Consider the following 144,179-nt stretch of genomic DNA (forward strand, 5'->3'; position numbering starts at 1 on the left):
GAAGTATGCATCTAGATCTTTATTAAATGTGTTAATTACAAACTATATTTTTTTGCTTTGATGTAGACACTCGCAAACTAAACAGGCTTAGAAGACGGTGTCGAAATTACGTCAATCTTGAGAAATTCTTGAGATCAATGCAGTAAAAACGCAAGACGCAGCTGTTGGATACGAAAAAGGTCTTATGTCAAATTCACGTCAAGAAAAGGCACAAGTCACGACATAGAAAGGGATTAGCTGAGATTTATTTAAGTTTTGAAACGTAGAAAAATTACCAGTTTTTACTCACACTTTCCTGAATTTATAGTTACTACTAGCTGTTGCCCGCTACTTCGTCCCCGTGGGTAGAAGATATAAGTTATGATTTATACCTGCCCTGTTTTTTTTTCACATTTTCCATTGTATCTTCGCTCCTATTAGTCGCAGCGTGATGGTTTATAGCCTAAAGCCTTCCTCAATAAGTGGTCTATTAAACACAAAAAAAAAATTCAATTTGGACCAGTAGTTCCTGAGATTAGCGCGTTCAAATAAACAAACAAACAAACTCTTCAGCTTTATATATTAGTATATATAGATAAGCTGTCCAATATAAACCAACCAACTTAAATTAATAGTAACAGTTAACAAGATTGAAAGTTAGCAATACATCCAAATCCCCATTTATAATTTGGGTCAAAGTTTATACCAGAACCTTGGGTAACTTGGACCATTAACCTTCCTCATGCATAGTTTTTATGAGGTACGAAGATGGGATCCTGTAAATACTGGGAAGGGTTGAAAGCCTCTATGTGACCGGATTTACGAGCAAGACTTGTTAACAACCCAATTAGTTGTGTAAGTGAATGCTCAGTGTAAAGCATCAGATTTGTTCACACAAAAGTGTTCGAAGCTTCGTTGGAGGTTACATATCCAATTTTGGGTATGTTAGGGTATATAGGTTTGTTCTAATAATGCTTGTGCTAGTATCAGGAATGATTATAATGTGATAACTTGTTTTGGGAAAGGTCAGCCATATTTGGATAGCGCTTTTGGGCTTTTAGCGCTTGAAGTAAATAGTGTTTGGCAATTAAAGCATAGGTGAGTCTTTTTTTAATTATATATCATTCTAATGAATTTTGATGGTTTTTTTTTTGTTTACCTTTCAATACTTGTTAGGTGTAGGTAATGTACGGGTGAATGATTTACCTATTCTTTTAATTAATCTGTGTAGGAAAAGTAATACAAAAATCGATTTACGTTCAATCTTAGTATTTCGGTGCAAAACATTTGACACCAGATAAAATAATAACACCATGATTTATGTAAACTGTGAAAATCACCTTCAATTAAAACTCTCTTACCGATTGACGAATCAGAGTTCTCCACAGATCGGAAAACATTATTTTACCACAGGTTATTATTTTGAGCGAAGCTTAGAAGATTAGCGTTGCCATAAATTATTAATTATTAACTTATAACGATGGTTATGGCTCACAATTAATGTTCCCTTGTTCTTGCAACATTTATTTAATAATGCGAAAACTGTATTAATGTTGCGGCGTCTTATCACGGCATTTGACTGACTATAATAATTATTATGATGTCATTCTGCCACTCTGCTTGTGTGTCTAATAACTCACTTTAATGTAGTAACCTTCCGTAGTTTAAATATATATCAATAAATACTTATTACAACCAAATTATTGTTAAATATCAGTTCAAAATACTAACCAATCAAATGTAAGTTTTAGAGACATTTTTTTAAGTCAAATTACATTTGAAAGCACCCAAATTTCCACGCCCTTCACATCAGTTATAGAGGTTTTCTCGTGTTTAACCAAAGGATTAAATGAAACCTTAAACATCTTATTACAAAACCCCAGTATCTAAACCAATGTTGATAAAAGTGGTCTAATTATAACACGCTTCGTAATACCACAAACGTTAAAAGTAAATCAATAGGAAAAGCTTCCAGTAAACCTTCCGAATCCCGAATATCCCCATGCTTCAAAATATCTATTTACTGAGCAACCCTTTCCTATTCAAATCACTTAAATGCGAAACTTGTTCATACCACTAACCCTTTAAAAATAGGCACGTACGTACCCTGTACCAAGAAATCTCGAAATAGAATTGTAGCCATTGTGAAAGCGAGACAGCGCTACATAGTACATAGCGGCACCTCTCTCACTCAATTACTACGGTTTTGCTTTAAATGTTCGCAGTAGACGTACAGGGCTAGAGCTATTTTATCGCAGTCCTACCCAACAAGCAATTTTAGATAATCTACTCCGCTTCAAACCGGACTAAAGTTATTTACAATCAATTTCCTTGCCTATTAAAGGCCGTGGAAAATAAATGTTATGCACGTAACGTGGGCTTTGTTAGTTATTGTTGAACTATTATGAGGGAAAATAGACCTTTCAGCTAGCTGCCGTATTAAAATGTACGAAAATATTTTTTGAAGCTTGAATTGAATTTTTAGTTAATCGGTGGCCGCTTTTCTATGGCTAGCTTAACTTTTTGTTCTAGCTTATAATGCGGTGTAAAGCGTTTTAGTTCTAAAATTTTTACGCTGTAATTGAGTTTTCGATACCGTTAGCTATGCAAATATTAGGTCGTTAGCAATTTACTTTGTAACGATACCTAGTATAAGTGATGTTGATATTATTGTTACAGTTACACTGCTAGACTGCACGGCACTACCGAACCCACAGTGCGCAATGAGTCGTGGGTACGATTTCCGCGTAGGACAATTCTTTGTGTGATCCACGAATGCTTGTCCCGAGTTTGAATTTCATGTTTGTTAAACCCCCTGGTACACAAGGATTAAATTCATAACTGCTGGAAAAGTAAATAAAAACAGTGTCAAATTTGTTTTTCCTATATAAAATATTATAGTACTAGTGTAGGTATTGATAGTTTGATATTTATAGAAGTAAGTATTTTGTTGTAAACTAAAGCCAAATGCACGTCAGTTATCGAAAATACCATTCCCATAAAATATATTTCAAGGTTTTTATTCGTGACAATAGTAATGCGATGAGTCCCTGACGGCTAGTATCAAGGTCATCTGATATCTGATAAGTTTATCGAAATTCAATTTAATTTCGAAAGTGATTTCTACCATTAAACAAATTATTCTAGAAATTAGTCTACCAGGGGCAGATTAATAACTCATTAGTCAAATGTCAACCTTTGAATCGTTTATGTTTCTTAGTTCAAAGTGGACTGTGGGAGTTATAAACGTGATAGCCTCTTATATCAAAGACAAAACTAAAACAAACTTGAGATAACAATTCGACAGACACGTGTAGCTCTTGTTCTTAGAAAAAATATATTGGATGAAATAGGAGTGAAGTAGTTTGTGTAGGCATCCACTAGAGAATGATCCATATGATACTTGTATCAACCACTGTTCTAGGAAATATATTTCGAAGAATTGACTTATTTGGTTTTCGGGTCTTTTGAAAGTAGTATGATAGACAGTAGAATGATATGTAAAACAAATGATACGAAGAAAAGTTGAACAGTGGCAAGACTAGTTTATGATAGCATTGTCGAAAATGGATAAATCTTCATGCATTATATGCACTTTAAAAAATATCTTTTAATCAAATTAGGCTACTGAGTAGCACCATTTGATTGTCAGAGTTGAAATTCAAAACGTGCTCCTTGCATCCAGTTGTGACCACCAGAAGGATGTGATGAGGTCACAACTGGATGGCCACAACGCAGTGCTTTCGCTGCGAGAGAAAAACGGCGCAATAAATTACCTCAAATAAAATCAATTAATAATATAAGCGTGTACATAATGATATGTACTTAAAATATGTTTCCCACACGGTAAAAACCACATACAATTTAAAGTCTAGTCTCTTTTATGTATTGCAACTTCAGTATCAAAAATTGAAAGAGGTCAGTTTTCCCAATGCAAAAAAAAATCAACTATACACCTATACACCCCCTTCACTTACAACGACAGCTTAAAAATTCAATATCCTTACACCGACCAAAAAGCCTCTGAATAAAAATTCTGGACACTCAACGGTAATCGAAAACCCCTCTGCATATAAAAGAGCACCATTATTCCAACAACACTGTCTTTCAATCTACAAACATTACATATTCATCGCATAACACATCTACCGAAACCGTGGTCCTTTAAAAACGTTCCAAGTCACGAACATGCATCTAAGCAAGCAAGTATGTAAACGATTTAGCTTCAAGCCTTGCAGAATAGCCCTGCTTCAAGTCAGGTAATAGGTGTACTGAGAAAACAAGCCGTGAGCCGTTTTCTACTGTATAATACCAACTGGTAATAAACTCACTGTAGAGCAAAAACTACGGTTTCTGAGGAGAATGCACTAACACTGATTATAACTAGGTACTCTTATTTAAATAAGCGACGGTATCGCATTTTTTCATATAAGTCGCTGCTCAGTCAGTGGTAATTTTAAGGGCTCCGTACCCAAAGGGTATATTAATCGGAACCCTATTGCTAAAGCACTGCTGTCTGGCTGTCCGTCTGTCATCAGGATAGAGAAAAGTGAAAGCTATATAGACAGTTGAAATTTTCACAAATGATGTATCTTAAAAATAAAATCGAGTTAAACTAAATAATTATTCTTGTCATTAATACATTTTGCTGTAACCCCCAATGTTACCAGTCTAACTCGTACTCGACCTGTTTTTTCTATTACCTTAAAAACATATAGGCACGAGTTCAGGCTAGAGAGTGCAATGCCTGCACTAGTACACACATATACGTTAGTAGAGCCACTTTGCTATCACAACAGTACTTGCGTGACAATATCTATGAAAGTCGAGTACCTTTCGTATCGTTTTATTTTTGGGGTTTGCAATGTTGAAACAAAAAGCGGAACACGAGCGATAACGCAGTCCGGTTATGGCTACGGGTTTTGCTGGCGGTTTTCTAAACGTAATAAGGGTATTAAAATTCGGATAACACTCTAGTAATGTTTATAGGTTCTAGTTCCAGTTATGTGAAGTTTGCGAAAAAAGTACCTTGTGTTGGCGAGTTTAATCTTACCAGATACTCAAAGTTTTCCAGTTATCCCTATTCCATTTTTTTTGCAATTTTTCCATATTTTATCACCGTTCAAACCTTCCCTGGACTTCCACGACTATTTCAAGACTAAATGGACCCAAATGGGTTTAGCCGTTCTCGAGTTTAAGCGAGACTAACGAACAGCAATTATTTTTATATTATAAGAAAAAGAAAATGGAGATGTTAATACAACGAAAGCATCGATGCACGAAACTCATAAAACAGTAATTCTTCTTGATACAAAAGAATGATCACGAAAATCTGTATGACATCAATTTCATTGATTTCCGTTCCACCATTTAGTTACCCATAGACAATACATTTTGCATAGACCATTAAAATGGTTACATAGCTGGTACATAACGCTGGCTAGACATTTTACGACAGGCAGACATTACGAGAAATATGAATTATGATTATTGTCTTACCTATGTCGAGAGCTGAGTCGTAAATTTTAACCAATAAAATTAGTATGCATGAAATAGTCAAATGTTTGGGGACGTACCTGGTATTCAAGTTTAAATGACTTTACGTGAATGCATGGGGTACTTTTGATTATTATTTTCATAGTTTTACTAGCTAAGAACTATGTACGGTTAAACAAAGTTTGTTTATTTAGGTCCTTGGTCGCCAAATTACTACGTCAAAGTTTATGGTAGAAGGTTATTAGATACACAGTCATCCGACAAAGAATTATAATTTTGCTCGGGCTAAAGGTAATTCTGTATAAATCCAAGATCTCAGGTAATATTCCAAACTTAATTCACATCGAACATGCCGCTTAAGCGTGAAAAGTAAGAAACATACAAACGCAATTCGCAAATTTCGGTTCAAATTATCGGCCTGTACATGCATCACGACCATACTCAGAAACATTAGACAATGCTAGCCAAACTTAGTTAACAACCAATCAACTTAACCCATTGTGTTCGACATCTAATCATCCTCACTCGCGATTCTTCGTAAAGACTACAGACTTCATATAATTTCTAATCACATTAAGTAATAATATAAGAACGAATGTAAATGATATCCTTTCAAATTCCATTAATCCCTTTCCTCCGAAATTCGCTTCCAATGCTTTTATTAAGTAGATATTTTACATACGCCGAATCTGTAATTTTGCTTTCTGTACATCAGTACTTCAAAGCAAAATTACTTTTATGATCCGATTGATCATTTTAATATACATTTTCTTCTATACCTAATATCCGATACCTCGTTTTAATAAGAATGTGAATATTTTCAGAATCAATTCTTGTTCAGTTTGAAATATTTTTCTTCAAAGTAAAGAAATGGAAGCATATTATATTGTGATCATTTATATTTTGGAATGTTGCGAATGTTTTGATTAACAGTCAGGCTGTTTTGATAATGCGGATTTGAGGATTCCAAGATCGGTAGAAAAATGGGTGGTATAGATTTTATATCTATAGGTAAAAAGAAGAAACTGTTACATCTATTCTTTTCTCTAGTGGGAACATAACTTGGTCTTTCTGTTTTGCCGTCAGAGTCGTCAGAGAATCGTTGAGAACCGGTTGTACCGGTTTCATCACAATGTAATACGCATATGAATATTGCGTGCCTGTTTGTGTGTGTATTATTTCTATGGAAAGAGAGAAATCTTATAAATGATATAATATAGTTCTTTCCCTGGAACGACCATCGCGTTAACGAAGCCACGGACAAGAGGTAATCTTCAATAAGAAAATGTAGAAAAATTGAATCCTACTTTAGCAGCAAATGAAAAAGCTATCATAAAATAATACATTTTGTAATTTACAAGAAATCTTAGCAAAGATAAATTTAGTGTGTATTCTGTAATCCGCATAAATTATTTTCGGAGCCTCAAACAATTTATTTTAAAGACCTTGAAAATCTAATTCGGAGGAGTCCATTAAGCTAATTTCGTATGTATTCATATAACCGTTCAACCCTGAATTTATATAATTCCAATACAGGTGAACGAGCAACATAAATGTATTAGATCGTCTTGTTTGTATCGGATTTTTTTGAACCCTCTTTCTTTAATTAAAGATGGAAAACCAAAAGGATTGTATATTCTTGATCTTTTACTTAACCTAAACAAAATACAGATTTTCCTTTTATTTTTACTGAAAATAAGAGTGAAAACGAATATAAGAATTCTTCTTTAGTATATTATGCAATAGTATTCATGAAAGAATGTTGATTCAAGACACTTTTTATGGACGTTAGTAAATGAAATAATAAGCTTAGTAAATGGGACAAGGTTGAGAATAAAATGTATGTTTTGAAAACTTAAGACTGAATCAAAATCAAAATCAAAATCAAAATTTCATTTATTCAAATTAGGCTACTAAGTAGCACTTTTTAAAAGTCAGGTCAGGTTACAAATTAATTCATGCATTCATCATTATAATGAATTATCACGTTTATTGTGGTGGTTTTGGTTGGTATTGTCTATTATGACTAGTATAAAAGCCAAAAGAAGACCTTAATTAGAAGTTGTTGCAGCGACACAAAGTAATGGAGGAATTTTGGATATTGAGAACATCATTTAGGTAGCTGGCTTGGTCTGGATGCGGAAGGCGAAGGAGGCCTGAGTCCAGCAATTGCCCGACATAGGCTGAGCTGATATCGACATTAAATCACCAACTGATGATTATTATGGGCAGGTTGTCCAGGATCCCAAAACTTTTATTTTTTTTCTTGCCTCCATCATCTAGGATTATAAAACGTTTCGAAATCCATTTTTTTGGAGTTAGTTCGCGTTCGACGCCAAACTTTTACAGGCAGTTCTTTATCCTACTGAAGGTCACTCAGCCTCACACGTCTAGACATTTTTATGTTTCATAAGCAAAAAAATATTACAGTCATTACCCAAAACAAACGTTTCGCAAACGAGATTTTACAAAATGTAATACCATTATCGTTACTTATGGTAATTTTAAATGGTATATAAAGGGTAATATGCGGACACAAGCGAAGTGAACCTTCGGATAAGCAATACGGGGTAAAGCCTCTACGTTATATTAAAATTCACATTTCCATTACGGAATCGGAGTCCCTTGCTTTCGACCACTTTGGACGAAAATCTAACACCTTTAATTTACTCCAAATCCCCTTTAATTTAACGGGAGGCACGTTCCATTCATACATTTCCATGACCCCGTTTTATTAGACAGATTATTTTAACACATGCTCGTACCCAAAAACTGACAACTTTATTCGAAATGATATAATGAGCGTTACCTCACTTCGAACCAGCTGCTCCATTGTTCCTGTCATGTTAAAGTTTTATCCATACAGATCTGATCGGATCTGTCTGCAATTTTCACCCTTACGGCCTTTATGTTAAGATTATATTTCGAATATCCGATAGCAAAATACATGTTTGTACAATGGGTGTTGCAGACGCCTTCTATATGTGTTTTGACGTTTTTATCTTGTTTAGTGTGGGTTTGGATGGTGCCGCGTGTTTTTAGTATTCTATTTCTTCTTAGTGTTATTACGGTTTTAGTGCAAAATCCGCTTTGTGTGTGAAAAGGATTTTGAATTGTAAAATGTAGATTGCAAGAATTATAGGAGAAGGTACCTGTCAAGTTTATGATCTAATGGCAAAAAAATATATGTATATTATCCAAAGCAATATTCACTTAGTTCAGGAGTATTCCAAAACAGAAAGTAAGAGTTATGTTCATCTCCATTTATTTTCCGTGTTATCGCATGAGCTATAAATTTTCTTAAAATACAGACGTTATGATCCCAAGTCCGGGATGTATATGCGAGGTCCATATATGCAGCATTAAGTGAATAGATAGGGAAATTAGATAAAGGTGGGGTACTGTTTTGGTTCAGGGTCCTCTTATAATATTTCGAAATTGAGTCTCTAATTTATTTTATTGGCATCTATTATAAAAAAACCTTGAATACCAATATAAACCAGTCAAGTCAGACTTACGACAAATTCGGTACAAATAAGCTAAAGAAAATCATGTTTGTAATACAAAACAGTCACCGATCATATTTCTTACCGTACTTAAGCTATTATTTTAATTTTAGTGGCAACAGTATCTTGCGATCGCAATTCATAAGATACAGCCTGGTGACAGTCAGACAGACATCATTAACAGAGGTTCCGTCTTTATGATTGTGATCCAGGGCGGGACGCTTATGCCGATTCCTGAAAACAATATGAATGCGTCTCAAATTCTTTTAAGTGTACTCATAAACTTCCATCCTGCAAAAGGGTCATATCTTCTTCTAACCAAATATAACCGTTATTTACATGAAAATATATCAAAATGAAGAGACATTGTGAGAAGAAAACTAATCTAACAAATTATGAAATTACACATTGCATCACCTTAACAAATGGTTACGAAATGACAAGCGATAGTTTTTACGTTCATTTATAATATTGGGTGCGTCACTAAATTTAAAGCGATAGTTTTATATTCAACGATTTAATTTATTAAAAGTAGAAACAATGTATTTGGTATTTTTTGTTTTGGTTTGAATTATAGTTTATTGCAAAGTAATATCTTTGGCTGTTGCTGTTCTGATTTAGATTTATGCTTTACTAGCTGTTGCCCGCGACTTCGTCCGCGTAGTTAGAAGATAATATAAGTTATGATTTATAACTGCCCTGTTTTTTCCACATTTACAATTATATCTTCGTTCCAATTAGTCGCAGCGTGATGGTTTATAGCATAAAGCCTTCCTCGTTGAAAAGTCTATTCAACACAAAAATAATTTTTCAACAAACAAACTCTTTTTTTAAACAAACTCTTCAGCTTTATAAATTAGTAAAGATTACATGGAAACTACGTCATAATAATTTAAATTGTATTTATGAACCCTTATCGCTCATTTCAGAGGTCCATACTCAAAGGCTAAAAAGGAACCTTACCACTGTGGCTACTCTGTTTGTCTGTCTATCTATCCGGTCATCCAACATCTGGCTGTATCTCAAAAACCTTGATAGTTACACAGTTATAGAATTAACATTATGATGTAGATGTAGGTAAAAACTCAATATTGAGTAGATATTGGATTATTTACTTTCCTTGTATCTTGAAGAGCTCGTCGCTAAGCTATAACCGCAGAAGTGAAACGATCGCAGGTTAAGCTATGCTTGACGCGGTTGGTCCGTAGATGGGTGACCATCTTTGTCATAAGGAGTTCCTCCGTGTTTCGGAAGGAACGTTAAATTGTGGGTCCCAGCTGTTATTCTTACATTTTTAACAGTCGTTAGAGGTAGTCAGAAGCTTGAACCAGTCTAACCAAGGGGTGTCGTGTTCCTCAGGTAACTGGGTTGAGGAGGTCAGATAGGCAGTCGCTCCTTGTAAAACACTGGTACTCAGCTGAAACCGGTTAGACTGGTAGCCGACCCCAACATAGTTGGGAAAAGGCTAGGCCAATGAAATATGATGTATCTTATGTAATCTTGCCCTCATTGATGAAAGTCCGAGTCGCTTTTGACCGGTATTTTTTTTTTTGTATTTTTCGTACTTAAACGCAATACTTGATAGCTTATAATAATCGCGTGGCCCGTTTCCTTCACTTGGCATGCGTCTACATCAGAAAATTTACATAAACGCATACTCATAAATTAAAACGAATTATAGTTTGAATTTCTTATTACTGCAAACGTATAAAATTTAATATTAAATGAGCCTTATTTTTCCTTTATGAAAATAAAATGAAAAATGCTTTACAGTTATCATGATTTATTTTACAATATGACAATATGAATACGAAGCTAGTTTTTATAATTTTTATTAATCCTTACTAATATTATAAATGTGAAAGTGTGGATGTTTGGATGTTTGTTACTCAATCACGCAAAAACGGCTTTTGGCGATTTAGATGAAATTTGGCTTGCATATAGTATAGCCATTGACGTGGAAAAGAACATACCCTACCTTTTATCCTGATTTCTTAAGTAGTTCCCGATGGAATATTTAAAGTATGTATAAAACAACAAAATGTCTTAACATATATCTTTAAGGACGGGGATGACATCGCGGGCAATAGCTAGTATTTTTATACAATTGTTTCGCCATTCTCTAAACTGTTTACCAAAGTTCTTAATTTTCGTTTGTCGAAATGTAAAAATTATTTGGTGACGTAATGAGATGCAAGTATCTACGGCATTCTAATATTATAAACGCACAAGTTTGGGATATGAAAATGGATTTTTGTTCCTCTTTGAACCACTGAATGGGTGTAGATGAAACCTTAGTACACGGATAGTTCATAACCAGGATTAACACATAGGATAGTTTTTATCCGGAATCTGTGATACCGTGGGATTATTTTCGATTTGAAACGGGGGCCACAGCTATTGTAAAATAATAATAATTACATAGGATGTACAGCTACATAAACGTATCGAATTATGTGTGTATACTTAATTATGGTAATTATTATGCTTACGACTCTAGTATAAGAAATATTTGTATATAGAGCAAGAAGGGTTACTTAAGTGTAGCAATAATATAAACGTAACATTTGAATTCTTAAGGGTTGGATACACCTCACATATGGTGCACTCGGTCTACCCTACCTTCTTTCGCTTCCTCGTCAGCAAACATAATATATCTTAAATATATGCACGAAAGGACAATTTTGATGTGTCAGTGACTTCTTGCAAGAGAGAGACGAATAGCTCTTACTATGTCATATGGCCTATTGCCTAACTTTTTACCACTCCCTGTTGCCACCGGCTTCCAAAATTGTAAAACGTATTAGCGATAAATGATCGGACTCAAATATGATCTGACGCTGCGGCAGTGCAAATGCTCATGTTTTCGTGTTTCGGTACTAATATGCAAACATATTGCAATAGCATAACCTATTTTTGGACTGAACCAACTTTGGTCTTCAAGCAATACCATCAATTGTTGAGGTTTTAGGCAACTAGCAATTCTTACGGGCGACAGCACCCGAACTGGTCAGTCAGCCCATACACTGGTTCTGTGTCATTCGAGCCTTTGACGCATTGTCTACTATGAGCCAAGTAAGTCATGAGGTCAATAGGTTTTTTTCTCATGATAAAAATATTCTAATACTTAGTTGATTCTAATGCTAAAATCTGGCCTTGACGTTTTCTGATGGCCCTAATTCTTAATTGTTGAGAGCTTCAAGTGGGGAATTGGTATTACGTCATAAATAACGATGAGTACCGCATTGCAGATAGGAAGTAGATTCCATAAAGTGACAATTGTTTTTTCTGTGTGATAAAAAGATACTTTACCATTATATCGCCTGTTTCATTTGGGGAGTAATAAATAGGAAATATAAAAATAAATATCAACACACAATTAAAAAACTTTTTTTATTTTCAAAACAATCTGTACTTATTAAGTACAATAAAACTTTACCTAGCGTTCGTTTTTTAACAATGAAAAATTACAAGGTCCTTACATTTATTAGTTACATTTCACTTGACACTTACAAGATGCGTCTAGGAAACAAATTAAAATTAACTTTATTGGACAAATGATAAAGTTGACATTCATTTGACATGGACTGTTCTCATTCTATGAAAGGTTTTTTAGGACGTTGGCAGTAGATAGAAGAAAAAGTTTGTACAAAAATGAGGTCAAATATATCAAAGGAAGCACGTTTGGTCACACTTCAAATACTAACATCAATATTATTATTTTTGTTTTTAGTAAGAAGATTATACATTTTTATTTTTTTGGATATTCACGTTTATATCAATTAGACAACAGATGGACCCTAAGAAACCATTACATTTATATTTACAAATCTATTAAAACATAGTATGAGAACAGTCCTAAAATATACAAAAAAATATATACAATAAGGATACAACACTAAATTTAGCTATTTATAGTAACATTTCAGTTTAATTTACATTTAATTTAATTTTAAAATTAGGCTCCATAAAAGGCCTTTAATACAAATTAATAATACATTTAGAATTTTATAATTTCAAAATGTTAAATAAAATTCACACTAAAATTAAAAGTTTAGGCAAACGCATTACAAATAAAGTATTCGAAAAGTTTGAAAATTTATTTACATTATTAATTTGCAGAGAAACTGTGTCTGTTATTTACAAAACTACTTATTTTTTATATTTAAATAAATGAGTATTTATGATTTTTCTAACTACAGTGACGCGGTTTTAAATGAAAATGTATTTTTAATTATAAACTCATTTGTGTTGTATATTTTTTTGACGAGGCCAAATGTTACTCGTTTGTGGGAACACTGGGAAGACTAGAAACACTAAAGTAAGCAAAAAGCGTATTGTTCGTGTCTTAGTAACTTTTTTGCTTCAAACATTTTTAGCTAAATGCACTGTGCATTTAGAATGGTGTTTTAAAAGTGGGAGGATGCCAGTCAGCGTGCCATCTCAGCGAAAGGAAAATATAAAAGTGTTTTAAAATATTAGTGTTGTTAGAAACAACATTTTAATAATTCGCTCTTTTAGATGCAGAACAAAGTATTTTAATGCTTTCAGTTGCATTTGGATTTTACTTTCGCTGTTCTTTTTGGGATTGCGAAAAACAGAAGTTACAAAAAAAAGCCTTGGACTTCAGCGTACATTGCCGATTAAACTGAAAACAATTATCAGAAGTGTTTTTAACTGAGCAATGGATATCAATGTATGAATTTTAAATTGAGATAAATAATAAATATTGGTCCACTGTTAGTCAGAAAAAACATGATCTAAAGCAAATAGCGTTGTTCTGTTATTTTGAAATATATTGTCGATATGTTCCACCGGAATCATTGCTTTACGAAAACGTATGTAACTACATACAATTATTTACAGTCTTCACATGTTTTTTTACTTACACCTAATCAAAATTAGTTAGTCAATGTCTATAAATTTCGTCTAGTATCATTTCGTTCTTCAATTTCATTTAAAAATTTCAATTGCTCTGGCGAGTTGCGATACCTGTTAAAAATAAACAAAAAACTCATTTAGTTTTCTCTTTTCTACTTATGTAACCTAATTTGTATATTTGTGTCCCACTGCTTAGAAGAAGTATCTAATTTAATTCTGACTAAGTAGTTTTTAACTGTCTGTGTGCCCACTGTTGGGCAGTGAACTCTCTCTTGTTGTCACAAAATATAAACCGCCAAATAAAAAATACAAAATCTTCAGGTAAAATTCTGTTCTGTAAAATTGCAAGCGAATTCACTTACTTGGATCGTTTTTTTCTTCTAACTGTATCTACTGGAGTGGCTTCCACACATAAAACTATTAGTCTGCTGCTACATGAATATCTGAAACAAAGTGAATAGAGAATACCTTAGCTTTGCATACAAAAAGTCAAGCACAACATTGTTTTAGAGACTTAAAAATACATATTTTTGCAGAAAAGCAAAATCATCGTGCTTCATTGAAATTTTGAATAAAAACAAAACATTTATCATCACTATTTTAAAATTAGAACCATAATACAAATTACAACAACAACTAGGCATCAAAGCCGTAAACATTTTTTTCTTTGTAACAGAAAACATTATATTCATTAAAACATGGAAATCTTTACACATTTTTTGGTTTTTATTTCGACGAAGAAGTTACGAAAAACAGTTTCTATTAAAGTTAAAAATAATAAAGATAAAAGGGCCATTAAAATCATTACAAGATTACGTAACGTCACTGTCTCCGCAAAATATCAAAACCACTTACGTCTCTTGGTCTAAAAGCTTATTGGAGCGAAGCGAAGACGCAAGCCCAAACTTGTCGGGATTACTGCTGTGCCAAGCGTCACAGTACGCATCCATTGCTGGCTCGCCATTCGGATTAGCACCATGCCACACGGCTTTAGTCGGCCTGTACGCAATGTATATCGCATGAGTAAATTCGTCGTGATATTGGTAGGAATTTCGTAGATATTCTTCAGAGATATTGGTTTTATCGGGCACAATCTGAACATATAGGTATGTAGCTAAATTCAATAAGGTTAGTTGGATACTGTCGGCTTAAATCAGAACTAATTGGGAATAAGAAGATTTTTTTAATCATTAATCTGTAAAAACAGAACGTATTATAAAATTCAAGAAAAAACAAAAGCTCTCGCAATGGTTGTTCGTCAGTCTTTTTGTCAAAAGATTTCAAATCTGATTACATAAATCGGTAAGAAGAACAACAAACAAGGTAAGTAAAGACGGACCAAAAGAAAACGAAACGAAATATACGATTTAATATTTCAATTCAAATTAATCAGTAGTCTAAATAGAGAGGCAATACTCTTAGGTACTTAGTGTGCCCCTTATTTAAGCTTGACATTGATAGTTGCCAACAAAAAAGCAGCTTAAAAAGTATTCAGGTTTATAAGAGATCCATATCCATATCCATAACCCATTCAATTAATAATAATCTTTGATATTTATAAAACAAGAAGAAACATTTTTAATAAATTAACAGAGTAATGTAGTCAATTTCAGTAACGAACATTTCACATCATTTCTTAGCCAGTTATCTATAGAATCAAAAGGGTTCACAAATCTCAATCATGCCGCATCCACCAGACACCAATCCACACTTATCTAATCCGAGCCAAAATCCAGAAAATTCTACCTTCCATACTTGTATTTGTAGCCAAGATACAATATCCCAGCTTCTAGCTTGAGTTTATTGGGTACGAACATTGAAATACGGTACTAGTCATACCGTCCTCTTTTACAAATTGCCAAAGAGAATAACGCAAATATTTCAGGTTATCAACTTCAATAAACACTGTTCTTTCACTCGTTTTGAATTTTTGGTATATTTGTAAAGTCTTTTTTTGTACAACACTAGAACGTAAGTTCCTTTTCAAATTACTGGAAGTACTTTCATTAACCTGATTTCTCGAATATAGGACAAGTTTTGCTGTTGGTTTTATATGACGAATTTGAGGTTTTCATTTGTGTGGACGTTATTTTTAATTTTACTCAAGCCCCTTTGGACCTACTGTGTGAAATGCTGTAAATTTAATTGGACGGTATAATACAAATTTTATGTAGATCTTTGAGAAAGTCTCCATCTGGAAAATGGTTGGGATTATTTAGGATGGCAACAACATCTAGTTACTTTTCAACTTGTTAAAACTTATCAGAGAACCCTGTCAAAACAATTCAGTGAGACATTAGTAAATTACACTTCAACAAACACAACTTCCCTAGAAAATAATATCAGAAGAATACAATGAAAAATAGTTTTCTCACCATCCGGAGTCCATGAGAACATTTTGTCCACTGAAGCTGTAGATCCTTGGCGCATGCGCGAAGAGTGCTCCGGACCCATCAAACATCTCTCCCCAGGAGTTAAAGAGCACATCACCTCTCGTGTTCACAACCGGTATCTCTCTGTCCACCCAACTTACAATAGAGTCTATTGTCTGGACCCTAAGAATGAAACAAGCTGGAGTTAAGCAACGTATATACCAGATATCTTGAAACCCGTTTACTGAAAATCTATCCTTATGGGGAAAAAAATATGGTACCATTTGGAGTGGATCGCGATAAATAAAGTCAATTAAGATAATGTTGGTCTCATCTCTCACAGTCGTTTTATCAACGCAATATATAAGTTTTTGTTCTTACCTGGACGATATGAAAGCTCTAAACGTGCCATCCATATTCGCTCTCTGAGCCTGCCTCCGGCACTCATAGTTGGTGCTGCTGACTCCATGCATGTCCCCTGTATGTGGTTCATTCAAAGCTGCCAGACGTAGCTAGGAAAAAAGAAAATGGTGATTTAAGGTAAAAAATATTTATTTATTATTTTATTATTTATTAGCGTAACATTAAACTGAATATGTCAATGTAAGGAAAAATATTAGTCTTCTTGTATACAAGGTTGGTCCAAAAAATGTCGTTGATCATCGTCACAAACTATTGGCCTTTAGATTGGCTAAAATCTCTCTGAATCCTTAAATTTTAGATGTAACACAAGAAGTCAGGTAAATTGTACAGTCACAGCAAAAAATACTTCCAAGTAATGAAGGCTTACTACGCAAAATTAAGTTTTCAACATCTTCCTTTCAATCGATTTGATGAAATTTTGTATTCAAAGAAAAGACTGTCACTTCAAAATTAATGTCATTCCCATGAAAAATGTCTGCCCTTAAGTGCTTTAAAAGGTTATTTTATTTTCCCTATTAAGTTTTACCTAGTAACTACGTTTTGACAGTCAAAGAAAGGTAGGAATAGGATTCTAATATTTCCGAGATTGTTATTTTTTTTTATTTAGCACTTCTTGTGTACACTTTTTAATCAATGCAAATTGCAAGATAATTTGTTGTTTTATCCCATTAATGAAATTTATATAAAAAAGCAAATATAGCAAACTTTTTCACAATCGTCTTACCACAGGTCCTTCAACAGCAGGATTCTTATGATGCACCAAGCTGGAAGTTTCCAGAATACTTTGCAATGGGGTTCTTGTAGGTCCACCCGCTGGTGGTGTGTGAATAGCCAGTAACGATCCCATCTAATAAAAGAAGCAGAATATCAATTTTGGCCAAAAATGAAATACACAGAGATATTATTGTAATAAAAAACCCGGTCAAGTGCGAGTCAGACTCAAGATTCTGAGGGTTCGGTGCAATAGGTTAAAAAATACAAGTAACTGACTTGTTTTTCTTTGGTGATAAATAAATGTCAAAATAATGGACTTAGCAATCGTTGCTTTATTTCCAGTCAAAGGTCGGAAACACGGTTCGTGAGATACAGCCTGGTGGCCGACGGCCGGACAGGCCAACAGATAATGCTCATAGGCTTCCGTTTTTCCCCTTCGAGTTCGGAACCCTAAAATTCACTAATCTAAGTCTTGTGTAATCAACTGAGAAAATAAGGAACGTTAGCACAAAACACTGATGGATGAGTTTCAAGTGTAGACACCGCTGAGTTTCCCTCATAAAGCAAGAATTCGTAACCGTCTGATGTAAATTGTACAATTAATTTTGAACTTTAGACACCGGCTTTAAGACTGAAATTAAAACGTTTACACACTAGCAAAATTGTTAACTCATTTAGACGTACATCCTTTGGGAATAGGAATAAGTTTCGTCCAAATAACAAGACCCGAATAAAGAAGGTATTTCGTATTCCTTAGAGTCCAGCGAAAAGAAAATTTTCTTTATTATTCATGAATATTTAATGTTTTTCAAATCTCGCGGTAATAATATTTAGAAATCAAGTTTGTTTTGTCGATGACTGGAAATGCTTTAATCCATATGAAAAAGCTCAAGGGTCGGTAAGGGCGAGTTAAGTTATGAACCAATTTAGATTAAATAATAAATATCTTGTTATATTGTAACAACCACAGATTATTGAAGCAGCCTTATTGATTTCGTTACTTTGGCTGAGCATTAGCTTTCTTTATTGGAGTTCTGGTACTCGGTTTGCAAATCACTACTTATTATAAAACTCAGTCGCTCCTGCTATATTTTTGTTCCCGTTCTTGCCTTAGTCGTGTAAACTACGCAACAGATTCTGATGTGGCGAAACTAGTACGTTTATTTGCTATAGTTTTGATAAGATGCGAGAGTAACATACTACGACCCTTTGTGTTGAATTCGAGTACTAAGCCAGCAAATCCCATGAAAAATAAAAACGAGACAAAATCTCGAGGAAGTTATTCTTCAGCACTTGATCTCATAAGTATGATGATTCAATACATGGTATGAATAAAACCGTGTCTTGTGATGTAATATTACTATCAAAATTATAATCTCTGAATAATTCCTTTCAGTATTTTAATCTAATGAACCCTCCCGACTAGATATTGACTGCTATAACAAGCAATTAAAATCAAATTACTTTAAAACTACATTGTAAAATCCAATCAAATAAAGCAAAGCAGATTTAATCTATTATTTTTATTGTAACCACACTCTTTTTCTCTCCAATTACTTAATGGCTAAAGTTAATAATTCAGTATAGTTAATAATTCCATATTCCATTATGTGTCGTGTTAAAAGCTGGTGTTTCAAATTATCTAACCGCAACCGTACATTAACTACCACGCACACCACTTCACTGTATTGGCAGAGGGTATTACTGAAATTAACTCTATTTAATATAGGGAATGTAAATTGTCTTGGTTTGTTCCTAGAATTGGCTGGAGTAAGGTTACGCGTGCGTAATTTTATGTTTGCATTTCTAAAATTACTAGGTTAGTTATGTTTATGAATGGCTTTAGATGTATGAATGAAGTACAATAAATTAAAAAAAGAGCATGTTTGACTCGCGACTGCATCGACTCTAAAGCCAATGTGTGCTCTTTGTCAGGGATTTGACCCCGCATAGCACAAGCATTATTACGAGTCCGGGAGCTTTGTGCATGTAATGTGAATGCTTGTGATACCCATAGCGATGGAACGATTAAATTTCTTGGTGCAGGAACCGTTTATAAATGAAAAAAAAAATTGTATCGTGAGTTTAAAGCAATTAAAATTCTGTTAATTATTTGCCACTAAACTAAACAACCTATCAAATATTCCAAAACCTTATTTCAGACGTCTAACATTCTAATGCTAAATGTTAAAACTTCAGAATTTTGTTTCATTTTAAACTAATCAGTATCACTGTAAAATATCGTACCAAACAAACTCAATTTCAACAAAGAAAATTAATATCACAATATCTACAAACACGAGGAATAATAACCATTCAATTTCTATAGGCAGCTTTACCAGCGTTTCTATACTATCATAGATACGTGATGCCAAACAATAGAAGTATATACGTAATCCCAAGTATAGGAACAGAGGTCTATGTGATCGGGCGGTTTTGTCTAGCGAAGCGATGCCAACATCAGTCCTTTTCATTGCGAATCTTGAAGATATTGTTGTCGATATCCACAAGTATATTCGCAATTGATCAAAGTAGATTCTGTATCTTTGTGTTATTATATTTGCTATACTAAATTGTACTTGTAAATTGGTTCATTCATAGTGTTGATGAATAAATTGAGTATGATTATTGAGTTAGACTAATTGAGTAATTATAGGTTGCATTATATATTTGGCCTCAAATCTGTGGTGTCCCAAAATGACGTTATAATTTATATTTAAACTAATCATCGTTATTAACTTTCTGAATTAGAACAGGTTACATGTTTTGAATGTAAATATTGAATGTTGGTCATCAAATAGCCCAGTAGTATGACAATTAAATTGCCAAGTCAGAAGTCATAAGTTCAAATACTGACACCGGCCGTGTCTCCGAAATTAAATTCAAGTGCAACTAACTTAATAGTTATCACCCGCTAAAACCGTGAAAAAAAGAACATAAAGAAAACTAACATCACTGATAAATTTTCAAATGTGTGATCAACAATCAATTCAAAAGTATACGAATTATTTAAAAACTTTAACGTCATAAGTATATCAACCATACGAAAAGAAAAAGGTTAATTTATTGTTTCTATTAACGCTCTTCTTGGTTTTCTTTATCTTGCTACGAAAACTAAAATTCGTGTATAGTTTCAACTTGTAACGTTACTCACCGCGACGTACTGCCAGCCGTTGTTGACACGAACAAGTAACGCCTGTTCTTGTATGACGTACGCCAAAGTGCCCAGTGGGCTGTTTGTGCCAAGCTGTTGGAAAAAAATACTTTTATGTATGGGTAGCTGTTAAAGGTAATAAAAGATGGATAAAAAATGTATATGGTAACTAAAATTGGCTTTAACTTTTTCGACATTAAATTAAAATAACTAAGTTTTTTGCAATAATATTCATAACTTCAAAAAATAATAAACAATTAACTTACTTACTATTTGTTAGTATGTATAATGCCTGAGCACGAATTACTAAGAATTTACTAAAAATCTTAAACAGAAAGGTTTTATGGGCGATTGCTTTAGAGTAACTATCAGTCATCATTTGAGATACTTATACTAATAATAACCCTAACTTACCCTTATCAAAGAATCCGTAGTCTTGAACAGAATAGTTCCGACGATAGCCCGTCCATCTTCATCGTCCTCAAAATCTGCGTTATCACCGAGAGGATCCAAGGGATCGCGATAAGCTACAAAGAAAAACCACTCGTAAAAACATGAAATCTCCTAGTTTCCAAACTCTCTTACAAAACTAACATTTATTGCACAGTGCTCGACTGTTTTCTACTCCAAACCAATTTTTTGCAACATTAAAATGTAAATAGGAATTTCTGAACTCAGCAAGTTGCGAACTTACCGCTACCGGTGTATAAGAAAAACAATTCAGACTTAGTTCCTAGGAAAAATATTTGTGAAAAACTATTGCTTACCGTACGGTTCCTGGCGGTATTGTACCAAATGGTTCAAGTTTCTTATTATTTGCAGAGGATCGCGTTGTTTTCCTGTTCAAAAAAAATTTTCAGTTGTCATTAAGCTACGAAAGCATTTCAATTTTTAGAGGTGGTGTCATAATAGTTCTAAAAAGACTTTTCCATAATCTATTCAATTTATTGAAGAAATGATTTATTGAATGGTAGCTATTCTGTGTCCGATATGTAAAGGGTTTTTACACGTACTAATAAAATGTAGAAACTTTATTGGAAGCTTACCTGCGCTTGGCTCAAGGCGATTGAACCCGGGGCTATCGGTCAGTGTATCTGGCACTTCGTTGGGGTAAACAGCGGGTGGTCCCGGCGGGCCCGGTGGTCCCGGTGGTCCGGGAACGGAGATGTATTGGATATTAGTTGCAGGAGCCCCTGCGGGACCGGGCGGCCCTCGCGGCCCTTCTTTGCCGGGCGGGCCTTGAGCTCCGTCGTATCCTCGGTCACCTTTCTCACCTTTTACCTACACGTACATTTTTGATGGGATTAGTGACTTCGGAATTTGTTTGAGTTTTATTATTTTACTAGTTGACCTGACAAACTTCACACATGAAAGATAAAAATGCAAAAGTTTACTAAGCGAACTATCTTTCAAGTTGGATCAAACTGCACACAGTTAGCTGATTTGATTAAAATGGGTTAATCAGCTAAGGGCTATTGCGGACAAGCAATTCACCTGTTAAGATTGAACCGCACAAAATTAAAAAAAAAAAACAGAAGAGGCATTATTGGTTCTCAGACTTCGATTTATCGACATCGTTATATAAAAAAAAAACAGTTATAGAGTTACATAGTGGTTTCTTAGGTTTACGCGAATGTTAGACATTGAAATGAAACGACTTTTACGGATTTTATCGCGGTTTAATTTTTGGTTTTAGTTCCCGACGTTTCGACACCTTTGCAGGTATCATGGTCACGGGCAGACTGAGATGGTGTTCGTCTTGACAGAAGATGTTGCTCGTTCTACCTTCATATTTTTAATTAATTATTTATGGTCCGACCTACGCAGTATGAGCTCACTGTGTCGTGATGTCTTGCAGCGCTGCTCTTGGGTTTAGCTTTGAGTTTTTGTATTATTGGGTCCCAAGTAGGTGATATCTTCCAGCCATCTTCTCTATTGAAATTAGGGTGTTTTTTAATCTCAATAGCCTCGCGAAACATCCTTGGTAGGAATTTGGATTCTTTAGCGAGGATCTGTGGTTGATCAAATCTAATATAATGGCTGGAGCCTTCAGCATGTTCGGCGACTGCAGACTTCGTTGAGCGGCGGTGTTTGACGTCAGCTATGTGTTCTTTTACGCGGGTCCCTATGCTTCGTTTAGTTTGACCGATATAAGACAGGCCGCAGTCACAATCTAGTTTGTATACTCCTGCATCTTGTAGAGGTATGTGACACTTGACAGATGGTAGGGACTGGCTAATCTTCTTGGGCGGCTTGAAGTATGTTTTAATTGAAGCTCGCTTCAGGATGTAACCAATCTTGTCAGTGACTCCTCGGACGTATGGTAGTACAGCAGGCAAACGATCAACTGTGGCTGGCTTCACTCGGTTTCTGTGACGGGGCCGTGGAACTTGGAGCTTGTTGTCTCGCAGTACTTGCTTGACGTGTTGAAGCTCAGCGGCAAGGTGTCTGTCATCACAGAGTCCGTGTGCTCTCTGAAACAAAGATTTTCCCACGGTAGCTAACTGTTTAGGGTGGTGGTGAGATTCACCGTTTAAGTACCTATCTGTATGGGTCTTTTTGCGATACACGGTGTGACTTATGGTCTGATCAGGATTCCGTTTAACTAATATGTCTAGGAAGGCAAGAGATTTGTTATCCTCCAACTCCATAGTGAATTGAATTTTGTTATTTATGGAGTTGAGATGTTTTAAAAATGCATTTACTTGGTTAGATGGTAAAATTGTGAAAGTGTCATCTACGTACCGTTTATAAAACCTGGGAGTGAAAGGAGCTGTTTTTAAGGCTGTCTCCTCGAAGTCTTCCATGAATATATCAGCGACTACAGGGGATACAGGCGAGCCCATCGCTACACCATCTACTTGTACATAGAAATGATTGTTCCACAGCAGGTAGCCAGATGTGAGGCAGTGTTCTAAGAGTTCTGCATATGCTAGAGGTAAGTTGTTCTCTGCTAGCTTCTTGGAGACAATTTCAATGCAATCCTTAACTGGTAGGCATGTAAACAGGGACTGTACATCGAAACTAACCATTACTTCATTGTCATGAAGATGTAGATTTTTAATTTCATTGACAAAATGGTATGAATCCTTCACAAACGCTGTCGTGTTGCCTCTGAGTGGTGAGAGTGTTTTCGCGACGTGTTGAGCCAATCTGTAGGTTGGTGTGTCGATTTGGCTTACAATAGGACGAAGCGGGGCGTTTGGTTTGTGTATCTTAGGCAACCCATACAGTTTAGGTGGTTTCGCGCATGTAGGTATTAAGTATGTGACATCTAGACTTAATGCTTCGGAGTGTTTCTTAACCAAGGCGGTGGTGGTTGTTAACACCTTCTTGGTAGGATCAGTTTTCACTGCTTTATATGTACTTGAGTCCGACAATAGATCTTCTATTTTTGCATTGTAGTCTGATGTATCCATGACGACCGTAGCGTTTCCTTTATCTGCACGGAGTATAGTTACATCTTGTCTGTTCTTGAGGTTCTTTAAAGCGAGATGTTCGGCTTTAGGGAGGTTTGGTTTGGGCACTACACTTCGACGTAGAACAGATGATATATCTTGGCGTATCGCCTCCAAATCTTCCTTCCTCACGTTATTGTTGAACAGGCAAGTCTCAACATTGCAAATAATGTCCTCGTACGGTATTCTACGCGGTGTTACAGCGAAATTTAAACCTTTTTGTAGTACTTGCACGGTCGGTGTATCTAACGTTTGTTTTGACAGATTTATAACTGCGCGTGATTGGTTGACGTTTGGCGGGCGCGTTCCGTTTTCGTTTATTTTGTTTGACGCGTTCGATTTTGATTTTAATTTTTCATATTTATTTATTAAGTTTAGTTTGCTCTCGAGATATTTGGTGTTTTCGCGCTTGTTTAGTTTTTCTAAGCATGTATCAAAATCGAAAGTTGATAAAACTGTTTTCAAATCATTAGTCACGATCTCAACGGTTTTGTTTAAATTTTGTAGGTCGGAACGAGTTTCGTGAATTTTTAGTACGAGTAACTTTTTGCTTGCCTGATGGAGGATCTTGGCGCTCCCTCGTATGTCTTTCTTAGGTGATATCTTGAGACACGTTGGGATGAGATTGTGGTCACGGCATCTCTTCAAGAATGCTAAAGATGTTGTGTATCTTGCGCGCTTAGTTTTGAGATCTTCCAACCGGCGTATTTTATTTGCTATGTCCAGTCCGTACTGGGTTACATAGTGGTTTCTTAGGTTTACGCGAATGTTAGACATTGAAATGAAACGACTTTTACGGATTTTATCGCGGTTTAATTTTTGGTTTTAGTTCCCGACGTTTCGACACCTTTGCAGGTATCATGGTAACTGATCCTACCAAGAAGGTGTTAACAACCACCACCGCCTTGGTTAAGAAACACTCCGAAGCATTAAGTCTAGATGTCACATACTTAATACCTACATGCGCGAAACCACCTAAACTGTATGGGTTGCCTAAGATACACAAACCAAACGCCCCGCTTCGTCCTATTGTAAGCCAAATCGACACACCAACCTACAGATTGGCTCAACACGTCGCGAAAACACTCTCACCACTCAGAGGCAACACGACAGCGTTTGTGAAGGATTCATACCATTTTGTCAATGAAATTAAAAATCTACATCTTCATGACAATGAAGTAATGGTTAGTTTCGATGTACAGTCCCTGTTTACATGCCTACCAGTTAAGGATTGCATTGAAATTGTCTCCAAGAAGCTAGCAGAGAACAACTTACCTCTAGCATATGCAGAACTCTTAGAACACTGCCTCACATCTGGCTACCTGCTGTGGAACAATCATTTCTATGTACAAGTAGATGGTGTAGCGATGGGCTTGCCTGTATCCCCTGTAGTCGCTGATATATTCATGGAAGACTTCGAGGAGACAGCCTTAAAAACAGCTCCTTTCACTCCCAGGTTTTATAAACGGTACGTAGATGACACTTTCACAATTTTACCATCTAACCAAGTAAATGCATTTTTAAAACATCTCAACTCCATAAATAACAAAATTCAATTCACTATGGAGTTGGAGGATAACAAATCTCTTGCCTTCCTAGACATATTAGTTAAACGGAATCCTGATCAGACCATAAGTCACACCGTGTATCGCAAAAAGACCCATACAGATAGGTACTTAAACGGTGAATCTCACCACCACCCTAAACAGTTAGCTACCGTGGGAAAATCTTTGTTTCAGAGAGCACACGGACTCTGTGATGACAGACACCTTGCCGCTGAGCTTCAACACGTCAAGCAAGTACTGCGAGACAACAAGCTCCAAGTTCCACGGCCCCGTCACAGAAACCGAGTGAAGCCAGCCACAGTTGATCGTTTGCCTGCTGTACTACCATACGTCCGAGGAGTCACTGACAAGATTGGTTACATCCTGAAGCGAGCTTCAATTAAAACATACTTCAAGCCGCCCAAGAAGATTAGCCAGTCCCTACCATCTGTCAAGTGTCACATACCTCTACAAGATGCAGGAGTATACAAACTAGATTGTGACTGCGGCCTCTCTTATATCGGTCAAACTAAACGAAGCATAGGGACCCGCGTAAAAGAACACATAGCTGACGTCAAACACCGCCGCTCAACGAAGTCTGCAGTCGCCGAACATGCTGAAGGCTCCAGCCATTATATTAGATTTGATCAACCACAGATCCTCGCTAAAGAATCCAAATTCCTACCAAGGATGTTTCGCGAGGCTATTGAGATTAAAAAACACCCTAATTTCAATAGAGAAGATGGCTGGAAGATATCACCTACTTGGGACCCAATAATACAAAAACTCAAAGCTAAACCCAAGAGCAGCGCTGCAAGACATCACGACACAGTGAGCTCATACTGCGTAGGTCGGACCATAAATAATTAATTAAAAATATGAAGGTAGAACGAGCAACATCTTCTGTCAAGACGAACACCATCTCAGTCTGCCCGTGACCATGATACCTGCAAAGGTGTCGAAACGTCGGGAACTAAAACCAAAAATTAAACCGCGATAAAATCCGTAAAAGTCGTTTCATTTCAAAGTTATAGAGTTGCTGTTATTTGGAGTAGAAGGTAACACTTTTGCATAAATAGTCAGTTTTTTATGTCTTCGTGCAAAAATTCAGCTTTGAAATCCGTAGTCTCACGCTTAAAATATTAAGTTTCAAGTATGTGCAACAAAATTGCTCCTTAGATGCATTCTTTTGAAATTATTATGAAACTTGTGAAGAATCTTTTTATATTGTTTATCGCAACTTCAAAGTTTTCCTCAGAATCTTTGTAAGAGATTAAAAAGCTTTTCTCGTAGCTCTTTACATGTACTGATTTTGAGTCTGAGAACATGCATGCATTTCATCATATTTTTTTGGTACTTAACCAAAAAATTGTATCTTTTAAATATACAGTCTTAAAATTGATTACATAAACCAAATTTTCTAATAAAACAAAATGTATAGTTACTATATTTTTATAAAACCACCCTTCAATTATTCAGGGCAAAATATACACTTCAAGTAGGTATTTAGAGTAGCACTCTCCATGAAGGGTGAGAGGGGAAAAACATACATATTCAGCTGTCCAATTAACCTAGTATGTGGCGTTACCTTTTCCAAGTCAAGTGGGCTAATTCCTGGATCCCCTTTCTCCCCCTTCGGTCCCGTTGGGCCTGGCTGCCCCACAGCACCGGGTGGACCCTGTCAAATGTGCTACTGTAATTATGGTTTATCAGGAATTTGGGACCAGGTAATAACCACTTTTCCTCTCGAATATTCCCGTGGAAAGGCATGTGTCAGTAGAGGATGGAATTCGATAATTAAGATAAATTTGCCTAAAGTATTCTTCACAAATTTAAACAGGAATTCCCGTGTTATATAATACACCAAGTACTTAGGAAGGGTATTAGGAATTCTTTGAATACGTGTGGAACGATACGTTATGCGATGAATTTTAACTTGTTGAGGTATAAAGGCTTGTAATTTAAACGCTGCGGAATAAAAGGCTTTTCCCCTTTTTGTTTTAGCATCGACAGTACATCATTACGTCAGCCCGTAATACAGGAAAAACTGAAATTATGGAAGGAACAATTACTGCTACATCAAATTCGTATTAGCCTAAATGGATAATGATAGATGAATTTGAATCAATGAAGACAATAAATGTTTACAACGAGACGTAAAAATATGACCCTTTGATTATAGTGTTATTTCTTACCGTCCATCCAGGCAATCCAATGTCACCGGAAATTCCATTATTCCCAGGTGTCCCTGGTGGTCCTGGTACCCCCGGAGGTCCTCTAGGCCCAGGTGGTCCCGGGTGCCCTCTTTTACCTCGTGGTCCAGTATCACCTTTATCCCCCTGTTTTCCAAAGTTAAGGACAATTTTATTGTATTATAAGACAGTAGTAGCAGTCAGATTCTTCGAGCAAATAGATATTTTAATTTTAAATTATTTTTTGTTTATAAAAACTTCAGAATCTTAAATATAATTAATCTAGTACTGTACCTTTGTCAACACCAGTGCTTCATCTCTAGACAATGCAACAGGCCCAGGTGGGCCAGCATCCCCCTTATCTCCTTTAGGTCCATTTAGACCTTGTGGACCCTGCGTCCCGGGTAGACCTGATGGTCCAATATCCCCACGCTCACCCGGCTTGCCATCATTCCCAGGGAATCCTTGGGGACCTTCCATTCCTCTTAGCCCCTTCTCACCCTATACAAATATAAACCTTTAGTAATATTTGTGTTATGTAACGAAAACTAAAGACTTTAAAATAAAGGTTTTGAAATTAGTCTGTATGTGTATAGACTCCTGGATTTTGGAAACCAAGCTTATATCAATATTTATATGACATATAAAGGAAAGATGTTTTACCATTAATTGATATTTTCTGAGAACATGTTATATTTGATAGTAATTACCTTGTCTCCTTTTTCCCCGGTGTCTCCCTTGCCTCCCTTCAGCGCTGGGTCTATGGAAATATCGTATTCATTTACATTCTTAACGCTCACTTTAAGACTCATTAAGAGCTAAGTTGTGAGTATTGAAATTAGGGGTTTGTTCAGACGGGGTGAGTTATTTACTTGATGCATGGTTCTTCGTTTTTATTTGAATTGTTTTTGTTGTTTGCGATTATGAACATTGTTTGAATGAATATTGTGTGGTCTGATAATTACAATAGCGTAAGTCATTTATATTCTTAGGATACTACATTATGTATGACCAAAACTGTTTAGATTTAGTTTCAATAGTAATTCTCGTATTCATTATCTATCCAGGAATTAAAGACTTTCTCTACATAAACTAAAGCTGCAGTTTTTATTAGCAGGTTTCGGATTCGCCGATTCGCGGAGGTATTAAAAAAATAACTCGCTTATCAACATTTGTTTCATTATATTGAAGATATGGTAAAGTGAATACCATAAAGACAGGTGCGTGGAACCTAAAAACATATTAAATATTTTTTTTTCGAAAAACGAAGGGATCGTATACCAACAATTTGAATAAAATACCATACCCACACATTACATTAAACAGACAAACGAGACATGACAATTAAATTCCTTAACGAGAAATCTTTGTTCCAAGATATTTAATCTTGAATGACCCAACAGTTTATGTACTTAGTTAAAGCCGTTCTTCCAAACTCACAAACCTTCCGAACGCTTCATTAAGTGAACCATAATTAGTGACTTAGAAATTAATGTTAAAACGTTTGTCTTTCAATATGAGTTTCCGACTGTAATTATTTTTCGTGGCCTTCAAAGAGTTATAAAGTAAAATATTGTTTGTTCCACATAATTATGGGGGAAATGACAGCTAAAGTTCGTATTTCAGTTTGGATGTTTGGACGTTTGTACAAAGTTCAACTTTTCGCTTAGTCGAATCGTGAATGACGTAGAATACATTCCTACACGACATTGTTTGAGTTAAAAACTTTTTTGCTTTATTATGGAAATGTTAAGCAACATCATCGTCATTAAAGCTTTTTATGTCGTTGCTTTGAACTGGAGCCTCTCTCTCTCTTGGGTCTTTGAAGGTCATATTTTGTGACATAACACTAAGATTAGAAAAATACGACGTAAGTTTGATTGTATGTGTGTACGTATGAGTGCCACCTCTCCACGCTCAAACGTCTGGAACGATTTCGATAGTTTTTTCAACAAAAGATAATTTAATAACAGAAAAATATAAGTATTTCTTGGTATTGAGACACATGAACTTCTACAGAAGTATGTTAAATTAATTATTATTATTCTAAGTAATGCATGATACATCTCAGTCAACTAATTAAATTGGATTCCAACCAATTATTCCACCGTCTTGACTAACAACCATTCACATACTGCACAGGTAATCGATCTGAACTGATTATATTGACAAGATTTGCCCGCGGCTTTGCCTGTAATAGACGTCTTAATTCTCTGAACCATCAATTACGTATCTAAATTGGCTATTGCCCATTCTTAAACCATACTTATTTCTGATCAAAATTGTAAAACAAATTAATTTCATGTGAATTTCTACAAGATTGAAATTATAATTTAATTTTAATCTAGTTGAAATGTCAAAATCACCGAAACTCAAAAAGTTTCAGATATTGGACCTACTATTAGACAGATTAAAAAAAAAGCTTTTGAATCTAACAATCACATTTTAAAACATGTAGGCTGATGAAAATCGATATTTTATACAAAATAAAATTTAAAGAAATTGTTTACTTTTACTGCAACATAAAGAAACATCGCAAGCAAAATGGAAAATAATACCAACAGGTCTCTACACTGCCCCTAATAACAAGAAATTCGATATAAGTGGATAGTACAAAGATGACTAATGATTAACGATCGTAATTGATTAGTTTATACCGGGAGATGTAGCCGATAATACTCATATTGCTTATGTCGCGTTATCAATTGCAGTTGCTTCAACGTGTTTGAGCAATTTATCACCGCGTACATTCTTAGATAGAATTACAACATACATTTATGTTTTGCTGGCTATTGTTAACGAGTTCGATAATTGGAAATTTTAAATTGGAATTTGCGTAGCTTTATCTCTAGTTAGGGTCCAGACATTAACAGCAAAGATTACACCCTATTACTAAAAGTCCGATGTAAAAAATCGGGACTTAAAAATGAAAAATAAACTGAATGACAGATTTTAGCACATCAACTAGGTTATAATGAAGTCTTATTGAAGTTTTTGATTTTTAAGAATTTAACACCATTAAGTAAAAAGAATCATCAAAATCAACGAAGTTAAGATCAAAAGCAAAGACACTTAAAAAAATATATGTTTGATCAAATTCATTAGAAAATACTCACTATTTAATGCTGGCTTAAAATGAATGAGCGTTTATATTGATTTAACACTATACTCTCTAAAGGTCGATGAAAAATGTTCTCTTAGTAGAAATATAAGTAAGTCTGGCGCACCCAGCTCAGCCAGACTCGTTACCTAATTGATGTCTAGCCAATATTTTGATACGGCAACATCAAACAGTTTATTCTCTTTCAAAATGTTTTAAGGTGTATCCATTCTGTCTGTTGTAAAGTCGTGATTTTGTATCTTTATCACGAATAAATAATATAAGGTAATAGAAAAGTTGAGATCGATGTATTAAAGAAAAAATCAAAAGAAAATGATCACCCATCAAATTTATGACTGAACCGACCGCTGTTTCTTGTTGGAGCGTTATCATTAAAAAAAAAAGTATCCATCAATTACGGTTCCTGAGATACAGGTTACATCCTGATGGGAGACTGACGGACAGACAGACTTACATCGAGAACTAAGTAATAATCTTAGGGCTTTTACCTTTGGCCAAGTAGCCTATAAAAACAAATTAGTACATTGTGTGTACTGATACTTGTAATGTCACAAGAACGTGTATCAAAGATAAGTAAATACACATAATAATCAATGTTCTAAAACAGTTTCTACTGGACTTGGAAACATACTGAGCTAGTTCAAACTAATTAATACCCAACACGATACAAGACAATTATCAATCAATCTATCAGCTGATTAGATCCGTTAAATTAATTATTACGGATCTTCCTTGGTAACATGTTCAACTATTACTGGCATGTTGGTCTGTCTGTCTATCCATAAGTCATGAATGTGATGGCAGCTAGTTTACAATTTTACGAAAGATGTATTTATTACTTTTGGCCGCTATGGTGACAAATATTGAGGTTAAGCAACGTTAAGGTTGTTAAGGTAATAAAATTGATAGCTGAACAATTATAAATGTCTTTAACTAAAAATGTCAAACGGTTTTTTTTAACTGGTTATATAATCTTGGAATTCTAGTTGACTCCTTTAAAATAAATGCTGTTTTATTAGGTAACCAAGCGCAATTTGTAATCTCTTTATAATATGGAAACGGGTTTAAGCAGCAAAATAAAAAATCTCTTTTTCACACTCTCGTTCATATAACTTTATCTACCTAATCAAATAAAATATGTATCATACATTTCGGTATACAAAAATAATTACCGAATACATTTACCGAATCGTTTAGGTGTCATTAAAATTAATTATACGAGTTCAGGGTTGTTTGAATTTCCCCAAGAGTACTACGAGTGCTACGATCATACGAATATTTTTATTTATTTTTTATTTCCTTGTTTAAGTTACCAATTAAGGTAGTGACAAAAAATATTGTTTTATTTGCATAAATACCGTTAAAGTCACAGAAGCAGTAAGGAAAAAACAACATTTAAATATCACGGGCCCAGTGAGAAAACACTCAAAATGTATTTGTTTTAGATATTACTTTGATGTCGTAGATTTTATTATTGTAAATACATTTATAAACAGATTTCTTCTTAATTTAAATGGCATATCTCGATAAAATGTTTTTCGTATGCATGTATTGTATACCTACATTGTGTGTTATGAATGATTTCGACTCAATCGCTACATTTATTCTTGAGTTAGTTATATTTACAAACAACCTATTAAAAATATAAAGTACTTACCGGTCCTCGTGATGTCAGTCGAAACAGCGTTTTCGGATAATAGGGGCACAGCGGGACCCGGGGGACCGGGGAGACCTCGAGCACCTACGGTTGGATTAACAACCATTACTTAATGTAAACCAAGAGCCTACATCAGAAAAGATAAATAAATAACTAGAAAAGAGGACTTTTTAGGACTTGATATTTAGAAGAAAAGAAAAACGTGATTTTGTAAAAGCTTTCTCTTAGAAAGTATTTATGAAAAAAAAAAGAGAATATTAAAATTCAATCAAGGGTTCGAAAAATCTATTACCTATCTGCAGGCACATTGAAACCTCCAGAAAAAAGTCGAAAAAAATAATATTACAAAAACACCCGATACAGAAATAAAACAAAACTCTCAAGACGATCGTAAAAAGTAACAGCAATAATAAATAAACTGCGTGCAAGCACTCGAAAACCAATCCAAAGGGTTCACTGGGCGAAGAAATAAAGATTTTCCAAATCGTTACTATAAACCCCTAAAAATCTCGCGAACGATTTACCCGGGTATAAATATGGGTCATAGAGAAACATAAAATTTGATGGTTGAGTTAGTTTGTACCTTTTTCCCCTTTTTCGGCGGGGCGTCCGTGTGGCCCAGGCAGGCCCGGGGTTCCGTCGCGGCCGGCCTGGCCCCGCTCCCCTTTCGCGCCATGTGGCCCTCTCAGGCCCACATAGCCCTGTAACACAGTTATGAGCTCACGGGTCGAAGGTAACATAACGTCACGTTACGAGGGTCAAACCGTCACTTATTGCGTTAGACCCTAGTTTATTATCCGAATACCTACTAATTTCGCAACGGCCCCGTGTGATTTTATTTTGATTTAGTTACACTCGTAAACTCTATAACTGTTTCCGTGTTGTTCTGGAGGTACCTCACCGTTTGTCGAATATTGGGGAAGCAGAAATTATAGAGCTCGTTATTCTTAACTATAGGGAAATGTATGGTTATTTCAGAATTCCGTGTTGGAGGAATTATGGCTGCGGCGTTATGTGTTTCGGAAAATTCTCATCCATCCTACAAAGAATGAAATAAATCTTTATTTATCTCCGCAGACAAATATTTCTTCAATTCCTGATTGAAATAACTAGAATATTAAAGTGTTTTCGCCATCCAATTTACATTTAACTTACTAGCTATATAATCATTGATTTTTTTTACAATTCCTTTCACTAATCCAAGAGATTTTCCTCATCTAACATCTCTACTCACAAGCCATCATCTTATTTCATACATTTTTATTCACAACCAAAAAGTACTAAACTAAAATTGACACGGTTTGATACCCCGTTCAAATTTAGGTTAAAACTGCATTATTTCGTACGGTATACGCTTACAGCTCAAACGAACTTAGCTGACTAGTCCCGTCATTTCGATTTTGGCGACTGGTCATCGAAAAGCTTAGTTGTGTTAACGTACTAAATCTCTAAAGTTCGACTATTCGAGATTCTACAATATTGACGTCGTTCCAATCATGGCATAGGTGTTGACATGTAGTAGGAATACACCTATATGGCAACACATAATTGCGATGGGCGATTTTTTTTCAATGACAGCAGATTTTGAATTTACTGACACATGCCTACCGTCTCTACAACAAGATGGTGATTATAGATGTCAATCTATAGTAGCATCCTGCTGGTCTTTACTCTTAATCCACTCCTTTCCTATCATTGTTTCGCGGAGATTACACAAACATTCAAATCGCCTGCAGAATCATACCACCTGAGTATGATTCTACATTGCCTACATCACTCGGCTATCAAGTATTATTCCGACTACAAAAAATTAAATATGATTTCATCCTTCAGATTTACATTTTTAAAATATATTAAAAACACGTTTCCCTTGTAATAAGAAAGAAGCACTAGTTTTCGAAGAACGAGTTAATATTAACTGGTTCTTTACAACGCCCTTCGCAAGTCTTGCGTAACATCTACTTCTAGACATTTTTAACTATATAAAATGTATGTAGATTTAAAAAACCCAATAACGCTCTATTTACGTAAATGAACATACATTTTCACAATTAACGTTCCTATAGCTTTAATACATAAATTGGACTAAATTTAATTTATATAATCGTATTTTAACCGATTAATTAAAGTAACAATATTATTAACCAATATTCTACTTAAATATCCAAAAGTTTTCGCGTGATGCGTTATTACAATATTCATTAATGCTCTATAATTTTATTTATTCCCGTTTGTTGACGGCAATGATAATTATAAAACCGTTACGCGCTGAAAATTTATCAACTTATTTCGTTTTGTTTGAACCGCTTAATAAGGTTTATTTTCATTAATTTCGTTGTAATTAACAGTTGAGCTATTAACATAGCTGTATGGTATGTTGTAAATTGAATATCTTAAAATTAATTGCTTGCGCTAATGAACTAGACAGATAAAAGAGTGGCTGAGGCCTCCACACCAAACGGGCAACGTCGCAGGCATGCTTGTCCTATGCGATTTGAATGTTTGTTAAAACCCCGCGATACAAGGATTAAATTGCATAGAACGGGAGTCGTTTTTGAATTAAAACATTCTATAAACGCTTTGACATGAATACTTCTTTTCATTCACTGAATAACTTAAACATATTAAAACCCTTTTTTTTAGTCTTACGACTTTTTTCTGCGGATCAATATATGCAGGTTCCCGGATGTCTTCCACATGTTGTCATAGAAACTGAAACTGTTCACTAGTATAATTCGAAAGCTAAAATCATCTAGTATCTGAGATTCGCACCGCCTTGTAATCACTCTTGGTGATTAAATCATACATTGTATACTCTAACTCTATAATTAAACATTCATACTAGTCACCGCGAATAATTGCCAACCGCTAATTTCATCCAACACATCTCAGACTAATCATTTAACGTAAAGCACATCTAGTACCCAAAATTATATTCTAACACTCACCCTCTCGCCTTTGTCACCCTTCAGGCCGTGTAATCCCCTCTCGCCTTTATTCCCTTGATACCCCCTCTCACCCTGAGGACCAGGGAGCCCCATTGGTCCCCTTTCACCCCCGAGAACCCCAGGATTACTGGACCCGTATAATCCCGTTGATTCCTGCGTAAGACACGGTGATTAGGAATGTGTACAAAAGTTATAAGAACAAATAGTGCGAGTCTTAATACAGGGGGTCTCATGTTAATTTTGTTTAAGGCGTGAAGAAGATTTATTGTCTTTGTGTAGCTTTGTGGTGTGGTGTTTTGTTCTGAGTGTTATTTTGCCTTCTTTCATTTTAATTAATTAGTGTGTGAGTAATATTATTGGTTAGCAGCTCTATTTAGTATTACAGTAAGTGGTTTGTTTAAACGAGTAATCATTTGTGTAATGATGCTTTTTTATATAAAAAAACTACGACTCTAATTATAATGAAATGTACTTCTAGAAGCTCATAAAATAAAGATAAGTCAATGATTTTAGGTGAATGATATTAAGTTAGGTACAATAAATAAGGAGTATATTTGAAAAGAGATCGGTGCAAATAAAATTCAGTTTAAACATTTATACACTGTGTATAAATGTTTAAACTGTGATTTTTTACTTTACATTGTGATTTTTAGTCGTCTTACAAAAGCAGCCCAGTTCATGTATCCGACGTAAAATACCCCTAGGCGCGATTATTATTTTTTTATCATCAACTAAGATAATAAGTACGAAGAAAAATTAAACAAGAGAAATCTGAAAATACTCTTAAAAATTATCAAAACGACGCCCGCGCCCCTCACCATTGTTACAAGGCTCGGACCGCGCTCGCAACAGAGCTGTATTTCTAAAAAACTACTCTAAATCATAATATTGAATAAAAATTGCATTTTAAATTTATTTAAATCTCATAAATAGCTATTTTTTTATCATAAACGTGTTCTAGTCATTGGATACACGAACTGGGCTGCTTTTGTAAGACGACTAAAAATCACGGTGTTTAAAACTCAACATTACCCTAAAACTATAAATCCGATTAAAAAAATCTTAACTAACGCGAACGAAGTCGGGCGTAACGTTTAGTTTGTTATAATCTTTATACAGTCGGAAAGTAAATAAATGAAACAAGATACTAAGCTCAAGTATTAGGTCTTACAAGTAAATTCTACAAGTGTTACTGTAACACGCAATGCTAGATGGTTAGCTGCAGTCATTTGTACCTGTTCATGTCTAAGTAAATAAAGAGGAAGCTTTGAATCTACTAAGTAAGACTAAATGATAATTTAAAGTGAGGTTTTATAGTAATTTTATTAGTAAAAATTGTTAGTTCAAGTTTTAAGTTGCTGGTAAAAACTAGGCTGTTTCAAATAGAAGTGGGGGATTAAATTTAAGGACGAAGGTCGAAGATCTAGTTTCCTTTGAATTTATTAAAATGGCTTAAAGTTGCCGAAATTGTTAAGCTCTTGTTTTATATTTAGGTCAAGGATAATTTAAGAACCGTCCAGCTAAAGCCTATTCAAGCAAGGCCAGCACTCAGAATTCTTCTAAAATAAAGAGCAATGAATTGAGTTACAGTATCTGTACGTGGTATTAATTTCGGATTTCTATTGTAGTAAAGTATATACATCTATCATGATTCATTATTATATGATGCGGCTTGATCTCATGATTAAAGGCTCCAGTTAGGTCCGAAATTAGTCGGGAACTACCGATAAATACACGTGAGTAAATCGTTGCATCATTAAATAATTATGTCTGATAAGCTTCATAACAAGTCCTCAGAACAAGCTTAATTAATCTCAGCAACTCAACTCTTTAGTATTAAACCGCTGGACTCCTGATTCTGGGTTATGCTAAACTGTTCTACTATTTATTGCTAGAGATACGGCAAAGTCTAGCCGTGGACAGTACTTAGTCTGAGCTCGTTAATGGTTACGCCCGACAGGGAATGTATCGCTTTTGCTGAATACCATGACGCGGCATTATCGTGGTCTGGTTGGGAAACAGAAGCTTAATAAGTTCATTTGAGGATAGCAAAATATTGCAAATGAATATTCTGGAATTGCGGACTAGCTTTTGTTTTTGTTAAACACAGCTACATAATATGTTTATTGAGCACGAATAGGTTTTTTTTTTTATAAATAAACTCGATCATTTGATTTTTTGTGGATACAAAAAAAAGTGATATAGCAAATAAGCAATGAGATAACAGAAAAAATGAAATCAATAATATCTTCTATTTCAATTTACAGAATAAAGTTGTAAGAAATATAATTCTCAAGAGAAAACAGTTTCAACAATCCTCTTTACAAAATCAATAACCAAAGGAGAATTTATTTTATGAACAATGTAGAACAATTTGTGAAAATCAAAAAGTCGACTGACAACGTCAAAGTCAACCGTCATGTTCAAATTTATGGGATTGACACATCCAAAAGTGAGCCGTCGAATGCCATGTCACTTTTTCGCAGACAATTCGAAATCCCATACATTGGATTAGACTTAACGTTGCCGTCAATAAATTGAATATTATTTTTAGCTCAACTATTAGCGGAAAAACTCGAAGAGAAATCCGTTTACATTTTTTTCATTTATTTGAATTAAATTATTCAGATTAGTTGAGTGCTTTTGGATGTATGTTGTCTATACGATGTTATATAGTTTTTTTTTTATATTATAGTAGCATTTTCTGGTGGCAAATGAACACCATCTAGCAACTTCTGGTAAGAAAAACTCTTCATAAAGTATTATCTCATAAAACCTTCGTAACATGTGACTTAGATTGTGATAGAGATAGAATTCAATCAGCAAAACATTTTGGCACGATGCTCATATACCACTTATTTGAAGAGTACAATGCAGTGAAACAAAGCCATCCCCATAACGTTGAAAGCGAAAGTAATGTTTTGTTCTGTCAGTATAACCCACATGTTAATCAACGCTTTTTATGCGTAGATAATGTGGGCGTTTCATTCGAGCTGATGAAATTGTTATCAAAGCAAAGGTTTTTGTTTTTCACATCGCTTATTTTATGGTAATCTAAATTTAATGCGAAAATAAAAGGTCGAGCTATTTTGTGACTAATAAATTTCTTTTTTTTTTGCATAAAAGGTTTTTGACGAGATCCGTTTGAGGATTTAAATTACCTTTGAATTAATCATGTATGTTATGATAGGTTATGCTGAGAATATATGAAGTTTATTTTAAATTAGGGACTTGTAGGTTTTTAAACAAATCAAAACCCTCTAAAGTACTTACTATTAATGCTGTCGCCATCGGTGCAGGTGGTCCAGGTGGGCCCGGTGGACCTTGCAATCCAGGTGCTCCATCAGCACCAGGGTCCCCTTTCGGTCCTGGCTGTCCTTCAGGCCCTTGTGATCCAGTCTCACCTCTCTCTCCTCGGTCACCTTTAGCACCGAGCGGTCCAGGAGGGCCAGGCTCACCCATTTGTCCCTGAAGACAAATCACGAAAATAAGTTCTGCTCAAAATCAACTATGGCAAGAACTCCCTTCATCCCAGAATAATTTACTAAACACCCTTAAATTACTTAATACGTTTTAATGTCATCTAAAAATATACCTTACGAAATCACTGTACCTAATTGGCTACGAAACGCACCAGAAATAGCAGAAGACTTATCTACTAATGAACAATGTTAATTTATAACTTCATTCATTATCAAAACTGGTAATAAAAGCTAAAAATGAAAGCTTTTTACATTAATTAAAAATGTACCAAATATTACGACCTAAGTTTTTATAGCTCTCAGAGAATGATGAAAAAGGGCGGTTGGGGCGTAATACTGAAATGTTAGGCTTCATTGCGTAACAATAAACTTTTAGTTTGAAATGTAGGCTCCATTCTAAGAAACACGCAAAACTTTGAGCTTATAGCAATATTAAAGCAGCACGCAATTGCAATCTTAATTACGTGTGTAATATTAGTATAATGGTATTCATAAAGCTTTACACTAAGAAGTTTAACGAGCCCATATACTGAAGGCAGGGATGTAGCAAACATTGGGCGTTTGTAGAACTTTGGGAGTAATAGAACAACTTTTTTTTAAATATGTTATCCTCAAATACAGCCTATCACACATTGAGGCAGTTTTTTTTTATTGTCGTTTCAAAGTATAATTGAATACGTACATGTTAGTCAAGCTACCCCAAGGGACAACATTAGGTCCAATATACATATTACCTGCTACTCAAAATAAATTGGAGTTGTTTGAATATTATTATGTCTGATGAATTTACAGATTTAAACATACTGCGAGAAGATATTGCTAACATAGTTTACCAAGCCAAGTCACTTGGCCAAGTGAAGGTTGCTAACCCCTTACATTTATAAAAGAACATGACGTGTGCAAAATATTACTCTCATTTTGACTCCGCAATATTTTTATTGTACAGCGGAACAAAAATATAACGTAGCAAAATGAAACGAGAGCCATAAGTATCCATATTGCCGTCTGCTGAATTATAAGTACCAAAATGTTCATCAAAAATGTTTTATGTTTCATTTGCTTTACCAAGTACCCGATGTTTATTATAACTAGCACAGCAGCATGTTCTATTCCTGTTAAATAAATAAGGTTTTTTTTTCAGGGTAGCAGAATGGTAGAGACCAGTTAGTACATAATCTTTATCTAAATCAACATTTGCCTTGTTTAAAAAACTTTTTTTCGCTTCCGCCTTCCACAAGCCTGCAATCATAGCAGCCTTCGCGCTGAGCGTAATCATCATCTTTTATTAAGCTCGTATTTTAATCCACAAAGTTACCAAGATGTCTAAGAGAGCTAGATTTCCCTTGACAATCACGAACCTTAATGTCATCCTATAAATAACTCTGAAAGTATAGTGACTAGTCCTTTACATATCATTTGTTCTGTAATTATATTTGCCTTTAAAAGGATTTTAAGTGAATACGTTATTTTTAGAACATAAATTGATGTTTCGTTTAGTTATTACATTGAGTGAAAGCTTTTACTTGGATCCATTAATATTTATACCTTTATACAAATTGTCTGGAACATCGTTTTCTAACACGCACTGATCCATAATTAAATTAAACTTTTACTATTGATCAGCCTACTGTATTGCATACACATAATATTTTTTCTAGAGATTTGTCCTAATTTTACAAGATATTTTTTACTAATAAACACAAATAAGGGTTAGTTTACCGTCTTTCCAGGTGCACCAGTAGTTCCATCAGCTCCAGTAGGTCCTTGTGGACCTGGCGGCCCTTTTAGCTCTGGCATCACTTCAAGAATTTGAGATATGTCGTTCAAACTGCATCTGCATTGACCGGGGCCCATCGTCTGTCAAATATTAAGAAGTTGTTAATTACTTGATTTAGTACTTTAACTATATCTGTTTAAAGTCACTTTTACTTTATTTTCTTTATTGTCTAGTGCTGAAAGACTTCTTTAAACTATTTTTCTGTTTAACTTTTCCTATCATTTTCAAGCATCATTTCATTTTTCAATATCCTAAGAGAAAATATTTCGTCGAATAAAACGTCAGCGAGGCTAACTGCTTCAATTAGTACTTTATTAAAGCAAGACTTTAAATGTCTTGTAAGTAGTTGAATTCCTTTTTTATTGCCACTTTCTTAAAAGTTTCCTTTGTCACCAGTCGGTATCACTATCTTTGAAGTCGGCAACGTAGACAAGTATTTACAAATGGAAAAACTTAAATGAAACTCTGACGTTAACTGAGAGGAGAAATTTTGCGTTACCGTTATTTTATTCATCTTCTATAAAAGGTTAATCTAAATCTAAAAAGGTTACCGAGACCCTAACTCAAATGGGAACGGGACCGCCTTCGCTATTTCGTATTCTCGCTTTTACTTATAGCCTTGTACCATTCAAAATATTTCACAATACCAAGCATCTGAATGTAGTGAATAGGATAAAGACCTAACGTAACTCACCCCTTCTATGCCGGAAAAGCCTGATCATTCACACTGTCTGAGAAAGTACGAACCCTATTTAAACAGTACAGTTGTTGTAATGTTAAATAGGTTCTTCCCCTTTTCTGACCCAATTCCGCTAAGAATTTCTGTTCACGATTGTGCAAAACACGCGAATTTTACTACATATCGATGTAACGAGGCACGTGACCTGAGTCATAACTTTCGTCAAAGTTGAGGAAGGTGGGGTGACAGAGATCCTACGGATTAGCGGAACCTTGACAAAGTTCCGTAAGACTTGTCCCCAATCTTTCCAAAGCCGTAGGATTGTTTCAAACAAAAGTGTTTGTTACAAGTGACCATTTAATACATAGTTTTGTTGTTTTATGTTTAACAAATACTTACGTTTTCTCCTTTCTCTCCTTTATCTCCAATGAAAACTAATTTAGGATTGGAATAAACAATTAGTTATATTTCAGAAACATCAAACTTGCTACCAAGTCTAGAAGAATTAGTGATCGATGTGATGTTCGGCGAAATGTAAAAAATCAATGAATGACGAATGTACTCCAAAGTACGCAACACAAAAACTTAAGATGAGTCCTTAATCAAACGTAAAGGAAAAACAGCACTCACAAAAGGTTCTTATAAAATATAAACCAAAGAAGTAGGTAGATCTATCGCCACCGAAGCCAAAGCAAAAACTTACGAAAATATGTCAAGTGTGATTGATGTATTGTGAGGAATGAAATCCACTTACACGGCGAAGTGTTTGACACGACAGCCAGTCTGTTTTCATCTGGGTTTACCTGCAAAAAGGAAACATTTATTTATATACTAAATAAGTCCACTTATATTTTCATTGAGACTTACGATCCCCGTGGGACGAGAAGATGAAAGGACGAAATGAGGGGTTTTATAGATTTAGTACAATTTGTGTGTTTAGCGTTGAAAGGAAGTTTTAAAAGGTTTCAATAAACATGTCAGAGAATTAAACGTCTGGTGAGCTGAAAATTACGAATGTTTTAATAGAAATCACTCAAAACGAATGTACTATACAGTCAAACAACGTGACATGTAAGAAAATAGGTTTACCATTCAGAATTTCAGAAACCGGACAAGTTCGTTGACTCCCAACGCTGAGGATTCTGTATAAACAGGCAAAAAAAAGCAAATCACCTGGTTTCCTGCGGTTATTATGGTGTACGTATCAAAAGTTAAAAAACCTCGAATAGCATTATTGTTTATTTGTTGCTAGCCAAAAAACCCATCATCTGTGAATGATTAACTGACATGACAGAAAGACGAACAGACAGATAAAAAGACAGACGACGACGCCGTAGAAATAAGGTTAGCATTTATCCTTTTGTGTATGGAATCGTTAGAAGGATAGTTGTTCAATTTTATTTTATGGGATTTTTAAAGCATCCTTAAAACCCTATAGGTATTTAAGAACGGAAAAATAAAAGAATCGAAATTTTGTATAAGCATACAATACCAAAAAGAGCCAAATATAAATAGACCATACTTAAATAAACTGGAAGTGGGTATTAAAATTTTAGTTCGGCTTGGATCCTTCCTAAATACGATACTTTTGGATTACTCTATTGACGTTACGTGTTTTTGTGAAAAAAGCTACAAGATTAGAATACAAATGTACAGAAAGGAGGTCGGGTTACTGCTGGCTCACAGTTCACTTAGCACTGTAATGTCCCAATTACTAAACGGCAGTTAAGGCTTAAAAATATAGCCGACCACGTTACAATGGAACATACTCAGTAAACCAAAATAATAGTAAATGTTTTTTGGCACAATGTAGATTAATCATCGACGCTTAATATCGATGGCTTATACGCAAAAAAGTTCTTTGATTGATGTTAAAAATGGTAGCCAACAAGAATTGAGTTTTGTACGAATAGATAAAAGGTCGACAATCGCATGAACATCAACAGTGTATTAGGGTCGTTATATTTTGTAAGAAATCTTATGGGATGTTAATCTCCATCCACAAAATTTGTTCAAATTCTGTCTTTGATGATCTCTAACTACATCTTTTTGTCTATTAGGTTTCATGAAGCCTGACCGATGACAGAGGAAGGACATCGCCGCTAAGGTCATCCGCGGTGAAGTTGGTGTCATCATCTAATCAAATACACACTGCAAACATGGCTAGAAATCGCAAAAAATAGAGAGGTCTGGAAAAAAAAGGGGACGACTTTGCCCAGTAGGTACAGGCGATTTAAGAAAAGGCACAGGACACAGGCACACGACACAGGCTATTTAAGAAAAGATTTCATTGGAAAACATTATTATTATTTTAATCATAATGTATTCTTTTGACGTAGTATATAAATCACGCTTTGAAGCAAATCCTTGTTAATATAACACTGTCGTAGGAAAGTCATAATGAACTTGTTTCACGTTTTTATTGCTACGCGTACCATAAATTGTTCGCGATGACTATCTGCTTTGCCACACACCGTCTTCGCTCGCATAACCGCACGAGTTCCAAAGTTTGCGAAATAAATAGCAACATTAACACGTAATCGGGTTACAGCTTTAAGTTTTTACGCGGCCGGTAATAAGGTCAGAGTGAAATGTTACTGTGAAGATGGAAGTTTTGCGGTGAGTGGTGGAAACACGTAGAATGTTCTGGAACCGTATATAAAATGGGAGGAATAAAAGCGCTCAGTGGTTGGTTTTTTATTGTTTACCAGTTATTTAGTATCGGTCGACGTGCAGTTTAAAGGCTTAAAATACCCTGCTGTTGTGCGGGTATCGTATCGACTGGCTTCACTTTGACTAAACGACTAGAAGAAATCGGCTAGACCAAAGATATTTTTTGAATAATTTCTCATGAGTATCTTTACATGTATATAAGTCTTGTCGACCAAAATAAATTCCCTGCATGGCTTTAAAAAAAGCTTTGTCAGACGGATTGTTATACCCATATTCTCGATATAGATTTCTCTAACCTCATCAAACAATAAAAACGAACAATAATTTAAGAAGAGTTACTCCAAACAGCTGATATCGGACTTATGGCTATGGACTGTAGGTTCCGAAACTAGTCGGGCGATTCCAATAAATAAGTGGGACGATTTCGATAATTAATAATGATTATGCACTCGCCTCACGAATCGTATTATAATTAGAATTTAAAATTCAAACAGTACTTTAAAGTACTTAAGTACAAAAACTAACAGTTGAAGTTCATCCAATAACGGTGCCAGTATTTTAGTACAAACATTGTTTATAAAAACTTCTATCGCGTTTAATGATAAAGGTGGTTTCCGAAAGTATTTTGAGGCAAATTAAAACTCAGCCTTACCTTCAGTACCTAAGCGTAGTTCGACGAATGTTTTTACAACGACAAACATTGTTTTAACAAAGTTAGGTTAACTGTTACGACTGTATTGCTTTTAACTATGTTTAACTTTGCCACTGGTTTTTGAGGTAATTTTAATTTAATTATATTGTTTGTAGAAAGTTAGAATCTAAGTGTTGTTCGATTTTTTTTTAAATATTAAATGTTTTGTTTGATTTTTGGGTTGGGTTCCGTAATTAAGGGTAAATACGGGACCCTAATACTAAGGCTCCACAGCCTATTCAACTGTCCGTCCATCTGTCACCAGAGTGTATCTCATTGACCGTGATAGCAAGAAAATTAAAAATCTCACACAATTGAGACAAGTCTTATATTTTCTTTATTATTTGTGTTCGTTCAAAATTTAACTTGTCTAAAATATTTTTCCCTCACAATTTGAGTTCCGAGGAAATCGTTATTAAATCCCTATTTCTTTTCCTTTTTACTAATTTAAATTACACCGAAGTCAAACAGCAGTAAATCGATTCAGAAGTATAATTTACATCATTTGTTTAGGCTAGAATTTCATCATTATAAGACGGAATCCATTTTAGATTTTCAGAACCGCGGCCCAAGCAGTAATTACGATCGGGGACTGAAAATAAATTGTGTTTTGTAAATGAATGTCGTTGCTTTGATCTTGAGCGAAAGGAATTTTGTGTTATTAATTATTTTATTTGTTCTGGCTCGTCGATCTGGAATCATTAGTAACCTTATTTGGGACAGGTTTGTTTAATTTAAGACTGAATTTGTTCCACGACTTTTTTTACATGAAGTCGTTTTTCATATTGACGCTTAGCTTTTGTTAAAGCTAAAAAAAAACTGAAGAGGTAATTTCAGGAAGTTTTATAATCGTAATTGCATAAACAATAGCGTCTGCCTAGCAGTGGGTTATTCAAGGTTGATGATGATGATGATAATTATGGTAGGTTGGTCCCTACAGCAGAAAAAGGGTTTACACCAAGAAGAACAGCATAATTTGGTTATATACTTAAGACAGTTTTTTTTTATTGAACGTACAATACAAGTATACAAAAGAATAATATTGCGTGTATTATATTTGAAGGTTCGGTTTTGGTCTAGTTTTCTAAGAAATATTTATAATAGCTCTGGCTTAAGCTTTTTCGTACATCCAGTACAAAGCTGCAAATACTGAATCTGTCCTTAAATGCAAAAATACAGATCCTAATTTTTTTTGGCAAAATTAGAGTGGCGGATAGTAAGATGCACAGCACTGCGAGTTTTTCAGAGCTTTTCCAATGTTTCGTTGTTCTCTAACGGTACACCGGCTTAGGCTTAGCTCATCCTACACTGATTCTTTAAAAAAATAGTTTAATTTTTTTAGGCTCAGTTTGAACACCCTAAATGACATTCAAACTTTTTGTTGCAAAATATTTAGGTTAAATTTTTCAAGTTTTGTTTTTCCTAAACAACTAAACATGAAAAAGATGGGTGCTAAAGACGATACAGGCCAGGAGATAGAGAAAGATGGAAAAGGCTACACCAACAAGTGTTTAGCACTTAAATTTGATTATGATAATGAGGCTATAACGCAGCTTAATCCTTTGTAAACACGTTATGAAGTTTCACAATTTAGTCTAGCCTTTACCTGGTATAGACGTAATTTGAATATTGAAGCGGGCCAGTATCAGAGCCTTACCAAGACTGACGCTTTGAGTAAAAAGAGACAGCGCTAGAAATGAGACCTGTCTCATTCCCACAACAACAAATCCTCCTTTAAGACCCCACAGTAAGTCGACTGATGTATTATTTGTAACAAATTACCTTAGAAACACATTTCACATACGGTATTCCATTATATGTTATCATAGTTTTCGATACCAATCCGATTTCAATCTTTGTTACTTTGAGTATAATGCGACGTTACACGGATCGATTTCTTCGTTTTATTTTGATTGTCTTCATATCTTTATGTTGATGTGACATATGAGATAATGTTGTCTTGTCAGTTGTTTTTCTGGGTGTATATTATTAGGATTCATTGTGTTGGACTAAAACTTTGGACGTTTTAGAGCTTTGAATAACGCTTACGAGCGTGACGTAATCCTTTTCATTTAATTTTTATAAAGGTTTTTATCCCAAACTGAAATAAATTATATATATATATCCTGGGACAACTCACACATGGTTATCTGATCCCAAGCTAAGCAGACCTTGTGTTATGGTAACCAGACAACTGATAAACTTACTTAAATATTTCTAAATACATACATATTATAGATAAATTACACCCAGACACCAGAACAAATGATCATGCTCATCACACAACATTTGTCCTGGGCGGGAATCGAACCCACAACCTCCGGTATAGCAGTCAGGGTCACTAACCACTAGACCAACAGGCCCGTCAATTTATTTTTATTGTTGTTTATTCCCCTCTAAAAGTTTATTGCGTATAGAGTTTACGTAGTATTTCTTTTATAAGTAAACTATTACCAAGAGCTAGTACCATCAAGATATTCTATTGCTACATTCGATACCTACAAATTGTTAGACTCAAATTCCAAAACCACTTTTCCGAAACTTCGTAGCCAAGCCCGTATAGGTATTTTGTGAAGATAAAATTTGACGTCACAAAATAATGTCAGTGGGCGTATTTAAGCTAAGAAGTCAATATTTTTTCCTTATTTGAGGATAAAGAGATATTTTCAGCAGTGAAGGTTTTTTGCGCCCTTGATTGTGACCCCTGCGTGTCTCACAAGCCATCGATCTTTTGTTACAATGGAGGCGGGCAGTTGGAAACCAAAAAATAAAAGTTTTTCCTTAACTACCCGTTTTTTGTTATTAGACTGTAAGAAACATTTCTTTATTCGATATATTTTTTTAATCTTGATTTTTTTACTTTTAGTCACAATTACGACCATGCCAGCCGATATAATTTTCGATTGGATTTTTGTGTTACACAAAATTAAATTTTGTGATGAGTGCAAGGCATACAAATTTTGCACTATACTACAGATAATTGAGAATAAGGCAGAGGGCAAACGAAAGGCTTATTTTTTGTAATGGAATTATTTCATAGCCAAAATTTTTAAATTCGAAATTCAAGATTCGAACTCAAGTCTTTATGCAATTGGTTTTTTTAATAACAAAAAGTTTAAAACCACAGTCTCGGCTAGTGTAACAAAACACAGAAAAGCCTAATCTTTATTCGAAACTTTACAAGCAATCTGCATTCGAAACAACGAAAACCGTTCACGCATTCATGAACAATGTGATACAACAACGGATACAAGCAAAGTAATAACCATGTTTACAATACACGCTTACAAAAAGTACTACAGAAGGTCATATTTCGTATATCACATCAAATATACAAAAGGCTACACTTATAAAATCGATGTAAATTACATTAAAACCAATAATATGTCCAAAACAAGTATAGCTCATTAAATATTAAGGTGAGTTTATACAGCAAGTCTTAGATGTCAATGTGTGGTTTTCTTTTTTCTTTTCGATAAATCTAGCCTTTTTTTTTCACTTTGCGCACATGTTCTTGGAGAGATTAGAACTGTCACAGGGTGCAATTTACTCAGCTTAAAAAAATAGGATTATGGTTAACCTACAGTCTAAAATTTGATATTCGTAGTTGCTCAGTTTCCTGGTTTGCTTTTTCTCAAGTCTGTTTTAAAAGAAGTAACAGGAGTACGAACCGCACTTGAATAGTTTTATAGTTTGCAGTAATCCATTTGAGATACTTGTAGGTAGAAGAGTAATTATAGTACACTATGACAGTTTATCATTCCTGATAAATGAAGGAAAACAGTAGTCACCTGTTTAAGTAGGCAAAGTGTTACACAATTTAAAGGCAGAAGAAACAATAAACGTCGTTACGGCTGTTGGCACAGTTGCCAAGCACTTGTCTTATATTCGTAGACAAATTATTTACATGGCCTACATTCATACACATTTTTCAGGCACGTGGACTACTAGAATACTTAAGATTTATTACGAGAGCGTTATATTTATGACGTCATAAAAAACAAAAGCTGATTCTCACATTTTCCACCACACTCATATCATAACATAATCTTAGTCAAAGACATTTTTGACGATTATTTATTTTATCTGTACTGAAAAAGAGACTGCAATATCTAATCGGGTTATCCCGGTAAATACGAATAAGTAGACCTTTATTAAATGAGTAATTGAAAAATTTGGTTTATTATATCTGGTTATTTGCTACTTTTTCCTCAGGTTAGTCTGAGATAAAGTTACTATGTAAAATGATGATGTTGCAGAGTTTAAGGTTCAAATTTGTTTGTAGGAGTTCGGAGTAAGAGGAAGACGTGGTTTCTCAATGCTGTTTTATTTGCTAATAATTTATATTTAATATTATAATGACACATGCAGGTTTAACATACTAAAAAGGAGATTCACACATATATAAGGTTCTAACACAACAGATGATAATATACTATATTCCATTAACGGAGGTTAAAATTGAAAATATTAAGGAACAATCAGAAACATTATTTATATAAAAATCAAAATGTGTAAACGGACTTGCGACACGGTGATTTATGTACAAATTTTAATAGGCTTAATTAAAACAAATTTACAAAAACAGGTGGTATAACCGTGATTTTTAGCAACAGTTTAACAATCTAGCTATCTCGATTCATAAGATATAGACTAGTTATATAGTTCCATTTTTCCCCATTACTACGGAACTCTTAAAAAGTACAACACGTTTTTCCTCGATTCGATCGTTACGCACACAAATACTGTAATTAAAGTCCCTAGTTCATGTCATTATCACATGGAAACAAACAATATTTCTCCATAACTATAAATCATTATCCAAAGGGTCTTTTAATACCCAATCAAACGTTGGCTGGTACATCTGTTGATTAAACTTAATTACATTTTTCCGTGACGAAAAGCAGTCAGATTTGGTTGTTTAATATTGCTTTACGATAAAATGTTTGGACAATAATTTGAATGTGATAAAACTGTGTTATATTGAATCGTGTTTCGTAATTGTATGGGATTGTGTGATAAGGTTTTTAATAACTGTTTTAAAACAAGTATTGATATTGTTGATTTCGTTAAGTTGAATGAAAGTTGATGTCAGCAACTATATATATATAATGACATAATTAGATTTATCTTAATCAAATTGACTGAGTAGCTGTTTTTTTAGTTATAACAATATATGTATAACAAAGACTAGCTATAAGATTTCAGTAGCTACGCTAGACACAAAAAATAGAAATATATCATAATTGAAAACAAAAACTAGACGTTCTAAAAAATGTTCTGAAAAATGCTAGTACCTACTTTTTAAATCTGATTTGTTCATTAACTTTTTTGTTAACCGTTTTCCGCGTAGTTTGAACATAAATGTTGCTATTTGTTTCCATCGTTTAACCCGTAGCTCCACACGCATGATCAATTAATCTGTTTGTTTTATCAATGATGCAACAGACAATAAATTGTTCACAAAACAACTGCTGGCAAACAGTCGATCAGTGTAAAACAATGGATTTCATTTTTCTATAAGTACTCATATTTTGAATGTTGTTGCTTTACGGGGTAATATCAATACATATTGTACAGATTTTGTAAGGAGCTTCTGGCTAAGCAATAACCGCATAAGTGTATCGATCACAGGTTGAGCTACGATTGACGCGGTTGGTCCGTAGATGGGTGACCATCTTTGTCATAACGAGTTCGGCACGATAAATTGTGGGTCCCGGCTGTTATTCTTAGTCTACTTTAGTCGTTGCAAGCTTGAAAAGTCTGACAACCAGTCTAACCAAGGGGTATCGTGTTGCCCAGGTAACCCGGTTGAGGAGGTCAGATAAGCAGTCGCTCCTTGTAAAACACTGGTACTTTACTGAATCCGGTTGGGCTAGAAGCCCGACTGTAAAGATTTCGAAAATTGTTTTATCAATAGAAATATGTTTGTTTGTGTATATAAAAAAATAAAATATTCAGCATTGAATTATAAATTTATGTCAGCTAGCGGACTACATAAATAATTCTGTTCAAGAAGCTTACCACGCTTGCTTTGCTTTGCTAGTGGGAGCTTCGCTGTTGTAGAAATGAAACAGCGCACTGAACGGCAGAGCACCGTCTCTTTCACACAATATCTTAAGATGTGATGTTACGTTCCAGCCGGTACCTTCGTATTTATAATATCGTAGCGCGCTTACAAGTTGAAAAATGCTTGAAATTCAATCGATAAAGTATTTCTTGTTTAATATCGGAATACTTTAGGAGCAAGATTTTCTTGGTCAAGGAAATTTATATTTATTGAAGGATTGTTTAGCTTCATACTTCCCGGAAAGGCAGATTTTGACCGACATTCTATGAAAATATGATGGAATCAAAGCGACTAATAAGATTATCATATAAAAAATGTGTTAACCAGTAAAATGGTCAGTAGTTTGAATACGTAATTGCTTCAGGTAAAATATTATTCAGTAGAATCTAATCACAGAAATCTGAAACCAGTTTTGGAAAAATGTTAGCCAGAAAAAAAGAAAATGTTAAAGATTCAAATTAGTTTTGTATTATGGGTTAACAGTGTCACTGACCTTCGAGGAGACGTGGTAATGACTTTAGATTTATTATTTAATGATAACGACCCCACTGCGTATGTAGACGAGGAACAATAAAACAAACTTCACTTGTAGGTTTTTTAATTTTGTGTGTGTGTGTGTATAATTGTGAGTGATTAACAAAAAAAAAGTCCTTTCTATTGTGCCGATGATCTTTTATGATACTGACTTTATTTCGGCGTAGATTACAATCGGTAGCATGTATAAAACCTCACAATGGCCAAATTAAGAAAATTCTTCTTTTTGAAACCGACTAAGAAGCAACATTCTCTCCACGAAGCAGACTTAGATTGTAGTAATTGCTTTTTCATTAATATATTCAATATTTCAACTGACAAGATGTCATAGTTCATGAAATACAGTCTTATGATAAACAGACAGACGGACGGATAGACAGTGAAGCCTTAGTAACACGGTTCCATTTTTCCTTTTACTATGGAAAGCGTAATTTTTCCGGTTTTACCCTTCCAATTTCAACCTAAAAAACAGATCATAGTAATTGGTACATATTGTTTTATATGTTTGTAGGTAATAGTGTATGCATACGTATATACTAAGTCCCATGGGTATCGTAACATCAACTAATGGATTATCTCGATACCAACTCATTAGGTAATGGCGTTATAACTTATCGCTGTCACCAATTCTTTTACAATCGTTGTAATCGGGACTTTTATATGTGACTTACGACTTAAAAAAAATATTGAACTCCATTTGCGTACAATCTCGGTTCGTCTCTTTGTCTGAAAACGCATTCTACAAATAAAAAGAGACTAAAAACCCATTTAAAATAACAGTAAAGATAATAGTGGTTTTATTTATTTAATGGGTTTGTATAAAATCTTCAAAAAGGTTGTAAATATTTTTTAAGTACTGAATAAAATGAAGTTGAAAAAATGTAGTTTGGGTTGAACTTTAACTAAAGCCGTAAAACTAGGACCGAAGGCCATACCATGGCAAAATGAAATATTTGCAGTTGTGAAAATGAAATACCACATATTTAAACGAATAAATACATAATCAATTTTAACTTTAATTTAAAACCCCCTGCAATACGGTAAATGAATAAAATATTACTAACAGCATATATACATAAAATAAAAAAACGACAACTACTCAGGATAAAAACATAAAAGTTTATAATCACAATAAAGTCCAATATGCATATTTTTGGAACAAAAACACATTCGTTCTAAACTATAAAAAACAGAATATTTTTATTTAACACAAAATTTCACATTTCACGTCGAATATTTGAATATTTGTATCTTTACCGGCTATCTGGGTGTGACCGCCACCCGATCGTAACTTTGTTCAGCAACCATTGTGTGGGCAACATTTGCAAATACGACGATATTGTGTTGCATTTTTGTAGATAATATAATTTGAATTATTGTAAATATCTTTTTTAACACTAGATTTTTATCAGGATTTTATTTTGAATAAAATACACATTCCTTATGTATAATTATGACGAACTATAATAATGTAAATGAATAAATAAATGCGGACAACATCACATACATTGTTCTGAATCCAAAGTAAGTAGCTTAAGCACTTGTGTTATGGAATTCAGATACAACGAAGGTACCACAAACACCCAGACCCAAGACAATGTAGAAATGTGAATTTTTACATTGACCCGACCGGGGATCGAACCCGGGACCTCATAGCTAGCGACACCTTGAAACCGGTGTGTACGCCACTCGACCACGGAGGTCGTCAAAACTGTAAATAGAATACTGATAAAATCAAGTTATCGCGATATAAATGAATTTATCTTTAAAATATGCAATTATCGTTCAAATCAATACAGACTGCATTTGCAAGACAAAGCCTAAACAATCGAATCTATTGTTGAAACATTTATCGTGATTATAAAAGATTAACAGGCAATAATGAAGAGGTAATTGTCAAATGATCTCATCGATTTTTTTTTCATTGACCGAATCTTTGCCATGTCTTTGTAAAGCTATATTTACAAGTCATTACGTCATGTAAATGCAAACTCCATGTGTAAAAGCACTAAATCTCAAACGTAATAGACCAACAAATAATTAGATACCGCAACACGCCACTACAAAAAGAGGTTCCATAAAAACCTGAGACATTCCGGTCGACAGGCAACAGGGAAATGTCAGATGCGACATTCAAAGGGGAAACCGATGACCGACTTAAGTATTTGTAAACGAGAGTCGGAATAAAGACAGTTCTAAAAAATGTAGAGTCTGCAAATTTCCTTTGTGAAACTTCATAAGAAAGAACCTTTGTTGAAGTGATTACAACGTCGTTAATAATTTCATTTGATTTGTTTGAAGGAGATAGAAATGTAGATGGATAGATGCTTGGGACGTTAATGAGCACAGAAAAGATTTGAAGAATAATCCGCACCATTATTTGTATTATGAATATCTATGTCAAACAGGGAATTTAGCTCAATCAGAAGTATTCAAGTAATCTTTACGTTACCCTTTGTTGCTGCGTCTACTGGTACCCTTACAACAAATTTAAAAATCGAGGTTAAGCAAAGGTTGGGTCCGACATAAATATGATGGGTGGCCGAATTTAGACTTTCTTATCTTACCAGTATAAAACACTGGCCATCAAATCCGACAGCATATATTATGCATCTAATATAACAACTACCAAACACTAACTCGAGTTGGAAATAATAATTTTACAAACAATTTCAGTAAAAAAACTAAAGTGTAAACTGTTTATACCTTCACAGCATTTTAAACGATGAACTAAAGGAGTATTTGTGCTGTACAATTAAAAGTAATTTCCAATACAATACCGAAACTTCTAGAATAGCAAAACGAGGTTCATGACTAACGAACATTTCACGAAAAGCGGATTATATCGTGACTCTGGTACATCGCCTTGCAGTCTAGACTTTCCATCAAACCGTATCATTTGCACTTATTTTCTTTCCTATCTTTATGCAGCTTTTATTCTTTGAGCTATTTTAACTTTGGTTTGTATTAAACGAACTATTTTATGTGAGTTTTGATATCGACTCTTGATAATTGATTCTAAAATTTCAGGCTTTGTTTTAAGACTAAATAGATGTTTCAGTTATTTTATTGATTGTTATTTAACCAACTTGTACAAAACCTTAGGTTTGGTCCACCATCACAGCTCAGGGTGCCCAGGATGATTTAGAACACCATTATATTTTTTTGTAATAAATCCTACTAATATAATAACTATACAAAAAATGGATGTTTGTTACTCTTACACGTAAAAACCACTCAAACTATTTAGATAAAACTTGGTACACAGATAGATTATAACCATCATTAGCAGATAGAATAGTTTTTAACCTGATTTGATGTTTCTGTGGGAACATTTTCGATTTTTAGCGGACTGGCAACTGCTAGTCAGAATATACGTATATATGACCTAAAGACATTAATAAAACTTGGGAATTAATTAATAGCTCATACAAGTTTGCTGTTTTTACAATATTTTTTAAGTTCCCGGTTTTATATCACCCGTATAACTAACCATGTTTCTCAATCAATCAATCAATCAGCCAATCATAGTCCACTGCTGGACATAGGCTTCTCCAAATTTACGACACAACACCCGGTCCTCCGCCTTCCGCATCCAGTCCCCTCCAGCGACCTTTCTCAGGTCATCGGTCCACCTGGCGGGCGGGCGTCCTACCTTACGGTTGCCGAGCCGCGGTCTCCATTCTAGGACTCGTCTGCTCCAACGGCTATCGGTCCTTCGACAGACATAGCCAGCCCATTGCCACTTCAGCAAGCTAATTCTACGAGCTATGTCGGTTACCTTGGTTCTTTGTCGGATGACCTCATTTCGAATTTTATCCTTCAAAGAGACTCCGAGCATAGCTCGCTCCATAGCCCGCTGTGCAACTTTAAATTTGTGGACTAGTCCAACCGTTAATGTCCACGTTTCGGCACCGTAAGTCATAACAGGTAGGACGCACTGGTTGTATGCTTTCGTCTTCAGGCATTGCGGTATAGGCGAAGAAAAGACTCGACGAAGTTTGCTAAACGCTGCCCAGCCCAACTGAATTCTCTGATCAATTTCCCGCTCGAAGTTGTTTCTACCAAGCTTAATGACCTGCCCTAGGTAGATATACTCTTGAACAACTTCGAGCAACGATCCTTCGACATATATCGGTCTCGGCCTGACATGTTCATTGAACATGATCTTGGTTTTATCCAAGTTCATGCCAAGACCGACCAGTCGTGAAGCTTCATTTAGGCCATGCAGCATCTCGCTTAGCTGGTCCAGCGACTCTGCTACTATGACGATGTCATCGGCAAATCGAAGGTGCGAGATGTGCTCACCGTTCACATTTATACCCCGTCCAGTCCAATCCAGAGTTTTGAAGACATCCTAGAGCGCGTTGGTGAACAGCTTTGGGGATATAACATCCCCCTGTCTCACCCCCCTACGCAGCTCGATCGGATTCGTCTTACGGTCATGGAGCTGGACAGTCATGGTGGCGGTGTCATATAAGCATCTCAGCACCTCGATGTAGCGCCAGTCAATACGACGTTTCTATAAAATAATAAAAGGTCAAAGGTAACACACGAAGATAGAACAAACAATTGTTTACTATTTTGGCAATTCCTGTTTCAATTTTCCCTGTAGTTTTCCTGTACCGTTTATTATTAGTATAGTTTATATTAAATCGACTCCCACACAAGGGAATAGAGTCCCTATTATGTGGAGATTTCGACATAGATTAAATTCACATACCAGAATCGAAGAAACCCTTGTCGAACAGACAAACGTTTATCCCAAACGTGAATCGTAGTGGCACGGGCTTCTTAAATTGGACGTGATGACTTATATACTTTGCTACCGTGCAGTAAAAAATATACAACGCGAGCACATAAGGGATCTTAAAAGACTCGACATGAAAATTATTATTCACAACCAGAATGCATAAAGGTAGAGTCGCTACCAAAATTAATAAACTCCAAATGAAATCAAATATTTATTGCTTACCAAAATGTTACATAAGTGGTAAATTATAACTAGGTTCACAGCTTATTATGGACCTTGTCGGGCACAGCAAAAGTAGGAGAGAGGAGGACAATGTTATTTATTAAGTAAAATTATATATTTTAATATTATGTATTGCATATTTGTATATAATCTTCCTTTAATTAAAGGTTATATTAATTTTATCTATCCTAATTTATTTTGTACTTTTTATTTTTATTTTTTTTATAATATTCTTAAGCATATTTATTAGGTACATCTTTCTTACTATTAGTTCCCTCCCTTCCTTTTGGCTTCCTTACGGACTTTTTTAAAAGGTTGATAAAATCAAATGTTCTTCTTTTTGTTGTTATAATGATAGTAATGAATTATTGCGTCAATATGTAAAGCTGCGTGACACATTACATCATGTCATCGTTACTGCGATAATAAGCTTTGTCATCGAGTGTCCTGTCTCATTTGTCAGTTGAATAAAAAACGACGTTAAATACTGAGAACATATTATATACAAAAAGGTGATACAAATTTCAAACCTAACATACATAACTTCATGCTCGTAGCAAACTTTTCTCCATATCTTCATGCTTTAGGATTTATAGAGTTGGAAAACTAGATAAATTCTAGAAGGAAAAAAGATAAATTCTACAATAACTGAAGGAAAAAGCAGATGTAGAACATAAGATAGTAAAAGGGATTACACAGGTTTGAGAACGATTGAAAAAGCTGGCCGAACAAGTTCTTCTTAAATTTGATGATGGAATTGGTGAGCCTAAATCTGGCCTTTGCAGCCCTAGATGAATCTGAGTAAGTCAGATATATCTGAACCGATCTTCAGGAACCTGCAGAACCTAAAAATACTAGGTACTAGTATTTCTAATTCTCTTTATTTTTTAAACAGAGAATTGGCTTAAGACTTAATACGCACGTGCCATTCGTATCCCGAAGGAAATGCGTAACCGACGTGTTTAAAACAACACTTACTGCTACAATGTCGTCACGCATATTCAAAACTAATAACAATGTACAAACAGAAAACTTTGTTAAAAATGACCCGTGACTTTCACCTACACTTATATTATCAAAATGCATAAAAAATTAATGATTCCAGTCACGAACGTTTTCCGCTGAAAGCGGTCGTCATAGTGATGAATAATGAATTTCCCTGAAATAAATATATATTGTTTTTTTTTTTTATCTATGATGAGTTTTTCGTTCAAATTGGTCAAGGACGTTGTTTAATAAAAAATCAGTAATTGGACATTTTGAAGCGAGATATAATAAATTCGTAATTGGAATTCGTTTTTGATTATCGTGCTGGATTTGGGGGAGGTAACATTGTTGTCCCATTATTACGGGATTGACTTAAATTATTATTTAATGTTTTTAGATTACATCTAGGTACATCTGCTAGGGTGTTTTTAGGGTACCACGGCTCTGCGGTTTAATGACTGTCCATCCATCTGTCACTAGGCTTTGTCTCATGAACCGCTAATGACAGCTAGTGAATAGGTAGACAGTTTGAAATATAGTTCATTATTTATATTTTTTTCTGTAGTCAGTCAATGAATGAACTGTCTGTCTGTCAAGATCAATGAACTGTTAACACTGGCACTGGTTGATCTACAAGGCTTGAAAAATAGCTAACGTAACTAAATACTATAAACAAATGAAGGTAGAATTCCCCCCTATTTGCCAACAATTAAAAGCAAACTCTATATTTTAATAAGTTAATTCCAGTTTATTTTTGGGTTGACTTCACCCCACTTTAAAATTCAACTGCATTGTGGTTCGCACGTAAGTTTTAGGTTTTCAAAATACAATGGAAAGTGATGGTGTCCCATCCTATTTTAATTAAACTTCTCAAAGGGGTTTTAACGCATTAGACCCAGTCTTTACGGGGACCTTCAAAGACCGGGGTATATTCATAGTAGAGATAAAGGCTTGTTGATTTAATAATGTAAGCATTACTATAATATGAAGAGTTTGAAGTTCTGTTCTTAGGTATGTGTTAGGAATGATCTTCTTATTGAACAATGCAATAATAAGAGCTACAAGCATTGGGGTCAGATGAAAAATTGACCTAAAAACTTGCATCGGCTATCACTAGCTTTTGACAATCTTGAGGCAATTAAATTGGAAGAGGATTGATGCATTTGCAATCAATCCCTAGGGGGATAATATTTTAAACTACCTAACGAAATTCTCAAGAAAATGTAGTTGGTTTCTGTTGTATTATCATAACCAAAGTCAAAGTCAAATTCTTTATTTCAATTAGACCAGTATATGGCACTTTTGAACGTCAAAACAATAGGCCTGTTGACAAAATTTGGAAATATGTTTAAAACTATAGTTTAGTATCTATTTTACCCCAAAAATATAATATTTTTATAAAAATATGCGTTTTACGTATTTATTTTGCGTTTATAAAAATTAATTTCAAATTGACATTTGAAAAGGCCAAGACTGTCATGGCCTCTTGAATGACGTCACACCTCGCGAAACATTGGAGTTTGTATATGTTAGTCAAGGAGATTTTTTAACAAATAATGCATTCCTCTTATTATAAATACTGTGTAGTGCCCCAGTGTAAAAGTACAACTATAAAAACGCCACACAAATTATTCATATACGTTCCAAACAATAAACAAATACGAAGAAAGTGGTTAGAAATGGCAAGGAGGCAAGATGCTCATAGTTTATCAACTAATTCAACAATTTATTTCTGTGAAGATCATTTTGATGTAAGTATAAAACAACTCGATGTGTCTAACCGTAAATATAAAATAAATGTTATGAATTTTGCAAAATATACCATGAAGGTAAATATAACCAATAAAACGTTATGACATGAGTGAGTAATTTTGTTTTTTTTAGGAGTAAAAACATTATTTTTGTTTTATGCCTATATGATGTAATATTATACTATTTCTATATTGTTTTAGTTGCCAAACGATATGAATAACTATACTGAGTATCATATTATGGGAAAGGTATCACAAGTGCGCATGAAACCAGGTTGTATACCAAAGAAGTTCGAATGCCAAGAAGAGAGAAGTAAACGGACATGCAGTGACATGGAACAATCACTTATTTTGAAAAAACAAAGGTTTTCAATAATCACAGAGTGTTTGAATGAACCAGAACAAAGTTCATCTGTCAAGGATACTTTTGATACAAGTTCAGGTTTGTAACGAACAAAACAAGTGCTTTGCAGTTTGGAACAAGTATAATAATGGCTAGCATTATTAAATTAACATAATATGTTTATTTTTCAGATTTTCAAATAGTTCGAAAGAATGTACCTGAAACTCTGTGTAAACTGACAGCCGATAAATCTGTTCAAGCCATACTAACATACAAATTCAGAAGTAAAGCTGTCCAGACTAAACTAAAATCAACAGAAAAGGCATTATCACCTTTAAAACCATCATACAAATCTATTTCCACATCCCCGTTCAAACAGGAGACCATTAAAAAATCAAGTCCTTCTACATCCGGCCTCTGCAAAGTTGCAAGAAGTTTATTTATTGAATCAGAGCACTCTGAGAGTGATATTTCTTTATATGAACCATCTACATCTACGACCAGCTGCTCGCCCATGCATTTATTGCAAGTTAAATCTTCATCTGACTGTAGTGAATTTACTGAAGAGGACAAGAAGCTAGAAGCAAAAGAAACCATATCTAATACAATAAAAAAAAATGAGAAAAAACCTAGATTGTACATTGGTGTTCCAATCAAGTGTTACTATTTGATTGACATTATAAAAGATGAAATAAATATTCCCAAACATCATTTATTATTTTGTTTAAATAAAATAAGATTGGATAGTACATTTTATCAACTGTCAGATGATTATGCAATGTCTCCATCATATTTAAGCAAGATATTTTCAAAAAATGTACCATTAATAGCCAGTGTAATGAGGCCTTTCATTGTGTCACTAGATAGTGAAATGATTAAAAAAAGACTACCTATGGCATTCAGGCACAAATATAATAATGTAAGTTGCATTATAGACTGCCTTGAAATTGAAATAGAAAAACCATCTAAAGCAACAAACCAAGCATTAACCTGGTCAGATTACAAAAAAGCTAACACAATAAAATATTTAATATCCTGTACACCAAATGGATTAGTGAACTATATTTCTCCAGGATTTGGAGGCAGAACAACCGACACTTGTTTAGTTGAATCCTGTGACTTTGTTCAAACATTAAAAAGTGGTATGTTCGTTATGGCAGACAGAGGCTTCAAACATGTAGAACAATATCTAAAAAAAGCTGGTATTACACTAGTAAGACCTCCTAGTGTCGAAACAGGAGTAAAGATGAGTAAAACTGAAGCGAAACTAACTAAGCAAGTAGCTAGCTTAAGGATACACATAGAGCGAGTTATTCGGCGTTTACGTGAATTTTGTATGCTTAAACCACATGCATGTATTAATTTTAAATATGTAAAAATACTTGACGAGATAATAATCATAGCATGTGCCTTAATTAATATACAAGATTCTTTAATAAAATAAAATAAATGAAAATCAAGACTAATTATTTATTTAAAAATACCTATATTATACACTACTAGTAATACTATTAAATAATAAAGGATAAATATTAATCTTCCAAAACTCCAACAACTTAACTTTGATTAAATTTTCTATATATATAGGATCATATTGTACACTTAATATCTCAACTTTTTTATTTTTGCAATAACCCGGATCAGCTACACAGAAGAAGCAGTTTTTCTTTCCTGTTAGAAACATTTGTAATTGCATTTGAGTATTATATTTTTCTGTGGTTTCACCATTTTTAATATAAGTTTTATATGTTTTTACCTATAGTATTGGGACATTTAATTTCTATTATGCCATCTTCAAATATACCATCTGGTGAACCAGCAATCATAGGATAGGTTGAGTTCAATACCAGTCCACACTTATTTATCTTTTTATTAAGTTTTTTCTCCACAGATTTTCTTACTTCATCTTCTAGCATACGACCACGTTTCATTGATGTAGTGTCTGGTATTTTTGCACCTAATATGAGAGCTACAAGTGTGCCATCATTTGTTTTACAGCGGCTAACCTCAAAACCTCTAGATGCGGTTATTCGTCCATACCGCAGCTCATACCAAAGTCGGCTTTTGGATTGCTCCCTTGTTTCCTCTTCTACTTTTTTTATTACAGATGCAGATATTTCAACTTTTTTTAAGAATTCTTCAACACACTTCTCTTTAAACTTACACACAAGTTGATGCATTGAGACAGCTTCTATTTCACATACACTATGTGTGGGTTGATACTTAAGAAGTTCACAATCCTGAATTTTCCTCCTCTTTCCTTCTTCTAAAAACTTCTGCACAACGGACGAATTTGGTTGTAAAAGAGGGTTGCCCTTGGATAAATCTTTTGCCGTCATATATTTAAGACTACTACCAACTCTTGATAGTTTGGATTTCTTCCAGTAACATTCAACTGAAGTACATGAGGGTTCCTCACTTCGGCGATGAACCCACATTAGAAAAGCTATTGCGTGCTTACAACCACCCTGTGAAGCTACACAGTCTTCACATTGCACAGATAGAATAATTTCCTCTTCTTCATCAACAACTAGCGTGCATCTATACAGCTTCGCATGAACTTTGTGCTCAGGACAGATTTTGCACTTAATAATGCACACTTTGCCGTCACGCTGAAGCTGCACATAGCTTATAGCATCATCTCCATATGAAGCTCGCGATGACCTGAAATTAACAATGTATCATTTTAGGTATTTCATACTTAACATTCGCTTACCTCAAAATCAGTTAATTACATTACACAGTTGGTAAATGCGACTCTCTGGCTAGTAATTATATAAAACTTTTTTGTTTTTCACATTATACTTACATAGAAGTTTTAACGTTGCGGAATTCCGATGAGCAAAAGTCGGCGTTGAATGCGAAAAAATTTCCAAGCATAATGGCGTCAATTTTGGGCAAATTACTGCTGTTTGCTTTGGTAAATCCTGATTCCATTATGTATGACACAAACTTTCTATCAATCAACTTAATTAACAACAATAAATTGCTAAGAAAACAAACGAAAAGCACATAAAATAAACTGATCACTTCGGACGAAAATGACAATTGATTGACACTCTATTGAAAGTGACAGCTACAACATTGTTTTGCGAGGCGTGACGTCACTCATCTCTGATTGGTGTTTGAAGTCACGTGGTTGAATGCCTAATTTTACTGATTTTATTTTCCAAAAATATTATTAATCGTATATTATTTTAATAAAAATAATATTTTTTCATTTACTGCATATCATGATTAATCATTAGGAAGTCTAAGCCACCCGATTTATTCTTAGTGGAAACAGGCCTATTGACAAATGAACAATATTAAAAACTAGTGTCAGTCTGTCGGTCAGTCTCCTATTGAAGCTACCCTATCTTGATCTTAATTCATAACTTTGTTTCCAAAAAACGTATAAATTACCTACATAAATTCTCATAGTAATATCAGCAAAATCATATCTTTTAATTTTCATTACTCACCGCTAAAAAACCTAACTTGTACGTACAAAAATTCGCCATTCAAAAATGGGATTAGTTTAAAAGTTTAAATTGGAGTCTCAAGATTCAAAGTGAGTTTCCAAAGTCAATTTGGGGAAATGGGTCTGTATGTTGCCTGTATGGGGTGCCACTATTTATGTGTATACCTCAATAACTTTTGCGGAATACCTACTCACGTGAAATTTTATCAACATTGACTTTTCGCTTCGGATTAAGTTAGCCGTTTGGCGTCAACGGGATTACGTTTGGATTTTAGTTGTCCGTTATTTTGTGGAGATAAGGTGGCATCCTTTAAAGGAGGCCTACACCTTCACTTGAGGAGGGGTTCATGCAAACAAACATCAATATTTAAACATTTAACTTATATCACTACCTATTTAAGGGAATTACGTGTAAACAACACCATTATATATTTTTTTCTTTTTTCTTTAAACTATGTATGTATCCCACTACAAGATAGGTAGAACAGATGTAGAAAGAGGATATTATTAGTTGAAGAACCTCATTTTTATTTTTGAATATTTGCCTAAAAATATTGATTTCTCCTTCAGCAGAAATAGTGTATGCACTCTGAAATTCAGTCTAAACTTTGCCGAAAGGGAATTTTTAGAAATTATAATTGTTATAACAACCACTGTAATGGTTTAACTGAAAACTCGAACCTCGCAATTTAATCTTAATTAATTTGCAACTCAGGATAATATAATATTATTATTATATGAGTATTAGGTTACTGATTCACTAATCAGTTTTGGCGTAAGGTATTAAAAAAAACGATCGAAAATCAAAACTTTTGCATATATATTATCAGTGTCGATGGAAACTAATGTTGAAATAACATTCCAAGGACAAATAAAATAACGCGTCTACAATTCTAGGTCATAATCATAGATTTATAATTTCGATTTTACATGGTACCATTCGTTTTTAGTACGTCAAATTATACCTTAAGAATTATACACAAAATGAAAAAATAATTTATACAAAAACATTTTAAATACAATTCCCGTAACGGCCAACAGCTTCTAGATATTAATTTCCTCGCCTCGTTCTTTGGTAACAATGAATATTTTAACAGTTTATTATTTCTATGAAAAATTAACATCCATTTGTCAGTAGTGCTTGGTGGAAAGTGGGCTTATGGTCTTAAAGTTATTATTAAAACTGAAATTAAAACAATAACATTAAGTGGTAGGCTTCTTCCCTCTCTTTAATAGTTGGTTTCGGATTTCATTTGTTTTTCAGAAGCGGTTTTTTTTAAACTATTGAATCACGTCATACTGGTTATCGGAAAAATCGATTATGATAGTTCAACATGAGATCAAAAGTATAATCTTTTACCCTTCTTTTGACTAACTTTGTCGTTATTTAGATCATCGAAATAAAGAGTTAATTTAGAGGGTATATTTATTACGGTAAGTTAAGTGTAATTGGAATAGGTATATACACGTAAGTATCTATCATTAAAACTCTTTTTTAAAGTCTTTTTTATGTCGCTGCCAAAATTTTAACAATTTAATTTCTATGACTTTGATCATACATTGGCATAACTGATATTACCTCTGATATCTAAACCATTACTTACAGAAAATTACAAACTAGCAAGTAGTCCAACAAACTTACACAAAAGTTCAACGAAATTCTTAACACAAAGCGTTGATGCCTTAAAAAATCAATCATAGCCAAGGCCTTTTCAATTTCAGAACTAATTTCTACGAAACTACTCCGTCAAACGCTAAGCTAAATGATTTTTCGATCGTTGAGCCTTGACCTAACCCACAACTTCCCATGGGCATCAAGTTACGAAGAGCAATTAATTATTGAGTGGGTTCCAATGTTTGTATTCTAACTGGTAATTTACATAGGATATATTTGTCATTTACATCGGAAATTCGATTAGTGTCTGGGTCACGTGGGGTTGAATTCGCATAATAAGTTGCGGTAAGTGATTACGTGATTAATTAGTCGGTAATCTTTGCTAATTAAAATAGGATAGTGGAAAGTAAAATTGCTATAAATTTTCTCACTAAATTGGGAACTGTCCCAACATAGTTGGAAAAAGACAAGGCTGATGATGAAATCTCCGAAACATCGCTAAAAGTTTCGGTTATAGAAAAGAGAGCTCGACTAAGTCATTTTGGAATGGTAAATCTTCTGTTTTGAATCATGAATTGATGTTCTGCCTATCGCTCATCAAAATCAGTAGAGAGAGAAGCAGAACCAATCCTCATTTTAACATTCATTCTTATTCTATTTGGGTAATAATCAATACCATCAATTGGTGTATTTTTTGTTTTCTTCCGCTACCAGTATCTTATTTCCATTTATACTATATTCATCATAACCAAATTAGAAAATAAACACAAACAAAAAATCTAAATATTTTAATATCCAGAATTAGCCGCTGCCAAAGCGACATAAAAACAAAAATATTTTTATCGTCCGAAATAATTATCCATACAACACATTAACGATTCTCGCTCCTTTAATTAAAAATGACCATTGAAAATTACCCCCGTATAAAATTTTATCACCTTCCTATTGGCATCATAATTTCCCATTCACAATTATATATAACACACATTATTCCCAAAAGTAACTGTTGACCGTCCAAAAATACATTTACCTACAAAATAAATTAGAAAATGTAAATATGAATGTAATAATTGCTTTATTTATAGCGATATCATTTAAAGTAAGGTGCGAACATAATTAAAAATGGTTGCTCACTACACGCGATTCGATAATTAAGATAATGTTACGATCTGCGCTCATAATTCTTGTTTAGTAACGTTTTGATTGTGTACGAGTAAGTGGGTGGTGAATGGTGGAAAACCCCCATTAAAAAAAAACTTTGTATTGCAGGGGCCAATGGACTATACTCATTGGTGTTGTCATTAAGGTAGTAAATAGAACGAAATTGATGCAATGTTTGCAATTCAGTATGTTTATGGATATGTACTTCCTACTTTTAGCGTTTTTCTTAAGCCTCATTACTGTTATTATAAATATTGATAATAACAAGACTGATTGCTGTCTAGGATGATGGGCAAATTTTCATTTCCACTTTCGTTTCGTCTATCATTTTGCTGTGTGTATATTAAAGTAGAGTATATTAAACCGTAAAACTGAAGAAAGTTATCAAGTCAAGCATAATGGTCGAAACGAAATTCCAACCCGCATAACGTTATATGCAGCACGACCTCAGAAAACCTTGTTTAAAAGTGCAACCATTAGCCATTATTTCTGTTATGCTTGCACTAGCTAGATTCTTACCCTCTTCGCGTTAATATATCTCAAAGAAAAGCCAAGATTTAACAAACATATTCGCACATTTTCTGCTATCAACAAATCCTCTCAGAATTACATTACCCACGGATGTACTGCGCCTTTTTTTCATGGAAATTCCTTTTTTGCTTAAGATCTGAAAGCTTTTCTGCTTAAAAGGCGGGTAGTGGTTTAATGACTACTGAGCTGACGTGTGAGGAACGATCTGTGTTGTCACTAGATTTCTTTTGTCTTATCCCAGCTTTTGCGTTCCACGTGTATAGAATGAAAAACCCGGTTTTTCAACGTGTAAAATCGGTCAAATGCGAGTCAGACGCGTGAGTACAGAGTACAGAGAGGGTTTCAAAAATTGGCTGAAGAAACAAATTAATTTAAAGTAACACACAAATTTATAAGTTATCTAATTTTATAACTATAGCAACTGCTTAACCTATTATATAACCGACCTATTTTTTTAATATTTGCTGTATAGTTCAAGTGATATAACCTGATAATAGACGGACAGACTGACTCATACTCAGTGATATTTCAGTACTAAGGTTGCGCTTTTAACCTCTAGTAAGGAACCCTAAAAAGCTACTAGGAAAATAACGACAGCTTTAGCCTTAAATGTAGAATGTTTTGTACAGATCTAACTTTGCGGCTTGGTTTAAGGCTTTAAGGCTTAGTTAGGTCACTAATAAAGAATAATGGTAGAAAAATAGGCGTCAAAAGCTATCATATTTTCTATTTTTCTCACTACACATGTTATGATATCTACTGTTTATCAATAGCTTACGAATTACGACCTGTACGTAAAATACAAAAAGAAAATGTATATTTCATAATAGATTTCTGTTATAACAATAACAAACGGTAAACAACTCAATAACATTCGAATTTACCCGGGATAACCAGCACGAAATTACATGTTTTCATTTAATACCCGGATTAGCCTTAGGCCAATTTGCTTTACTGTATAACTCCAACAAACGTTTACATACAAAGGTACCATAATTTTTAAATCCAGCCAAATCCTATTTACATGATACAGCAAAACACTATCTGAGCTTGCCTTAAGTGGGAGCTACCGAAAAGGTATATACAAAAGCGGATTGTTTCAATATCGACTCGTATGAATTATTTATACGTATCGCTCGTCTGTACCGATGCTGGTACCGTATCTGGGCGTGACTGGACGCTTCTTCGGAAGGGTTTAACGAAACTATCGAACGTTCCTCAGCTCTGACGAACAATACCAATACACCCGCTGTTTTATCAGCTGAACCTTTCCTTATAATATACGCTCCTACAAATCTCATTTAGATACAATTCGTATGAGTTTTGAGTTGCATGTATCAGCTTTCCACTCGGAGCGGTGGTATCGAGAAGCGAAGGGATAAAATGTTTGTTGCCCAACTCCTATTTGGTTCTTGAAAAATGTTAGCGTTTTTGCATTTTCGCTGGAGATGTTTTGAGTGCTTCGCATCAAAGGAATTTTCGATAAATCAAGAAAAGCGAGCCCTTAAGGAAAATAGCACGAACGCTATACATATTTGAGTATGGACGGGTAGAATGCGATTACGTAATATTTTGTTGAAACAAAATATATGGTCGGGCATAAAGTTAGATCAAACCTATTTGGGTATAAAATAAGTTCTGTAATAAGTTTGATACAGTTCACGTTTTGGAAAAGTGTAAAATTATATCATTTATATGCAAATTCGTATGTAACACTACAGCAATATAAAAACAGACCCGCTTACATAAAAACCTTACTCGACCCAAAAACCCAATCAAACGTAACACCTAATTGAGTTTATAATTATTTTTAAATCGATTCTCTTTTAATATTAAATATGTGAGAATAACAGGTAAACAAAAAATATAATCAAATAACGCAACTTCCAATACATTTTAAAAAACAACATCTGAAAATACAGTGTATTTTACGATAATTAACATTTGGTTTTTATTTAAAAACTGTTCTCCATTCCAACTGAAGTAGAATTAAACTTTCAACAGTAAACATGAATGAACAAAAGCGCTATCATCTTTAAAATCTATGAAATTTGTCGACGTCCGTTCAAGTGGGCTCACACTCAAATAATAGGATGGAATGTTTTGTGGGTGCGGGCGTAAATTTAATGAATTTTGCGCTCTCATAATGAGGTGACATCTGTGCCAAAAAGTTTGGTCGGATGGTTTTGTTTGAAATGTTCTCACTAAGAGACTCTACGAAAGGGTTAATCACCTATTTTACTTCTCGTGTTTAGGAAATTCGACTGTTAAAAATCATGGACCCTTCCCAAAAAAAATAAAAAACATTTTGTTACAGCATTAACCTAAAAAGAATTCATACGTCCGCTTGTGGTGGGTAACCCATTTTTACGCAAAACACACAGTCCTAAGTGGTAAAAAAATGTTACAATACGGAGAAATTCAAACCAAAACAATGCTGTTTTTGTTGAAAAAATCCGAGGCAGGCCTAACATCTGGCTTTTGAGGGTTATACTCGTAAATGACTGCGCATCCGTCACTCCCATGTGCTCCCATTTATATATCCTAACCTTTTTCTTAGTAGCTTAGTACTTTAGTAATTTCTCTCACGGTAAATATAAACCTCGGAATAGCAAATATATTTTTTATTTGTAAACGCACTTTTCATTTGGGTATGTCAAAAGGGTACTTTGAATAATCTAGAAACAAAGCCTAAAGGGGATTTATTTTGAAACAAAAATCTGTTTTTGGTCGGTACTTGGCTTAAAGTAAAGGCAATACTTGGAAATAGTTTAAGTATCACAAAGAATATCTAAATGGATTCGAAACATGAAGTCTTTACCTAAGAAAATAATATAATAATCTGAAGTATACCAAATACTTACAGCACGATGCGTAACAAAAGACGTTCTGCCTTGAAGTCTGGCGCTGACTTTAGCCGGTGTATCTTCATCTTCTCTCCTTGGGTCAAACCACCCCACAGCGGCCCCAACCACCAGAACAGCTCCAAGGATCATCAGAGCCAGGAACCCACCGATAGCTGCCTTCGTCGTCTGCGATATAACCATCGCCATTTTGTTTTTGGTACTTATCACCTCATACTCGATCTCAGGCAATCGATTGTCATTTGTCACTGATTTAAGTCCGTGATGAGACTCTTCTGCTCATAGCTTCACTACGTATGGGGTTGTCCTGAAACAAAAGAGAACGCAAGTTTAAAAATATTGTCTATAAAAATGTTCTACGTGGTCTGGTTCATTAGAATTTAATACATATAACAAGTTTGTAGGTGTCCAGCTCATCACGGCCTAACCCCATTATTCTAAGTACTGGTAATGGATACTAATATTACGACGAATCCAGGCGTGAAATGTCTACCCATTCGGGGAATTAACCTTAATGCTCTTAAAGTATGGAAAGTTACATGTAAAATAGTAAAACGTTTGGATGACTTCGCGAATGTCTAAGTAAATTTAGCAGACATTTATCATTGTATCCTCAATCCATTATTAAGTAAAAACTCGATTCGAAGTCAAAGTTATTGGTGTATTTCCGAAAATGTAGGCAGAAGTACGTATTTTACGAACAAGGAATTTTATCGATGTACTAAAAAACATTGATTGTCAATCCTCTTCGTGTATGATAGTAAAAAGAGTTTTATACGACAAAATCAATACAGTTACTGCAGAATTGTACCGTAACGGAAACGACGAGACAGCCTAAACCATTGAAAAAATAGGAGCATAAATATCCGTACTTATATTATGTACAAATAAAAATGACTATGTAGGACAAACGACCGATACATATCACGAATAATACATTGCCGCTACAGATTGAACCATGCAAATTGTTCCTGTACATAATATTCAATGTACGCCTTATTTACGTAACAATATAAGGGGTCGGAAGGGAGGGACAGTCTGACGTTGTATTGTATGCAGTAAGGAACTCGATAACCCAGATACCTACTGGTGTAAATAGCGTGGACGTAACAAAGAAAGTGTGTTAGTAATTGTGTGTTTATATCACACAAATGATATAGGTCATTGTTAGGATCGGGTACCTAATCGTGTGTGAAGGTGTTGCCGGTATTGTTAAATGTATTCTTGTCTGTATATTGAAGGAGGGAGAAGCGAGCGTGTTGGTTTAAAAAGATTACCGCTTTTTTTTTCGTAAACGGTTTTCGGCCATTGCTTTTGGACGTTTTTGGGATTAGGTAAAGGTGAACGAACTTTTTTGGCTGATTGACTATTTAGGTACCTAATTAGAAACTAAGTCATGAAGTCGTAAGTTTACAAGTCACATTTTACATTTTGATTCGTATTGTTTCGTGCATAAGCTTAGGCAGGCGTCTTTAGTAACTATACTATGTCTTAAGAGTCATGTGATATAAGTTCCTATTTTGTTAGCGTTAGACAAGTACATAATCCTTTAATGTTGAGTATCAAAGCGAAGTAATAATTTATTTTTTAAACTGATATCGACGTTCTGTAGAAAAAGGCCAATCAAAAAGATTGCTTCAATCAGTCAAGTTGCGCTAACTAACACATCACTCTAAAAAGATCCCTGCATTCCTAATTAGGACACTACAGATTAATGTTCAAGGAAAAGGTTAGATTAAATGGTCCGAAAACTACATTGAGGAAGATTGATAAATGATGATTTCCTCGTATGAATACATTTAGACTTCTCGGTAATTTTAACACGGTATTAATATAATTATGGTGGTTTAATTATTCCAAATTGCTTCTGAAATTTGATAGCTCAAATTTTAATTACGATACGTCAACCGATGTTATTGTGTCAGTATGGAAAGCTATACAAAACATTAATTGAAAATAAAAAAAAACATTATGTTAGGCATATTTCCATCATAAGTGTTATACTAAATACCAGCAGTTTAATGTGTTTTGATGTCGAAAGCTATACTTTGATAGCTCCTATGTATATGGGCCAAAATGCAAAATGACAACTTTACAGGAGAGGCTTCCAAAATTTAAATTTACTATAACTTCAGATTAATAAAGTCGAACTTTACGATTATTTGCTGGTTTGCTGAGACAGCTATCCTCCTCGATACCGCGATAGCATTTTATGTATACATTATACAGGTTTTATTTTACGTCACATTGGCCATTTTACGTTAGTTTTTGTTTAAATTATTTTTCTTTAAAGACACAGTAAAAGGGCCACTGTGTCATATTGACCATTATACGCGTATTTCACAAATTAGCATAAAACAGATACCGTTTGGCCGTTGTCCGTAAACGAATAAGTGTCAAATCTGCTGATTGGTCCAAACAACAAAACAAACGCGCAAGAACTACCCACGTATAAGTTTCTAACAACTCTTAGAACCTTGTACGTTTAAATTCACGTTACATAGGCCCTTCTACAGTAAAAAAATAATCATGTTTCTATGCAGAAATATATAGTTTTTAATAACTCACATGATACATTACATCTTTAAGATGCGTTTACCATCAAAAGTGAAAATGGCCAAATTGTAAGTTTGGCCCATATACGTAGGACCTATCGAATTGTCTCTTATGGCTGATTTCATTTTTTTTTTGGTTTTACGTGCACCATAAAATAGTGCCAAAACAGCACTTGTGGAAAATAACTAAGTTTTACAGTTTTCACTCTACTAGAAAATTAAATAATTTTGTAAATACTGAATACATTGTATGAAAATATGTAAAATAGTCTTTACAAAAGAGAGTAAATAAATATAAAAACAATGAATATAGGACAGACACGGGCCACTAAGTAAGAATAGTGAAAAAACACGTAACAAATTTTGCTGTCACACAACTTGTGGAAGTCAAGTACTATAGTGATGTTTAAAGTCGACCTAGAAAACTGTAGCCTGTGATCTTTTGTACCAAGTTAGTGCGGTACCAAGGGAATACCTTGGAACATGTGAAGGAACGTTGAATAATACAGAATTTTACGCAGGGCAGAACTTTTACAAGGCGGTTATGTGAAGCAGGGTGAATTGTATTTTATTTAGTGCGATATTCTTTGTGGTAAGTATTTTAGTAGAGAATTATCTATCAAGATATAAGTTAGGATTTATACCTGCCCTGTTTTTTTCACATTTTCCATTATATCTTCGCTCCTATTAGTCGCAGCATGATGGTTTATAGCCTAAAGTCTTCCGAGATGAATGGTCTATTCAACACAAAAATATTTTTTCAGTTTGGCCCCATAGTTCCTGATATTAGCGCGTTCAAACAAACAAACAAACAAACTCTTCAGCTTTATATATTAGTATTAATATAGATAAAAAGCGTTACTAAGAAAACAAAGTAATATAATGTTCAACGCTTTTTTGTCTTTCAGAAAATGATTTCATGTTTTATATTCCCAAGTAGTTTCTAAAAATATTGTTCTTACAAAATATTGCGTAACACTAATAACGTTGTTACATTAATATGAAAGAAAAGACACGCGAAATGGGCCATTATAATTATACATTACCGAGACCTAGAATTAATACGTCAAGAACATAAAATATACAGTAATTATTTTGCTATTTTATTATTTTACCTTACCTTAGACATCAAAAAAAGAACAAAATAATATATTATTATTTAAATCAACTACCACGATTCAATTAGTTTCTGCGGAATTCATTATTTCTTTTCGAGATCATATTTCTTTTGTTTTGTTTTTGATACTCTTAAAGTATTAGGTGGTTCGTTTATAATTTCCTTTTCCAATATTGTTTTGTTATCAATTTAAGTAATATTTATATTACATACTTTTATAAGGAGCAATGAAAATGTGAAGTGGTTAAGGCAACATAATAAAAATCTAGACGTAATCTAGTTAAGTTTATTTATAAGTTTATAAACTTTTGATCTCGCAGACAAACAGTGTGTACTGTTTTGTGAGACACAGTACTATGTCATAAGTATAACATGTACCTGTAATAATTGAATAAATAATAAAATAATGACACTCTGTAGTGAAATGAAGATCTATTCTAGATGAAAATATAAATAGTTACATTATTACTCCTACGGCAATTCATTTGGAATTTCACCGAATCAAGACGTGTAACCAAACTAAATATCGCGCGAGATGTAATCGAATTCAGCTGTCACGGTACACCGCCATCTAGTGTGGATCCGATGAACCGTCAAATTCTTACATGTAAATGATTCATAATTAATCTCTTATCACTTTTGAAATAAGCAGTACCATTAAACGTCTTAACTTTTATGCTCCGTGTTTTAAAGTATTCTGTGTACATAAACTTTTAAATAAAACAATATACATATGATCATAATTCTAAAATACAGGTACAATACGAACCTTCTGATGATAGTATTCATTCAAGAAGGACTCGAATACGTGAAATGAGACTGTCCAAATTTAGCTGCAATGTTTATGCTTACTCTCATATTCCAACGGGATGTCAATCCATTGGACCCTGGAGAAATCAGGTACCAACCGAAGGATTAAGTAGGCACAAGGGTGTATCGGCTGCTGAGAATTTATTGACAAAACATTGCGATACGTTTTTTTAACGCCTAAAATTCAATTTAGTTTAAACTTGGTATCTATTGATGTTAATTATTTTAACGTGAGAGATTATTGTCTAAATATCAGGCTATCATCACGTTTTATAGCTATTGCTTTAGTTGTAGAAGTGTGATACAAAATATAGTACCTATTGGCATCATCTTATTTAAGTGCCTACTTACCTAAACCTATGGGCTTCTAACCTACCTGCCTATGCATACTCATCTTAAGTATTTCTGTTCCTTGTATAAGTTATCAAATCACATACTAGCTGTTGGCCGCGACTTCGTCCGCTTGTTTGGAAGATATAAGTAATGATTTATACCTGCCCTGTTTTTTTCACATTTTCCATTGTATCTTCGCTCCTATTAATCGCAGCGTGATGGTCTATAGCTTTAAACCTTCCTCGATAAATGGTTTATACAACACAAAAATATTTTTTCAATTTGAACCATTAGTTCCTGAGATTAGCGCGTTCAAACAAACAAACCAACTTTTCAGCTTTATATATTAGTATAGATTACTAAAAACTAAAAATGCACGAACAACTTCATTGTCCACAAAATCTAATTATGCCTAAAGCTCTAACTGTCTCCGACAAAACCTCCACGAAATAAGTTCGCATGCTAAAGCCCTCGTTAATTGGCCACCCGCTTCATGTTTCCACTTAAATTTTGTGTTAATATAATGAATACATACTTCAATTTCTGGCCCCGTATGGACACTGCCCACGTGTAATTTCGTACCGTGTTGCGTTTACCGTCCGTGCCAATAGCGATACGGTGGAGACTTAGCGTCATACCTTTAACGACACGAAAAGGTTTTAAATTGTCCTTTTATGCTAGTTGTTTGTAACAATGGCACGTTTTTACTGTTTGGTTTAGGATTTTTCGAAAAAGTTTTGGCGTGAAAATACGGCTGGTGAATTCAGACTTGTATTTTAATTATCTTTTATAATGTGTTTTAGCCCTTATGAAATAGTTGCTAAGCGTTGAAAGAAACAACTTGCTGGGGTTCTGCACTCAAGGAGTAAAATGGACGCTTATTGTAAAGTCAACATGATAAAAATTAAGATGTATGTTTTTGTTCCCTTTACTGCTATCGAGGTTAAGCAACTATTGGTTACGATCAAAAATTAGATGACCAGTTTTGAAAAAAATGACTTTCTCCTAAATAATATTGCTCACTTTCAAAGCTACACTAAAGTATGTTTTAACACTAAATAATCAAGTTAATTTAAGTTACTTTTTTACTCAAGCAATCTAAATTTAAATCAGCCTAAATTCACCCACTCTTTTGTGTCCCTATAACGTCTTCATTTGAAGTATTTTTGTATACAATACAACAATTTCTGTAAATGGCTTATAAAGGGAACAATGCCCGTCTAATCCATTCAAATCGTATAAAAAGAAACAGAAAATGAACATACTGATATTTGAATTAAACTGTTGTCGTCAATCGAATTGTATTTTATTTCCTCCTCCAAGGTTTTACAATTACCTACAACTTCAATTTTTAACGTTACATAATACGTTTGTTGTGGAGAATGAGTGCACTGTTATAAATGATGGGTGCACTGATATTGTAAAAATGCCAAAATCAAAATCAAAAGTTTTCCAGACACTTTCAAAACGTTAAGGTGATGGCTCTAGTTGCGCGGTTCCAAAGTGTCACTCTTATGGAGAAGAACCGGCAAAAAACTCGTAACTAGTAATCTCAAATATAAAATTACATTATAAAATTGCAGATGTAAATGAAGACACATCAACAGATAATCCATGAAATGTCATAAAGGAGTTAAGTCACTTCTATTTACCAACATTAAAAGCATTTGTAATTAGAATGCAAACCAATTAAACTAGTCTTCATTTACTTTTAAAACGTAAACAAAAGAAACACGTGAAAACAAAAAATAAAACCAAAAAGTTTTTGTCAAATGAGAACTTAACGAGCTCCTTATCTGATGTAAAATCTTCTTGAAAATTATAACTCACGCATGAATTACTACGATAACACAATATTAGACTCGTACATCATACATTACGTATTCTCTTTTCACACGGTTTCAACCTTTCCCTTCCAAACTCGCAGTAGACTTACAATCAGCGTTTCGCCCGTCGGAAACGACCGCCCGCGGCGGGCTTATTACGTAATGCGCAACTGCTACTAATTGCGTAACAGTTTGTCAAAGCGTGTACGTCCGTTCACACGGCATGTTGTAATTACGTTGGTAGCAGATCGCACTTTGCGTTTCACTTGTATTAGTCTCTTGTTAAGGGTGTATATTGGATATGATTTTTGCGTGCTGTTGTCTCGATCGCTATTATTTACCTTCTTTTTCTCGCAATTTGTTTCTGAACACACTTTGATAATGCATATCAAAATACACAAAATCAAGGTTCAGAAAAACATTTGAATAGTGTACAATTGTTTTTTCTCTGCGGTGATAGAGCCCGCAGCACGTCGCATTGCGCGCGATTTTGTATTGGCTCTACAACTCACAATTACTTACAACTACGCGTAATTGTTTAATTTTACATAATAAAGCTGCCTAACATGACGAAATTGTTTAGTAAACTCGAAGTAATTATGTCTTAATCTTTACGCATACAACGATAAACTGAAATAGCCGAACGTTTATCAAGTTCAGTGATTACAGCAATAATACTTAACGATCATTTCACTGAAGTTTCGCACGAAAAAGTAATGTAAATAATCAGTACGATTCCGCCCGATTAAGCGATTTAGAATTTAGGGGTGTTTAACATTCAAGAATATACGACTAAGTCTCACTCGACATTCAGTATTTTGTTTTTAAAAGCGTAGAGAGTTAAAAATACGTAAATAATATATTTAAAGCGTAATTGTGTGAATTGTGATTACGCGTGACTTCTCTTTTGAGCGTTATTCTCTCCTTGCTCAATAAAAACAAGCATTATTTCATAGTCAACATAACACAGTCCCTGCAGGAAAATACCCAAATTACTGAAAAATAATTATGAAAGCTAAAGATCTTGTCCAAGATGAAACACTGTATCCAATAAGTATTTCTAGCTTTATCCCTTAGCTAAGAATAGACTATTCTATCTAAGTTTGTGTCGTAAAGCCGATTAAGGGATTAGGGATCAGGCAGGCCCACATTCTGCAGTACCGTCAACCATTAGGTAAGTTTAAGGTAACAGTGTTTTATGTCAAGGCACTAGAGCTGAATTTTGTTTGTCCTTAAGTTAAGGATGTTGCAGGCAGTACTGTATTAGTACAGAGCCATAGTCAGATTTTTCTTAAGCTTAAGCAAAAAAAAAAGAAAAAATGATTGTCAGTTGAAAAATAGAACGTAAATAGTAACGAGTAAATGATTGACAAACTGGATTTTTTTTACAAAGACAAATATTTTTCAATTAAATACCCAATCAGCAACGTAATATATTTTACCATAAAAAATAAAATACGAATAAACAATAAAAACGAAACAGACATAAAACGAAATCCTCAATGATACTCGGAGAGGAACGTAAAAAAAACTTCAATTAAAAAACTGACGGAGCTCCCTTCGATCCACTCGAACGGTCTGGAGATAAGAGGGTGGGGTGTCACTGTGTCTGACACTCCACGCTGACACTTTAGACTGACACTTGGTACTCTAGACACATTATACACCCCGAGGTGTCGCTTTGACATTCAATGCGTAGCTCTTACGCTTTTATTGTAAACGTCGGTCATTTTGTTTAACGGGAAACAATAGTCAAACCTTTTATAAAAGCAAAAATGTTCATTGATGCAAACTGATTTTTTATCTGTCAAATGGAATCAAATATAAGTTTACAATCAGATACTCAACTGTTATTATTATGTTGCTTTATATTTGATACACACTTTCATTTAATATGTTGTATGCAAACATAAACTTAACTAAACTAACTCTTAGACAACAAACCTTAAAATGAACGCGCTTTATTTATTTTTTTGTTGATCACATAAAAAAAAGACTTCACATCACCTTTTACGCCACATACTTGCCAAAATATACGCAATCTGTTTAAAACGATAGCCCTTTGTTTTTGTAGTCGACTAAAGAAAGAAATATTAAAACAAAAATGATACCGTTTAAAGTTCCATTTTGCGGTTGAAATATCAAAATTTTAAAACACATGTAGCACAAAAAAAAGTCCAATAAATCAAGCACTGCAACAATATTTCAGTGAAAAATATTTTCGCGATTCGTTGCGAGGTTACGGGTTTCCTTTCATGACAACGCATATATCTTCATTTCGCAGTATCAAATAGCGAGGGCACTCTACTAGGTCATTGTATGGTACTTGATCTATGCTGTTATGGACTGAATAGAAAATTGTAAATTATGTGGAACTTTATATTTTCATTTATTGACACTTTATTGCAAACAGACATAATTATATCAAAAAATTACAAAATTGGATGAAATTACAGGCGAGGTTGATTTTCATCAAACGTTTTTGGCTAACGTAATAATCAGTTGTCAACCTTCCCTTCCCTTCCTAGGATGCCTATGCCTATAAGTAAGATATCTATAGGCTGGTACTATAGGAAAATACTATGACATTTATTACTTTGGTTTACTCAGTTTCTAAGATCATGTTTGACGAGATGATGAATAGTCTGGGTCCCTGTCTCCGAATACGGTAGACAGGACTAATATTAAAAGAAATACAAGGGATGTCTATCAAACGTAAAAACGAATTTTGATTAAAATTAAATGATCATTGCTTAGATGGTATAATATAATTTTAAATTACGTTTCTGATTTCGATAAACCCTCTATATTACTGAGAATAGACTTGTAAGTAAGTCTATAAAAAATCAAAGAAACGTTCATTAAAATGACGTAAAAAGTTTTTACGAATTACAAGATTTAAATGTCCTTCACTTTGTTGGAAATTAATATTAAATTCTGTTAAAATCATAAGAATAAGGGTGAGCAATGAAGAGTCAAGCATTCCAGTGGTTTTCATCGGTATGATTGATACGTCCAGGGACCTTTTTAAATCCTTGATTATACAAGGCAAGTTGAAAATACTCTGGGTTCTCTCACCTTCGTGATTAATTGCTTAACATTGCCACGAACCAAACTAAATCTGAATATTGAGGATTAATAAGGATTAGTCAGAAACTTCAGTAAAAGTCGGAAAAAAAAACCTTTTGGATATAGTCCCACACCCATAAAAGGTTGCTGTGAATGATTCTCCTGAATTATTGCACGGATAGCCAAGCGTTTGAGGTCACAGCGCCAAGCGTTTGTGTGATCCACGAATGCTTGTCCCGAGTCTAGGCGTATTTGTGCATGTGCCTTGAATGCTTATAAAATCCCCTATGGCATAAAGATAAAATTCCTAAGATCAATAGCCGTTTACAAATAAAAACAGTGAGATTTGTGATGATCCTAAAACAAGAGTCACAATGGTCAAAGCGAAACAAATTATTCACTATTTGATGCCATAAGTCCTTGGCTACATTATAACCCCTACCTTTTGGATATAATTATATGACAACCTATTCAGTTCCCAATAAACTCGAGGGATTACGGCAAATATACCACAAGCCGCCAGTATTTACACTATTAATATTAAACGTGCAAAAACATTCAGTATTGGCCGTTTATATTGTTTTCGCTCCGTTGGTTCCCGACCCTCTTTCGGTATAAACATTTCCATGCATATCTTATGTAACAGTATTGACAAAAACCGCTCTCGTCCCGTTTTTAGGGTTCCTTGCCCAAAGGGTAAAACGGAATCCTATTCACTAAGGCTCCGCTGCCTATCCATCTGCAAGTCTGTCTGTTCAAGAGCCTGCTACTTGGCAGTATCTCCGTGAGCCGTTAGCTTGACAGCTGAAATTGTCTTAGATGAAGTTGTTTCCGCTTTAACAATAAATGTTTTTCTTTCATAAATATATTTTTATTGCCTATTCGGACAGAACCCTTAATGTCGTAAGTTGATACACACATGCCTGTTTATATTATGTATATACGCATCCTTATTCTAACTACGTATCGATTTCCCTTTCAGATGTATTACAAAGTAGGCCGGTACTAAATTATTAACGTGTATATACTTGAACGAACCGTTTTGTTTCTGTGTAATCATTTGGTTTAATAATGATCCACAAATGTAGGAATAATGTAAGCATGATCGACGAACATTGTACTTGTTCCTGAAATATTTATCAGGATTGGAATACGGGAGGTATATCAGATATTGTTTTCCTCAATGTTTGGGGAGAGATTCCTTTTTGTCCCTCACTCGACATTTTTTCTGTGTTGTGGGTGCGTTTATGATCAGGATTCGTACATGATTTGACGAGGAAACCAATAAACGTAGCTCAGATAGAGACGTACTTACAGTGTATTGTCTACTTTCAATATTGAGGGTCCATTTATAGAAAGCTCTGTGAGTGAACTATGATTTTGTATCAATAAAGTTCCCAGCTTTAACGTGCGCTTATTTGAAACAATGGTGACTGATTACAAAAACAAATAGATAGTAATCTCATAATAGGGCAAAGATTCCGTTCATTTCAAGACATAAGACAAAATCTAAGTCCGTCAAACATAACTTCAGACATTTTTATCTCAATTTACTCATACTAGTAAAAAACCCACATCACATCACAAAACTGCAAAGCAAATAACATTTCAACCAGCAACTGCAGAAATAAAAATACGATAAAACATTTAATAACTCACAATTGAATCGTAAGAGCTAATTACGTATGCTGTCAATGAACACAGTAAAGCAAGAACGACCACGAACGGCGTAATGAGAAGAAAATGAGTTACCCGTTTATGACAATGAAGCATTTTCTGTAATGAAACATTTTTGTGTTCCCTTTTATTTTCAGCTGTAAAAAGACAATAGAAAGAATGAAGACGCCATGTTTATAAGTGACGATATTTTAAAGACTTGAATTAAGATGAAGTCATAAAATGAAATGAAACGGTTTGTTTTTTTGTTTGTTGAGTTTGTGCAACTGTAGTTCAATTGAGTTCAATGCCTGTACTTTGAGCTGTTTTAGCAGAACTTGGGAATTTTGACTGCGCTTAGCCTACTTTAGCTTCTAGGTACTACAGTGGACCTTCCAAGAAAACCTTTTCTTTGTAGTTAAGTTACAGGTGCGTAGTACTATAAGTAGTAGACTGTACGGTGAGCCGAGTGATTGACACACAGTGGGTTTGTGGGTGTGTGACGTGTCGTGGGTTTGGTCCCCGCGCAGGACAAGCGTTTGTATGATTTACGGGTGCTTGTCCTGAGTCTAGGTGTCTGTGTGCATGTAACAGTTTTTTTAATCAGCAGTATGTAATAAACATGAGTTAGAACACAGACATTTTTGTCAATTAGAAATACATATTCTGTTTGATAATTTGAGAACAAAAGACAAATTTACAATCACCATCAGATAGAATCAGAACGTTAGCTTCCACATCCAAATTCCAATACTATAAATAATACAACTGCAAGCGTTCAATTATTCTCTTGAATTCAATTTATTGCAAATGACTTCATTTGTTCGTCCCTGAAACGGCATAAATCGATACAATTTGCACAAAGCTACGAGCAATTGTATATTCCGCGCAAACAATTACAATTCACTACGGCTGGTCTTACGCGGTCAAGCCATTGCGTCAAACGTGCTGTAATGACAGAATTTGATCGTGAAAATCAGAAATTCTATTGAAGTGTAAAAAAAATAGAAATTAATATTAGATTGACAACATTATATTGAAATACCTGAAATAAAATCCATTTTAAATAGCTTTCACTAAACCATTTCAATCATTGCGTCTTTATATGAACTAACACGACGGTGACATCGATCAACGTGTTAGTTTTACCTGTCCTGATCTCTGTCTATAATCTAATATTGCAAATTTTATTCGAATGTATTTTGTGTGACAAGTCAATATTATGACATGACATAGGGGTGGCCATAGGAGCTTCGAGAAAAAAGCCCATCGTGTCCAAATGCGTCGTAATTGTCTTTTTGAGTACCTTCTTTAATCTCAAGCAACAAAACTCCTATTTTTAGTATTATCTTGTTTCCTGTCTAGGTTGAACACGTGTGTTGCCATCATGTTTCAGTGAATGCTCAAGACCAGATACATTCTACCGTCATGACGATTATGGGCATTGTGTGTTCAATAGAAGTTATAGGGATAAAGTATGATCATGAACCCGTAATTATGCGTAGTTATTGGCTAAGTCGTTTAAAATCAAGCAGATTGGCGCTATCGCGAATGTGAATAGCTGCCTTAAGGAAAATCGATTAGTAATGTCACTTAATAGACATCTATCGTTTTCAATGAAACAATTTACATTTATAGCCCTTTCAATTCATTGCGTTACCTGATAACCTCGGCCCTTTTAACGATTCAAAAAATCTATAGTATTTAGTTACTCTAAAGGAAAATTTTTGGTTCCGGTAAGGTAATTAATTGACAAAATTAAGAAAACATCATGATTTATTTATTTTCCAGAAATTTTGAACCTGAATACTGGATGAAAAAAAAAACACATTTTAAGTATTGATTTCTAACTTATATACATAAGTACTTCAAAACCATACGTGCTAAAGACATAGTTCGATGTAGAATCTATATACAGGGTGTATTTTTACGCTCATGATAAAAGACGGTGAAAGATTGTGAGAAGAAAAATTACATGTTATTTCTTTAAAATAAAACCCGCCAAGTGCCGCCGAGTCACGTACGGAGATGGGTTCCGTAGTGATCACCTATTTGCTGCATGGAAAGATATTTTATTCATATACAATGCTTGCCTTACGAGGTGATCTTTTCTATTGAATCTTTTTCTTAAAGAAAAATATGTATCTTTTTCTATCTTCAGTTGTATAGTTTAGGTAGTTCTTATTTTATTTTAATTTAAATAGGATTTGTGCCTAAGTTAAACAAAGAAGATTGTTGTACCAACTGCTCCGAAAGCCTGGACTTTGACTTAGACTTTAAATAAAATAAAAAAATCATTCGAAATGTACGCAATGAAAGATTTAAAAGACATTTGCAACTGTTATGGCCAAAACACATTTTTTTCGAAATACAGTTTTTGTCCTCAAAGTATGTCCGAAAATACTACTACTCGAAACCTTTTTTAATCAGTCCGGTAAAAACAATTGACGATAGAGATTTACATATAAAAAAACTACGTGTATTAATTACTGGACAAATAAACATGTATCGTTTAATGTTTAACACGATAAAAAAACGATGGTTTAACCCTAAAATAGTAAATAAAAAACCTGGAAAACAATGCAACCTCGATCAATCAATCTTGTCAGTACTTCCGGACGAGTGTACGTGCGTGAATGATAGATAGTTAAAAAACATACAAAAGCGAATAGGTGTCCCTGTTTCAAAATGGCTGTCGTTTTGTTGGCAGCTCTGGTATCCCGAAGGTTTCAAGCGACCTTTCTCAGATTGGTGTGCGACTTATCACGCATGTAACCCTATCTAGGCGAACGACATGTGTAATCTGATAGGGGACACGTGTTTTCGAAGTGTTATGGCGATATAATAAAATATTGGTATAAATCTTAGGGCGGAAAGGTCAATTAGATGTAGGTATTGTTTTTGTATCGGTAGAATTTTTGAGATGTTGAGTAAAAAATAGTTTGATGGGAAAATAATGTATTTTGTAGATTTTTACCCCAGTTTTCATGATTTATGCCAACCGCTTGACATAAAAAAAAATGGCCATTAAATTCCTGTTTATATTGTTATGCATTTATTTATATTATTTTTTCGTTTTGGATATTGATCCCCAGATATTTTCATAATTTTAATGAGTTTTATAAAAAAGGTTCATTTTGTTCTTTTCTTTTTGAGACACCGGTCAAATATTCCGTACAAATTAATGATGTATATAAAAACATCGGAGAAGAACCTTCACAGCCAAAATTGTTCAATAACTTTAAACAATTAAAATTTAGTAAATAGATTTAAATTCCGCCCACTGTGTACACAAAGACATTCGTAGCCAACACAACAAACAATTTACTTTGACTTGAGTCGAATCATTCAAAAGACGATTTCTGAAAGTAAAATTAAACGATGCTATCAAAAGTTTAAGGTAGGATAATTGCGTTTGCCGCGGTAGGTCTCGGATGGGAAATGTTAAACGGACATTATAAGTTTTGAAAGAAAATTAGGGAACTTCATTTCATTTGGAAATATTACTTTATCTAAAGTTTTGGACGAATATTTAATGATTATTTTTGTGGTTACTGACGTTTTGATGGCTGTTCATGGTAGTATTTTTGCTTGTTGTCATTTTTTTAAGGTTACACATATTTTGATGGATCTTTTTGAGAGAATAAAAAATATATGTAGTACTAACATATTTTATGAAAAGCTTTTGTTTTCTAGTCCGTCCGTCCGTGTAATAATTTGATTCTATTTAATGGCAGAAAACAGTTTTTTTCTTTCTGTTTATTTATAGCTTTGTTTTTTATTAAATCAATTTCAACATGAAGCTGAATCATCAAAAGCACATTCAAACAAAGGCTTTCGTTTCTGAAAATATAAGCAGAAAACATTGATTTAAAACAAAAATATGTAAATCTCCGCAAGGATATCGAAACAAACAAAACCTAACGCAAAAACAAAATCCTCGAAAGAGAAAGTGAAAATGTAGCTTAAAATATATTATTCTTTATAACGCTGACCGAAATAACAAAAGACAAAAGTACAATTCCAGCGGACTTAACAAAAACACAATATGTCCTATTATGTTTTTCGCAACTGTTAAGAAAGAGGGTTCCAAAAAATTCGGTCCGAAAGCGAAACATTTAAATTTCAAAGCGACTGTCACACATTTTTGCGACGGTTTACATAATTTCTGTCACTGCTGTAAGCGAGTATACTGTGTGAAATTCTGCTTCCTATAAATGTGGAAATTTGTACCAACCTAAGGCATATATTTGGAAGAAAAATTTAAATTTGTTTGACAACTTTTTTCAAACTTGACTAAAAATATATTAAAATCTGTCTCATTTGTTCATCTCACCCTGTCTATTAGGTACATACTTATTTAATTTTATATACGGGATAATCTTCTAATATATAAAATTCCCGTGTCACGATGTTAGTTACCGTACTCCTCCGAAACGGTTCGACCGATTTTTATGAAATTTTGTATACATATTGGGTAGGTCTGAGAATAGAACAACATCTATTTTTCATCCCCTAAGTGATAAGGGTTGCTCACACTAAAAAAAATATTTAATTTTTTGTATGAAATTGTTCGTTTTTATTTTATAATGTGGCATTAAAAATACATACAACTAAAAATTATTTATTAGGCAAAACAACGTTTGCTGGGTCAGCTAGTAATAATATAAAGCTACACTATAATATATTAAACATACTCTTTCGCATAAATTACATGTTAGTTTTGGATGAAATCGTCACCTTCACCACCAACTAACTGTAGAGCCTGAAAACTTCATTGTAGAAGAAACTTAGGAGTAAAAAGCTAGTCTCAAATATTACGAAAAGATTCCATTTGTTATACTGGAACATTTGCTAGGACTAGAGCAACATTTATTTTCGTTTTATGAAGCCCAGTCGCACAAGTTTGTTCTTTATTGCGGATACTGTGTGTTTCGCCCACTTGCTTGTACTTTTTGATATTACCCTTTTGGGGGTACAAAGGGGTGAATGAGAGAGTTATTTAGTTAATAATTTTGTACTAAAAAGCGTTTAAATTCCATTCAAAAACGTTTTTTTTACCTTAATTCAGAAGCCCATTGAATTTTTTTAAATTAAAAATTATCAACAAAATGCCAAAAAAACATGTTGCCAACATCTTTGCTTATTCAAACTTATCCCTTCATCAGCTCAGGGCTTAAATCCCGGATATTCCACTTATTCATTATCATCAATAACCACACCGTTTACCCTATTCCCAAGTGCTTAGCAGCAAGTGGTACTCCTCAAGGTGTTCACCAACAATATGCCACACTCGACTCGAAACAACGGAACAACCCTCTTATCATTTCCCACTCTAGAATTTCCCTCGGATCGTAAACAGCTGACACACTTTATTCTAAGAAAGGGAAAGAAAAGAGGTTTATAAAAAAATATATAACTAGCTTTTTCCCCCGCTCTGTTCGCTATTATTGTCGCAAAAAGTCTCAAAATTCAAGGTATATCGATGATTTTTTTTATTAAAATCGTTCAAGCTTAACTTCTTTTTAGATTGGTATTGACTAAAGCCCAGCAGAGGAACTAAAAAAAGCCCTATAGCGCGACATACAGACAGTGTTATTGCCATATTTATATTAGTATGGACTTTAGGGAGTCAAGTTCTTAACTATTACGACCTTTTTCTTAGGTTTCAGCGGAAAGCAATAAGAGTTTTCCCAAAATGTAGCGAAGTTAGGAATACTAACAAGTCAGCCTCGAAAATATTTTATGTTTCGTAGAATTTTTATTATGTAAGTATTAACCGTAATATGCTTCCACAATGTAGGCATAAAACCATTTTCTTAGAAATCTCAAGCCTAGTCGTGCATTGATGGGAAACCTCTAGAGAATAGAATATGTAACGTATTCAATTTTCGCGAAAACTTATTTCATAAATTATTCTCAAAATCGAAACGAGAATATGAACGGGTTTTCTGGCAAAATGCATTTTTGCGATGTCCCAGAATTCGTTAGAACATAAAATAACGTCAAAATGTTATGCGAAAACAATGACGATGCTATTTTCATCCGATTCTGCTAAATAATACCCAATATTTTGTAAACAAAATAAATATGGACATCTTTGATTGATCCCTTCAAAATATAATGGGGGATAAGCTTTCCATTTCGTTTAACTAGCTTTTGTCTGTGGATCTGCCCGTTGGGTGTAGGTTGTTTATAAAATGGAGGCTTTTGGGCGAAATTGTTTTTGGGATGAAATTACCATCCAATCAATTTCAACTAGCAAGTACTGCATATACAGACTTAAAATCAGTTAATACATACAATTATGATAACATTGATTTTCATAAACAAAAAATATAAGTGATTTTAATTCGGTTCTAGTTTAGTGTGTATCAGACAAAAAGAAAATAAAAAGCAATTTACCGAAAAATCAACAACTAGATTCTGAAAAAATATACATCATCAGTACCGTAGTACAAAAACTCGTTTACACTTTTTAATTACACTTCCTTAAACACTTAACCAAAAAAACATTTCTCAGAAAACCGTTTTGTTTCTATTTTCTGAAAATGTACGTAGTGACAGACAGCTCGACAACACTAATAGGCTTCCATTCAACAAGGAAACTTGAAAAACCTAATTGCAATGCGTTTCTCTTGAATTGTTTGCTCAAGAAAACAGTTAATTGGCACAAAATGAAACGTTGTATTTACTTGAGAATGCTCTTAGGAAGGTAGAGAACTGATGTTAAGAAAGTACTTACAATTAAGCTTTGGAACTTGAATGTTTTATTTCATGAATTCAATTATCGTAAGTTTAGGCGTAAGACTTATGTTGTAAGGTAATTTAAACCTCATTAGAAAAAAGAACAATCTATTACTACGAAAAACGTTCTCAGATTTTTAAATAAGCTTTACTCATCATGTTATCGTAATGAAAACTCATTTAAAATCGGATTGTCAAAATCATGTCAAATATCATCCGAACAAAACACAAACGTTAGAATCTAAAACTATATTGTCAAAGTTAACAATACCCATCGCAATTCCTATCAAACGATATATTGTAGAAGGCTCTACCTAACAAATGTCAGCTTCACAATGACGCATCCCGCATTCGTAAGGTCGATTTACACCATACGGGCTGAAATCGATTGCCGACTGTACCGACTCCGACTCACCGACTCTACCGACTCTACCGACTATCAGAACGGTCAACATCGAGCAATAATTTAGTTTCTTATCGCACAAACCGATCCGCTGACTCAAATCCGTTCGTATTACAACACGCTCTCGGAATATTGCGCTATTTCTAGATATAAGATTTGAGAAGGGATTGCCTAATGCAAATATTGTGGATGTGTGCTTAGATAAAATGCTTGGAGGAAGTAATTTAGAGGAAAGGTATCAATTTTGGCGTTGCGGTTGAATGTAGGCGAGATTCTGCGATCAAAGCGTATACGACCAGGTTTCATATTGACAAAAGATGAAAGGTTACCTACGTTGAGTAGGGATTAAAGTTTATACTTTGAGAAATTTGATAAGCTTTTGAGTTTCGTTGTAAGGACCAGATTTTGAGGCCAAGAGTTATGTAGAGCACTAAAAATTACACTTGTCCTTAGGACATAAGATGCTACAGAAATACGGATTATAAAGAGTCCTTTTTTTCTTACATGAGTCTCTAACTTGACTTCTCAGCAAGCATATAGCAAAATTTTTGTCATCAGATATGATTAAAAGAATTAGCGAATATTACTTGGCACTCAAACGCTCAAACCACTGCTTAATGGCTTGCGTAAGGAGTATTACAGGGTAAACATATTTAAACAAGCCAGCTCTTGAATTCAAAGTGACAAAACGGATAGTTTCCTTTATCAATTTGTGGAACATCTGATACGCGTTACATGACCAATAAATCAAGAACCTGTGGACACGGTAAATTCTTGGCACCAAACTTCCCTTTAGCGGTAGCATGAATAATTTTGGACAGTTTTTATTTACCGTAAGCAAGGTTTGTTTCATCTTTTCCGTTATATTTTCTTTGTACAAGCTCTATGGTATTGTGTCGTATATCTTATGATAGTGGTTCAAGATGATAAATAAAAATTTGCCACTTAATTATGACCATATTTGGCTAGGTGGATAATGGGAAAATTTTACAATTAAATACTTATTACTGCTGTTTGCGAAACTGTTTAACCTAATCAACTTTTATTTAACATTTTAGTTTTGCATACAGTAAAATAATCTAGAAACTTGGTGATTTTAGTCTGATATTAACTTAAAAATAGCATTTTATTGGGTATATATGTAAAGCAAGTTTCACCCTTGTTAGTACGACTAATTGAAGTCCTAATAGGATTATAAATAATGTGCACAACGCCACACATACATTTTTGGCCCCATTCTAGCGTCACAATTAGCACGCGATCAGAATGATTTATTTTATTAAAACTATATGCTGGCATTTTATTTATTTAATTAGTTCATTACGAAATCAGAAATTTATAAAATAATCCAAGTTAATATTTTGCCTGAGTACGTCCTAATATGGAACTTCGAATGATATGAAATAAAAGCTGGAATTTTGTTTAAAAACTGTGCATGTTTTTAGTTGTTTTTCTTTACAACGGACGTAATGGCATCGTATAACACATTAATTGAAATGTAAAGGGATTTCACGTAAGAAAAATCAAAAACAAAGAATTACATATACAAGTGCCGTGTAGATCATCACCGGCCTAGCCTTTTCCCAACTAATTTGGGGTCGGCTACCAGTCCAACCGGTCCAACAGGTTTCAGCTAAGTACCAGTGTTTTACAAGGAGCGACTGCCTATCTGACCTCCTTAATCCAGTTACCTGGGTAACACGATACCCCTTGGTTAGACTGGCTGTCAGACTTTTTCAAGCTTCTGACTACCTGTAACGACTGTCAAAGATGTAGGAATAACAGCCGGGACCCACAATTTAACGTGTAGATATCAAACATTATTTATTAAGTTAAATAGTCCCTAACATTTAACGATTCCTTAAAAGAAACAACGTGCTAATCGGGTTTGCGCTGTTAAGGCTAAATACAAGAGAAAAAAAAACACTGCACAAACTAATGGCAATGCTAACTGTTGTTTAACTACGATATCTATTTTTATTGTTACAGCTACAACATAAATACATCATCTATGTAGTAACATTATTTTAACTGTTCACGTACGTTACGTTACGTGTTTCTGTCAAGGTAACCTTTGGGTACAAAAATCGAAAACCATAATAAAGTGTGCACCATTCTCAGACACAGCAAGTTCCATATTTAAGATAGTTGACTAAACAAAGCACCGCAAGTCGAGTTAAGGTAAACGGGGCATTATTTTAGCGACGCCGTATTTTAAATGCTAAGGCCTTGGCAGGCGGACCAATAAAACTCTGTCTAGAATGTCAGCACTATTTCCTAGTGTTTATACTTTCCAGCTGGTTTGCTCATTATTACGCTTATGAAGTTAGGTACTGAGGTATACAATATTTAAGCACATCAAGTATTCTTGATATTTCTGTTGTGTATACACTCAGACTGGATACTTCTATTTGTTTAACAATAGTCATATTATCTAGTTTTTTGAACCGAGTAACCATGATTTCGAAAAGTACTTTCAAATATTAATGTGAAATCAAAGTAGGTATTTTATGGTCAACCATTTTTTTAAAGGTATGCAGCATGTTGCTGCAAAAGTTGTTCGTATTTTAAATAGACTATTTCAAAACTCTCATACAGAATTTTTAAGGGTTCTGAACTAGTATATCTCTGTATGTATCAGGCAGTATCTCATAAACCGTGGTAGCTAGACAAGAGGCTAAAATTTACACGGATAATAATTTTCTGGTGGAGAACAACTAAAAATAAAAGATCGAGAATAAGTAACGCTTGTTCCATAGATGTATGAGTATCAAACAAATGTGTAAGTACCCGACACGAAATGTATTTAACACGTAAACTTTTTACTTAATACACTTGGAATCCATCTCACACTTGACCAGTTATTATCGGCTGATAACGATGTCATATTATGGTAAACACATTTCGTTTTTAAGAAACGACTGGTTATTGTAGAAATTTTATGATTTACACCCGTTGATGTATTGTATGTTTAAATAGTTGAACACGTTTTATACGTGACCCTCCGAATCTTAATATGATTTAAAAAGATTAATATCTTTTGAAAAGTCTGGAATTTCAAAAGTAAATTAAAAACAGCGCGATGAACCTTGGAATCAAATTATTTTTAATTCTCATTTAAAGTCCAGACTGCATATTAAACAAAAGAACTTGAGTCCTTAATTTCAGATAGTTCAAGTTCATTGTTTTTTAGTTTTAGATTATTCGTGTAGAGAAGACTTCTTAAATCTCACTGTAACATGATAAAAATTAAAAAAAAAAATATTGAGAAATCTAATATATATTTTGGCCTAGATTATTACTGTGCTAAATAGATACCTATTTGCTGTATTCAACAAGATTTTTTTTACTGAAATGTTTAATAAAAGCTGAGATAACATTGATTTCACAACAAAAAAGTACAACCGCATCCGAATAAGTGTCAAAAATTATGATTTTTTTAAGAGACCAAATAAAAACAATTTCACGTAAACTTAAAAAAATCGTTACATTTTTCCCGAAGTTAGTTTTTTTACTCAAGTAAAAAAAAACGCACAAAATGCAGGCTAATTCAAAACCTCGTTTATGAAATCTGTTTTAAAAATACGAAATCGATTTCCCTCAAAAAAAATCTTTTAAACCGATAAAGACATCTCTACAACATAATAGCTTTGCCGTGTACGTTTGACGGACGTATTTTTAGGAACCAACAAAACGGATTTGACTGAAATTCAATCATATACGGACTAACCAAGTCAGTCATCCACAGCCCGGTCATTCACCTCCCTAACTACGTTTAAAACGAGGCTAGCTTTTAGATTTGAAACTAAACTGCATTTTTTAGTCTGAATTTAAATGTTTCATTCTTCGTTTGTTTTAAAATGCTGTTACTTTTGTATCGTTGTTTCGAGTGTCATCTAAGTTTATGTCTATTTTTTTTTCTTGTATTAAAAAGTTTAACATGGCTACATGAGATTTTTTTAATGTGAAATCTAGAATCATGTTATTATCTTTCAGGTACGTGGTTAACGAGAATGGAAGAGGTTCCAATAACTGGGAGTTTAGTAATTTTAACGTGTTATTAAGCAGTTCCTACAATTTGAGCCTGGATTATAATAGTAACTTGTCCAATTGAATTGCAGATTTGTTTGATGCTTTAAAGCATTCATTCATGTAAACCAATCAAAAAGAATACTGCCAATTTTGGGAATAATTTGGAAAATTATTTCTAAAGATTCTGAAGTCACTTCCATGTGAACAAAGTCGCCGGTATAGCTAGTTAATAGTATAATCATGTTACTGTTCCCCTCACTCACAGTTCTGTTAATATGATAATATATAAGACTAAGATACACCATGAATAACGGGACCCTTTGTAAACAAATACTACATCTTATGGTGAAATAATAATTCAATAATGGCTATGTTTATCCTTCTCATATTAGATGTATGAATGTTTCTTCCTCTTTTACGCAAAAACCACTTAATGAATTTAGAAGAAACTTGGTACACAGATATTTTTTTAACCAGGATTAATACGTAAGATAGTTTTAATCCCGATTTTATGTTCCCGTGGGATCATTTGTAGCGGGCGGGGCCGCGGGCAACAGCTAGTCATCTTTAACTTTAACAAGTAAGGCATCTTCATCGCTGTACATTTCATTGACAAAACCCAAATATTGGTTTGTTTATATTTGGTTGACTCTTCGGATCAGAGTATAGCTCTTGGTGTCACTGATTAGATATTGGGATACTGTTTTCTCAATATATTGACGCTTGAAACAATATTGATTTTGATAAATTATATTGTATGTTTAGTTAAATTGTACCCTCTTACATTTAAAAATATGACATTGATAGTGAAGAGTTGTTTAGGTAATCATTTAAAATGGTGAAAATTTTTTAAATTTTCCAAAATATATATATTCCAATAAATAAAAAGTGCGAATTCAATCGACGATAAACCTTACTTTTTTAATTACGAAACTAATAAAACCTTGAACCAACAACATGAGAGCTTAATTCAATGATTATAGTTGTAAATAGCGTAATTTTAATAGTTATAAAAATTAACAATTTAATCAAATAATATTTTTCACACTTAGTTTTTTTAACAGCTGAAAAATATTGTTAAAAATTTTGCCACCTGTCTGCAACCTTTAGTACAAAACTTTATTACACGGTACGTTATCAAAAAAGTTCATTTAACTTATAAAAAGGTGGAGAACCCGCATATACATTAACTTACATATTCATAATTTCAGGTCTTATAAAAGTTTTTGAGCACTACCAAAATTTTATGTCACGTATTTCCATAATAATATCTTGGTATTAAAACTTTTTAATGTAATGGTGATTCTGTGTACGAAAAGTATGAAGCTGAAGGATTTGTGATTTTTTATGATAATACACAAATTTTCTCTAACAGTGAACTGTGTACGTCAACCTTAGTCTCTATCATTATAAGAACCATTTTACTATGACACTGTGTATACTAAGAGACACTGCTGTAATCCTATGGTACAAAAAGGAATATTCTTATCTTTTCTTATCGAAAATTACGTGTACTGTAATAATAATTAATACGACATCAGCTTTACCATGGCTTTTCAAAATTTTGTAAAAATGAAAGTTTTACACTAGCATCAAATAAACACGTTTAATTTATTATTTCAATTATGATTAATTTTGAACGTCATTTAAATTTGATAACACTGCTCTTCGTTCACTGTTCCTTAAGTGCTCTAAGAAGACACTCCATAGCAATAATCCGAATAAAATCAATCAAGGCATGTATTCTTTCGTTTCTCCAGCCTGATAATTTGAGAATGAATTTAACTTATCTTTTAATACAAGAAACAATTCAAACCTTCGTGGCTACATTCCTTTCATTCCACTTTTATTCATACTTCACAATTTCTCTGAAAATATTCCGATTACCATTTCTTGTTTTGTCAAAAGAAAACCGTTTTGATTACAATTGAAACAAGCCTTTATTTGCTGAGCAAGAAAGTTGGTAAGTGTGTAGGTTTACGTTCCATTAACTTTGAGTAAATACCGTGTTTGAAAGTCACCGCGTAGGTTGTAGGCCTACAAATTGAATAAGGTGGCTTAAAAGTTCATGTTCAGTTTTATTGAAGAGGTGAAATAATGTTGATTGAGAGTGTTTTGTCTAGACTAAAGGTTAAAACAGGTGAATGTAAATGTCTTAAAGAAGGTAGTATGCTTGAGGTTTTTTCAAGTGTGCGTTAAGCTACGTCAGACAGGTATGTCAGAGAGCAGTTTTGACTCTACACCAGGTTGTGCATCAATCATAGGGAATATGTATTTTATCTAAAATTGTTGACTACAACAATCAAGATGGACTGAAATTCACATTCGTCATACACAAACTAAAAAAAATACATAGGGTAAACATATTTACCACAAATTTTTTTTAGTTCGTTGACAGTATATATATGCTCATATACATAAATAGCAAAAAAACTTGGATTAAAAATTTTAATGGATTTCTAATACCAGTTTACTTTTTTTGTAAAATTTATGAACTGAACTGGTTTTTTAAATATTTGGCTTCAATGTTATAAATCCAGATTAATTTTAACAACCAATTTGACGTTTAAAATAATTCGAATTCTCTAGTTGATGCCACCCAACCCACGTAATCCTGAGCGTATGCTGATATTACCACGTAAGTGTAGAGAAATCAGTAATTCATAAGGCTGCAATCATGAATTTTAAATTAAATTATGCCCTCTACAAACCTGAATTAACCCCCAGATGACGGTTAAACAAATTAAAATATGCTGTGGCGAGAGAATTTTTCTACCATAAAAAATACTTCACGGAACTGGTACATAAATCGGAGGAAAATTGTTAAAATTTTCATTAAATTATATTGTCAAGTTAAAGCATGAAAAGTTATATTCATGTAACAGATTTTCGATATCTTTTATAATAAATTATATTCCGATGTAGGTTTTGTTTTTAATATTTTCGTTGAATAATTATTATTAAAAGCTATACCGGTCAAGCTAATAAAACAGTATCTCGTAATCTGTCACTTAGCTTTATTATTCGATCGTTTCTATTTTGCATTATACTGCGACTAATATCATCACTTTTTTTGAATATTATTTAAAAAATATCGAATATTTTATTAGATACCTAAATCATTTTCTACCACTAAGTTATCGATATATACCTATTGTAACAAGTTTCTATACCTAATTTCTAAACTAGTAACAGTTACAATATTAGCACAAACCAACTCATTAACCTGCCATTCACCTATCATTATTATATGACCTTTTACTGCCACCATAATTATTATTTTGATTAAACTCCCTTTAATCTGAAAATTAACGAATATACTATAAAAGCTTTCGTCACTTTAATTCGAATAAATTATAATAAAATGTTTGACAATAAAGTCCTATTAACCCACTTTGTACGATGACGTCATGAGGTAGTTAACACTATTCAATTGTTTATAGTTTGTTGGCGGCCATTATGTGAATGGTGGTCGTTATCTAGGGATGGAAGTATAGAAGAGATTGTTTAGTGTGAGGGAGTTAGATATAAGGGGTGATTAATAAGGACGAATGTAATAGGAAATATACTAAAACATATATGTATATATATATATGTCGTATATTATGGTGTTGGTTCGAAATTAATATGAATAAGTTTGAAAAAAGTGTTATATTGGACTATCTTTAACGCAAAAAGTTTTGTTATAAATAATTGATACTCAATAAATTATCGATAAAGTCGTCTCTGATATTTTGAACGCTTTTACAGAAAACTGTAGTTTTTGATTCAGTAATACAAATAATATAGAAAGTATAAAAGAGATGATATTAACCTTATGCAATGGCACGAGTCTCTTATGAATTCATTGTAATATGTAAAAATAAACAAAATTTTTGTTTGTTGCGATGATAAATTCAACTCTCGAGAACGAAATTATTCGAGTGATCAGCAGCAAACTACACACGACTCTACCTTTGTTAAATAATTCTAAAAAAAACATAAGTTAAAATATAAGTAGTAGTAGTATATGTGTTGCCACTATAATTTTGCATTGTTCCATTTACATAGAAGTTAGCAACATATAATTCCCTGTAGAATAGTAATTGTATGCTACAGACGACGCCACTTCGAGGTCATTTAAAATGAATACAGAAGCCTCGGCTAGAGCAGAACAAAATACGATCGGTAAGCTGAACGGTATTGTGAAGGAAAAGATTATGTACTGGATTTTACAAAAGGTTTTTTTTAATGTTTCTTATTTTATCTTTACTTCTATACTAATATATAAAGCTGAAGAGATTGTTTGTTTGTCGAGCTAATCTCAGGAACTACTAGTTCAATTATTATTTTTTTGCGTTGAATAGACCATTCATCGAAGAAGGCTTTAGGCTATATATCATCATGCTGCGACTAATAGGAGCGAAGATACAATGGAAAATGTGTAAAAAGCAGGGTAGCTAGGCAGGTATAAATCATAACTTATATATTCTAACTACACGGTCGAAGTCGCGGGCAAGAACTAGTTTTATATAAAATGGTTGTATATTGTATTATTGTTGAACTGTTCTATTGTTTCGAAGTGTAAATTAAACTTCGGAGTATTAGATCAGGAGTGCAGTGATGAACCCAATGCAGCTTATTTTAATTGTAAAATTGAGTGAAAAACATGAGAATCGTTGTTTTAATGACGTTTGAGAAACTGTCAATATTTAGTATAATACGTAATTTTCGTTTTCTAAGATAACACCTTTTTCATACGGGGCTCTCTTTACAGACCAGCAAAAATATTAGATAAAACCAGTTCTGAGAAAACCTCTACATTTTGGGAAAGTTATTTTTAGTTTTGTTTTAAATAGTTCATTTTTGTACTTTAAAGTTCATACATACACTCAAGTGTCTGCAAAAGCAAATTTCTCTCGAAGTGAAAAATTATTTCCACGATAAAAAAATTGCAATTAAAACACAAATTTTTAAAATTTCAAATTAAAAGTATCTTAAATATTGAGTAGGTACCTATGTGTATAATATCTTTTTGGTTCAACAATTTGAATTCTAAAACTTTCAGTTACATGTAAAAACGAATACACATTACAGGTTTTTTTTTCATTCGGAAATAGTTTTGTAAGTAATTGAAAATAAAACAATATAAATTTCCTAATTAATAACCTGCTAGTAGTAGCTTAAAAATCACAAAAGCAAAATATTCATTTTTTAATTGATTAAACTATAGTACCTACAGATTCTTTAAAATCCCCTCATTATAAAAACCTAAAATGAAAACCTATCTTAACATTATTAAAGTTACGAGGTATAAGAATTCGAAATCCCACAAAAATAATGGATCCGAGTTTGAGTCAAATAAAGCCTCAAATGCCATTTTGTAAAAAAAAACAGATTCAAATTTATTCGATAAAACCCTATCGTTCTTTTAAAAGCAAGGCAAAGAGTGTTCAGTTATATAAAATAAACGGTCTGCATTAAACTTACATGTAATGATGATGACTCAAGTAAAATAAAATAACCCATTTGCAAGATGAGAGTTAAATGTTTCCCGCTGAGAAAGCTATCAATGAGCGGCTCTTTAAAACGGCTAATAACTGTACTTCCACAAAGCTTTCTTATCTCAACGGACCATTAGTTACCGGCGCTTAACGTTTTACGTTCCCCGTCTAAAATAAAACCTAGTTCCAAAAGTGCTACAACTTAAACCTATTTTATTACGAAGTTAAACATTTTACCTGTTAAACGAGTCAATTATCGAAAAAACATTAATGAAACACGAAAATAAAACACAAACACGGTCACAGTTGAGTCACTACACTAAGTCGGAGTGAGTCACTCGGTCCCGACTTGGCCCGACTGTACGGTAAGGTTGGCTTGTAGCGGCGTAGCGCTACACGTCCGACGCTCTACAACGCCGCGGCGGCACTGGCTACGCGGCTACGCGAGCGCGCTCCAATCCTCGAGTTACAGTTCGGATTATTGCTCGTAGCACAGATTCTACAATCAATAGCTTTAGATAAAATAGTTTATTAATTTAGGCATTTCATATCTTTAATTAATCTTTTCATACTGAAATACTCAAACACATTTAAAAATTTATATTATTTATTATATGGTAATATTTTATGAATCACGTCAAGCTATTGACATATTATAATATTCATTTATTTACTCAGATTTCTGAGATATTACTTGCCAAGTTAAGCATTACATGTTCATACAACGTTTCGTTCACGGAGATGTCGTGTTTGGTGTCAACAGTAAGCGTGTGTCAGACACTTCTCGGAATAGAGTAAGCCGGAAGAAGATATCCGGTGCATTAGGACTCGTGTAGAGATAAAACTTTATAGGATATTAATCAAAGGAGGTATATACTTTTGTAATATATTTGCTATTCAAAGGATTAAGATTTTCATATTAGTGAATACCTACGTAATTTAAATCTAATAGTAGTAAACGTAATAAGTGCTCTTTTCAGGTGTTAATTAAAACCGATCAAGTGCGAATCAGACTCGTTACACAGATGATTCTGTACAATAAAGCTAACGATGTATAAATGGGCCTGATAAAAAAAAATTGCCGCTTACCAACAAATTTATGGCCATCACAACAGTTACTTAACCTCAATCATACATGATCTGCGAAAATATCATCTTGGTGACGGATAAACGGATAGCCGTAGCCTCAGTAACAGGGTTCCGTTTTTAACCGTTTTTTACAGAACCCTAAGAACTAAGTATTTTGTTTAGGTTAAAATAATAATTGATCATCATCTGATGATTTTCCATCGGAAAAAAATAAATTGATAATTCTTTTAAACATTTAATTAGTAAATATTATTGTAGAAAAGTGTTAGCAAAACGTATAAATTTCTACTTCAACAGTGACACTGGGATTCATTAGTATCGTATAGAAAATCTAAAGCAAACGATTTATTCAATTTAAATTAATTGTGTTTCGTTCTTGATTGAATGTATATTAATTGGCTATTGAGTATACAATTTAAATCGTATTTTAAAAACTGAATGTTTTATCATTGATTTGGAGCCTATTTTTTTAAATATATTTTAAGACTAACGCGTTGTCAAAAAAGGTCATACATTGAAATATAATATAGAGTCATTGAAAATTATGCAGATCACTTTGCTTGCATTGAGCATATAACCCTAAGTTGTTGAATTATGGACTCCACTTGCCTACACTTATGGTGTCATTTCGGAAAACAATTACAACGATTATGAATATATTAAAAGAAAAAAGAAATAAAAACAGTCAATTCGATTTTACTAGTATAGTTTATTATGGTTTCTTATTTTTAAAAAAGTTCTATTTTCTTTGAGATAAAAATAACCTTCATTCTCATTTTAACAATAATTTTATCTGAAAAAAATAATAATATTCTTAATAAAGAATATTATTATTTATTTTTACTTTTTTACGCATTAATAAATGCGTAAAAAAGTAAATTTCATTAAAGCATTCAAAGGAAAATCTGTTTCCGGCGTAAAAACAATTTGTGGAGTTACGGCTGACCGTTTGACTCGTGTTTTCCGGTAAAATTATTTTTTTTGAAAAAATCTTTTTTTGAAATCCCGATTTGCGGATTGAACCGACAGACGAGATTTATTTGGCGGTGGTGACGCACAGGTTTAACTGTTTTATGGGTTAGGTAAGCAGAACTACCAACTCTACTGAATTTTAAATTTGAGAGTTGAAGACCTATATTAGAATAATAGTAGGAATAATTCAGTCAGTATTATGATATATTATTTAACTTTTGGTAGTAGAATATAGCATAGACTTTACGATTCTGAGATTTCTCTTCTTCTGACAGTCCTCTTAAGTCGTTAAGTCTAGGACTATTTTTAAAGTAATATGGTTCACAATGTATTGGATTTGTCGTCTCACTTCTATAAAGACATCTGCTGACTGAGACATTGATGTAATGATCGACTTATATCAATCAAATATACTTCCTTGTTACGTTTATATCTGAAATGATGTTAAAGAATTGTATGAATCGCTTTATTATCTTTACATTTTAACAAAGTTCGTTTTGAAGTAAATACATTTTTTGTTTCTTAAAAACGTTTTTATCGCTACGGTTTATACTGAGAGCGCAGTCTAAGAGATAACTCCGTCAAAGTGTAACTGAAACCAAAATCTATTATTATATAACAAGAACAAACTTCTAGATGGAAGATGTACAGTAAAATCGGCTCCCAAAAACAATTAGAGCATCGCTACTAAATACGAAACGACTGCATCAAACTTTAAAACGGTCCCAAGTTTTGTACGGACGATTCAAAATAGGTTTTCGGTGGCTATTTAAGTGAAATCCGTTTCGAAGTTTCGAAACGCTCAAAAATTATATTCATTGTTTTAATGCAATGGAAAGTTTGACGTTAATATTTAAGATTATTGAGTAAGTGGTTCTTATTGAAGTAAATATAGAAGTTTATTTTGGATTTGTTATTTGCTTTTGCTCTATTTTTTGGAATTTTTAAAGTATTATAACATATAGTGATATAAGTAAACAAAGCGTGTTAGAAATTGCTTTTGCTGTTTGTCAAGAGTTTTTCATTTTCCGATAAATTTTTTTAACGTTTTTAAAAGAGAGTCTTCAAATATTTGTTCAAAGTTTTTTTAATTAATGGTTGTGCGACCCCTCTCTAAGGTTACATAAACTAGCTTAGCTAAGTAAATATATGTTTAAAATATTTGTGTGACCTACAGACACTTGACCTAGGTTTTATATGTATGCATGTGGCTTACACGAACTGAGTACTGTGTACACTCACGATATTGCAAAGAATCGGGGTTCAAAATAAACAATTTTATTTAATAATACGAGTTTTTTTTTTCGTTTTTTATCCAACGAATATTCAGAAATAATGTTCTGTTCTTGAATTTGTATAATAAACGGGTGGATATAACAATAAACGATATTTGTTATACAAATACACAGCCAAGATAATAAAAAAATATGTATGTATGATAAAATGTTTTTCTACATTGTTTATACATGACAACCGAAAATGCAAGTTTCCAAACATAGCTTGTGCATCAAAGTAACAAAAACAGGAACATATTACTGAGGCATGGTCTATCTGCTTGTCTGTCACCATCTTGTATCATAGGTGATGTATTTCTGCTGCCACTATAGAAACTCATACTGAAATTAAGATTGAAATTGAACAACCCTAACATTTGTTTGTCATCCAACCAATTTGTTTCTTTTTAACTTATTTGTAAGGAAACTTCACTCACAATCTCACTCATTAAATAAATTATTTAACAGGATACTTGTCTAATTTATCGCACATTTATCATTTTTATTCCCGACTAACGAAGGATATATCAATAGATTATCATCACAGGCGTATCGTTAAACTCGTCCGACCGAAAAGGTAAGTACTTGTATAGGCTCGCCTAAAGGTTATACTTATCTAGAATTCCAGATATTTGTTACAAACCTTGTTAGCTATAAATTTAAATTTAACTAGCTTGTCCACGACTTCGATCGTTTGTTGACTTGAATGTCACTTTAACGATTGACACTACACACGCAACTTCTTACCGTTTTATGGTTTAAATCCATAGTATTTATGGTATATATCCTATAACCATCCTGAGTACATATGGGCTGCCTAACATTAATGGAATGTTTCAAATCGGACCAGTTGATCCAAAATTCGTTCAAACAAACAAACTGTTAAGCTTTATATTATTAGTAAACATTATGCTAAAAGTACAAGGAAATAAGTAATAATTTTAAGTATAACGCGTATTTTTTTTTTACATTTTAGTTTGTGTCAGATCAGAATCTTCATCGTTTCGTAGGAATGATTTATCGGGACTAGTTCAGTTCGCTTAGTTGAGTTCAAAACAGTTTAAACCGAGATTGATTTCCTTATTGACCTCTTGATTTTGATTGCACTAATGACTAGACAAACTAATTGAATATTAACGTTGTAATTAGTTGTGAAATTCAAATAGAAGTGTTACTTCACTAATTTTGGGTAATAAAGATAATATTTTAATGTCTTTTTATATAACGTAGTTAAAAAAATATGGTTATGACATTCTTCAAAGCAAACGTGGTGTTTTTAAATAATTAAGGTTCTTAATAAAGGGCATTTTTATTATATCGAATAAATAGAAAACTGATTGAAACTAAACACACAGGGTTTTTGTATTACTACTAGCTATTACTAACGTCTTCGCTGTCGCTTATAGCTACAAAACATTATCCTTCCTTAATGCAGTCGGATAGAAGTAGGCTGTTACAGCTACTTTTACAAGAATTTCATCAATATTAATCTAGCAGTTCGGACAGAGGTAACAAACAAACAAACAAACTATCGTATTTATAATATTCCTGTAGCTATAATTATTAAGAGGTGATAAAAATCCAACTAAAGGTCAAAATCCCCGTTGTTCATGTTATTTACCTAAAGACAATCAATTAAAGAATACTGCCCACAGAACACCTACTATCAAAACGTTGTAATCTGGTAAAACACACAAAAGCCTGCTGTTTTATGCCTCCAAGCCCCAGTTTGTTTTCCATACAAATAAAAACATTTACGATTTTCATCTAAAATAAACCGACTAAGTGTGAGTTGGATTCAAGCGCGACGGGTTCCATACCAATCTATTCTAATATATAAAGCTGAAGAGTTTGTTTGTTTGTTTGAACGCGCTAATCTCAGGAACTACTGGTCCAAATTGAAAAATTATTTTTGTGTTGAATAGATCATTCATCGAGGAAGGCTTTAGGGTGTAATCCATCACAATGCGACTAATAGGAGCGAAGATACAATGGAAAATGTGAAAAAAACAGGGCAGGTATAAATCATAACTTATATCTTCTACCCACGGGGACGAAGTCGCGTGCAACAGCTAGTATCTAATTAAACAAGTGTTTAAAGAAGAGTCGTTTTATAATCTAACCAAATTATTTTTTTAATCTTTTAATATCAATAAAAACACGTAATTTCTGAATAAATTAGGGTATAGTTCTGTGAGCATATTAGAGTTTATGTTTGCCGTGCAATGGGATTGTCTGAAAGGGTTACCGTGGGAAAAGGGAAGAAAGGCGCGAAGGGAAAAAGATGGAATTAAGTAGCATAGATAGGTTTTACTAGAAGTCTAACACTCGCTTCCACTCAACCCAAAATGAAAGGAGTTGCATTTGAAAACTTATCATCCGAAAAAAAGGCTGTAGTGCATGTTTTATAAGCTATACTCTTATAACAGGTGAAAAAACCGTCCCCGTCCCGTTTTAAACATTCCGTACAGAAACATAAATTGAACAAACAAGATATTTGAAAATCGAGAATTTAAAAAAAAAACATATATTTAAGTACAGAAAAAAAAATTTATATCATGAAAACATTGCTTCAGAATTTTGCCGAAGAAACTGAAAAGTTTAATAAACGTTACCGCTTTCGTAATCATTACTGCTATAGAATAAGATGGCAAAGAATTTGGAAAGAAGTCCGTATTACGATGTAAAGTGACTTCGAACAGGATTGGAAACAAATGATTAAATTAAGAAATTAGGACAATTTGCTTAAAGTAAAAGATTTTAAATGCAAAGTTCAAGTTGTAATGAGGCGTTTTAAAGTTGTATGTATGTATTAATACCTATGGCTTGTGGCTCCGAGCGAGATATATCGGTTATAGAAGTAGAAACACCACACAACATGAAAGTCAGATAATAGTAGCCTAGCGCAGTCATTTTCTAGTAATTTTATCGAAATCTTTCCAGCGGTTTGGTGGACGATTTTTTTTGCCTGTAACTTTCCCATACAAATTACAAAAAAGGGTGCGTGTAACCATCACACACGATTAAATTAAAACCTTTCTCTAAAATTTTGGATTGAATTGTATATAAAATATCTATTACTTAACTAAATAAAAAAAAAACCGGATGTTACACAAACGTGGCACCACATTATTGTAACTTGTCCTGCTGTTACCTGCCAGTCGCGCATCAAGATTTTTTTACCTCAAAAATGTACACCTTACACAAAAACCAAGAGCCCACTTAAACAAATACGTCGTGACCACTTAAACCCTAAGCATACCTTAATCAATCGACTCTCATTTAATTACGTTTCAAGTAGATATTGACAGAGACCAGTCCACTATTGATGCAGTGACAGAGACTAAAGCAAACAGAGTGCATACGTTAATTAATGGTAATGATTACTCAGTAAATATGGTACTAGTGATGCTAAGTATATGGCGTTTGAACGAAGACCAGTATTTGTTTGAACGGGTCTCTTAGATTTGTTGAAGTGTTTCCGTTTTATGTTTTTTGTTGGAGTTGATGATAGAAACCAGTATAATTAGGTCTACGTGAGTTGTACAGGAAATGACTTTACTTTTAGTAGTATTGAGAGCAAGTAATTGTTGAAGTAATGTTTAGGGAGGTTCTCTCAGGCTTACGGCCGCTGTAAGCAGATACTTCTTCTTTCTACTTAAAGTTTACTAAGCGCTAGAGATACTGGTGACAGTGAGCATAATCTCTAAATCATCACCATTTTTTAAAGTGATCATAAAAATGGTGATTGGTTAAAGTCATCACTTTTGTCAAAGACGCAAACTTTTTTATCGTTTTACCTGTGCATAATATAAATATGAAAAATTTCATCGCAAGTTCATCTTAATCATAATACAATTAAACATTTAAATAAAGATATTTGTATGACAACAGTTAACTTTGTATTTATCGAAATCTGTATTCGGACACTCCGAAAAACGGTGGGTGATCCCGAAAAAAAAATCGTTTTTAAACGTCTGGCGAAAGTTAATAAAATAATTTGTAAAAGAGACGCAGTGACAATCCGCTGCCACGCATCAATGTTACTTATAGATGCTATAGCAGGCTGACCCTGTAAACCCTACACGGAAAATTATATCTACATAATATACATTTAACTTACATTATCCTCATAAACAAACATAAATTCGGTTGAAACAGATTATAATTATAGTAATTCCTAACTTATTATAATCCATATACTACCTACTTAATAATTAAGCGGCGCTCTGTTGTTTAGTTTAATTAGTTTTAAGTCTAGCTGAAGGCCTTTTAATTCTCATAAGAAGTCCCACAGAGCCTCGGTAATTCTTCCACAGGGACGAAAATAAACAGAATACTTTATATTCTTTTTATAATGTAAATGGAAAACGTTTTGTGGTAAGATAAATCTTTATTTACTAAATGTAGAGGCTGAAAACATTTGAGGTAGTGGTTGAAACTGATGTGTCTATACAGGTGATATGAAAATAGCTTTCTTGAAACAAATCTGCAAAATTCAGAGGATTTTTTGCTTTTTTTAACAATTTTTTTTATTTTTATTCTAAAATTAGTGACTGCATTTTATAGAAATATTGTGGGCCAATGTTGCTGTTTTCAATATTAGAAAAAAATATAATACCTTTGAGAACTAACGGCTTGTACAGACGTAAATTTTACGAGTGAATAAATTGGAAATAAAATTATTTTTCCTTTTTTTTGGTAACTCTCTAGGACTCTCGTCTATCCTGTCCTCAACTACTTCATATCAATAAGTTGAAATTCGACTATAGCTTGTTACAGTAACACAAGGTTTAAATTTCAACAAAAAATTATATATATTTACTTAGTAATGTATCGACGTCAACTCAAGACATCCGAGAAAATATTATACTTTTACATCATCTTTAGTAAATTGTTCTTCTTGGTCCATGAAATGATTTCCAACAAACATGAGTAACAGAGACACGCATATACGATCCGTAATGTATCAGAAAGAGATGGATATATCCAAGGTTGTGGCGAATCGCTCTCTCTCCCCGGAGACAGAATTTAATATTATAAACATTATTCCAAAATAACAGAAAGTCTTTCCTCGACAAATAATATATTGGTGCTTTAATAACTTGTTTACATGGAAACATTGTATCGATTTAAAATAATACGTTTTGACATACATTCCATGCCCGCGTTCTAGCGAAGGATATAACTGTGATTCTATATCATCATTTCTAAGCAGTAGTTTTTTTTACATATTTAGCTAGTTAGTAGCTAATGATCATTTTTTAAAATTAAAACGTAAAAACAATATTTAAACGGTACATAAACGGACTCAAAACAGGTTCATAGTGCAAAGACTGTTAGTAAATATAATTGCGTAAGTTTTGATCCAAAACGCACTTAAACTTGGAAAAAAAAAACTTAAAACCGGATAGTTTTGTATAAGGGTCAATGCTCATATTTCAAACAACGTAAAAAAAAATCTACATAAAAATTAAAAAGGTCACACCAAATCCATTTGTCAGAAACCAATCAATCAATATCAATCGGACACAAACAGTTTGATCGTGTGATTGATTGACTAAATGTTTACACGCGTCTAGATGAGTATCTTACTGAAGTATTGGGTTTGTGAATGATGTCTGTTGACAGAAACTGTTCAAACCACGCTTTAAATTAATCTTCTGAAACAATAGGAGGAAAAGATTTATTGATATGTTTTTTTTAATAATTGATAAGCTGTCGCAGCTATTTCAATTCTTCTTTGCTTCTTTTGCAAAAAATGTCAGCCATCAATAGTTTAAAATAAGAAATCTAATGGGATTTGTTTTCACTTAACACTAAAGACAACTAATAATTAAATTAATTGCTTTGTAAAATAAGAAAATAATTTTCGACGCAAATATAATAATATTCAGCAATTGATTACATCAATGAAAACTGTTTCCTCTAAACTACGACATAGCTAACAACCACTCAAAAATAAATTTTGCATAAAAAAAACAGGAATTAACAATAAATCTACAAACAAAAGATTATTAATTAATAAAATCAATATCTTTGCGACGAGTAGATTCCAGCTATTAATGAAGATTTAACGAGACCGCAACCCGCGACCAATTAAATCTCGCTGCTGATCTCTTGCATAATTGAGTCGGTTCGACGACGGTGACGTACAGCTAGATCTACTTATTTCCGGCACCTTCGGACGCCATTTTTTTTATTCAATGTAATGGAAGTTACGTGTAGTTGTGGGTTCGTCTGTGTGCAAAATTGAATATTCGATTATGACACGTTTTAAACATGTTACAGTTAAAGTACTTTACTGTAGTTTTTTTTTTGGTCATCAAGTTGAATAACTGTGTTAAAGAAGTTGCAAAACAATAATAGCGATTAATGCCTGAGTGTAAGTTTCACTGCTCTAAAGGATGATCGTGGAGGTCTAGAGATATGTGTGCGTAGAGACGGCTGGGGGCCTAAAGGAGTCAGCAACAGACAGCGCTATCTTGGAAGTGGGATGACTAAAGGAACTAAAGGAAAGCTTTATCATAAATTTGTTTAAGTAAACTATAGAGACGGTTTGACTGAATATTACACAAAAAAGAATTTGGGTAGAAAGGTGTGAGTATTTAAACTTCTTATTCTTCAGGTCTTTTAGAGTTTTCTTTAATATAAGGTAAGCCAAGATTTGGTGGACTCCCTTTTCCTTATGTAGGCTGTTTAAACCGAGAAACTAGACGAGGCTTTTTTCCTGCTATCTTCATCATGCGCTGTCTAATTCCCATATGTTTTGTCAGCTTCCAGTCTACCCGGATACAGGTAAGTACCGATGTCTAAAAAGAATCGACTACCTATCTGACCCTAACGATACTCCTTTATAAGACATTACTCCATATTATTCATCATCATCATCAGCTCATATTCGTCTCAGTGGACATAGGCCTTCCAAATTTCATGCCATCGAGAACTATTTTTGGCTGCTCCCATCTAGCTTCTACCAGCCATCTTGTATTAGCAGCTTCTATTATTCGCGATATTACAAAATACAGTTCCTATCAATGCACCAGTACAATGAACCAGTCAACAATTCACTAACACATTACAATTGCGGGAACATAAAAGATTCAATGTGTTCTACACCGGTTCTCTGCGGTGTATCATACGCGATGCATGAATAACACCAGTTGTGTTCACTTTGATATCATATTTTGATGTTAATTTTATAATGCCTAAATTGTTTGTGATGTAAATGTCACCATGAATTTTCGATGTTCGATTTTCAACAAAATTAAGTTGATGTTTTAACTTGCCTTGTCATGTCATACTGTGACGTTTTAACGTAAAGTGAGTCTTGGTTTTCTTGAAAATCGGAAGTTTGTGTTACAATGTATCACATCAATATAAAAAAGTGACATGCTTCTTCACATTCAAACGTATATAATAATTATATTTAATAGCAGATATTAACGCGAACAATATTAAATCTTTGACATATACCCAAGCTACGCAATAAACGTGTTTAATTATAAATCACAATACAAAACATAAAATCAAATTTACAAATTGCGGTCCATATTTTTCAAGACAAATTAACGAATTAACAACAAGTACCTTCTTCAAACAATCCCGTTTTAATAAGCGGCAAAGAAACAGCTGTTAATTTTAATAATTCCGGTTATCTCCGCCAAGATACTGTTCCTTTGGATAATCCTGTTGTTTCGTAATTAACGATAAATAAGTTATTGTAATCAATAGTTAAGATGTTGATTAAGATTAGGTGGGTAATGGGGAACGTGCTAAGTAGATAATACATATTTCTTGGAGGAGTTTCTATTTTGTTATAATAACTTTAGTAGGTGAGTCCTTTATTATTTATTTGTGTACTAACGGTTCACTCACGAGTATTGATCGGTAGCGACTGCTCAAACCGGGAGCTGAGGTAGCACTGGGGTCACGAGTCGAACTCGTTACGCGTCATCACATGATTAAGGAGGTTAGGTCCGAAACTAGTCGGGCGATAACGATAAAACAAATGAGTAAAACGTTATTCAATAAATAGACAGTGAATATGTTTGATTTATTAATTGTTTTGAATATTATACATTGGAAGGATTAAATATTTACCAGTTTGCTGGCCTGCCAATTGACACAATAGTTAAATAATATAAGTTTTCGGGTCAATGAAATGGTTACGGTGAAAATACCTGTACAAATGAAATATAATAATACAAATGTATGGAATTGATGCAAGCAAGCGATGACTGAACGAATTAAATTTTTGAAAATGAAAGTAAAGATGCATACTATATTGCTTGCCGAGGATCGATGGAAAAAATGAAGCGTATATGTAATAATGAAATTGAACGTATTTCAATTACTTCTTATCCAAAGAAAATCGACACTCGGAAAAAAAATAGAATCGTAATATTGAATCCAGAACTTTCTCACTCATAAAACCATTTTCGTTCCAGATATTCCGATTTTATATCTCATATTGAGAGGTTTATATAATCTAACTACTCGCGATAATAGGAGCCAAGCGGCAGCCTTGGTTACTTAATCATGAGATTTTATTAATCCCTAAGCAAATGTAACAGAGACGCTGTGGGCGTAGTTAGTTCAGGCTGTGATATTTAGTCGTATGTATGTTTGTGTTTATAGTATATACCTACATATTTAGTGTACCTAAAGTAAATATTAATAACATAAGCCATATTTATGTTGTACTTCGTGGTAAGATCTGTTTTCTGTCTGTTTTGGGGTTCTATTCAGAAAGGATGAATAAGCTCCGCTGCTTGTCCGTCTGCTTGTCTGTTTGTCCGTTTGCTGCATCTCAAGAACCGTGAAAGCTAAACCGTTTTTGAAATCAAGCAATTTATGAAAATAAATTTATAAGTTGCCACTTTGTTTATCTTTAATTATGTTAATTTATATTTTTTTGCTTCCTGGCTTTATGGCTCGGCTTTCACAGGACACGGGAATTCTACGAAATGATACAAAAGTCACTAACTCCTGATTTCTGAAAGCTGATTTAAGTGGCTTCTTAAATCTCATGTAGAGAATTATCAATCAAAAAAGGATCAACCTAAATTGGTTGTAAACCACTTTGAGAAACCTGGCGCTAAACTACAAAAAAATCTATGATTTACTTCGTAGGTATTTGATTCCAATTAATGAAAGAAAATCGCATGAATACATTTCAAACCCTCAATAGAAACCTTTAACAAGAAATAAATCATAACCCAGACAAAAAGCAGTAAATCAAGATGTTTACAAAATACCATGACTTCAAATCGTTCGAGAACCAATTTGCAGAGGTAGCATAATATTGTGCCGCAAACCACATTTTTCCACCCTTATTGAACGAGGAATTAATTAAAATTTCATTATTCAAGAAAAGATTATAACTTCCTTTTAGTCATTTGCATATTTGACTGAAATATTTAAAGAAATCCTCTTTAAGAGGCGTCTTATTAAATTTGGTATAAGCGTTCAAGTTGCCAATTCGAGTCTGAAAACTTGTATTTTTCTGTATTTCTTTTCGACGTTTTCGTACTGAATTTGACTGAACTTCTTTTCGGGTACAAATGAATTTTAAGTAGGCTAAGTAACTGCTTCATTTTATGAATTATTTTTATATCCATCAGGCCGATTTTTGTTGGAAACTTTGGACATATTTTTGACTGGGTCTTATTTAGTTACATTTTTGTTGCCATCGACGCAGAATTTAAATTGCTTTTGTTTTGTTTTGCTTTAACTATATCTGTTTTAGCATATATTTTGGTCCTTCATAATGTTGATTATATTCTTTAAAATTACGATTTCTTCATACGAAGCGTATCGTATTGAATCTATGCATCGCGGGAGGTTGACAATACGTTGTAATTTGATTGTCACACGCAAAAAGAAACCCAGACTTGTAACAAGCATTCGAGGATCAGACAAAATATTGTCCTAAGCTGGGATCGCTCCTGCGCTTCGTCACGCTCAGTGGGTTTAGTGTGGTGCCCTCAACCACTCGGCCATCCACGCTATCAAAATTTACGGTATATACTTTGGCCCGACACTACTACATAAATTCTTATGGAACCAATGTAACTTACATTGTGTTATACATTTTCGTGTGTTTACTAATCGTTTACGACGAACGTAAATATAACAAGCGTGTATTGACACACTTTCTGGAAGTAAAACATTAAAACACGCTCAGTTCACGATTAGAATCGGACATGGATTTCTGAATGCGTCGAACACTTACCTGGTAGAATCCCATAGACGAAAGCAGGAAACAAGGCTTTACAAAGAAGAAGTTATGATTTCGAAAAAAAAAATCCATGCTAGACAATTTGAGAGATTAACGTTTTATACAGGTATTACACTCAAGCTTTACACTATATATCAATGTCCTTGAGATGTTTAGAAACCAGTTTTATTCCTCATCCTTGATATGGGATTGGCAATACCTAGCCTCTAAGTACACAACTTCTTATGTCTACTTATTGAAATAATCTTTTTCACTGTCAAAAGTTAACGATATCTCAAACAATAATTTGTCGATACCTCATACAAACGCTTATCAATCACCATTACTCGTAATCTCAGATACTTTTATCGAGTACAAAACATACCCTAATATTCTGACAATTTATTCTTCAGAAACTTCTCGAAGGTTATCCATCATTGCTTGAGGTACATGATTGAAGGGAAATCGTCGACGGATAGGAGGCAATGTTTTACGGAGTTTATAAAAGACTTGTCAACGACGAAAGGCGAAGACAATGATTAATGCATGATTTATTTAAGACAGGGGAAGTGAAAACGTCTGTTGTGTTGTTTAAGTTTCTGACGGAAAATTGTGGGCAGTTAGTGGACTTGGTTTAGAACTATTGGGCTCTTTAAAGCAAGCAGCTAAATATGTAAACCTGGCCTTCTAGCCAAGAAACATCTCTACAAGGTTACGTTAAGTCTGGAGAAGACGCTCGAAGGTATAGCGATGACAAGTCAAATTGATTTGACTTATCGAAATGAAATATCGTTCTCATACATTTCAGTGTTTTCGTGTTAGTGTTTGTAAAGGAGCGAAGATCACTTTTTCACAAATTTAATCACTCATCCATGTTCACGATAATTTTGGATGATTTTAAATTCAGTGTCATTAGTCAACTGCTTTCATTTTACTTATGACTTTTACATTGGCAATGGACAACATCAAAAACAAAACAGCAATTACCTAAATTCAAACACTAATTAATATAGGTAACACCGACCTATCAACAAATCCTATTAGGCTTATAATAAAAATCAGCACAATATTGAATCACAGTTCCTAAACCGCTTGAAACAATTAATGGAAGCCGGAAAAGTTTAGACCGATTACCGACCGATCAACTGTCGCCAGTGGCCTCGTTAACTGACTTTTAAATATAGAGGTGCAATATTAGAACATTCCTATAATAAAGTATGAAAATTTCAGGTTTTAATAACAGTTGGTTATCGAAGTCTAAAAATGGAACCCCGAAAGAATGGAAACTAAGGCGTCGCATTCTGTCAGTACTTTCGGTACATGGCTGTTATCGCATACTTTCCTAAGTAACTTTATGCTAATTATTTTTCTTTAATCAAAGGAAAAAAATCGTCAAGCATGGTTTCTTCACTATATTTTTTGGTCGTATTTAGCAATTGATAAGCACTTATAAATACGGACATGAATTTAAAAATACATTATTGATTTGAACCTTTGACTTCACAATATAATCTGATATATGAATAACATCACTGAATTCCCACAAAACTCTTCACTGTACAACAGTCGAATAAAACGTAGGGAAAAAAAGTAAAAAAGCATTACGAACGATTACTTGAACATTGAAGTACCAGACAAGAACGATAACCACAAACGGGGCATTAATACAGGAACTTTGACATGAAAACGATGAATGGTTGTGAGATAAAATAAAAAATATATTAAGGTCCATAAAGCGGGCTCGCCGACCATGAATGTTTTATAAGGCGAGAAACCGCAAATCTATTTTTGAATGTAACTTATATTTAGTGTAACTGTTGTAGCTCACGTATTATGAGCGGTTTTCCAAATCTGGGAAGCTCTTTGATGTTCTGATATCTGCGGTAAAAAAGTGGCATGGGTTTGAGTATGCTTTAAGTTGGAGTTTATTTTGTTCCAAGGGTCCGTCTCTCAATCCATTCCACAATTTCCTATTCTATGCACTTGAAATCAGAACTCACTATTTCAAGACTGTTCAAGATTTGTTTTCTCATGTCCTGCTTAGCAAATGCGATACTGTAAATATACCATAAAAATTACATTATCATCATCATCAGCCCATATTCGACCCCTGGTGGATATAGGCCTCCCCAATAACATGCCATCGAAATCTATCTTCGGCTGCTCGCATCCAGCAAAAAATATATTCTAACAATATTCTAAAACACAGTAATCACTTAAAAACTTTACTTTACTGCACGTAGGAATTTATCTTTCCACAATTTACTCTACATTACATGAAATATTTCACCTATCGGCCAAAACCGACATCTCCATATTAAACATTGAAAGTGATATTCGAAGCCAATTCTTTTTAACATCCTAAAGGAAACGCGTTACGAGCTCACAGCATATTTCACATACACAATTACTACATTCAAAATTTATCGCGCAATAACGATATAATGACGGAAACAGCGTCGCGCAAGACGTATATATTAAAATTAACGTCCGGGCCGCGATGAAGGGATGCCCTCGGATAAATTAACCTTGCTTATTGTGAAGATGTGTGTCTGTGTCGACTTGTAATTTTATTTTGCGAATTATTCAAATGAGTGTTGTATTTCGTTTGTTTTTGTGGGGTTGACGACCTTTGTTTTGGGAATGCGTTTTTGGGTATTGTTATGTGTGGAAGGGAAAACCGCTAAATGAAACATGTTATGTATTCATATACAGTTCATAACGGCATAGATACGTATTTGTAGAAATCTAAGTATTTTTTGTTTGTCAGCTTTTTTTTAAGCACGTCGAAAATTTGACTTATTTTTTTTTGGATTTACGCCATTTTAGTCATCACATACTTTTAAAGCGAATCCACTTCTGAAGTTTTCAGAAAAATAGTTTCACTTAGACATTTATGGCGCATACTTTTTATTATAATCAAAAAATATTTAATATAATACAAAAAATAATAAAATAACTTTTATTACACTTACCTACTGCCCTACCTACATTTTAACACAAGCACACATTGTAGATAATATTAATTTAACCCAACCATCTCCGGGCAAGCACGACCATGTATTGTTCGTATAATTATGTTGTATTCACGTCGCGTTGCGAGGGATGCGAAATTGAGATGGATGCGTGACGTAGGTGTGAAATTAACGTCCAAATTATTTTTTGGTAATTTATCAAAGTCCGTGATTAGGACGTCTAATTGTGTATAATGAGGGTACGAGTAATTATCCGTTGGCATCCCTTGATTTCTATTGTGTTGATTTGATCTTTGTTTAATTAAAACTCCTTGTTGTAACACGGGATTATGTGGGCTTGTTGACTAAATTTTGACGACGGACTGACTCAACGGAGTCATGATAAGTAAAAATCAGCGCAGGTTATAATTAAGTGGACAGGGACGGAGAACTATTGCGGTACGTTTTCAAATTGTTATAGTCCGATGATATAACTATTAGAATTAGAAAGAGACGAAGCTGATGATCACCTATCAATCGTCGTAGTTTTGGAAAAAATCTCTCGAAACTCGAAGAAATCGTTATGACATAGTGCACCCATGCACGGAGCGAACGTGATAAGCGTAGCTTGGCCACGAGATCTTCGAACTCTTTTCCTTCTGTAGTAAGAAAATTATTCATTACATAGTGGACGGTTTCACAACAATTCAAATACTGTATTGCCAAAACATGTTAAAAATAACAGCGATTTTTTGGTTATTGTATAATTATTGGTTTTTCGTTATAGAAAAAACGAAACGTACAAATACGTAACTTAGGACTAGATATTCCGAATCGTAATATTACGCTGCCGTTTATCCAAAATTTTCCTCTCCTCTTCACATTTCATAATAATTAATTATTATGATTAAGCCTCATGCACTAAGATGCGGAATAGATTTATCAGACCATTGTTAGTTAAGTCAGTTTAAATCGCATTATATCGGCTACATCATGCACAGTTGCGTTATATAACAACTATAACAATATAACAATTATAATCACCTGTCTGCCACAATATTACGTTATTGACAGTTTGATACTACATTGTGTGTGCTAAAGCAATTTGTCGCCGCTTAGACTGTTTAGTTACAAACTTAATACATTGTGGCCAAGGTAAATTACGAAAATCGACTTTAATGCTTTGACATAAAGATGTTACGGTCAGGGTAGTAAAATTGTTTATAGTAAATACTACATAGTGGTTTTTAAAGTCAGTGTTCATACATATTGATAATATAATAAAAAATGAGTTAAGCGTTAGTCCGACTAGCGATTAGAAAGTGCCGTACAAATTGAATGAGGATAAACGAGTTTCCAAAAAATATTGTTCATTCATCACATTTATGACTATACTTATTGTTGCGTAAACAATAGAAGCACAACATCGGTAAAAATTTCAACTGTGTATCAGGTTCACGAGATCAAGCCTAGTGATAGGCAAATAGACAAACCGTCAAACGAAGCCTTAGTAATAGGGTTCCGTTTTTAACTTTTGGTAAGAGTTAATTAAACTTGTATTTCTTAAGTAGAAAGCATTAAAATAAATTAATTAATGTTCACAATTCAATATGAAATTTATATGGAAAGAAATTCAAACATATCTACTCCATAAAGAATACTACAAAAGAAACCGAAAACTGTACCGTTCAGGACGACTGCAAAATATAACGAAAATGTTAATCTATCTATACTAATATATATAAAGCTGAAGAGTTTGTTTGTTTGTTTGAACGCGCTAATCTCAGGAACTACTGGTCCAAATTGAAAAAATATTTTGTGTTGAATAGAACATTCATCGAGGAAGGCTTTAGGCTATAAACCGTCACGCTGCGACTTATAGGAGCGAAGATACAACGGAAAATGTGAAAAAGACAGGTCAGGTATAAATCTTAATAACTTATAATATATCTTCTACCCACGGGGACGAAGTCGCGGGCAACAGCTAGTTTGTAATAAAACGCGAAAAAAATCAATTCCCTTGAATCTTATTATCATATAAGTATTTTACCGCACACCTAAACTAATCTGACACACAATACAGACACAGTAGCGCCACATAGCGGTGTAATTAAGGAGCCAGTCGGCTAATGACGTCACAGCTTATTTGATTGCGCTGCTAAATATTATCTCAAAGCATTGCTGTGTTCCGCTCTCCAGGGACATAGTTCCGGCACCCTGTCGTGTTGATATCAAATATAGTTACGTGTGTATTATTAATTTGGTGTATTAGGGTTCTTTACACAAAGGGTAAAAACAGAAACCATTTTTAAGGCTTCAGTCCGTATTTCATGAACTGTGATAGCCAAACAGACTTTTTATAAATGATGTACCTTTTTCTGTTACATAAAAAAACTAAATCAAGGTTAAGCAACGATTGATACGGTCAAAAATCTGAGGGTACCATTTGTAAAGAATCCTCGGTGCAATGGTTCCCACTTGCATATGACTAATTTTTACATATTGCACGTCAATATTCTCTTAACGTCAAGTTACAATAGTATTTATAATAATTTTGTTAATCCTTATAAAAATTTATAGAACTGAGAGAGTTTATAATTTTGCCTTTCATTTTATTTATTTTTAAATTTTCTCATTTTATTTAACTGACTAGCTTCGTAATGCAAATAAAAATAAATCTAGATAAAAATAACGTTATCCACGCTTATCTTAAAAAAAATATGGCGAAAGGTACAAAGATAAGAACAGAATTTATTTAAACATACACAACCATCCAACAACATAATAAACGCTAAACAATTCTGTCACCGATAGAATAATTCCCCTTTACAAGACCATTTACGAAGAAACACGAATATAACCGAAGTATACCGACTTCGAAAACACGGTAACACCCATGATTAGCTATAACACGTCGTTGTTTCTGAATAAAACGGGAAAATGCCAGATACAATGTTATGATTATGTATTAGGTGAAGGCGAGAATATAAACAAAAGACGGTTGACATGTTTCGTTTGGGAAAGGAATTTGGTTACGTGTTTACAGCCGAAAAAAGAATGTAATGCAATTTTTGTTATGCTCAACAATTATTGCCTGGACTAAAAATAGAATTTCTGAGTTTGTTTCGACAATTCTCAGGGTTGTCATATAGGAAAAGTCGAGATCAGCGAATTAAAAACAAATAGGCACATGTAAGTAAAGTGGTATACACAACACAGTATTTTTTTTTCATTTAATAAAGCAATTCACGCTTATTTACTTAAAGCCATAAAAAAAACTGTTATTTATTTAACAAACCCGCCTGAACATGAAGAAGGAAACTTGTTACTTGTGTATGTGTGAGTTTTAAAAATATCGTGCGTGTGTGTGCCTTGTTTATACACAAAACACGCCACTAGCTTGCAGTACGTCAGTACATGTACATCAGCTATGTTTAAATAGAATGAATATGAACCCTATACCCAGTCCGGTAAGCATTTTTTGATGGCTTTCCGACCACACGTATCATTTTGAACACCTCAATAAGAAACACAAGCACCTGATATGTTTTTATATGCTGCGTAAATAATACCATCAATACTAGCGGCTATAAGAAAATCTGTTCTCTCTTTCTGTCATACTGAATATGATACTCTTATTATGCGCCGTCTCTTTTCAGCTTGCAGTTAGGATGCTTGAGACTGATAAAAAAGGTTTTATGATTTGTGAGGTGTTTGTAAACAAGAAGTAAATAAGGCTCAAGGGGTCAGCTGTAGTTCTTCCATGCTGTATAAATAAATAGATAATATAAATAATTTAGAAATATCCACGAATGTGAAAATGCCCAATCAAACGGCTCTAAATATTAGTCGATGCGGTAGGTATCAGTTTCTATAGCAAGAAGAATGCTGTTAATCCAGGGAACCAATTAAAAAAAACGCCCAAGAAAATAAACGCGAAGGCAAACTTTCACCTCAATGTATTCCAATTATAATATTCAGAAAAACTGTTTTCCTGCTGATCTCCTGATGATTTCCAGTGTTAAAGAAAACGTGACGGCAGAACGGATAAATAAACACCTGAAATCAAAAGCAAATAAACACATTTTGCCGATGACTCGAAATAATTGCAAATAAATATTAACATGGCTTCAATAACACACATCGAACCGAAACAACCAATATGAAGTTGTAAATTAACTTTAACCCACCACCACTTCTCAACAAAGATTGTAGAAGTGGAAGTGAGAGAGCGCACTGCACCGTGTATAGCCGCATCTCGCTTCCACAACCGCAACACTCTACCTTCACGATACTGTAGTAGAGATTCAACACTGCATCGTAGTACAAAATCCGAGAAACTGTTAATCTCAGTTTAACCTCACTAACTACTCTTGTTAAGTATGTGACGTCAATACATTGTTGCTAAGTTCACAACTGTAAAACAAAGAGTACTAGTTTAAATTAATGTTTACGGTACTACTGACCACGTAAGGGGTTAGGGTACTGAGATGTGTGGTCAGATAAAGAGCCTCTAGTGAGTATGAAGGGGCTTCTGAATGACGTCATTTGTCAGACATTTGTAATATAAATGACAAATGTTTTAATTATCACTTGAAGTGACAAAAAGCGAAAATGAAATCCTATTCATAAATACCTACGGTGTCACCTCCAAATAAAATTAAGAAAGATGTTAAACAACGATTGGTGTGGTTATAAGCGTGAAGAGAGACCAATATTAGTTATTTTTTTATTGTATATGCATGGAACTCTCGTATTGAATGTAGAGCTGAATTGCATAGATCAACCTCCTCCGACCAACATCTTACTTCAATGACTAAAACACATACTAAACCAACATCTTAATTCAGCAGAGTATTAAATACAAGAGCAATCTGTCGACGTGTTGTGTCTTTAGTGGTTGTAAGTCCCAAATATCCCCACGCTACTCAGCTTAGACTGAAGACATAGAACTTTTACCCGGTGAATATAACGCTATAGATTTCTGCATTTTTAGTAAATGGATATGTTAAGTACTAACATGAAATAATTATTTTATCTTAACCTTTTTTTTACAAAAAATCTCAGAACTTTCATTCTTTAATAGCGCTTCTACGGCTTCTCTGATTTTTAAGGTTCGGCATCATATCAATCTACTCATAACGTAATATTGCCTTGTCACACAATTTTAAAGTTCACCTTTAAATAGGAATTAAAAAAAAAAATACAGAAAGGTTCTCTTATAGACAAAAGGAGAGGTCGAATTATATAAATTAATGACTTGTAACAATAACATACAGTAAATTCCCAAAGAACATCATAATCCACTACAACAACACTACCATAATAAAAGCGAACCACAGAAGAAAAACAGCCCATAAAGTACCAACATTAGCTGTACTTTTTACATTAACTGCACTTTGACGTGACAAGCTACATCAAGGCGTCTAGCTGTTTATTTCCGTAGCATTAGACTAACACTGCAGTGAACGAGTTTATAACAGCCTTAAACGGCTACTTGGAGAGTAATAAGAATGTAAACGGTGATGTGATACTAACAAAAGTGCAACGTGTTGGAAATAATGGTAGGAGCGTTTTGTTTTAGGACTTTTTTAGGATGTTTCTAATACGGAAATGGTGTAGTAAAATATCATGATAAAATATTAAAATTTGCCTAACACTTTCATAGAATGAACATTAATCAGGTCCACTGCTAGACAAGGTTTCCCAATGTTGTGCCACTACACCCAGTCCTCCGCCTTCCGCATCCAGTCGAAGAAAACTGTATGCTGAGTAGTGATCTCCGTTCAAGAACTCGTCTGCTCCAACTGCCATCGGTCTTTCGACAGATATAACCTTCTGCCACTTCAGTGTGCTAGCTCTGCATGCTATGACAACGGCACTTGAGTGTGAATAAAAAACTCTGTTTAGGTATAATTTATGCTAGACAAAAAATTCTCTCAACATAAGATTTTCAAAAAGATCCTAATAATCAAAAATATTCTGCTTAAAATAAGCTAGAGCTATGCTAGTGTCGTGTAGATCAGCGATACCAGTCGGCATCAGCGCGATCAAAGGACTCTGAAACCTATTGAAAGAACAAAGTATTCAATTTTGCCACTGCGTCAGCTCATGATTAAAGACTATGTTTGGATCCAAAACTAGACGGGAAACACGATAAATACGCGTGAGTAAACCGTTGTATCATTTGAGTAATAAAATTATGTTGGGTATTTTACACAAATTAATAATTAATCACAATTCCAGCATAATGCCTTCTATTCATTTGCTTCATCATTCGTAACACAAATTATAGCATAATAAATTCAGAAAACACAACTAAACAATTGAATTCAGTTCGTTTGTAACTTGTTTACAATTTCCAAAACATAGACATTAGGTTTTTGTTTGGAAATGAACAGTTAGTAACTGTTCAACATTTATGTTCAACTGTCAAACTGCTTAGTGGCGATACGAATTCAGGTGGTCTGTTGCACTTCGGTCTATGATATTCTGAGTCGTAAATAATATATTTTATTTGTAATCCTATTAATATTATATATATAAACGCGAAAGTTTGTATGTATGGATGTTTGTTTTTCTTTCACACAAAAACCACTGAATGGATTAAGTCGGAACTTGATGCACGGTAGTTAAAAATAGGATAAGAATGTATTTTTACTAAAAATGTCTGACTGGTAAGTGGCTTATTAAGGAACATATTGAAGATAAGATTATATAGATATATTTCTGTAAAAATGTGGAAAAGCGGACAAAAGTATTTTTATTTTCAGAAAATTCGATGTTCCGTATGGCTATTCTTTTATTCAAATATCTATAATAAATAATTCATCCTTGGTACAGGATTGCTTAAAAAAAAAACTTCATGATATTTAAAAATCACGTTCTGTTATTAACAAACTCAGTAAACCTTGACCGTTTGACCAGAAGGTATTTCCAGGAAAATTTCGTTAGAGCTTAAGAATAAAAACAAAAAGCTACTGACAGGACGGTAAGAATAATAGCTCGGGGAAGCACTGATTTGCCGTTTTGAATTGGAGTCCCGAAGGGAAGAACTTTCGTTAAAATAAACGTTTTGTTGAACCGAAAAGGTGTTATATACTGAAGTCTTTTAAAAATTGTAGCAGTATTTAATTTTTTCTGAATGCAATAAGAATTAAGAAGCTGAAATCTAATATACTAAGTTTTACTACAACTTTTTTTCATCCACATGGCAGCTGTTAGTTACGAGTATGTTATAATTGTAATATTTGGCGTTTTTTTTTAACTTAAAAATAAAATCAATCTTGATGAAATTTGAAATATAATAGCTTCAACTCCAAATCCAGTCAAGTGCTAATCAGATCTACATTACCTATTTTTATATAATGGACATAATGTACATTGCCTGCGAAAATTTCAACCTCTGTCTATTTATGAGCTACACGCATACTTGCAAACAGCGGAGCCTTGATTCTAAAGTTGTGCTTTAGCATTTGAGGCTAGTTTGACATAGCCGATGATCCACTTAAGTAACTAGTAAAAGCCATTTACATCATAATACGATTACATTAAAACAACTATCTAAAAAGCCCCAAGTGGAACGCACCAGTCAAACAGGAACTAACTATAAGCTTCTACCACAACCAGATTATTCTATCCCAAGGTTTATCTATAGTTGTGATGAGAAAATCGTGTTCTGGTTAACAGATTAGGAACAACTGAGTTATCAGTAGCATTCGAACAATGCCATTGTTGGGTTTATTGAATATTCTAATACGTTGAACTTCTCACTCATTTGTTGTGATCGAAATAGAGTTCGGAATTATTTTCGTTTATAATTATTATATATTTCGTGAGGTAGAGTATTTATACTGAATAACGTAACGTTTTACTCGCGTGTGTTTAGGATTTTTAATCGATTTGATCGAATTTGATCGAAACTGCAGACAGTTTTGGTGGCAACAATAGTACAAGAGTTTTAATTAAGAACAATTAAACAGATAATTTTATAGATGGGAAATTATTAATTTAAATTGTAAATTATTAACGTGTTTAATAAATTATTTCCGCGTTCGTTTTTATGAGTTAGGTTTTTAAAAGATTAACATCTGGGGAAAAAATAATAATATATACTATATTTTAGTTTGGCGATAAAGCAACTTTAAACCACGGTTAAAATATAACATAAGCGCACAATTTTAACATACTATGAAAAAACAAGTGCATTTTATTGAGAGTTAAATTAGTACTATACTTTAGATAGTGCAACTTTACCAAAATGGTAATTACTGAGAGAATGTAACGCAAACGGAATTATATGGAAATTGACACAAAGGTAGAATATTCAAACAAGCACATAGACTCGTTTTCATGAAAATTATGAAGGAAAAATTTTAATAGATCCTCGTTTTGTGGTAAACGTCGTATGAACTTTTAAAGTTTTTCGCAGTTGTTATAGCTTTAACCAAAACCAAAAATAGGTGTTCTTTTTTTGGCCCTCGACAGTTTACCGGAGATATTATATTGGCAACCATAAATATCATTATAATTAATACTAGCCGTGTATGCCTCACAAATGGGCAGTGGCCTCTCTTCATATTCTTTACTGGTTTCTCGGAAGTGTAAAGGAATTAACAAACACGGTAAGCAACGTGACGTGTCGTCGGTTCGATCCCCGAATAGAACAAACTTTTGCTGTGTGATCTATGAATGCTTGTCCTGTGACTGGGTGTCTTGAATATTTGTGAAACTCCACGAATCACAAACATTAAATTCCTCAATGCGTGAGAAGCTTTTTTCTTAGATTTTCTTTCTTATATTGTGCCTGTAGTTGTATCTGATTACATACATATATTTCTACACTAAAAACCGTTAATTCCATGTCATTATTTTAAACCCCTATAGTGTCCGAATCATTTCGATGTTCATTTGTCCACTCAGTGATTTCAACAAATTCTAACGCCAAAATAAAGTGAAATACTTTAAAACGAGTGTCATTTTAAAACGATTGCTGGTAAACACGAGCAGTGCTAAAACAAATTTGTTTATTTTCGTTGTTTATATAAGTTTTATAGTATTTTTTCGTGTCTCTTTGTGTTGTGTCCGTTTTTTGTGATGCGGGCGGATCTACGCACTGGTTCACAATATAGATTGAATTGACTGTTTGATTTAACTGGAGTTCACTGGAGGTAGTATGGATTGTTTGTTATCGGTACATTACGTTATTGCAACTTTACGTTTCGGCTTACATTCATCACATAGTATAAAATAATGTACTTAAATAATGTTACTTTATTGTTCCGTAACTAAAAAGTCATATATGAACGAAACCCTATTACCAAGGCACAGAATTACATGTATTTAAAACTCATTTATTAGTAGAGAGTTTAAAACCATTGACCTAACAGAAACTTAAATTCAATTAGAGTTTGATTTCGAATAAAAAATCATTTCTAGAAAGAAATATCATATTTATCGTATCCAAGAACAAAGGCTTCGTTTATTCAGATATTCCTCCCGAAATCAGAGTGCTTGTGCGTCCGAGATTTATTACCGTAAACGCACCTGATACAAAAGATTTTAACAAAAGCAGAACGCATTGGGGATAATCAAATGTTACACTGTGTACTGAGTAATATGGTTCACTTAGTTTTATTTTGTTGTTAAAATTGTAATAAGTAGTTCTCAAATTTTGGTATGTTAAAGTCAGGACCTCGTTTTAAGTGATTGTGAGTAGTTAAGTGTGTTGTTTGTCAGTATTTGCTTACCAATTAAACACAAACCGGTAAAGTGTGAGTCGGACTTGCAACTTATATCTTTACCACATAAGTTATGCAGCAGCTAAAAGTGAAGAGCTATCGTAAAAAGTAGGTATGTATATATGTTATTTGGTTCTTCTACCTGAGCGGCAAAATTCAGGAATCACAAAATTGTTAATCTAGAAGTGAAAATGGGCCGGCCATGTCTGCAGACGGACAGACGGTCAATGGAGCAGACACGTGTTGGAGTGGATACCACGTTTAGGCAAACGTAGTGTAGGACGCCCTGCGACACGATGGAGAAGGTGGCTGGAAGCGGATGGATGCATGCTGCCCAAGACTAGGGATGCTTGTCGCTCTTTGGAGGAGGCCTACGTTCAGCAGTGGACGGCGATAGGCTGAGATGATGAAGTGGAAATAAAATCCTTTAAAAATAATTACACAGATACACTAATCAAATCAAGGTACATTAGTCAGGAACAAGACAAGAACTTCTTGTTTTGTTAAACTTGGGGTACACCATCATCTATTAAATAAAACTGTTTGCAGTAGTAGAAGTGAGATAGCACATTACACAATGTAGAGCGCCGTCTCTTTCACTGTATTGACCTTATTTTAGGAGCTGAGGTCTCCCTGTCTTGTTGAACTTATCTACAGGGAGTAGTTTTTTACTCGTTGACAAAGTTCGTCTTTGTAAACTTAGTTACCTTTGTTTCACTAATTATCTCTCGTATAAATCTACGAACGCAAATAAAACAATTAGTTTAAACTGTTTAAGAGAATGTTTAAGTTTGTTTAAATAAAAGCAGGCTATTTAGATTGAACGGTATTGTTTGACTAAAGAGTCGCTTTGTAAAGTTTATGATTGTTCAAATACGAACAGTCATGTATTCTAAACAAAGAGATTTAAACTGTTGAATATTAGAGCCGAATTAAATATTTGTTAGCTTCAGTATTGTAACCCATGAAAGTAAGAATTATAATTTGGTTTCATTTTTTCAATCAATCATTTCAGTCTATCTATGTCCTTTGCCGGACATAGGCCACCCCCAATCTGCGCCATTTTAATTATAATTATAATCTTCGAAAAATAAACATTCATTCAACTCATATAAAAACTAATTAATAAAAATAAATTTAATTAGCTCTTACATGGCTCTACAAAAATAATTCACTCATAAAACCATAATTCCATTGAGTAACAAAAGTCACGTTACTAGTCGACCGAAAAAAAAAGAATTAAAAAGTTTCTCCTTAAAACTCATTCGCTTTGTCCAGTATGACCCAGATCTAAGTTTGCTAATTAGTACTGGTAGCCAACATGTATGGAACTCCAGCTTCCCAATGGTAACAAGTTGCCCCTTTTTACTTATGCAAAGTTAAAATTACATAGTTTTCTTTTTCATCACGCCAAGTTGAAAAGGGGCATGAAATTATGAGGTTGTATTTGCTTAACGTTGGGTGCAGCGAGTGTGTTGGTCTGGTATTTTATTTTTTATATTATCATCTCGAATTTGCCTTAGGTTTTTTATTTAAAAAAAAGGGGAAATTAGGTTTGCTTATTGAGATGAGTGGTTTTGTCAAAAGTTCGCTTTGTTTTGTCATGATGTTTATAGTTAAATACGAATTAACGTAAAATACTTTAAATTAACAAAAATATGAAAACACAACAAAAGGGGTAGGTGTACCTCAAAAACAATTTGCGTAACAAACCAATCATGTCCACTACCGTAGCATTTTCAATTTAAACTGTGTCCCTGCGCTTCGAACCTATCTTTACACGCTAGCTATCCTTTACCAATTACGCACAAAAGAGCAGGACAGGTATAAGCTTTTTGGTTGACATTCAAGTAAATTTACTCAGAGCTGTACCACAGCTGTGTTGGGTGTTGGTACATACAAAAGCAAAAGTTTCGGGAGCTGTGTGCGGGCGACAGACTCGTAATTAGACAGTGTACCTAGAAAGAGGGGTGAGGATGAAATCCTTTGTGGAACTATATATATCAGGAGACTGTTTCGTTAATGTTCAGTCCAGGAGAGGTTGTGATCGAAAATATAAGTTCTTACGTGGAACCTTGTCATATTAAATATCCTTCCATACCGTACATGGACGTAAAGCTTTTTCCAAGAAAATAATATTCTTTTCAAAAAATGAATGTTCATTTCAAAATACATATACTAGTATCATCAGCTGACAAAAATTTATGGGAGTTTTTTTTTATGAATTAGGAAAATGTAATCAGGAAATTATATTTTGTACTATCTTTTATTTAGTTTTACTAGCCCCGTTGTGTGCCAGTTAGTGAATCTGTAATTAAATCTTCTGTCCCATAGACCGGTTTCCGATTTAACTTTTTAAAGGACCTGAATATTTCGTGATAATGAAATGTTATGACATTAGAGTTGATCTGAAGCTGGAGCTTTAAGGAAAATCTCTAAAAATCAAAATCGAGTCAACATTCGTTTGAATTGTCTTTTCGAGTTAATTTTATACAAAACTGTATCGGCAAATAGTTTTGAATAATTTATAGAGGTTCAAGACACAGCCCTCGTTTTTATTTAAAAAAAATTCAATCAATCAATCAAAATGAAAATATAATTATGCATTTATTAAATAATCCTGGACTATAAAACAAAACCCAATTATAGACCTTAATTGATCTATAATCATAATTCTGATAAAAATGCAACAATATCACCAACATCAGGGCAGTTAATTAGAAATCTAGAATTCTAGACTAGTCTCAGATAAGCCGGTTTCAGTTTACATTAGAATACCTGGAACAGTCGTTACTGATACTGGAAGTCTAAAATAGACTAACTTATGTAATCCTAAGATATTGATACTCCTTTAGTTTCAATACTGAACAATATAGATAGCAAAAGTAAACCATACGGTGAAGAAAATAAGATCCAAAATTTATTGTTTGTTAAAATTTAATTGAAACATGATTGGATGTTGCCTTATGAAGATTTGCATTAATGTTTTTACCAAGTAATAAAATGTTTGTATTAATGAATCTAAAAAGACATTATTGCAGTGTCTACAATGAGATAGCGCGGTAATAAGCTTTTGAACATTCAATATACGGAAAAAATCATAAATTCTTGAAAATAAAGTTACAAATAGTTCGTACAACGCCCAATATTAATTTCCACAGATGAATGAATAGGAATCTGGAGTTTTCATTTAAAATCTATTTTAATCAAGACAGTCTAATATCTCCAAATCTAGTCGAATCTGTTCTTAGTAATCAATATTTCAGGTTTAAATTTAGACTTAAACTAATTTAGCATTTAAAATACTTAAAGGTGTATTCAATTTCATTTCCTTGCCGAAATATGAATTACGTCACATAATCGTATAGCAAACATTGATTCATAAGGGACTACCTAGACTTATTCGTATATTATTAATAGCTGTCCCAGAAAAAGGTTTGTTTTGCCATAGTACAGAAAAAGTAGTAAAAAGTAGTCTCAGTAGTATGAAAAATAGAAAATAGCCGATGGCCGATAGACTAGAATGAAACTATCCTTATGTTACTACTTCCAAGTACATTGTATGTGTGCAAAGTTACATGACGATCGCTAAAGTATTTTTAACAAATGAATCACATACACCACATACCGATCAACTAGTTCGCCGTTCTTGACACCGGGGGCGTAGCTCAAATGGTAGAGCGCTCGCTTAGCATGCGAGAGGTACCGGGATCGATACCCGGCGCCTCCAACTCCGGGATTTATGTTAGATTTTGTTTCTGTGACATTTGAAAAATGCATTTTATTTTCTTTGTATAGTAAAAATCATTAATTTAGAATAATTTTAAAAACCACGTTTATTTTTTTGAAAGTTCTTTCAAATTTATTTGAAAGAATTTTCATTTCTCTCTGCTTTGCTATATGCAAAAAAGCTACCTCATTTCATTGGCCTAGCCTTTTCGGAACTATGTTGGGGTCGGCTACCAGTCTAACCGGTTTCAGCTAAGTACCAGTGTTTTACAAGGAGCGACTGCCTATCTGACCTCCTCAACCCAGTTACCTGGGCAATACGACACCCCTTGGTTAGACTGGCTGTCAGACTTTTTCAATCTTCTGACTACCTGTAACGACTGTCAAAGATGTAGGAATAACAGCCGGGACCCACAATTTAACGTGCCTTCCGAAACACGCTATGACAAAGATGGTCACCCATCTACGGACCAACCGCGTCAAGCATAGCTTAACCTGTGATCGAATCACTTATGCGGTCATAGCACAGCCACGAGCTCCTCATCCGCAAAAAACTACCTGAATTTCTGGTTAAAGTGGGGAGCATGACCAGCTTAAATTGGCTACCTAAATAGTAATGTATGTAAGTCTTGTCATTTTGATTTCCTTATCTAATACTAGCTGACAGCTACAACTGATAGTAAAAATATCATGAGAGTTGCACAGAAGAAACAAAATAATAGATGTAACAGCTCGATCATTGCTACGATTGATAAAACCAAAACATGGCTGAATAATGTGTAGTCACCTCTTCTCCATGATGTTTGCAGGATAAAGGTGACACATATAATACCACGTAATCTAGCAGCGAGGGAAGGAGACCAAATCGAATTAAAACAAAAACATAACATAAGAATTGAGTGTACTAAATTATAATATTTGATTTCTTTATTGCGGATATAATGCGATATGATGTATAAAAAATATATATATATTGTTATTTATATTCGTGATAAAATAAAACTAAAATATCGCAAATTAAATATAAGGGTTGATCGTAGTGTTTTATGTTTTTATTTTTGTATGCTGTTTCATATAAAAATAACAACAAAAAAAATCGGGTACTACAAAATATACTAGATCCAAAAACATTGACTGCTGACGAACCCATAGTGTAAACAAAACACTTAAAAAATTTCAGATATAAATGTAACTTCTTACTCTACATTAGAAATCTTTAATACATAATATCTTTTTATTCGACAAAAAAGTAGTCTTAAAAATCTGAAATCTTTCTCGTTCCTACTCAGAACATTTTTGAAGAAAAAAAACCTTAGATAATCATAATAAAAGTGAATATAAAACATTTTTCAAGTCCACGAATGGAAATAACTGATTATAGTCCGAATACACGTCCACAAAACTTTTAAACTATTTATTTTACTCGAAAAATCCAGTCAACGTTCAAAAAGTATTAGCGATGAACATCTCAACGTACAAATGGCCAGGGAATCTACCGCCATCTTCAAAAGCGATATTGTAGTAGCCGTGCAAGCGGGATAGCACTCTACACACCGCGTAAGAGCGTCTCTGTCTCAAAATATGCAATAGTCTTACTTTAAGTCATGGTGAATGGTCTCTGTGCTTTTTTACTTTTAAACAACCCAAGTTCGTTGTTTCGTACAAGATAATGGCGCTACTCGTTATAAATCTTATGTAATGGCTTAAAAATAAACAGTTGAGAATCGCTTAGGCGTTAGGCCAGTACCCCGAGAACGAACGGACGAAATTTCAAATTGAATTTTTCGTTCCATTGCGTATTTATAACTATGTGTGTTTCTTTTGGTTTAAGATATGATGTGATGGAGTGTTAAGACGATTGTGTGTGGTTTTATCCGAAAGCTATCTTTGTGTACATGCCAATTTTGGTCTTAATTTCCTAATTTTGGGATTATAATGCATATTATACAGCATAGTAATAAGCTATTTTAAATCAATTCATGTACCATTTAAAAAAAAAATTGTATTTTAATTAAATTTTCGTGGAATCATAACTTTACTTTGACCTATATGTCCAATGGATTCTGAAAACTATGTTTATTCGACAGATTTTTATTGAATGTTATAATAAAATTTACTACACTTTACAATATCCATATGATTTAAGTTATTCAAAAAAGGTTAAAAAATATCGCTTCATTTTTAATATTAATCTCTTTTGCTTTACATTTAAAAACAAAAACAAAAATCTGTTAACTACTCTGAACCTGAAACTTTTCAAAAATCCACAGAACGAAAAATCTACGCAACCAAAGTTCATCAATATTAAAAAAAGGACAAGAATGTATGCACCCATGTTTTATACCGAGCGACACCACGCGTTGCATCCGTGCGATTTCCGGAATTGTCACCGCTTTGTTGAAAAAACAAAGGGTTCGCAACAACAGCGGCTTGCCTCATTCGTAAATAATGAACTACTGAGTGAGTGACTGAGTAATCCCACAAAAAATATAAAAGTTGTTTTTTTTTGTAAGATATATATTTTGTAATTGGCCACTTAAGAATTGGGCGTATCGCAGGATGGCGGGATGAAATGCACAAAAGCTACGTGTCGCAGCTAGGGAGACTCGAATGTCCAGCAATGGACTGTGACGGATAAAGGTAATCGTGGTATAAACTAACTGACGAACATTTTCCATATCCAAGGACGTCGATAATAACGTAATTAAAAATATGTGGACAGGAAATTTTTTAAAATCTACCCAACTTCTTGGCAAAAGCACCCTACAGCTATAAAGGTTACTCCTGCAATGGTTACAGACAGCAAATAGTAGAAAAAATAACATCCTATTCCGAGTCTGTGTTTGCTTCACTAAATGTTCTACAAAGCTAAATGCAAGAATGTACTAATATTTTGTACGGTCGCTCTCAGTTCCGCTTCTATTTCCCAAAAGATTATACTGAGGTAACTACAGCATCGTCGTTTGCTCAGATTATTAGGTCCTTGGAGCATACCGATGTTTTCTGGAAGAAATTTTAAATTTCGAGGAACATTTTGCCCTATTACATTTGGCAAATTGATCGCATCATCGTTTGGGTAGACTTTGATTTGAATTTTTTAAATAAAGAATATTACAATATAACGTTCGGTCGAAATCGAAATCGATGACAAGTTACTTTTGTATATTAAATTCTATAGTTGTCGCATAGTACGTCCCGAATGAAGTAATTTAAAAATTCAAAAGAATATTTCTTCAAAACTCTGTGTTCAGGTCATAAACGACAATACTACGACGCCATTCCCGTTTTCCTCAATTCGAATCTAAAAAAATACCAAGGTAAAGTTGTAAATTTGTATACGTCCCTAATGTCACTTGTGATAAATAAAACACTAGGATCCAGAGAAGACAAATTTAATGAAACGTAGCCGCGGTGTCATTCTTTGCTCGAAAATCTTAACACCGCGATACAGAAAGGTGACGTCACAGTCATAACGCCATCTTTTGAATAATGATCAAACTACAACAACATAAGTTATGTATAAACTGTCATAAAAACATGTATTAAAATATTGTAAAGAAAATGTAACACTAAACCATTCATAAAACTTGTACATGCCACCCACCAAGGACATAATGGCGTTATGTCCTTTCACAAATTGCATAGATACCACCCACCATGAGGTCAGGGGCAAATCTAAATAATAACTAAACATCTTAAATTCTTAAATTATCGTAACGTGAAACTTAACTAACATGAAATGAAATCACATCATTTTGCGACAGGCAAGATACATAATTTTGATGTAGGTCTTTTAATAAGTGATCCGTTACACTTGAGAGTTACTACTCTTGTAACCTTGTCCAAACCAGGGTGTCTGTCTACAACCTTACCTAAAAGCCAACGGGCAGGAGGCAAATTATCCTCCTTGATCAAAACTACATCTCCAATATTGGGTTCTGGAATATGTTTTGTCCATTTATAACGCTGTAACAACTGAACCAAGTACTCAGCAGACCACCGTCTCCAAAAATCTTGCAACATGCGTTGAGTAACCTGCCAACGTCTCAGGTTACTAATGTTTGAGTGTTCATAATTCCGTTCAGGAACCGCTATCAGAGGCTCACCAATCAGAAAATGACCAGGTGTTAAAGGCGTAGGATCTGAGGAATTGTCAGACAACATTGATAACGGCCTGGAATTGAGGCAAGCTTCTACTTGAGACAACAGTGTAGACATTTCTTCGTAAGTAAGTGTTGAATTACCTATCACGCGTTTAAGGTGGAACTTCGTTGACTTCACACCGGCTTCCCACAAACCACCAAAATTCGGGGAATGAGGTGGAATAAAGTGCCAGGAGGTGCTGTTATTGCCCAACCACTCTCTAATTTCTGCAGCTACGGACGACTTCTCCGCTGCAACTAAATGTCTAAGCTCCCGGGAAGCACCAACGAAATTCGTACCGTTGTCGCTCCAAATGTCTGCGACAAAACCGCGACGAGCCACAAATCGTTTGAAGCCGGCTATGAAGCCGTGTGCTGTCAAGTCACTAATGACTTCTAAATGAATGGCCTTGGTTGCCATGCATACAAATACGCAAATGTAACCCTTGTGCGATTGGTGACCTCGACCCTTTGATGTTCTAAGGTTGATGGGGCCAGCAAAATCTACACCTGTATGGTAGAACGGTCTAGCGGGAGTGACTCGACTTTTCGGCAATTGACCCATAAACGGGGTTTGAGTAGATGCCGCGTACCGCTTACACTTAACACATTTGCGGACATAAGCCTTAACCTTATTCTTGGCTGACAATATCCAATACTTTGTACGCAAATGACTCAGCATTAGTGTTGGTCCTCCATGCAAAGTCATTTTATGGGCTTCATCAATGATTAAATCGGTGAAATGTCTGTTAGATGGCAAGATGATGGGGTGTTTGACAGCCTCATCCAAATTGGCATTTTGAATACGTCCTTTAACACGAAGAATACCTTCATCATCAATAACTGGACAGAGACATCTCAGTTTGCTTTTAGGTTTCACGCTTCCTTTCATTCTAATATCCTTCATTTCTTCATCAAACTCTTGCCTCTGAACATGTCTTATACATGTTTTTGTTGCGTCTTGTATTTCTTCAGGAGTTAAATACTTGTCATGTCTTTGGCCACCTTGATCCTTCCATCTCAAGACTCTTCTACAATATGCAATCACCCGCACTAACCTTTGGAGAGTGGAATACTTTGTCCATACAGGAACTTCCTGTTGAGTTTCAGTCGCGACGTGCACCTTGATTGTTCGTTTCTCCGTGTTAGTGACAATTGACTTTGGTCTTGAGTATTCAATTGTCTCTTCATGAAGCCACGGTGGTCCTTGACTCCACAGTGAGCTACATGCAAGTTCCTGTGGTGTCAAACCTCTGGATGCAAGATCTGCAGGATTATGCGTTGATTGGACATGCGCCCAATGTGAGTTGTCAATGCGAGAAAGAATCGTGGAGACTCGGTTTCCAACGAAAGTAGTCCAATGACTTGGATGTTTACTGAGCCATGCTAACACGATTGATGAATCAGTCCAAGCGTGTATATGAGGAGGTGATATCTTCATCACCCTAGCGACTTCAATAATAAGTTCAGAGAGTAAGACTGCTCCCATTAACTCCAAACGCGGAACTGACTGCTGCTTAACCGGTGCAACTTTAGTTCGAGCAGTAATTAAATTAACATGAATTTTTCCTTCGGCATCAATGGTTCTGACATACACTACAGCAGCATAAGCGGCAATTGACGCGTCGCAAAATCCATGTAACTCCATCAATGAGTCGTCGGCTTTCGTATTAATCCATCTCGGAATGCTGATCTTATTCGTCTCTACAAGGCTTGCACGGTAAGTTTCCCATTCGCTAAGAAGATCTGGAGTTAATTCTGCATCCCAGTCTAGACCAGAAAGCCAGAGCTTTTGGATGAAGATCTTCGAGATAATGATGCAGGGTGCGACCCATCCAAGAGGATCAAATAGCCGGGCGATGTCGGAGATTACTCTTCTTTTGGTAACTGGAAACTGCTGTGGAGGAAGTTGCACTGAATATTTACATTCATCACTCTGACGATCCCATGAAATTCCTAAAATTTTCACCACTGAATCCAGCTTGATATCCCTTTCCTGCTCTTCCTTCTGCTTTGTCCTTTCAGCATGACCTTGAATTCTCTCGTTCAATTCATTGCAACTGCTTACCCATTTCTGTAGTGGAAATTGACCTTTGGTGAGTACTTCTGTTAATCTTTCATGTAGATGTAATCCTTGATCAACTGTCTGACAACCTGTCATTAAATCATCGACGTAAAAGTCATTTTTTATAATTTCAGATACGTCAGGGTAACTTCCACCTTCGTCGATTGCTACTTGTTGCAATGATTTCACTGCAAGGTAAGGAGCTGCTGCTGTACCAAAGGTAACTCTTACTAATTTATATTCCTTTATTACAGATTCCGGATCATCACGCCACACTACTCTCTGAAATTCCGCATGTTCAGAAGAGACCTTCACCTGTCTGTACATTTTTACAATGTCAGCACAGAGACTTATGGGATGCATTCTCCATCTCATAATGATATGACGTAACGGCGGTTGTAACCTTGGGCCTACCATGAGGTCATCGTTAAGTGACACTCCATTTAGACCTTTCATTGAAGCGTCGAACACTATTCGAACCTTGGTTGTTGTTTTGTCTTCACGTACCACGGCGTGATGCGGTAAATAAACAGCTGAAATATTGTTAAGCTCATCACTAGGTACAGGCTCCATGTGACCAAGGTCGATGTACTCTTGAAAGACTTCAGAATATCGAGCTTTGACTTCTGGATTTCTCTTGAACTTATTTTCAAGCAGATGGAATCTTCTTATTGCGAGATCTCTGGAACTTCCGTATTGACATTGCGGATCTTGATCGCGGAAGGGAAGATTAACTACATACCGACCCTCTTTATCACGGTGAGTAGTTTGAGCAAAAATGTTCTCACAACGTTGCTCCTCATCAGAAAGTATTTTCTGATCAGGTATGACAGACTCTATTTCCCAAAACTGTCGCAAAAGTGCGTTGTCATCAGCCTGATCTGAGTTGCTGTGAATGACATAATGACAATGTATAGGGTCATCACTTGTTGAGATTTGTCCAGAGAGGATCCAACCAAGTACAGTATTCTGAGCGATAGGTGCGTTTGGGGAACTCTTAATTAAACCATCTCTCAGAACTTGGCCATATATTTCAGCACCTAGTAAGATGTCTATCTTACTTGGTGTGTGAAAATCTGGATCCGCTAATGTAATCTGTGTCAGCTCCGGCCAACTGAACACCTCTAATTTTTTAGATGGTAAAATCGATGTTATGCTGCCTAAAACAAAAGCATGCACTTGGATACTAAAACTAGGGTCTAGGCGTGAGTGAATAGTCACTGTGACTGCATACTTAGAGGCAAACGCGCTCTTCTCGCCGCCTATTCCTGATATTACCGTCTTCACTGGAGTCTTTTTTAGTCCTAGAAGCTGCACTGCTGATTCTGCTATGAATGATGCCTGAGATCCTTGATCTAATAGCACTCTCAGCAGTTGAGTAGAGCCACTTCTTGTCTGTGCTTCGACAAGAGCAGTAGCTAACAAAACTTGTTTAGGTAAAGACCCTTTTGAAAAATATGATACTAAATTAGAGGGTGACGATTCATCTTCTGAAAACGATGCCTGAACTCTGGATACCGCTGATTTAACTTCAGTTGCTATGTGGGAGTTTTCATTAGGGACAGCTGAGTTTGAGACCGACTGAGGATGTAGTAGTGAGTGATGTCTTCGCTTACATATACGACATGAGCCATTATGACGACAAAACTTAATAGAGTGGTTGGAGTTTAAACAATTGAAGCATAAACGCCTGGTTTGTACAAAGTTATGACGAGCTTCATAACTCTCCTTTGCAAACTTTTTGCAATGTGCAATTTTGTGACCTTCCTCGCAGAATGGACAAGTCACTTCGTTAGGTTTATTATCAGTACTAATGACATGGTGCGTTGTTGCTTTCTTAATAACACTAGCAGTAGGTTTGTTTGTCCCGGCATTCAAAAACTCGAGGGCCCGGAATCTGGCTTCCAAAAAATCTTTGAATTCCAAAAGTACGGGTAACTCATCCTTAGAACTCAATTTAGTTTCCCACTGTTTTCGAGATTCAAAATCTAACTTTGAGCTAATAATGTGAATGATTATGATGTCCCACGTACTGATGTCAATTCCTAGATTTTTCAGACCATTCAGACATTCCATAGTTGTGTCTAGTAAACCCTTAATGCTATTTGAGGACTCTATTATATTAGCCTGACTTAATAAGCGCTTTAACAAGCAATTGGAGAGAAATCGCTTATTATTATATCTACTGTGAAGCAACGACCAACATTCTTTATAATTGTCTGAAGTGACTGCAATATGCCTGACAAGTTGTTCTGCTTCTCCCGACAATAAACCTTTTAAATAATGCATTTTTTGAACATCTTCTAAAGTATCATTTTTGTGTACTAACGATGTGAATAAATCTTTAAATGTTGTCCACTCCGCATAGTTACCAGAAAACTTTGGAATGCATATTTTTGGTAACTTAACACTGTTAGATGTTGAGTGGTCATTTGTCTTTGACTTCGGATCTGAACTATAATAACCAAATTTATTTAAAACCTCTTTCAATTGAATTTTGTGGAAAATGTACAGTTCTTCGGTAATATCATAAATATCATCTACAAAATATTTATCAGATTTTCGCTGAACATCTGAAGCATTCTGCACTATGTTATTATGAGTTGATGAAAATTCCTTCCACAAAGCTTCAAGTGATTCTAATCTAGTTTCAACATATATTTTGGTTATTCGATCTTTAGGCGCCTTTTTAAAGTTTATCTGAGCTTTTTCTATAAGAACCCTTTTATCATTTTGCAATTTATACATAGCCTCCATGACTTTGAATGTTCAAACAACAAATAATTGAAATAATTCAATGTTAAAATTTCGACTAAGATAAAATAACCACCAAAGACAAATTTCCACTAATAATAACAGACACAAATATCAATCAGCACACAAATAGTAATATCCTAGAATTTATACTAAAGATATCCACGATACTGAAAAAATTATTAAGTCCAATAATTTTAGAAGACTACTTTCTTCTATCTTGAAACTTGCACATTAGCAAATAGATAGTACTCACGACTTAGTCTTTAACAAACCACACTGGCACTAGCGCTGACTCCAACTCCGTGATGACTGCGTTGCCCCAAGAACGGGCTGCCTGCTGCGCTATCGCACAGGTTTCACCTCCTCTGCTGGTGCTGATGACGTCCAGCAACCCTGCGCCAACTCCGCTCCACTGGCCCTGTCCAGTTCAGGCCACCCTGCGCCGGCTGCTGATCCACACTCCCCGGCTGCACACCACTGGTCACCACTGCCTACTCCACTCTTGCACACTAGCTTGGGTGAGCGGCGCTTCACGGCGATCCACCCTGGTCTCCACACCGAGATTCACTTCAAACACTTCGGCACTGATCACTCACTTCTAGTTCACTTTATCCGGCTCGAAGGACCATGTAAATTTGTATACGTCCCTAATGTCACTTGTGATAAATAAAACACTAGGATCCAGAGAAGACAAATTTAATGAAACGTAGCCGCGGTGTCATTCTTTGCTCGAAAATCTTAACACCGCGATACAGAAAGGTGACGTCACAGTCATAACGCCATCTTTTGAATAATGATCAAACTACAACAACATAAGTTATGTATAAACTGTCATAAAAACATGTATTAAAATATTGTAAAGAAAATGTAACACTAAACCATTCATAAAACTTGTACAAAAGTACCAAAGTGTAATCGTAAAAATGTTCTAGTCATAAAATTTCCGTCAGTTAATTTGTACCATCGAAGTAACAACTCTAAAGGTACTTACATTTTTGACGGTATCGTTATGGCTCAAGTTAATGGCGTTACGTGATACGAAGATTTGAGTACTCGATTGAAGGTAGTACTGGAAATTTAGATAATGTTCCCTTGAGAACTATTGAAGATGGTTTTGAGAATTCTTCGTTATTATGCAAATACTTATAGATTAACAGGAATAATTACCAAAATATTAAAGTGAAATGGATGATTTTGCAATGAGATTTTTCCCGCTAATGTCCCCCTCTTGCTATGGAGATATCTAGATCACAAAAGATCAATCTGCAAACAAGCACGCATACCACCTTGTTTCACAGATGTATCTATCCCAAAGAACGTTGCAAGAGGTTATTCAATGATCAATACTTGGATAGGAACCATGTAGTCGATTTTGAAGAAAGCAGTTTTTTTCATAAAATGTGTCTCAGAATTAAAGAAAAATATGTGGAATGCTCACTGTTTGTATCCCAACTTATTAATATACCTGCTTATAACTTGTACCAAATCTTCGAAGGAGGAGGAAAACAAGCGTCATTCCCGTTTCCTTAGCCGAAACGAGATGACACCTTGAGTAATAGTCCCAGTATTCCTGTCACATCAGACCTTCACATAATTTTTCTTCTGAAAAATATCGTTTTTACGATATAGCTTAGTCTTTTGTTTTGTTCGAATCGTTGTTTCGAGATTTTATTTATTTGGTAGCTTTGATTATTTTACAGAGCACAAGGAAAGAACACGAGTAGAAAAAATCAAATATGTTTAACATTATTTTCGTACCTGTGTCGTGATTGACTAGAAGTTACACGTTGGAACGATGTAATCCATCTAGCGCTTGTAACTTGTCTATAAAATTTATTTTTCGACGTACTTCCAGAAATACTCTGTGACGCAGTATTGACTATGACTAAAGGAAGCTTGTTGGGAGCGCTTATCATGACTTTATCACAATTAGCAGACACTAGCAGTTATGGGAGAAACAGACTCATCATTATCATGACGCTCACAGACTCATCACAATCATCAGCCCGTCTCAGCCCACTGCTGGATATAGGCCTCTCCCGTGATACTCCACTGAGCTCGATCTTCAGCTTTCCTTCGCCGATCTCTGTCCACTGCTTTGCAAATATCGTTACTGTCTTCAGGGCAGGTTTCGTACTTTTTCCCTGTGTATTTCTAGAAAAAAACTTATATTTAAAACTAGGATTGAACATCTTTCATTTTCCCTCACTGTGGTCAACGTGGGCAATTACATTAAACCTATTCGTGTCCGCAAAATTTAAACCTAAATCTACATTAAAAGTCAATAACAAATAGAATACGTGAATGTTAAAACGTGGGTCACGAGACTTAAAAATCCGAATCTAATTTAAAATTATTCGAAAATGCAAAAAGCCAACGGAGTTTACATTTCATACGGTTCGTCTAAGGAAACTCTGAACTAATTTTACGGTTCAGTGGTGCTATTTGCGCGCATCTAACTTCATTGCAAAGTGATTTTCTCTTTTCCAACACACGATGCGGGCACAGGTTTCGGGAACGTGACGTCACATTGTTCGAAAATTAAAAACTTATTGTTTTCTCGTTATAAGATTTGAACGTGTGTGTTGCAGTTGGTTTCTGTAAAACGTCTGAGTTGAATTTTATTTCTAAAATATTTTATATTTCTAAAATATTTTAACTTGAAACAATATACGTATGAATTTTGCACTTGTTTGAAATATTGTTATTTGAAAGAGAACGAATATAGTTGTTAATTTAATTGTAGTTTAAATATCAAAAATGAAACTTTGGCTAACGCAAAAGTCGAAATAAAATAATTTTGTTTAAAAATTTATTTTTCAACAAAATTTATTCTTCATTGAATTTTAATAGGCATTAGTAAAAAATAAATGAAAAAAATGAAATAGGATTAGCTAATTCGACGACAGCATTATTCTTAATGTCTATATAGTTTCGTCAAATAGACCCCTTAAGAACCCCTTAAACCCTTAGTTCATCTTAAACAAAGTACAATAGGGAAATTTCAAGGATCCTTGTTATACTTTACGAGTAATTAAAGTTCTAAAAAATATAGTAGGTACGTTAAAGCAATTTAGAATATTATAAATTTTAATGATCGATAGAATTTTTAAAATGTTTTTTTTTTATCAATATCTCAATAAGAATAGAATAGAATAAATTTATTTATTTAAACATAGGTAACACATATAAAAGCTCTTAGTAAATAAAAAAAGTCTGACTATGTTTCGCCTCACTTGGCATACAAATATAATTGCTTAAAACTATTACAACCATGAATTCAGACATAAACACTAACCGGATAATAACATGATTCAATTTTTTTTAGAAGTATATAACTGATTGATTACTGAAAGCTTTGAAAATAAATTTTAATTGATGATAACAAAAAATCAATATTTATCTTAATGTTTAATGAAACTAAAATTTTACAAAGTTTATACAAAATGTGACAAGAATATTACACCGAAGGAAATAAAACAATATCATCAAAGAAATGTAATTTCATCTTTTCAAGCAAGAAAACATAAAGTTCCTATATCTAGTGCAGTCGCAAGCGTAGTAGAAAGACGTAGCATAACGTTCATACATTATTGGTCAGTCAGGATCTCGCGAAAATTGCAACATGGCGTCTTTATATATCCAAGATGGACACTCCGATAAAATATACACTTAACAGTAACAGGAACTTATGACTGTTCTGCAGAGTGTAGTTCTCAGGACCTGTACTAAAAGCTTTTTAGAGGAAAACTTCGGGATTGTAGAGCAAGATGTCGCTCTACATCCTGTAGCGCGTTGTCTCTTTCCCACACTGTTAAAAGTCTAGATGTAAGAGTTGTTTGTATAGGTACAGGAATCACAGTTTCAGTATCGTAAATGGGATTATGTGAGATTGCTCACACCATATTGTTTTATAGAACACGAAAATGTTCTAGTAGTGTTTGGACTCAAGAGGGCTTGTGCGACTTTTTGTTTATTCTAGTACAAAGCCGTTTTGAAGCTTGATTTATGTTGACGGGATTAGACTTATGTAACAAACACTTGTATTTTTTGACCAATGAGCACTTATCAAGATATTGTTTTTGAAGCAACTTTAAAATAAAGGTTTGTTACGTCAGAACTTCGGATAGCATGAACTGATTTTGTTGTTTTTCTTGTCTTTTAACATAAAATAGGTGTCATTTTGTCATTAAGTTATTCCCAGTAGTTTATATTTGAGGGCTGTTGCTTTTGTTTCTTAAAAAAATATCTTATTACGAAACGGACGTATTATGAAAAAGGGAGAGTGTAGCTTGCGTATTTTGCTCACTGTTGTGGTTTTTAAATTTAAAATTCTAAAGGAAAATAGTACAAAACGTTTCCAAAAACGAACTCTACACCATTTAACACAATTTCCACAGTTTAATAGTGTGTGTGTTAACAACGTGCGAACAAGTATCACTAATTGCTAATCACAAATGATTACTACATTAAACGTACACTACAATTAAGGATTTTCCACTAAAGCAAGATTTTCCTGTAATTTTCTATATCAGGAAATAATCTGCACGGTGCTAACAAGAAATTATGGAGGGTTAAAGTTCAAACTATAATTATGGTCGGTTATACAGTACTTTAAAATGGCCAATTTGCCTTGCTTTCGACGTCATAATAGCAGAAAATGTAGCCTAAAAAGGCTTTAGTTTGTTTGTGTTTTGTTTTATGCAAAAGCTCAGTATTCACGGATTTGAGTTGGTATAATAAACATTTTGTAATACGTTCGCTTTGTTTTCAGTTAAATTGCTCAATTTAAATTGTTTTAAAACTAAAATTTTACTTTTCTGTATTCATTTTTTTAATGGCATTTAGTTGTTAGTTTTGAAATTAACACGTTTTTAAAGACTGCTTTTCAACAGTTATTTGTTTATCGCCACTCAACGTTTACAGAGTATTGAAATAAAAAATACATTAAAATTACCTACATTTTTTCTGGGCAGACAACACATAAATAATTACGTATAAAAATGGCCAGGGAAATAATTAAAAACGGCCCGCTTTATATTCGAGTCGCGTTGAACACTTTTTGTCCGCAAATTGCAAAGATCTGGTTTATTCAGAATATGCTTTGCGCCCACTGCCCTCGTTCGCCGGTCTAATTTATAATTTCCGCGATTAGAAGTTCTTTTTAAAATTGTTTTCTTTCATATAACAACGTTTTGTTAGTAGTGTGTGGTAGTACTCGTAGATAGTGTAATAAGAAAGTGTTTTCGTATGTCCACAATTTTTTCATTATTTTGAACGATTTAAATTTCCGTTTCATTGGAATAGGCTCTTATAACATAATTCAAATAAAATTAATGTCAAATCTTCATCAAATAATAATATGACTTCAACGTAAAGAAGGCAATTTTTGAGACTGTCTTTTTCTGACCGAAAACGGCTGTATTAACAAAAAAACTAACTATTCCATGTTCTATTATTACGTTTCCAGTAACGAATACAATCCACATTACACGTCTCAGTAGTCGCGGCCAAAAATAAGGAAAACTTAGGAAAAACTTTGATGTTCAGTAAATCAAAAGGATGAAACTAAATTGGTTTGCTGATGAGTCCTTTGCCATGTCTTTGTCGAAGCTTTTCCGACTGTTGACACACATTCACTTCGGAGTAATCGCTTCGCTGTCTCAACTCTCAGTTTCTAAGGCTGAGGTCACAATTGCGAATTTGAGGAGAAATGTGGATTTTGCTTGTTGTCTTTGCTTTGTTAGGTGTTGTTTAAGAAAACGGGTTCAAGAGGTTCGTTATTTTAGAAAAGAAAAAACAGATGTTGGCTTTTGGATTCAGTATAAGTAGAGTTTCAATTTAAGTGACTTATAAAGTTTTTATCATCAATTTTAATTAATTTTCTCCGAACTAGTTCGTTACTTAGTTAGGTGTAACTAAGAGCGTTAGATTACACGTATTTAAATTACATTTGTTGAACATGGTTTTTCAAATGTTACAAAAGATTTTTTCAACATAAGTATATTCTGCCAACCCAGCGATAACCGGTATAATGTAATGAAAAAGAAACTAAAAAACCTACTTTATGTGAACAGAGCTTTAAAGGAAATTGACCTGAGTCCTCGTCGTACCAGTACGTGCTCCTCCTACAGATTTCCTCAAGAAATAGATTCACGAATATAATAGCCACGTCGAATAATTTCTACTGTGATTGACTTGCGAAAGCTTTGAGATAGCAGGAGACTGTGGACGCAAGATGGCAATATACACGTAGAGCGGCTTCCCTCTCTTATATTTTCTTGGATATTATTTTAAAATGTTGTGGTTGATATGGGTGTATATTTGGAAGCTACGTTTCGAATGAAAAGGAATGACGATTGTGAAAATATTGACACGAGTTTTTCGAATAATGTTTTCTTTTGGTTTTGTTAATAGAAAGTAAACTATGTAGTCTTTTGTTTTGATCATGTGTTAAGTGAATGTATATTTATTCATATTAATTATTTCATTATATTTGAGTGAGTAGTTTAATTGCACCTGTGTACCATGAAACAGTTTTAATTTTTACAAAATGTTATACTATACTGCGAGAAAGACGTCTTATTTTGTTTTTAAATCCTAAACTTGTGTTTATAATTCAACTGATTTCCACTATTAAAGGAAACTCTATTTCAAGAAATAACACAAAATCAATACAGCAGATATCCTAGTAGTCTTTAACAATACAAGCTAAATAAAATGGTTTCGATAAATATTTGTACTGCATTCTACCGTTTCCAATTATTGATAGAGAATCATATGGATTGTTATGCTTTGGCTTGAGTTTCTTAGTTGGAAGCTACACGAGGTAACATGAGCAAGTATAACTGCAGCACCAGTTAATTATAAGATAGTATTGACGTATGCTTCGTATTTCCATGGATGGATTTGTATACAAGAGGTACAGGTGCGATTCCAACACAGGCGAAACACTAGTGTGACTTGTTGAAAGAGTTGGGTACTTTCTTTATTGTTCAAAGACTCCATTGACAAACGGTGATGGAAAATATCATGAGGAATTTGGATTCTTAATATTGGAATCTAAAAGCGCGAACCCGGAGTGTGCGTGGTATTGATTGTCATTATAGTATTTTGGGTCCTATGAGATACAGTTTATAATACTATAATGTAATATAATATTCAAAATACGGCAGAAATAACGTCATTCACATTGAAAACAGTATTACTTGAAGAAGTGATAGACTATCGAGACTGGAAAGCTTTTGAATTGAATTAATGAACTGATAGAGATAACTAAAAAAAAATGTATTGTAGAAGTAATATAAAACCAAAACGATTTACTTTGCTCCGTAGAGGCAGACAACAAGGATGACCAACATAATTTGCCATTTAAATAGCTCTCATATCAAAAACAACAAAAAAGCATTCAAACTAGCAACCAACGAAATACAACCACAAAACATACGTAAAAAACGACAATAACATAAAAACCTATACAAAAAAAAGCATAGCGTCGGGAAATATACTTTCCCTTAGTAAGTTATATTGGAAGAAACTCGAAAACTTATAAAATATGGGTAAAGTTGGTGATACGTCGTCTAAAGGTGTAATGTATTGCGGGAACCAGAAATGGCAAAGAAAAGAGAATATATTATCTACTGGGAATATGTTTATCCGTGTTGTAGAGTTTTTATGCGAATAGACTCTCCTTTTAATTTTAGAATGTATTCAATTGAGATTCATTTGTTGTGTTTCGTTTGAGGGTTTTGTAATAATACTTAGGGCATATTGTATAGGGCCTAGATGATTTGACATCGTATTAGCCTGGTGTCATGGATAGAATTCTTAAAATCGAATTATATTTTTTAAACAGATTTGCTGCACTTAGAGTAATGTAACTTTTCTGAACGCTGAAAATTAGGAAGAAAAAAACAGATTCATACATATTATGTACCTAATTTAAAATTTCACAAACATGATTTTATATCTTTTATCACTGTTAAATTAAAAATGGTTAAGCTTATAGTCTGTACCCTCTGGGTCCCATCAAACATAAAACGGCGACGAGGACGGCCTCGAGATGAGATGGCGCGACGAACTGGATGCGTACCACAAACAGTGGATGGAAAAAGCAATAGACCGGACAGAGTGGAAGAATCTAAGGGAGGCCTTTGCCCTGCA

The 144,179-nt window shown here is 34.0% G+C and overlaps 2 protein-coding genes and 1 non-coding gene across 3 annotated transcripts; 1 reads left to right on the forward strand and 2 right to left on the reverse strand.

Annotated features, from left to right (window-relative positions):
- Positions 1-13,196: 13,196 nt before the first annotated feature.
- On the reverse strand, positions 13,197-97,549 carry LOC113497200 (collagen alpha-1(I) chain-like). The gene is made up of 23 exons (XM_026876628.1): positions 97,310-97,549; positions 69,042-69,348; positions 42,138-42,186; positions 41,783-41,817; positions 40,647-40,784; positions 38,719-38,913; positions 35,446-35,598; positions 33,081-33,198; positions 32,498-32,581; positions 28,430-28,479; positions 28,014-28,220; positions 27,723-27,866; positions 27,116-27,205; positions 21,572-21,806; positions 21,293-21,364; positions 20,940-21,052; positions 20,526-20,618; positions 17,382-17,504; positions 16,616-16,746; positions 16,238-16,417; positions 14,718-14,861; positions 14,225-14,305; positions 13,197-13,973 (listed from the first exon to the last, which is right to left on the reverse strand). Exons 2-23 carry the CDS (start codon positions 69,228-69,230, stop codon positions 13,898-13,900), a joined length of 2,700 nt encoding a protein of 899 aa, XP_026732429.1. The 5' UTR covers positions 69,231-69,348; positions 97,310-97,549; the 3' UTR covers positions 13,197-13,897.
- A 21,710-nt stretch (positions 97,550-119,259) lies between these two features.
- On the reverse strand, positions 119,260-135,335 carry LOC113500532. Its single transcript, XM_026881722.1, has 3 exons — positions 130,925-135,335; positions 126,952-127,081; positions 119,260-119,464 (listed from the first exon to the last, which is right to left on the reverse strand). Exons 1-3 carry the CDS (start codon positions 135,333-135,335, stop codon positions 119,260-119,262), a joined length of 4,746 nt encoding a protein of 1,581 aa, XP_026737523.1.
- On the forward strand, positions 126,981-127,053 carry Trnaa-agc. The gene has a single exon. It is a non-coding gene; the product is annotated as a tRNA-Ala (tRNA).
- Positions 135,336-144,179: the final 8,844 nt, after the last annotated feature.

Source organism: Trichoplusia ni, chromosome 1 (genome assembly GCF_003590095.1).
Source record: "Trichoplusia ni isolate ovarian cell line Hi5 chromosome 1, tn1, whole genome shotgun sequence".
Classification (NCBI taxonomy): domain Eukaryota; kingdom Metazoa; phylum Arthropoda; class Insecta; order Lepidoptera; family Noctuidae; genus Trichoplusia; species Trichoplusia ni.

Bases quoted from the DNA above. Each gene is read 5' to 3' on its own strand.
- LOC113500532 (XM_026881722.1), bottom strand. From the start codon at position 135,335: ATGGAATGTCTGAATGGTCTGAAAAATCTAGGAATTGACATCAGTACG. The intron at 127,082-130,924 runs GTAAGGTTGTAG...CAAATGTCACAG, and splicing joins TCCTGCCCGTTGGCTTTTAG to AAACAAAATCTAACATAAAT. The intron at 119,465-126,951 runs GTATGTGGTGTA...TTCACACTCAAG, and splicing joins AACGGCGAACTAGTTGATCG to TGCCGTTGTCATAGCATGCA.
- LOC113497200 (XM_026876628.1), bottom strand. From the start codon at position 69,230: ATGGCGATGGTTATATCGCAGACGACGAAGGCAGCTATCGGTGGGTTC. The intron at 28,480-32,497 runs GTAAGTACTTTA...ATATTTCCATAG, and splicing joins GACTGACATCACGAGGACCG to ACCCAGCGCTGAAGGGAGGC. The intron at 16,418-16,615 runs GTAAGAACAAAA...TTTCATTCTTAG, and splicing joins AGAGCTTTCATATCGTCCAG to GGTCCAGACAATAGACTCTA.